Below are 140,590 nucleotides of genomic sequence, written 5' to 3'. Positions count from 1 at the left end.
TTTTAACAAATGCAAATGGAGCACGGGGAAGAGCGATTCAAACAAACGTGTCTGCCGTGTCGCAGCCCGGCTCCCGCGCTCCTGCTGTGGCCGGGGACACGGCCCTGCATGGCCATGCCTGGCGTCGCCCCATGCGGGGAGCATCCCCCCACCTTTGCCTATGGGGCTGGGTTTTTCTGGGGACTTTTGCATGACACACATGGCCTGGGCAGGGCAGGAAGTCAGTGCCAGCCTTGCTGGGCCACCTGGGCCGTTAGCTGAGCAGAGACATCATGGATATGATGCTGGGTGTAGGTGGATGCTGAGCATCTGCTTGGGGCAATGGGAATTTGTGGCTTTTCCATGCTGAGAGGAATGAGGTACTTGCAGGTGTCTCCTCCCTCTGCCACCCTCCAATGACACCCTGGGTGGGCACAGGGAGGACCATAGGGGGTTGCTCAGCTCTGCAAGGGGATTTCTGGCCTCCTCACATGTTACTCCCCGTGCCCGGGTACAGAGCTGCTCTGGCACGGTCCTGCCACCAACAGCACCGAAGGGCCTCAAAGTCACGGAGCACTTTATTGGGGCCACACACCTCAGGTACAGAGCCGGGGGGCAGTGTGGGGCAGGGAGGGGTGGAGGATGGCCCCTCACCCCATCTGCCTGGAGGGCATTTTTCATGGCGGTGAGGGGACAACTAAATCCCCCGGGAAATGAGGGGGACAGGGACAGGGCGAGCAGGTAGTGGGGAGCATGGAGGCAGGCGCCACACTGCAAGAGGTGGCCGTGATGAAGGTGCCAGCTCCTTGCGTGTGCCGGCCACTTCCCGAAGCCCCCTAATTGTTGTTCATGATCCACCAGGAGGCTGCAGAGAGAAGCAGGGAGAGGGTCAGGGAAGGCACGGCAACGGCACCGTCACTGTCATGGCAAGGGGGGGCAGACGGCCAAGGGGCTCTGTCCTCGCTCAGGGAGAGCTGGCAGTTCCAGCCACGCACTCTCCGCAGGCCCTGTGTGCCAGGAACGCAGCTCCGCAGCACAGCCCAGCTCCCCGCAGCGCCACCACCGGAGACACCCGTCCCACAGGAGCCGCAAGCGGCTCTGGATGCGGATCCCAGATCCCTCCAAAGAGCCCAGGGAACACAGGCAGCAGGGCCCGGCAGGTCAAGGAGAAGGCCACAGGCATGGGATGACTTCCAAATTAATCAACATTTTAGCTTATTTTGGGCAAGATCCAAGGGAGTGAGAGTAGCATAGGGTTTGGCTGGGTCTTACCACTCTCTCCCAGGTTCTCATTGATAAAGTTCTGCTGGCTTCCCAGGGCCAGGCCCATCCCCTGAGCCTGGTCTCTGCACCTTCGAGCCTTACAGTGAAGCCTGGACTTGGCCATTCCACATGGGCCATCAGGGCCACCAGCTGAGATACCCCCATCCCTGCCACATCGGCCCGCGCATCCCCACTCACCTGGGAAGAGCATGGTGGTGAGAAGCTCTGGAGCCTCCAGCAAGCTTATGATGGACCGTTGGAAGGTCCTGCTGTGGCTGGACTGCAAGTGGCTGCAAAGCATTGGGCAGAGTGAGAATGGTGCTGGGAGCTTCCACTCCATCACAGGGGGGTTGCAGGAGAGGAGCCTCGCGCAGGGGTCCCTGCCCATGCATGGGGAGCAGGGTTGCACCCGCACTGCCTGACGCAGTGCATCTGCCACTGCTCCATTGCCCCAACCCCTCTCCTGGGCCTTCAGCTGCCTCTGCCGCCAGGGTCAACAGGGGCACTGAGACAAGGAGGGCTCATGCTCTCTGAGACGGGAGCACTGGACAGATCAGTTGGACAGGCTCTAAGGAGGTGGCCACAAAGCATTTTAGCCCCCTCTGACCCAGGCTATCTGAGATCATCTAGACCCAAGTCCCCAGCAAACATACAAGGAAAGTCTCCAACCTTCTCCACGAAGACACATCTTGCCAGAACTCATAGAGGATGAAGCAGGCTTCGTCGGTCAGCTTGCAGGTGGACACACTGTGGGGACAGGAGAAGCCCTGAGACAGGGCCTGGTGAGCTGGGGTGAAAGGGGTGCCCAGCACAGCCATGCCAGGCTCTGCGCCCTCGGGAATGATGGGCACTGTGCTACCTGTAGGCCTCCTCAGCAGGAGGATTTCAAAGAGAAGCAGTGCCAGCAATGACTGCTAAGAATAGCACACTGCTCCAGATGACCATGAAGATGCCCCTAACGGCCCCTGAAGTAGATGCCAATTCCCAAATCACACTTCCCATCTTCCATTCTGCTGGAGCACCTGGAATAGGGCTGAGGTTTCTCCAGCCCACAGCATGGCAGAGGGACAAGCAGTGTGAGGGCAAGCAAGCAGGAGCATGAAGCTGCAGGGCTGGTTATTCCAGCTGGGGAAGAGCTTCCCCTAGCTGCTGCTCAGAGTGTTGTGCTGCCTGGAGGAGCCAAGTCCAGAATGAAAAAGCAAGTTGTGCCCAAGCCAGCAGCAATACAGCTGTGGCCCCACACATGAGGGCCACAAGGGGCTTTGCAATTCCTGCCACGAACCAGGACAGCAGAGCCTCCGTGGGCTTTGCTCCGACTCACGTGGAAAGCCTGCTCATGCAAAACCACTGGCTGTCAAAATGGCTAGTTCTTCTGAGAGAAACTCCCTATAGTTCTGAAGGAAAAAAAAACACATTGTGTATTAAGACAAGCATTTTCTCCTTGAAACCCTCTGTGGGAGAAGGAAGGAGCTTCTCAAGGAGCAGCTGTGCAATTGCCAGGACACCCGGCTGTGGCGTGACACCAAAAGTCAAACCTGGGTCTCCGTCCTCAGTAGTTTGCTGTGAACTCTGGACTGGTGCTGGGTCCAGAGCCCTGGCCTTACATCACAGGTTAGTTTTTGGTGGACTTGGACACTTCCCAGCAGCACTGCACACATTTTAGTGAAAGGGAAACTGTGACATGAGCTCGTCCCCTTCCTCTCCAAGCCTTCAAAGCCAGAGCAACGAGCACACTCGCTTGCACGCACATGCCACATCCGTTCGTTTGTGGCGCTGTGGTTGGCACGGAAACTGTTCTCCTCCTTGCCAGGCACTAACAAGTGGTTCTTCTTGCTGGGGAACTGCAGCAGGAGGCAGGAGGGTCCCACTCAGCTGACATTGCCGCAGATCCAGCCTCAGTGGGCCAAGTCCAAGCTTGTGCCAGTGGCCCACAGGTGACCCAAGGGGCCACCCTGCCCACTCACCCCGGTTCATGCAGGAGAGAACCATGCTCAGAAGCCTTCCCCTCAGACCTGTCCCTCACTGTAAGCCCAGGACCCCATATGTCATGCAGGCATCTGTGCTGAGAGCTATGACTGTACCCCAAAGCAGGAACGCTGCCTGCTCAGCAAAGCTTTATCACGCATGTGGGGTGCAGCATCACAATCTGCAGGGAAAAGGGTCCCCTGTTTGGCTATGTCACCAACAGCCCTGCTACCCAAGTACTTACTGCAGGCAGCTGCTCTGCCCAGCGGTGACCTCCGTGTAGGACCTGAATGCCTGGTGAAACTCCTTGACGCCGCTCTTCGCTACTGAGATCTGCCTCTTGGCCACAAGGATGTGCTGCAAGGGAACAGCGGCACAGGTGGTCAGGCACAGCCAGCTGCAAACACACCAGGGCTGCCCTGGCTCTCCTGCCCCCCGTTCTGTGTCAAGCAAGTGTTCCTGTGGCTGCAGGAACACTCCCCAGCTGAAAGGGTCACGTGGGCCTTGGGACTTTTCCTCTGGGATTTTGCATGGCCTAAGGAGGCTTGGAGCCAGTCTGGGACACGTGGGCACTCACATGCAGAAGCTCATCCCTAGCTGCTCATGGCCATGGGTACTGCCTGGGCTCTGCACAGACCTCAGGGTTTCTCTTTAGAAGGAACCACAGTCCTCTCAGCTCACAGCTCAGCCCAATCCCAGCCAGTGCCAGGGCGGTGAATCCATTCCCAGACCAACACCAGAACCTATGCCAGGTGGCTCTGGCCTCAGGGCACTCAGGCCATGTGTGTGTGTGAGGGGATCTGTGAGCACTGCTGTGTGGCCTGCAATGGCAGGCTCAGGAGCAGGACTTACATCATCTCTGTCCTTGCTCAGTGCTTCTTCCTTCAGAGGCTCCAGGCGTGGGCTCTGCATTTCACATCAGCAGAAAAATCATTGTCACCACAAGAATTTTATCACAACACAAAACACAGTGATGATCAGGCTTGGCATAGCTTGGTGCACTGCTCCAGAGAGGTTGGCTCTGGTAGCCAGGGCAGGATGTGACCCATATCTGTGGAGCCAGATTGCCTTGTTGGATCAGCACAGGCCACTGAAGGAGAAACCAGCGAGAAGTTCTCAGAGCTGAGGGAGAAACAGCAGGTTCCCGGCAGGAACAGCAAGGGAGGAAGCACATTGCAATTCAGCACTGCTGGACCGCGGCAGCTCCAGAGAGGAGGAAGCCAGGACTAAAACACCAGGGTGCAGGCCTGATCAGAGCAAGGTGAGGAGCAGCCCCCGAGCCCACCTCCCTCCGTCACACACCTTGCACTCCAGTTTCTCAATAAGCTGTTGGAGCCGGTTAATCTGTGCCATCCACTGGTTGTTGTCTTCAATGCAAATGCCTGCACAGGAAGGACAGAGAGATGTCACCCCCAGGCAGTGGCATTCCAGCCTCACCGATGCTGCCCAGTTTGGTGCTCCATACTATTGCCAGCAGCAAGAGCAAAACCTGGCAGAAGCTCCATGTGGTTTTGCATGTAAGGGATCTGGGCACTCAGTGCTTCCATATAGGATACTCAGAGTGGGCAGAGGCGCTTGTGGCAGAATTATGAGGACATGTATGTCCAGGTAGATGTACAAAGGAGCCAGGAATGATAACCAGGTGATAAGGAGATAGTCTCCCTATGGGATCCCGAGCCAGGCACTATTATCCCAGGACAGCAGGGATACTCGGCACCTCTAGCACCTCTAGTCGGCAGATCCCTGGAGCTCTGCAGTCTTCTGGGGGACCCAAAAAAAGGTGACTAGGCCATACATGTCTGGCCATGTTGTGCACCCTATAGCTGGGGAGGAAATCCCGCTATCCTTCTATTTCCAGGGGTGCTGATTAATTAATTTGACTGAAAATGCCTGAGAAAATGGCAAAAGCTTCTAAACTGCTGATTTAAATGAAAAATCTGATTGTTTCATCTTACAACTTTTCCCCACTGCCCAAGAGATACAAAATCCTAGAGAAGTTCCACCCAACTCCTGTGTGGGACCATCCACATTCTGTCCTGGACAAGATCCCACTGTGCTGTGTCCCAGAGTGGGTACAGAAACACAGACCCCAGGCACAGACCTAAGGATGGCAGAGCTATGGGGATGGCTCCTTGCCTGCCTGCAGGTACCTGTTGTCAGCACGCCGGAATAGGGGTCCACTGGGGACAGACAGATGTTTTTCTGTCCTCTGCGCCCACATCGTCTTCCTGACCGCAGGCCAGTCAAGATGTCCGATCTATTTACGTCCTTCCTGAAAGAATAAAACTCAAAGAGGAGTTGGAGGAAGCTGTTGTATGGCAGACAATGCACTGCCTGGCACGTCCCGCTGTGTGTCCCACCGTGCATCTGTTACCTCTCTCGTCCTGCCTGCTCCTCCATGATGTCCACGGCACACTCAAGCGAGGTCTGCAATGACTGCAGCTGGGACACGGTTTCTCGCAGCAGGAAGCGGGTCAGGAACTGCTCCATCTTGGAGGAGGTCTCATACCGCTGCAAGGAAGGGGAACAGCACTGTCGGATGTCCCCAAGGCACAGAGCACAGCTCTGTGCAAGGGAGACAGGGATTCCCAGCACAGGGTGGGCATTCCATCATTGAAACTCCAATCTCTGCTGCATGAGTGGTATGGAAACCAGACCACAAGCTATATCTGCTGGTTCTGCCCTCCTGGCAGCCACTTGCCTCCAAGGAGGACAGTGTGCCCACACAGGTAACAAGCAACAAGTCTGCTGGCTAAGCGCCATGTGCTCCATGGGGAGGCGTATGAGCAGCCAGCTTGATGCTTTCAACATTGCAAAATGCCGTCCTGGAATTTAACAGCACCATTATGCTGCTTCCTATGACCAGACCAGCTGACCTATATCTGACTATAGCTGCCAGTGTTTATATACTGCCAGGTATCATCTCCTACCTCAAAGACTCCCAGGCCTGCATGTATTGAAGGACTTGGGTGCCTGACACACATGGAGCTCCCAAGCTGCAGAATGTGTGGAGCCTTCCCATGCTGTTTCTCCCGCCACATCTGCAGGCACCTTTCCCAGTCAGAACAGAGCTCCACAAAGGCACTGCCTGATGCCCCAGGACCTGGTGGGACTGGAAGGTACATTGCGCTCTCCCAGCCACTAGGTCCTGGTCAGATGTGGGGAGGTACAAGCACAGTGTCCATGACAGGGCTGACCAGCAAACCCAGTCTTGGCACAGTCTGGCCCCCGGGAGGTATCACAGCACTTGCAGATGCAGACAGTGATTAATTAGCGACACGACCACGCTTGCCAAAACTGGCTGCAACAGCTTCCCTTTTGCGCCACTTATCCCTATAAACATGCGTCTGCTCTTCCTCTTCCGGAGTCCTCCACACTCATGTCTCCTCCTGGCTTTCCTCCTGGCTCTGTGGCACTGTCCTCCAGGGACACACTGAAATAAAGTGATTGCCAGTGGCAGCGGCGCGGCTAAGCAGGGTCTGATCTGGTGTCAGCCAGCAACTGAGCAATGGGAGAAGGGCTGAGGCCTCTCAAGCCATGGGGCAGTAACCTGGTTATGAGGAAACGCTGCGAGGGGTGGATGTCAGCCTGAGCCCTATCAGGACACAGTTCATTTTTAGGTGAACTGTCGAGGAACACTAACACTGTGCCTCTGATTGATACACTAACTGTCCTCTGCACCCACGCTGCCTTCCTGACCGGCCCGTCAAGGTCAGGCAGGCCAGGCTACGAGACAGTGCAACAGTTACGTGGGCTGTTCTTAAGGCAAATTGAGGAGAACATCTGGCGTTAGCTGCACTGAGAGTTATCCTAGCATGTCCTTGTCTGATTTTTCTGATCACAGATCCATGGTAAGATCCAAAATCAAGGAGCTGTGCCAGGAGCTGTTTTAAACCTATCATCTGCTGCCTTCCCTTCTCTCCAATATGATTTGACAATTTCTGAAATACCTTGGAAAAGTATAGCCTGAAGAGATACCACCTCCCTTTGCACAAGCACAGGCTCTGGGGAAACACACTGGGGCACCCACTCACATGCCAGAATCCATCTGTCTGGGTCAGATACTTGGCACCCTCCTGCCTTCAATGCTCTGCTACATAAACCAGGGCTGTTGTATGGTATATTGTGCTGTAATTTGGAAAAGAGTTGAGTTTGGAAAGTTTATTCCCCACCACTTGCTGTTTTCTTACGATACAAAACAAATCAACCCCCCCAAAAAATTATGGCCTCACATGGGTGCAGAGAGTTGTCTTTTTACTGGTATGGACCCTAACAAGCTTCCTTTTCTAAACAGCACTAAGACATAGTTGTATTTGGACAGTATCCCTTTCGAGCCTGGCCGAGTGCTACAGGAAAGGACATCAAGGATTCCTTAGTGTGTTGCTCTCTCCTAAGCCCAATCCAGAACAGGGTCCCAGGTTGGCACGGGGAAGACCTGGGCACATAAAACCCAAGTCTTCCCAACAGAGTTACTAAGGATCCCAGGACTAATTTGCAAGAGCTGGATGCTTATTCATATTATGCCAGTTCACTGCCCATGGTTCTGCTCTCTTCACGTGCAACTCTTAATCTGAGCCTTGCCTTTAGTTTCCACCTCTCACCCTCACCCACCCCTGCACGGTTTGATGCCCCCACACACGGCACAGATGCATTTTCAACACAGGTGATGGCAGTGTGGCAGGGAGAAGAGCACATCTTGGCCCAGAGGCCCTTCCGTGCTCCCACACACTGTGGGAGCACTGTGGTTGCCAGAAATTATTCTGTGGGTTTTTATTAATTTTCCTCTGGTGCAGTAGGTTGCCTGGCAAGAATGTCCTGCCAAGTTCCACGTCGTCCTTCCCCTCATTGCCAGCTCCTCTCTGTGGCAAGCACAGGAGAAGGCAGCCCCAGGACCCCCTTGGCCATTGTAAGGTCACGTCCCTGTTCCATGAGCATCACAAATGCTCCTCAGTGTTCACTGTCAGACCTGGCTTTACCAGCTGCAGCAGAAGGACAAGCAGCAGATCAACTCCTGCAAAGACCTTGGCCAAGCTACAGTATGGGAAACAGCAGTTCCAGAAATGAAGTCAAACAAAAGAAACAAGAAAATCACCTAGATCAAGGCAATGGAAAGGAGAAAGGAAGACCCATGGTAACTCCCTTCCCTGTACACCCTGACAGCTTGCTTGGTCCTCTCACATGCACCTGATGAGGGCTCCAGGAATCCTCACTGGGGTTGCATTAGCCCAGAAAAAAACAAAACAAGAGGGGCAAATATACTAATAGCTTTCCAAGGTGCTAACTTGTTCTCGCAAGCAAAGGCCTAAAGTGATCTTGGTGGACAGAGGGCCTAAGCTTAAACTGCAGCAGTGAAGGACTTGAGAGATGATGGGAAACGCCCTCCAATGTAGGGAGAGGGAAGCACCAGGCTTGATGGCCTGAAGCGCCATGGGCTGTGTTGGAGTATCTGGGAAACAGGTCACACAACCTTTCAAGAATGATCCAGTCAGAGTTACTTTGTCTCTGAGAAGGGTATCATCTGCACTGTAGGTCTCTTCCAAGTGTATTCCTACCATTCTATGTTCATCCATAACCTCACTCGGATTTCACTGTCAAACCTCATACACAGGTACATGCCATCCTTACATTAGTGTGTGGCAGCTTTCCGTCTGGTGGCTCTTGGTGGCTTTCCCCATGGAAGGTTGATGGCTGCTGGATGTGTATGTGCATGGGACACTTGAGGATCCTCTTCTAGCCATCAGCTCTCTGTATGGGAATGTTGTTCCATTGTGGGCATTTGGCAATAGGGAAAAAAAGGAGTCTTGGAGCTCTAGTATTGTTCTCTATGCCATATAATGCAAGCAATCAAATTAAAAAATGGTGTATTTTTGATCAATAATCCTAGTACAATTACACCAAGAGCATTCCACCCTGAGGCTGTTTCTTGTTCACTCCCATGTGACCAGAATGAAAAGGGTCACACAAAACTTTTAGAAGGATCTCAAGAGACCACAATCTACCCAGAAGAGCAGGAGATGCTTCTGGCGACACTCCAGAGCAGAGCATCCTGTAGGGAGTGCAGATCCCACCAGTAACTTGTCTTGCAGAGCAGACAGGCTGGGCTGGGACCAGGAGAGGGACTTTCCACACAGCCTGAGCAAGTTGGAGCTGTGAGATTTGACTGTCCTTATTTTGATTCCCAGATGAAAAAGACATTGCAGTCTCAATTCAGGAACCACTCTCTCAGGACCAATAACCTTGCTTGGATTGCCGTACCTCCCAGATGCAAAGTGAAGATCCTGCGCAGGCCAGGGCTGTGCTACCTTGAAGGCAAAATATCCCCATCCACATCCTCACGCCCTTCAGCAGAGCGTGGAGCTGGTGATTCTGAAACCCAGATGAGGATTGATGGCCATATGCTGCCTTGGAGGTCTTCTGGTCTGTATTCAGGTCTTCTGGTGAGGCCAGAAAACATGGAAGAACGGGATTCCTGGGTTCTAAATAAGCGTGAAGCTCTGGTACACTGTTCATGCTGTGGCTGTCTCTGGGTAGCTAAGCTGTGAGGCACCTTTGTGCCCACAGAAGCTACATGGCTTCCTCAGAGAATAAAGCAATAAAAGCACATCATAGAGTTGTTTGTGTCTGATGGAGTGAGGACAGAAAGACAGAAGTAACCCTTGCTGTAGTGTGTGCAGATCTCTGATGCACATCTGTCCCCCAGGAAACATTTAGGGTAGACACGCAGGGGAGGGAATTGTGGCAGTTGTGGCCCTGAACCATGAATCCTGCTGATATGGCCAGGGACAACTCTCAGCTCTTGCATGGAGATTTGGACAGGGGCCCAAAGGGCTGGATAGGTGGCTGTGGGAGTTCTGGCATTGTGAACACAAGGTTAGGAAGCACGGGAGACTGTCACAACACACCACAGGAAAACTGAGGCTGGGATTTAGCTGGGAATGTGGTTCAACATCCAAGGCATGGGAAGCCCTCAGCTTGGCCAAGGCTAATGTGACAGCTGTCCTAAGTCTCGTAACAGCCTCCATCTTTCTCACCACATAGTGTTTGCTTTCAGAGAATAGAGGAACTAGAAGGAACTGCAGGCCAGGACTGTGTCTGAGCAGGAGTATTTCCCAGGCAGTTAACTCTCCCCTGGCCAAATCCCACAGGTCTTCTTACTCCAGGCTGGACTCCTACTGCAGTGGTGCCTAATACACAGGTCCAAGTAGTGTCTGGGTAAATGAAGCAGACTTAGTCTCTCTTCTTTGCCGCTCCCAGCAGAGTTTATTTTAGATATAATTCCATTAATGGCATCCTTGGAGAAGAAAAAAAAATTCTTCCTTTTGCTGCAAATGCACCTTCATGTGTGAGGTCACAGCAGGGAGTGTGCACCAGAACCAGCCTCAGAACCTCTACCCTGACCCGATAGGCCCCACCCAGGCCCGGGACCCAGTTCCACAGGCATCCAGGAGGCACAGAGCAGAAGATGGACATCCACGGACTCCCAGGGCTGCTCCTGCTCAGGAAGGGTGTCAGGTTGGGCAGAGCGTCCCTTGCGGCTTTCAATGGTCCACACGCTGCTCCATTGCTCCCAGGGCTTTTAGGACAAGGCACATAAAGCAAAGGAGTTGCAGCAGGCTAACTCCTAAGGAGCCTAAGGAGTCCCACATCAGGGCTCCCTTCTTAATTTCCGATGTGCTCTAACTCACGGCTCTTTATGCTGACTTGCTCTTATGCAAGGGCTTAAACGGCCACTCCACATCCCAGCCCTTCATCACCCACACACCAAGAGGGACAGCTGCCAGGAAATGGCTGATGGCTGTGTTTAGCTGTGAATCCCAGATGATTCTCCTTGTGACATTTGGAGTCGAAATCTAATTTTAAGAAAGCAAACTATGTCAGGAAAGCAGAAACAGGGTCCTTAATTTTGAGTAGGCCTCCCATAAAGCCACAGTTGGTACATCTCAGAGCATGCCATCTGTTTTTTCCTTTATGCCTGGCCTCTGTAGCTCTCTTTTGTTGAAGGAGAGTCCTGGGTGTGTTTTGGGGAAGTTGGTGAGTTGGAAGGCCTTGCGCATGCCTGAACTGCAGCTTTCCAAAGGTTGACTTTGTCACCTTGATGTTGCAAGGACACGGCTCTTGGCAGAAGATGCCATGGGTGCAATGAACAGGCACAGTCCTGGAGCTCAGCTCCATGCCATTTACTGTGGTTTCTGCTCGCAGCACCAATCTCTTGACCTTCATATGACCACTCTCTTTTCAAGTCCACTTTTCATTTGCTTACTTAAAACCATCTGGAGTTTTGTCCTTCCTCTGTTAGGCATCCTGAGGGCCTTAGGCAAGACCTCTGCAGAGTTGCCCTCAACACATTTAGCAGCAGTCCTACCTGACCCCAGCCCCTCTGTGGCAAATCTCAAACCCCAAGGAAAGCAGATGAGGTGCCTGAGAGAGGATGTTCAGTGAGGCAGGGAACAAGTGGATGAAGAAAGGTGACAAGTGGCAAGGTTGAGGAACACAGCCCAAGAGCTGCCTGTAGGTCAGCACAGGCCCCCTCTGCCAGAGCTGTGACTCTTCTCTTGTTCCCCTGCAGAGTGAGACTTTCCCTCTATCTCAGCCCTGATGGTGCCCCTGAGGCCAGAGTTCTTTTGGAGTGACAGGAGTCATCATGGAAAAGACTGCAGTCATTATAGATAATGGCAGCAGCTTCAGCTGGGCAGGCTCTGCAGGCCCGTGAAAACCCGTGTTCGTGCTAAGGACCATGTCTCTGCACCTCAGCTGCCCAGGGGCAATATGGGACACCCCATGTCATCTCACTCCAGCTGAAAGGGGGATTAGCTTTGCCACAGAACCCACGATATATTCACTCAAGCACAGAATCATTGTAGACTGGGGACATTATGGAAAACCTGTGGAGCCACCTCTTCTTCTGTGACTTGAAAGCCCTTACAGAGGAACACCCAGTGCTCATGAACTGACTCTCCCTCTTGCCTCATCACTAATCAGAAAAAGGTGGCAGAAGTTCTTTTTGAGACCTTCAAAGTGCCCATCTTGTACATGACTAACAAGGGGTTCCTCTCCCTTTGTGCCTATGGCAGTCACTGGTCTGGCCATGGAAGCAAGGGTAGGAGTGTCTCATGTCACCTCTGTCTGCTTGGGCCAGACCTGGAGGGAGGCTACTCACCACCTTGATGGGGCTGGCAGCTCTCTCCCCAACTATCTGCGTAACCTGCTGATGAAGAGCTGCAACGATCCCCCAATTTTGAAAGCCTTGAAGCAGAAGACTGTGATCTCGCTGAAGAAGCAATATTGCTATGTCTCCATGGACTATGAAGGAGACCTCCAAGACCAAGCTCACCATCACTCAGCAGGATTCCAAACCCCTGATGGACACTGGATAACCCCAGATAAGGAAGCCACTCTTTCAACCAGAGCCACTCTTTCAACCAAAGCTTCTCAATCAAAGTTCCCCAGGGCTCCACCTTTTGGCCTTCAAAGCCTCCAGAAGATACCAGATTACTGCAGGAGGGACATGATGGGTAATGTTGTCCTATCAGGAGACTCCTCAATGTTTCCTGACTTTCCCGTGAGGATGTCCTTGGAGCCGAACGCTTTATTCCATGGCACAGGCTGCTGCATTAAACCCCTGGCTACCCCAGAGAGCAGCACGGCAGCCTGGGCTGGAGACTTGATGACGGAATCATTCAAGTCCTTCCAGCACTTGTGGATGGGAAAGGACAAGTACAAGGAGCATGGTGCAGAGTACATGCATATGAAGTTCCAGGAGCCAGTCACCAACCATGTATTCAGAATGTCCAACTGGCAGGACTGCACTTCTGCTGGAAAAAAAGCTCAAAGCTGCTATGGAAGGAAGGTCTCACATATCACCTTTGTCAATGCTGCCTGCTCAGGGCAAAGTCAAGGCTGTGGGTGGTGACTGAGGGCCAGCCACACATTACTGACGGAATACAAAGCAGTTTCTAATGTCCCAAAACAGCTATACTGCATCTAAGCTACACTCCAGGTTATTTCTGGGCCCACGCAACATTACGGCAATAAGCACGTCTCCAAACAGGCCTGCAACACAACTGCAACTTGCATTGTGCATTCAAGACACTCTGATCATATGGGTACAGCCAGTTAAAGACTGAGCCCTTATGCTCAAGGTCATGCACATCCTGAACACCACGCCAAAGACGGCCTTTCTGAGTTCATTGCCTGCAGTTATCTGCACAGGAGCAGGGTCTCCTCCTGCAGGCACAAGGTATCCCACAGAAAGGATAGCTGGATAGCTCTCCTACACAGGACTGGTGCTAAGAGGTCAAGTATGGAGTCTCCAGGAGAGCTGGCTGGCCTGCAGGAACATGCACTGGGAGAGTTCTTTCCTTGAAGAGATGATGAAACAGACTGAACATGTCATCGTTGCCCTCCCTGTGGTATTCTCAGGCACTCAACAGTGCTGCAGCACAGATCAGGAGCCAGACCAACATCACCCTTTGCAGGCACTGTGACTCCCTTGTGTCCAAAATAGATTCCCCTGACCCTATCAGCATTATTAAGGTAAAATACTTCCAATTCCTATTGTGTTTCTCTCCAAGACACAGAAGAAATTAGGATTTTGAATTCTAAGAGCTCTGCATGAAAACACTTGAATGTAACCCTTCTGATATTGGTGTTAAAAAATCCATCTTGGAGGATGGACAGGAGGAAGGAGCTTGAGCCCCATGTGGTTTCCTGGCTACTCAAGTGTGGCTCTATGCCAGAAGTCCAGCCCCATAACTGTGTCAATGTGGGGCTGCTGGAGCCCCACAGCTTGGAGGCTTGTGAATGAAATGACACAGGAGAATCTGCTACAGCAGCAGCAGTTAGGTTTTGGTAGCTGGCTCACTGCTGGTAACCTCCACTCTGTTTCCTTCACTGGAATGGGGTACTGATAACGTTCATGACCCCGGTGCAGCAGAACTAGGCCTGCAGTGCCATTTCAGCAACTGTATCTTGGCTTCTCTGAAGGCCACTACAACTTCACAACTGATCCTCAAATTCTGCTCTACCCCTGAACTGATATGGTTGGTTTCTTTTGCAGGAGATAAGTTGCAAAAGTCCTACTCAGAGATGCTTGTGCCTGGTAGAAAACTCCCAACCCTCTGCCCTTGCACCCATCTCGGGGATGTCTTACACCTCAGGCTGGGACTGGAAGGGCTGCCAGTCTTCCCAAAGGGCTCCTGGACATAGTGACGGCTTGGAGCCACATATCCCTGCCCCTCCACTGCTGCACAGCCTGTCACCTCCACTGGTGGCGGTGCCATCTCTGCAGCACAGTAGAGGAGCAATGCGTGGCCACCTCCTGCACATCTCATTCCGAGGGAATGCAGCTAGGATCTGGAGGACAGGCTAGACACCCACATGGCAGAGAGATGAAAAGTCTCTGATCTAATTACCCAGATGGACCCACTCACCCAAGCTCCATTCTGGAGCTGGGAATAGCTGTGTTTAAAGACATAACCCCAAAGAGCTGCAGTGTTAACGAATACCAGTTCCTGGCCTTGAAAGCCAAGAGGAAACCTCTTCTACAGAGAGCTACCTCAGGTGGAAAGGACAGACGCAGCTGATTGCTGTCTACTTCCCCCCTCTCAGTATAGGCAGAGAGCACTTCGTGTTGCTCTCAATGGATTTTCATCCATGTTCTAAAACAAACCTCATTTCAGCCAGAGGAAGAAGCTGCTGAGAAACAGCTGAATTGCTGCAGCAGTAGCGCGGTCACAGCTCAGTGCCTCTGTGCATCCCCCAGCCAACCATCCTAGCCTGCTCCCACCAGGCCCTCCTGGTTCTGCTCAAAGAGAGGAGGTTGCACAGCCATCACCAGCCAGAAACTTCCCAAGGAGCTGAGCTAACCCAGACCTGAGGCAGATAGATTCCATGGGATGTGAGGATCACAGGAAGGGACCCTAGTGTGGACCAGGCAGATACCAGGGGCAAAGGCTCACAAGCAACAGTGGACCCCTGGCTCTTCCCCATGCAGCTATCCAGGTAGCCTGGGGATTCACATTCACTGGGAAGAATTAACCAGACAATTCCTGACAAGGATTCTGTGCATTTTTGCCTGGACACCCCAGGGCAATGGCTTTGGAGATGAGCAGGAGTGAGAGCAGCAGATGGAGGAGACACAAGACTAAAGCCAATGGAGAACCTCCTCCTCCTCGGAGCTGCTCCCCTGTCCCGAGAGCTCCCCAGGTCTCAGCCTGCTTTTTCCCCTCGATGGCCAAGGCCCAATCCAAACCCAGAGGGGCAGGTCTGGCTTTAGGAAGCTCAGAGCCACTCCACTGCCCACTCACTCAACCTTCTCCCTACCAAAGGGTTTTGGCACTAAAATCCCCACCAGCACAACCCATTTTGCCTTTCAGATGGAAGTGGTCCAGAATTCAAATGTCTTCACCCCTCTCTCTGTGCTGAGAGTGCTTCCCACAGCAAGCTGCCTTTGCAACCATACAGACCTGCTTAATGAGATGTTACTCCAGGCCTTGCCACTGCCTAGAAAGCCTTCTACTGGGCTGGCTGCAGCCCCCACTGCCTCGCCTATTGATATTTCCCCTTGCACAGGGCTGTGTGCTCCTTCCTGACCAAGTCAGGGGACTTGGGTCAAGGACGAGCGCTGGGAGCAGCTGCAGCCTCCAGCCAGCCTCGCAGCGCTTGCCAGCCTTTCTGATTCCAAAGGCTGCCCTAATTGCTGAGCTCTGAGCTCCAAAAAATGTTCGGGTGACCTTGAGGAGGCCACACCGTGGCCACTTCAGGCCCAATTCATGACATGCTGAGGCTATCTCCTGCTAAAACAGGATGCAAGCTGAAGCTCAAACCTCACAGATTTTCTAAGAGAAGACCTAATAATAATTCTTTTCTGCATCAGGCTTGTGCTGCACCAAAGGAATTTATCTGAATATGGGTTTCAGCAGAAGGTTAGGTTTTATCTCAGGAGGAGGCAAAGGGGCAGCTGCCCCCACAGACATCATTTCACCACTGCCAAGGGCACATGAGGTCTGTCTCTCAGGCCTGCCCCCCACAGCCTTCCCATCCCCACAGCTCAGGGTCCCTGTGGTCAGAGGGGACCAGCACTTTGTCCTGCCCTGCCCAGGATCCAACTCACTGTTTAGGCAGGCATGGGGGTCATCATCTGCCCGCATTTGGGGCTGCCTCTGTGTGGTGCATAGTGCTGTGACACCCTTGGGCTGCCATTATAGGGGCACCTTCAGCAATACACAACCCTGAGAGAGCGGCCAGGCTCCAAACTAGACCTTTTGGGAGGCTGAAACATGGTCCTCCTCACAGAGCAACAAACACATGCTCACACAGCTTTGAAGCTCGCCCAGCATCTCTCAGTACATCCCCTTGCTTCACTGCTCTTCAAGGGCAATGCACCAACCCATGCTGTGGGCTGGGGACCCAACCCAAACACAGAGTGCATATGACAAGCTAGCTCCTTCCCAACTCTCACCTAAGCAAACACAGCACATGCAGGAGAACATCACCAGAGGGAAATGTGGAAATGAGCATTTCTCAGGAAGGCCTCATGAAAGTCCCAGCAATCCAGCAGAAAGCACTAGAGCTCCCAACACCAGGGCCCGTCACATGCAGAACAGGGCTCCTCACAGGACACAGCAGGGCAAGGCTTTCTCACCACATCATCCTCAACTCCCACTTTGAAAATGTCTCTCTTCCCCTGACACCAAGTAACGGACAGCTTGTGCTTAGGGTCAAAGGAAACATTTTTCGGACATCAAACACTAGTCCACCCATTTGCACCAGTGGGAAAATGTGATGCCAGGGGAGGGAGTCCACTGAAAATGTAGAATCCACTGGAAAACAGTTAGATATTTCTTACAGGAAAATTCTTCCTGTTCCTGCAAACTAACTTATAAATACATTTCCAAGTTAAATGCTCCTATTGCCCCACTGGCAGGAATCATGTGGCCACCTATCCTACTGAAAATGTACTTCCACTGTGGCTCAGTCACCAGATGACTCCCTTGGCAGAGCTCACTTGGAGAGAAACAGCCAACCCTCTTGTCAGGTATTGCAGCGAGGCATCCAAACCTATCTGAAAATAGAATCTCAATTAAAATATGTTTTGCTGAACACACAGTATACAGCACTTTCTTGGAAGGGAGGAAATAACAAGAATGAGATAGAGATGGTTTGTTGCGGAGAGGTATTTCCAGCACCATTGACCAAGATCAAGGTCTCAAGCCTCTGCTCCAGGATCAGAGATTCCTGATGTGTGGCAATGGGCAGAAAGAGATGCCCACCTTGTCCCCAGCAGGACCACTCCTGCAGTGCCTCATACTGCTGATTGCACAAAGTTTGTTGCCACTACCAAGATATTTGCTGTCTATACCAAGGTCTGTTGCAAATACGTCTTCAAGAAGTTTTAATGGTTTCTTATGACAGTGGTTAGACTCCAGACATGGAATGGGATACATGGCCACATGCTTCCCGACAATGGAGAAATAGTTAGCTTGCAGGAACAGGAATATTTTAGCACACGGTTTCCCTATAAGAAATACCCAACTGTTTCCCCAAGATATTTCTATAGATCACTACCTGCTCTAGCAGTTGCAAATGCAAAGTTCTGTGATGGAATAAGGCATATTTAGTATACTGCAGCATAGGTACCAATGGTGATACTTCACAAATGCCAATGGAAGTGATGGAATTTGGAGCGGCGGGGGGAAGAGGAGATCTCCCCTCTTTAAAAGGCATCTTTCCATTACAGTGTTTCTACTAATGCAGAGAGGAAGGATGTGAACACAGGAATACCTAATGATTTGGGTTTGTTTTTTCCAACGTGCGGATTTGCAAGAGAAGTCATGAGCAAATTTACTGCCTACATGTCCAATACTCCCAACAAAACCCTACAGTTTCCAGGAAGGAGCACTGTGCAGGGCAGGATAATCCAGAGCCCAGGGCTGGGCCACATGTCTGCCACGGGCTGACGTTGTGAGGATGGGAGCAGCACTGTGAGTGCAGCACTGAGTGCAGCCCCGTTGAGGCCCCCAAGCACCATCTCCCACCAATCATCCTGACCAGACTAAACAGGTGGAAGAGCAAGCCCACAAAAATGCGTTACAACAGAGAAAGTCTGTTTCCCTTTTCCAGGAAAAACTTGTGACATCGGAAATCCCAGCTCCATTTGCTAGCTCCTGGGTTCCAGGGCTTGTCCAGGGCTTGTCCTTCCAACAGAAAGGAACAAAAATCCTGTCATTGCTCTCTGCTTTGTGTCCTGCCTCCTGCAAATGTCAGCCAAGAAAAGACATCATGGCCCACAGGAATTGCACAAAGAGGATTTGGCCGTGACCCAGCGCTTAAGCCTGGTGAGTCTCCTGTCTGTCACGCTGAGAGTCTGTCACCATCCCTGGAAGGGGATGCAGTGCCAAGCAAGAGCCCAGAGAGAGCAAGTGCTCGAGCTCACAGAGAGGGGCAGAAGGAGATAAGGAAAAGCGAGAAGTTCATTTAAGAAAATGAATGGGTCAAGGTGCAGACTGCATGGGCCCCCAGAGCCGTGTGTGTGGTAACGCTCACTGCAATGTTTAACCCAGAAACTATTAAATGAACAAATACATCATGCCAATACTGCAAAGCAGGCAGTAATTGCACTGTCCTTTGGAGGAAGACATGAACACATAATGAATTCATTATAAAAAATGAAGGGAAAGCAAGCATAGCTCTCTGAAGACGATTTGTTCTCTCTCTGATGTTGCGTTTAATAAACTTGTACAGAGAGATGCTGCTGAGCCTGGATCTGGCCAGAGGTAGCTTAGAGGGCACGTGAAATTCTGGCAGGCAGCAGCAAGACACAAATAACACTTCCACGACCACTCCACAGAGCTGTCAGCCAAGGCCTGCGCCTCCCTCCGTTTTCTTCTCTGCTGGATCAATAAGTAACCGAGTTTTTCCCCATCTGCCTTCTCTGTATTGCCTGACTCATCCTTGCCAAAACCTCCCCAGATCAGTCTGCCCTTAGCAGGTAGCTGATGTGGAGAGGTTCAGCCCAAGTATCCTGCTATCCTATCTGGGTGGTTTTGTGCCACTCTGCTGCAGCACTGGGGAGCAGGACAGCCCCAGGTGGTCACCCACCTCTGCAGAGCCAGAGACCCTCAGCTGGGGACAGCTCTGCCCTGAAGCACAACCACATGGAACATGGGTATCTCTGTCAAGCCACCAGGACCTATCCACATTCACCCCCAATCCATGAGAGTGTCACCTTTATACTGACCATGATGGCTTCCATCCCACACCCGAGGAGCATTGGCAGCACACAGAGCCAATGCCTGGAAGTCTCACTGAGGAGGTAGTTAATCCATGCCTAACATTGAATAACCACCACTGTGATCACACTATTAACTCTCTGCCTAATTGGAGAAAGGACTAGAGCATCCCAAAGGATGCCTGGGATCGCTCCTGCCTCCCAGCCAAGCAGAAAGAAGCCTCTCAGATACATCCGCAGCTCACTTCAGCCACAAGAGCCCTGTGGCCACACGTGCTGGTACAAAATCCTATTTCTTCCCCCGTTTCCATGAGCACAAGTCATGCAGCCATTTCACAGGATGCATCTAACAGGGAAATCTGAAGTGAAAGCGTGGGACAGCCCTTCCCACAGCTGTCACACAGCATCAATTCCAAACATACCGCCAAACCACCCTGCACGCCACCGATACCAGCAGGGATGCTGCTCCCCGAGAAAGGTTCCCATCCCATATTCTGTATTGAGCCTTCAAAGCCCCAGGATGCAGCCCAAACCTCTGCCCCCCAGTGCAGAGCAGGCAGCTTGTGGCAGGACGCTGCTCAGCCTAATTATCGCTCTCAGACCTGCCTTGCAACCGTACAGGCTGCAGGGAGGAGCAGAGCGTTCGCAGCAGGGATGGACTCAGCAAAAGGCTGGCAGCCTTGGCAGGAAACTCTTTTGACCATCCTTGATTTCCCAAAGCAGCCTCCTCTCTCTCTGGTGATTCCCGACCATAAGTGCGGGCCAGGCTGAGCCTGAGCTGCCTGGGGCAAGTCTGGCACCGACTCGACTCAGGGGTCCCTGCTTCACTTCACACCTGCCTGGGGACAAGACCTTCCTGTGGCTCGACGATGCTGATATCTGCAGTTGCCATCTGAACTGCTCCCTCCTCCAGCAGCTGCCACTTCCCCAACCACCGTTGCACTCAGTAAGTTGCCAGTGTTTGGCTTGCAGGGCTCCCAGGTTCCCGGGGGGGCACAGAGAGCCTAGCAGGCTCTTCAAGAGTGCTTCTGAGGAGAAAGAGCCTATAGAGACTTGGGGGAAACAAAGGGAGTATCTACCACAAAGAGGAAGAAAAAGCAGCAGCCACTTGCTCTGCAAGCTTTGCAAGCACCCTGCTTGCAAACATTACCCACCATGATGACTTGACAGACTCTTCCAGACGCGTGGCTTCACCATGGTTGGGTGGTGGGACCCATTTTTGCAAAGCCAGCCCCATTCCATTGGATTTGGACCATCTTGTGAGTTTGGGACCTCATCTTTGCAGAGGAGATGGATGTTCAATCTTGACTACAGTTACCTGTGCAAGTCCTCACCCGCCTCAGTCTCTGGTGATTGGTGCCACCAGGGTGGAAGGGCCAGAGAGCAAAGACCACCACAAGCACCAGCCTCACATCAGGTTGTGACTGTGCTGGCAGTACCTCCTCTACACTGTGTCGCTCCACGGGAGCATCCCAAAATCCCAAACACTGGTAACAGCTCCCTCTGCCTTGGGTGGGCCCCGCCGGGCAGCAGCCCCAAAACAGAGCAGGCAGCTCTGTTTTGAGAGCACGAGCACCTTGAAAGGGGTAGCCGAGTCACTATCATGAGTTCCCTGGCCAAGGGTCTCACAAATGGGGGAATTAGACATCTCCACAGTCCAGTGCTAGTGCAGAGCAGTGAGAGCTTAGGCTCCTACATGAGGAGCAGTCTCAGCTCCTAGGACCTTGCCCAACTGGTAGGATCCTGTCTCAGCCTGGGAACTACAGCCCATTCCCAAGGCCGCCCCCAAGGGAATGATTTTCTGCTGCACAGTAGGAGAAAGAGCAATGCTCCCAGAAATTTTTTCAGGGCAGACTGAGAGGAGCTAAAGGACAATCACTGCTGGAACCGTGCTGGAAAGGAGAGCCCACCAATGCGTCCTGAGCGCCAAAACCACTCCCTCCTCCAGCACTTGTTGCGTGTCGGGACCACTGAGGCACACACAGGTAACCTGACATGCTGGGGAGACACCACCTTTGCTGTCCACAGCCTTTTACGAACACAGATGGGCAACTCCACATGGTTTAGCACTAAGGAAGAAGCCAAGATCACTGCAACTTCTGTTCTAACCCACCTGCCCTGTCACCCCAACACTGTGCTGCAGTGACCCCAGTCTTACCAGCTTGGTTTTGTCCATGGCAGCCAGGACAGCAGAGTTGAGGGCTTCCAGGGCAGAAAGCACGTGTCTGTATTCTCCAAGATACGCCGAGAAATAATCTGAAATGGGAGGGAAGACCCCAGTTAGCTCCCCAAGCATCACCTTCCCCTTCCAGCCATGCAAAACCCCAACATCTGCCTGCCCTTGTCCTGGGCCACCTCATGTTTTGCCCACCTGGCCTGGCCATGGCCAGGAGGGTACCAGGCTTAGCCCTCAGCCCTGCATGGCCCAGGATGCAATGCTCACGTCCCTCTCTTGGGAGCACCAAAACTGAAAGCCCTTCCTACCTCCAGGGACAAAATGTCCTGGAGAAAAGCACAAACGCCCTGTGACACCCCAGCAGGAAGGCTGGGATCCAAGTGATTGCACCAATGGTGTCACACGGGCAGAAGCCAGCCCCAACCACGCCAGCAGTGCACACCCTGCCACAGAGTCTGCTGTCTGGAGGGCAGGAGCAGCAGTCCACTTACCGCACAGTTTCTCTGTGTCCACATTGCTGAAAAAAAAAAAAAAGGAAAAGGAAAAGGAAAAAAAACAGACTTTGGTTAGAAGGTCAGGGTGACTTAAGAGAAGGAACAGTGTCTTCAGGGCTCGTTTCAAGTCTCAATAAGTTTGTTATTGCTCTGCTGGCATATTTTTAAGAGGTCTATTAGACTAAACAGTGTCCCTCCAAAGCCACACTCTTCCCATGCCCCAGGAGCCCCTGGATGCTGCTCCTGCCAAGTGGCCCTCTCCTGCACCCCATTTGGTCCTAAACTTTTTATGGGTTGAGCAGGGTCCTGGAGTCCTGTGGGACCTGGCTGCCAGGTCCCAGCCATCTCCAGTAGCCAGTAGCCACAGTGCAGGGTAAACTCTGGGTATTTGGGGATGCACCGCTTGGGTCTGCGGTCCCTGCAAGCTTCAGTAGGACCTTCTTGGACAAGGAGGGTCCTGGCCATAAAGTGCAGAGGGAGGATGACACGGAGCCCCAAAATAGCTGCCAGCATTTGGGATGAGCATCAGACACAAACACAGCTTTCCCTGGAGCTGACAGACAAATTCAGGCAGCTCAAGTTGCTACGGCGTAGCTGCCTGGCAGGCCTGGCATTGCCAGAAGAGCCCCGAGGAAAACACCCTGGGATATAGTTTATTCAAACCAGCCTCCTTCTGAGCAATTCTGCTGTGTCAAAATGCCCTAAGTCCTGAAGCTACTTTTATTCCCAGCTGGGAAGGCAGAAAAGAGTATGAAAGAAAGAGATGTTTAATGCTCCGGTGCTGTCACATGTGGATGCGCAGGTGACACCTGGAGTGCAGGTGGCTGCAGCCCCCTGCTCGGGTGCTCACGGTGCTGCTGCTGCAGCCGCTGCTGCTCCACTCCCAAAGGTAACACAGCAGAAATGTCCTCAGGAAAATGAGCTGAGAGTGTGTCCAAACCGCCTAGAGCCAGACATAGCCCGAAGGATTTAAAGCCTTTGTACAACTTCCCACAAAGATCAACAGCTGGTTTCAGGGTTTCTGCCTTTCTACTTCTACTTCATTTTCTGTAGTAATAGGTAGAGCTTCAAATCATGAAAACATGTAAACTGCTTTGGGTGAGGACAAACCCAGGCTTCTCAATTTTGTTCTGTTGCATCTTAAATCTAAGGTTTTCCCATTCCTTATGTGGGAAACATCATCTCCTGCCACTGCTTCTACTGGGGAGAGACCTTTCCTCCCAGTTCCACAAAGCTCTGACACTGCAGCAGGTTGCACAGCGCTGCAGGGTCACACTAAGCAAAACAACCCCAACCCCTCATGGAGAAGAGCAGGCAGCCAGACTCGGGTGCAAGGCAAGCAGGCAAGTGTCCATGAACCAGGGCAGTATCCCCAGCAGCCCTGGGATGTGACATGGGCTCACGGGGCCCCAAGCACCCTGAGCAGATCAGAATGGTCCCATACTCTTCCCTCCAAAGCGCTTATCCTGAGACTCTCCTCATTTCCTCGTTGCTGAGGAAATACCTGGGCTCAAATCCCTGATTAATCATAATCATCACTGAGCTTGAACTGATGATGAAGAATGTCACCACTGCCATTAGGATTTGTCAGAACATTCCTGGAATTTATGCAAGAAAACAGCTATCAGCTTCAGCAAAGTAGATGGGAAGTTTTCTTATAATTTCTTGTTCATGTTGGAAATCTCTGATCATCACAGATCTGGATTCCAAACCTCTACAGTAAATTCTAGACAGTTTTGGTTACTTTCACGAGTTCAAAGACTAGCAGAAGCTGAGAGTTTGAGTATCTGACCAAGCAGAGGGACAGGAAAAAAATTTACACAGCTCAGTTCTTCCACTGAACCAGAAACTCCAGGTTATTTCATCTGAGAGCTTTATAAAAATACAGGGGTCAGTGCTCCTACAGAAATCTCTGCTTTATCACCCAAAGCTTCACAAGGCTCAAGATCAGACCCTGGTTCTCAGCAGCCTACCACACATCTCCTCTCACGGGGACCTGACCACTTTCTCTTGCAGAAAGGATGATTTTCTGGACCTCATTTTTAATAAATTCCCCTGGCTGCTTCCCTGATCTGCCCCTGACAGAGATATCACAGAATGCTTGATATCACAGAGATATCAAGATATCACAGAGATCACTGTGATACCACAGAGATATCAGAGATACGCAAGGGCTATGGGACACTTGCCTGGGTAGATCTCCTCAGCCCCCACAAAGAGCAAGAAGCACACAACGTAAAGACATTCACTCCAAAGGTCTTGAGGAATGATCCCCCCAAGCTCCCCTTCCTCCCCCAGGTTAAGGAGAAGGATTTAGGGTGACAACAGAGCTCCTGGCACTTTTCCTGTGGCTTCTGGGGTGCCAACAGCAGGGAGGACCTGGCTCCTGCACAGAGCATGTCCTTGGCCATGTGAAGTCGCTGGAAGCACACCCTACTTCTCCCAAAGATACTTTTGCTGCAAAGGAAGCTTTTCACATCTTCCAGAAACATTTCTCTTTTCTTTCAGTGCATGAAAAGGTAATTTTGCAGGGAGACATATTGCTCACTCTGCTCCAGTGCCAGATGTGGCATTAAGCTCCCTGACAACTTAGAAAAAAAAAAAAAAAAAGGAACCAAGTTGTGCTAAGAAGCTACAGAGAAAAGTTCAATTCCATTTTGTCATAAAGTCTTCTTTTTAAATGTCAGATGATAAGAACAAACAGCTGTTTTTAAGATGTAATTAAGTAATTGTGATTAATGCAGAATTAAAAAAAGATAAACAGTCTTGTGGTCTTGTGAGGAAATGTGAAATCTTCAACCAAAATCATTGAAACACACTTTTTGGATTCAAAGTTTGTTTTACAGAAATGCTATGACTTGCTTTAATCATTTGCCCCATCCAGGTCATGCTGAGGACATGCTGAGACACACTGAAGGTTTTATTCCACTTGCTCTAAACTACCTGATGGAGCTGCCTGAGTGTACCCAGCACCAGCGTGAGCACCAGATAAAAAGGGAGGCGGAAGGAGGACCAGGCAGGAAGGAAGGACAGAGAGGAAAAGAGAGCGCAATGCTGTGGTGCTCTGGAAGGAGAACGAATAATGTATGAGAGCTCTAAAATATTAATCCTCCCAGATGTCAGCTCAGTTCCCCAGCAGAGCAGATGTGGGCTTGGGGGATGAAAGGCAGCAAGGATATGTCCAGGCAGCACGTTGCTACCCAGAGAAGGTTACAAGCCTGGGCATAAACATCTTTACTCTCTCCTTGGGTCAAGCTGACTCTGACAAAGAAATGTAGTCCTTTCAACCCAAATCTGAGGAACACGGCATCCTTGAGGCTAAAGCCACTTACTGGATTAGGCGTGAAAATCTCTGCCGAGGTAATACAGCCATCCAACAAGACAGAAGTTCCTATCTTGAAAAAAAAATGTGGGACATATAAGAAGAAAATCAGCTACACTGTACAGCTGACCATGCTTGTGCTAAATTCCTGTCCAAGAAGAAAAGGTGAGTGGGTTACAGCCCAAAACCCTGCACAGAAGGAGCCTGTGATTTTGAGGAACCTAACTGTTTTCCAGCATTGTGTCACTGAGTTATATGCCTCTTTTTTGCTGCTCTTATTTAAATCCATGAAGCTAGTCTGCCTATTTGGTCCCCCAGGAGAAGTCTTACCCTAGGCCCACTGCTGCTCCATCCTAAGGACCTGCATATGGACTCCACAGGGCAGAAAAGAAAATTTGCTCACTGACACCTTTTGGGCTCATTCTACAAATGTGTGGCAACTTTTTCCTTGTTTTTCTTGATTCTCCAGAGCTTATCCACTGTGATGGGCAGGAATAAGACCCCCAGGATGGTCCTGCTCCAAGCAGGCTCTCCAAGCACTATGGCAACTGGGGACAACCTTCTCATCTGAATCTCATCTCCATTCCATGTTGGTGGCAGGGCTGCTTTTCTTCACTGCTATCTTTCAGTCCCAGGTTGCGTAAAAATATATTCACTGTTTCTTTTTCTCCTGCAGACTCACCTGCCAGGACAGGACCCAACATGCAGCAGCCTTAGGAAGCCGCATACCCTGAGGGGCTGACTCCAAAGTCAAGGCCCTCTGCAGAGCTCCAGGTTTGGAGAAAGAGCTCTTCACACAAGAGGAAGTTAGATTGCTCTCATACATCTCAGGCTCCAGGCCAGGATCGGGAGTAATGCCCTCAAGATCTGGAGCAGGACAAGACTGCAACACTGACCTAGAAACAAGTGCTGGACTCAAAATTGGTGCCTCACGAGAGCCACAGCCTCCCCTTCTCCTTTGAGATGGGCATTTCCCATGGCTTCGCAGATGGATGCCAAGTAGAGCTTCACCAGCCATCACCCCAGGCTCCTGCAGATTCTGCCAGCAACGGCACTGCCATACGTTGTTTAGGCCATGGGATGCCATTTGCCTGGATGCTCAGTGCAGACCCTCACTCTGCAAGGTCGTATCTCATAGTGCTCCTGCACCAGCTGGGGACTAGGCCGAAGAGATCTCCCTTCCTCACCATGCAGCTCCCCTGCTGCCAAATCCTAAATCCTGTCCCTCTCTCTCCTGCTCAAACCAGCACACTCTGACCCATTGGATCCTTCCTCTGCTTCCTCCATCCATGGAAAACCTTGTCTAGCTGCTCCGTCATGCCCCATGGCAGCCCTGCCCTCTCCATCCCTGAAAAGCAAAGCTGAACTGTCCACATATCTTTGACTGACCCCGCACTTGTAGGTGCAAACCATGCACCAGCCACATCTAGGGACACTAAGCACACCCATGGCTGGACCATCCCACCCTCTACTGCAGAAATCGGGGCATCCTACCAGGGCTGGAGGGAAGAAGATCACATATGTTTGCTTTAAGTTACTAAATGCAGGACTTAGGAAACCAGCTGCAGAGTCTCCTCTGCTCTTCACAGCATAAAGAGATCAAAGACACAGTGGTCATGCCCTGTTAATAGATGTCACCAGCTCAATGCTGCATCTGCCACGTTGTCATAGTTACCACACTGTCATTACCAGGAACGATTTATAGAGACAGCGCCGTGGCAGACAGGGCCATACACAGCCCTTGGAGGCAGCCCATTCTCCTGGGGCCATCTTCTTGCACAGAGCCTGCAGAGGTGCCCAGCTACCAGTGCAACCACCAGCCTTCAACCACCAGTGGGACAAGCAGACCTCAGTCTCTGCTGTCTGGGCTCCTCCTCTCCCTTTGACACAGTGAGTGTGGAATTGCCCCAGTCCAGGTCAGCTGGGGCTCATGAGCTTCCATCTATGGCACTCGTGGCACATGCCAGCTCATGATAAATGGCCATCGTACAGCCAAGGCTGATGCACAGGGATAGCTCTTCCCATGTAGCATCATAGCACGCTGCCCCAGAGCCAAGCAGCAGAATTGCAGCTCAGCAGCACATCAAACTGCCTACAGACAACAGTGGCTTAGCCTGCAGGTTGCTTTTCTTATTTGCCATGCACCGCGGTGGTACCTGCTAAATCCCTGGGATCACAGCCCAGAAGAGAAGGTCTTTGAAGGACCCCTCCTGCTGCCCACATTCTACATGCCAAACCATGTACACATTCTCTAGATAGCACCAGTCTAGAGAAGACCAGAGCTAGGTGCAATTACTGCTCTCGTTGTTCAAGAGTTTCTTTTTTTAAAAGTAGCTGGCCTATATTCACTTTTACACTGACACTCATAAAGTCCATTTCTGGTGGAACAGCCCTTATGTAAGTGCAAAGCAGTCAGCAGGGTCAGCAGTTGCAAAGATAACTGTCTGTTCCTTGCCTTCACAGCACCACATGCTCCTCCCGCATATACAGAACCTTTTCTATAGAGCTGCATATTTCTGGAATTAAGTTTTGTGAACCAACAGAATGCAATTTTAAATGGATGTTTGCTTACGTGGTACTAAAGTAAATCTGATAATGACTGTTCTCAAAATGCCTGGCTTCTCTCATCACCCATACTCGTAGCAGGTGCTCAATGGACTTTAACATCTGCAGCTTGCAAGAGGTGCATTTATCTCATCCGGATTATTTATTGCATCCGCCTCCACATGCCCTCCATCTGCAGTCAAACACTTTTACACCCTCTTTTGTCTTCTCTCCTCCGTGCCACCACGGTACGTACTCTGAATGACGCCTGTCAATGCCACTGAACAACTCCCACAGCTCCTCCGAGCTCAGGACTCCATCAGAAAAGTAGTTCTTGAACTCCTCAAATGACAGCTTCCCATCATCTGTATTGAAATAAAAGGGAAGAATAATTATATGTCTGCGAAGAGAAGTCTACAGGCTGCAGTTATCCTCCATGCAACCCCTTCGCTTGGAGAGTGGAACTGCTGGGCGCTTGCTGCATATTAATCACAGCAGAGACTTCAGCACATCCCAACACACTGAGTGTCACTGGCAAAAAGGAAAAGGATCACTGGCAAACAAGGCCAGTGTTGCTGGAATTCCAGGTAGGAATTTCAGCTAGCCCCAACCCTTCCCAAAGATCTTGCTGAAATCATTATCAGACACGTGTTTGACATGATGTCCTATAGACTTTTCAAGCTGCATTTCTATTGGGCTCACCACAGAATAAAGTCTATTACAAATAGCACATTGAAGATGTCACTTTTTTTTTCCCCCTTTTGTGGAGAATTTTAACTCCTGAGATGCATCCCCAGCCAAGAGGAACAGCTCAAAGAAGGGACTTGTGATTTTGGATTTCTTGGTGCCAAATGTAAAAGCTGTTAGCAGAGTTTGTCTCCCAAATTTCCTGGATGCTCCACAGGGCACCCATTGCTGGTGCATCCCACTTCCCCAGTCCCAACCAAACTTTATTTCTGCTCCAGCACCACAGGGGAGCACTCACCATTCTTGTCGGCTCGACGGAAAATCTGCAAGGGAAAAAACACAACAGGCTTTAGAGACACAGCAGGGAGAGCAGCACTGCTGGCTGCAAGGTAGGTTTGGAAACCTCTTCACAGCCCCAGCAGCTGTGCAAAAGCTAAGGCCAGGGTAGTGGGGCAGTGAGGGACAAAATCAGGTGAGTTTGCTAGAAGAAGAATTCCCTTTGCAAATAATTAAAAGCACTTCTCTCCTCTGATTCACAAAGCCAGGATGTTGCCAGCCTCGCATCTGCACAGAGCATCTTCTGGAGAGCATAAGGTGGGGATGAGTTAGGAAGAGCATTACCGTGCTTTTGCGACAGCCTTGTGAGGGAAAGTGTTTAATTTTTCAGACCTTTAAATGAAAGTGCATTAAGCATAAAAACACTCTGTAATGGAAGCACTTTGTGTCTCATCTCTGACATGCCAACCATCTGCACCAAAGAGCCGCTTTCGTCTGGCACTTTGCAATCACCTTTTGCAACACTTCTTCCTGGGAAGCGTGCACACACGCAGTCCTCTCAAGGCTGTGCACACACACAGCCTTCCTCAAGTGCAATTAATAACGGAGTCTGCCGAGGACTTTCTGATGAAACATTAGCTGTTTTCAAGCAGTAACTTTGCAGAAACGCACTGGTGTGTGAGCACACTGCCACCAAGAAAGGCTCTCCCCACCCCAGGGCAGACTTTCTCCCTGTTTCATGGGAGCACTTCAACAGCTCACAAGTAGCCCCTGGGTCAGGGTCCCAACCCGCCTTCCCAACCGTGAGATCCAGCAGAAAACTGGGGCTTCCTCTCCCTGTCTTTCTCCCTTTTTAGGCATAAGCATCTGTGGTTGAGCAGAGGCGCAACCAGGTTTCCAGCAGCTCATCCTAACACAGCTGGCAACAAAATCTTGCACATAGCAGGAATTTCTCTTTTTCATTTCTTTTGGGTCTGATGAAAGACGATTCATGAAATAGAGCACCACGAGGGGAAACCTGACTTCATTACATCCTTTCCCAAGAAGCTGCAAAGGAGAAGGAGCTGATAAAACTCCCCCAGCCGAGCTCTGCCCTTGCCATGCAAGGACGCACCACCGCCAACCACCCGCTGGCCCCGGCTCTGCTCCCATGCTGCTTGTCAAGAGCATTGCTGCGCTTCTGCCAACCACCACAGTCTGGAATACAGGTTCCTACAAATGCCACCTTCTACTCATTTGCTGCTTGCAGGCAAAACAAGCTGGAGCAGCTGCCTGGAGAAATGCCTGCTGCTCATTCCCGAAGAAGCTGCTGCTTTGCAAGTGGACAAGAGGTTTATCCCATGCTGACCCCAGCATGATGCTCCTTGGTCCTTTCCCATGGCAGATCTGCAGGAGTAGGGATGTCCTGCCCCGAGGATGCTGTTCGGAGCAGGGCTCCGGGCAAACCCTGCTCCAGCTGCGGCAGGGGATGGAGCCTGCCCTGAGCTGAGCAGCGTTAGGTAACAGGTCCGAAGGGAGATGGACTTTTGCCCGGGCATGGCTGCTGATCTTGCATGAAAATATACCAGGGCACTCTTCGAGCATCCATTAGGACTCACTGGATGCACTTTGGAGCTTTATAGCTACCAACTAAGTACAGAAACCTGCAGTTTTCACCCGCTAGGGATTTTCCTGACTTTTAAAGCAAAACGTTCCCTGGGCAAAAAGGTCTGCTTGTGCATCTGTTTTCATTCTGGTTCTCAGAGTGCCAAGGGCTGTAGAGGCTGTGCAGGGACACAGTGGCTATTCCTGTCCAAAGTGGCATAGCCCTGGGAGCACCAGTGGGTGCTGCCTGGCTGTGATGGCCCTGCCACCTCTCTGCCTCGAACACGGCTCCCAGGACCTGCCGGATTTCCTCTGCTCGGGACACAATTTCCTTGCTCTGCAGTTTAACCTGGGCTCCCACAGCATCCTCAGGCACTTGGGGACAAAGGTGACACTTTGGGAACACTAGCAGCAACCGGTTTTCGCCCAGATGCAGGAGCCAGGGAGAGGAGAATCTCCAGCAGCAGGCAAGCTGCAAAAAGCCCATCCATGGGAAAGGCCAGGTCTGCAGAGCCTCTGGGCACATGGCAAGGACTCGCAGCTCGTGCAATGGCATTCCTGCCACCATGCTTCCCACCTAACTGCCACTGAGGCTGGCTATCTCCCCACACCCCTTGTGCGCTGCCCAGAGTCACCCCAGCACTTACCAAGCACAGATTCAAGTGACCCCAAACATTTCCCATTCCCAGAAGGATGAGGGGAGCAGATTAGGACCAGCAGGAAGGAGCACATGATGAGACACAGCATTCGGAGGATTCTGCCCAGTAGAGCCAGAGAATCCCCTATCTTCTCTAGGTGACCAGGTGCAGAAAAATCCCATCCCAGAGGATGACTTGGATCTGAAGGTGTCAGAGGCTGCCTGAGCCCTGTCTGCCTCTTGCCCAAAGAGCTGCTCCCACAGCACGTGTCCCCCTGCAAGGCTGCCCAGAACATAGCAAGGTGGTTTCCCAGGGCTTACTGCCTCCTGTGATGGATATGTGATGGGAATTGCATTCAGCAAACAAAGCTCTCCATAGGCAACACCTCTGCTGAGGTGGGACAGAAACACCCGGCCCCTACTCCTGCCCACCCAGAAGGGTGGTGGGAATAAAACAAAACTAGCGTGGCAGGAAGACAGTGGAGGGACCACGATGTGCTCAGCACTCAAAGCCTCACAAATAGAGGTGCAGTTTTGCATGTTTGGCACTTTCGCACCCCTCCCATGAGGTCAGGAAGGCTGGAGCTCCCAAATCTGGCCTCCGTGTAAACCCCAGCACACGGAGCTAATGCTTCTGCCTCGCGCGCAGGAGCCTCCGCTCCAGCAGCAAGAAAAAAAAAGCAAGAAAATCCAGAGCTGCAGATGTGAGGGAAGAATCTCACAGAGGATGGAGACCCTTGCAGGGAAAATGATAGTAAGAGCTACCCTGTGGTTCACCCAGCACCTGCATCCAAGTAGTACTGAGGAAATCCTCCTCCACTACCCATGGGCAACTTGACATGGCAAACAGACCAGGAAAGATAAGCCAGCCCATCCCTGGCCTGTCTTGGGGACCCTGTCTTGGGAAGGGTTTGCCCTCCCTACCAGCACTCCAGGAGGCAAAGGGATCCCCTGTACCCCGTCCTGACGAGGGGGGACATAGCCCTGCTTGAACCCCTATGGGTCCGACCTCCTGCCCCCACCACAACAGCGGGGTTGAGCCTCTGGAAGCTTGATCTGTGAGAAAGAAAGTAGCTCCTGCAGGCAAACCCCATGAAGCGAGCCGGAAGCCAGCCAGTTCCTGAGACTCATAGGACAAAACATTAAAATCACTTTGCCAAGATACTGGAAGCATTGTGCCAAGCCCTGGAGCTGACCTGGGAGCAAGAGGACCCAGGGGAGGGAGGCAGGGAAGCTGAGAGCACCCGGGGAGCAGCTGGCACACACAGAGCATCGCTGGTAGCACCGTTAACACTTTACATTTTAATTGCGCTAATGCTACTCAGAAGGGTGAATCTGGGGCAAAGCGAGCGCCCACAAGAATGGAGCTGAGATACAGCTGTCACTAACGAACTCCTCCTCCAGCCCATGTTCCTTCAGCCAAATAATTAGTGCAGTTAACGGTGCTGGCAGGAGAGCCCGACTGTCTGAACCACTTCCATGGGGCTGGGGGGGAGAAGTCACCCTGCTCACTTCAGCGGCAAGAACCCCCTCAAAGGGAGGGGGGCTGAGCCTTCCTACTATTCCTTGGGAAAACACGGCCCACCCGAGGAGTCCTCAGGAGCTCAGACAGCCTCGTCCTGCTGAGAGCTGCAGGAACTCCTGCTGGAGTCGAGAAGATTTTTAATGAGTATCACTGGACTGCAGCACTGCTGGCACGGAGGTGATGCCCAATACCACCCTCAGCTGCCCAGGAGCAGGGGGGACAAACTGACCCGACCCACCAGCCCTCACTCGTGTTCTCCTCCCCTGCTCTGAGACAGGGCACCTCCTCACACATCTCCATCACAGCCATCAGGGGAGGGGATCCTGAGCTGTAGGACCACGGCCAGCAGCAGCGAGGTTGGAGGAAGAACATCTCTGATTTCTGATTCTATGATTTCTCCCTCTGCAGCAGTCTCCCATGGAAAATGCCCAGTGCTGGGATCTGCCCACAACAGTCATCTCTGTTTCCACCCTAGCAAGAAAATTCAATGATGCTTTAAAGCAGAAAAGCAGAAAAGCTGCAGAAGCAGCTGCCTTGGCCTCTTCCTGACTGCAGGTGCTCAGATGTACAAGCTGGGCACCGGCTCCTAAGGCAAGAAGGCTTCCTCACACACGAGCAGTTGTGTTTGGCCCAGAGAAGCGCCAAAGTTTCACTCCAACAATATGGATATGCCTGCCCATTGTTCCCTGCAAAACGTGGAATGCAGGCTAAGCCCTGAGCTCTGCCATCTGCCCTAAGAGCCATGTGGAAGTAATGGGCACCCACCTGCACTGCTGGAACTACCGGGCGCCCTGCTAGACCTGTGGGGCTGCATCCAAGATGCAGGAGATGGCACCTGCAGAGAGAGGCACTGCCCCCTTGGGAGCCCCACAGGGCTCCATCTCGCTAGGGGCACCCTCGCTGCAGGCTCGAGGGAACAGCGCATGCCAGGACCTGCCTAATGACAGGCATTGGCTGTGCTGTCAATTCCTGCGAGCCACCCACAGCTCCCAGGGTCTCCGACCGCCCTCCCAGCCTGAGCCAGCAGCATCCCCCTTTCTGAGCTCCCAGGACACTGAGCCCTCCGTGGGCCGAGGACTTGGCAGGCAAGGGGCATATTCTGCCTGCCAGACCTGCATCACTGGAGGCGCTGCAAGACATCTTTTATAGATTTCCAGGGAGCCTCATGTTAGACACGAAGCTCCTGCGCCAGCAGTCACGACAGTCAGCTTCAGTAAAACACAGGGGGGCAGGTGTCAGGGGAGGAGTATTTCTAGCCTCCCAGAGGAGGCAAACTGAGAGCACAACATATATATATATATAAGGAAATGTAGTATATTTTAGGCATATTGTGATTTTTGGCTTGATTCATGACCTGTGGACTAAAGCCCTGGCCTGTGACACCGTCGTGCATGGCATGGGCCAGGCTTTTGCTTGCATGGGTGCATGCACATCTGCAGCGCTAACTCACTTCTTTTGGCTAACTAGGATCCTGCACAGACAGGAAAGGATGGTGCCTGCTCCAGCTGCCCGATATCTGCGACAACCCTCCAAAAACCAAACAGCAAAGCCATGGCAGCACATGGCAGCACGGGAGCCTGCCCAGCACCGTCGCTGGCTCCAGCCCCATCCTGGCAAACCCACATCTGGGCAGCCTAAATGATTTGGCTGCTGCTTTCAATTTAGGATCCAGATATGTGATGCTTTTAATTTAGAAGCATAATACCTGCCCTTTTCAGTTTCCTTCCCAGCACCAATATCCTTTTCCAACTTAGCTGGCAGGTCCAGGGATGACTAAGGATTTGACGTTGGTCTGCACCTTTCACCAGCGGGTGTTTGTCCCTGTTTAGCACCTGCTCAGAGCTCAATGGTGACAGGAGATTTTGGTCCTGGGTGGTGACACTGTCCTGATGCCACTTTAATGACCGGAGCACACCAGGCTCTTGCCACCAAGGGCTAGCCCCAGTGCTTTCCATGGCTGCAAATGAGAGGCTTTGGGGGAAGAGAGGTGCTGTGATTTAATCTCTCCCTGTGGGTGCTCGGAGAAGCCGCTGTCCCTGGTACCCCAAGCCAGTCCCATGTCACCTGCCCACCCACTCGATCCCGCACCTCGAGGCGTGGGGCTGTGCTTTGCCGAGCAGCTTGGACATGGCAGCAGCATCCCGGAGGCTGCTCACTGCAGCCATACCCGCTCCCAAAATGATCCCAAAGGGAAAGGGATGGATTCGCACAGTGACAACCTGCATTCCCTTGCCCCGGGCCAGGGTACAGAAGTTGCCGCCGTCCCAAGGCGGAGCCCCGCGCCAGAGCCTGCGGGGCTGGCGGCACCGGGATCGGCCCGCGGGGTGCCCGTCCCGTCCGGGAGCGGGGCTGGGGACCCGGGGGGGTTCCCACGGGGACACGAGGGTCCCTCCTCCTCCTCCTCCTCCTCCTCCTCCCGGCCCTGGCGCGGTACTCACGTCGTGGAAGATGGGCAGCGGCTGGCGGCGGGGCGCGGGCCCGGCCTTGCCCGACAGCAGGCACATGGCCAGCAGCTCCGCGCACGCCATCATGGCCCGGCCGGCGCGCCGCAGCAGCGGGCGCAGCGGAGCGGCACCGGGCGCGGCGGAGCCCTAGGGGCGCTGCGGGACTGAGCGGAGCGGTGCTGTAGGGGCGGAGCGCGGCGGGAGCAGGTGCCGCGGGGCCGGGGGCGGCCGGGAGCGGTCGCGGGGCCGGGGGCGGCCGCGGGGCCGGGCGGAGCGGAGCGGAGCGGAGCCGGCGGCCCCGGGCTCGGTTCACCACACGCCTCCGCGCCGCCGGGCAACTTTGCTGCGCCGAGTGCCCGCCCCCGCGGTCTTCTGGTTGGCCGAGCGCGCTGATTGGCACCCGCGCCCCGCGCCTCTCATTGGCCGAGGCGGCGGCGGGGGGGCAGGGCAGCCTCAGTCATCCCCCTGCGGGCTCCGGTGCCCCCCGCGGGGCCCTGCGTGGTCCTGGGGTAGCCCCTGGGGACTCAGTTTGCCGCGGGGAAGTCCTAGGTGCTCCTGCTATGATGGCATTTGGCCTTGGCGCCTCCCTGGATGATCCCTACGTGGTGCTGGTTGGCCCTACTGTGACCCTATCTGGCGCTGCTTTGCAGCCCCAGCAGCCTAGAGGCTGTGGTCTCAGAATCACACAGAATCCCAGAGTGGTTCAGGTTGGAAGGGACCTCTAGAGATGATCTAGTCCATCCCCCTGCTCCAGCAGGGACACCCAGAGCATGGGGCACAGGGTGGCATCCACGCGGATTTGGAAGACCTGCAGAGAAGGAGCCTCCACAACCTCTCTGGGCAGCCTGTGCCAGGGCTCTGACACCCTCACACTAAAGAGGTTCATCCTCAGCTTACACCACTATATCTGCTGCCTGTTCCTACTGTGCATGTCGTGGGCACCGAGGGCAGAGCCAGGCCACAGCGAGCAGGGTCTGCCCCAGGGACTTAGTGTGGTGTCCCACCTCCTGCTCGGACATCCCACCTACTGCTCTGAGGTCCCTGGGGACCAGAGTGACAGTAATGGTCCTCTAGTGGTTCTGGTGTCACCCTGGAAAAAGTAGCTGGGTGGTATATGGAGAGATACAGGAAACCCAGGGAGTATGTTTGGAACATCTTAGTCACTGAATTAAAATATTTGCACCGTTTTGACAGTGGCACAGCAACAGCTCGGTCAGCCATGATCTTTTTTTTTTTTTTTTTTTCCCCCATGTGGGTGTCTCTCTGTCAGTCATCCTGGCTAAATCTTAAGCTTTGCCTCCAACAAGATCCTCGTTCTGCTGCCTTAGAAGAGAGGAGACTCCAGGCTCGTTCCCTCTCTGTGAGCTCCTTGAACTTCACTTCCAGTGGAAACACTCCAGATTGCCTGTAAAACATGGAACATCCAGGACCGGGAGCAAATACAGCTCACCATATGCAGCTTTCAGCTCAAGGCAGAGTAGGTGCTAACGCATTATATTTTTAATGAAGACCTAGGCACAATTCCCATTCCAGGGAGCCCTTCAGAAGCCTGGTGGCCTGTCCTTCTTTGGGACCTGGCCAAGCCCTGTGATGGTGCCTTCAGCTGGACATGCAAGCATCATTGCTCCGACGCCTGCTGGGGTGGCAAGGAAGAGCAGCAGCTGCTGTGGCTGGGATGCAGAGGGATCTGCCGGATCCCTCGCAGGGCTCCATTGAAACAAGCCTGCCGGGGGGGGCAGGCTTTGCTCTGTTCCACGGTGTCCCTAGCGGCTGCCAGAGTCCCCAGCAATCATCCCCTGCCATTAGGGGCTGTTTCAGGTGGCTTCTCCGTGTTGCTGGCAATGGCTGCTCTGTGTCCGTAGTGACAGGCAGCCGTCTCCCCGCATGTGGCCCTGATCACGCCATCTCTCGCTGTGCCGCGCTGCGGGGGACACGTACACTGCAGGATGACACCTCCCATGCTCCTGTCCTGCCCCAGGAGCTCAGGCGCAAGGAAGAGGAGTCCCTCCTTTCCAGAGCAGGCAGCCTGGCCCTGCCCTTGCCTGGCACATGTGGAAAGGACTAGTAGCCACATGCACATCTTTATCCCAGTCCATCCTCAAACAGAAAATGCGGCTGCGACATATTAGGCAGAAGTAGGTTCATACTTTCGAGTCCCTTGCAGCTCTGGGTGTCAGCACCATGGTGGCTTGAAAGTCTAGTTTTTTTTACAGTCCCCCATCCCAGAGGGTCAGTTAGGACACATTACTGCTCCAAAGGCTGCATTTTCATGAAAGAAAATCCCTTTCCACCCCATTTGGGATGCAGCATAAATCCACTTTTCAGCCCTGCCAGCAGCAGTAGCAGTTATACCCCGGAACCCTGCTTATTTCAGCATGCTCCCCTTGGCCCCATGCTCATGCATGCAAGCCCAAGACAGGTGTCCCTGTAAAAATGACAGCCCGATGGCCACAGGTCCACACCAGCTCTTCAGCTGGGCTGCTGGTGGGCTGCACCTGAACAGGTCTGCAGGTAGAAATACAGCCACAAAACTATGAACTGGGCTCAGTGCCCACAGAAATGCTGGGGATGGCCACAGGAAAAGTGGACTGGTACAGAACTGCCCCTCAGCATCCAGAAGGACCTTGCAGCTCTGCCAGCCACATTTCACAGGGCTATACCAGGTAGGATTTGAGGAGCTGTATCCCATCCTACCTGGTGTGTGGGGAACATGCCCCACCTGCAGCAAAGCTTCTGGCACGGAGGAGGACAAGGCAAGGACATGTGCAGAGTGCTTGGCAACTGCTTCATCTGCACCCTGCTATCATGAAAGAGAGCAATAACCTAGCGGCTGGGGGATCTCGTGCACCCAGCACCAGCTGATGACCCCCTGGGCACCACATGAAACCATGTCTGGGCAGAGCTTCACACCACTCTTGTTCTGCATGGCTTGGCCTTGCCCTGCAGTTGATTTTTGGCATGGTGACATTCCTTCCATCCCTCTAAAGTATTGCCTAGGATTTTAGCCACAAAAAGGGGCATGCCACAATTTCATTTGGATGCAAAACTGTAGTTTGGCTGGCCTCTGTTGGCACTCTCTCTTCCTTCTCAAGGATCTCTGGAGGGCAGCAGATGTTGCTGAGCTCAGCTTGTCTTAACTTAAATTTCAGAGCTGAGACGCTTCTCTAGACCAACGTGACCAAGCTGTGGCACGTGTAGTTTCCTTGCTCTCCTCCACCCCCAGGGACAACCATCTGCAAGCAGAGCATGGGTTGATTGCGAGGCTGCATCATGGCTATTTTTACAACCTCCCTGCTGCTCCTGCTGTATGCAAGGGAAGAGAGGTGGAAAAAGTGCACCTGGGACTTGAAGCTGAACAGGGGGATGCTCACAGACCCTGAGCCCTTCCCTCCCAGAGGGCAGCAAGAAAATTCCTTGTGCTGAAGAGCTGGAGCTGCCAAACATGGCTGTCACGGGGATGAAGCACGCAGCTAAGGCCCACAGGCCAAACAGACATGCATGACCATTCCTCCTTCCACCATTTCTGTCTGTAACCCTCCTCCTGGCTCTTTCACTCATCGGTTGCCACAGGAATTGGAGAAGGGATGTGGCACAAGCTGCTGCTGGCTGTGTCTGCTGCGATCTGGACAACTGCAACAGCTGGAAAACCTGAACTGATAGGGCTTCCTTTTACCTCTATTAACAAACCCCATGGGCTTTTCTGTGCTCCCGTGCTGCCAAAACACACAGTCTGTCCTGATGAGGGGCTCCTTAAGTTCAGCAGAAGTTTCAGCCTTGGAAGAAGCAACTGTAAAGTGCCGAGAGAAGATCCTGACCCCACTAAAACCCAGAGCCAAACTTCTGCTTGGAGAAGGCGGTGGCTTCTCACATGGCCTTCCAGGAGAGGCTTCAACAGCCGCTCTTGGCAGGCTGTGTTGGCACAAGTCCTGACCAGGGGGTCACACCAGCGGGTTTCACGGTCACAAGAACCCAAGCCCTCTTCCCACCGATTGCTCCTGCCTGTACCCCTGCAGCAGCAAACCTGTGAGCAAGGGACAGGGACACAGTCGCTCATGAATAAATGAAGTACCCACTTACCAGTGGCTCCATGAATAAACGATGCTGCACTTCACCTTCCTATGTTATTTATTTTCGGAAGGAATAAGCAGTTTTTTGCAGAATCTGAAATATTTAAGTACGTGGCAGCATGCAGAAGTGAGCCAGAAAGCAGGGGCTGTGCCCAGCCGAAGCTCAGCTTGCACGGGGTGCGCCAAACCCCACTGCTATGAGGGAAAACCTACAGGGGCATCACTGACCTTCTGACACAGGGACAGGAACCTGGCTCCTTCCCACTAGAACAAACCTTCACTGTTAAAGCCTGCAGAGATGAGTTGCCTCAACCCGACAGCGAGCGGAAACTGCAGAGGCAAGAGGAGCCTCATCCCCTGCGTGGAGTCACGAGGAAAAGGGAGACAAGCCGGGGCGTTTCCCGTGGGGGTTCCCACCTTGGCGCAGCTGCTTTTCTCCATGAATGAAAGAAAAATCGGCCACGTGTGCAGATCTGCAGCACTTGGCAGCCCCAGGGGAGCTCCCGTGAAGTGCCCCTGGCCACTGCTTTGACCAGGGGATCAACATCCAGAGGCTGGGACTCAGGGTGCCCACATCGGCAGAGGGCACCACGGGCACATGGGGAGCCATGAGGGGAGCTGTGCTGCCTGCACGTGGGCTGTGCACAGTGCAAATGGTGACCAACTTTGTGCCATATCCCCATGTAATACAGGTACTCAAGAACCTGCCAGCCTGTCCCTACACCGGCCAGCACAGCTACTCCTCCTGCTTTGGCCATGGCCCAATATGTCCCCATTCAACCCTGGTGCCAGATGGGCACAGGGAGACACTCTCGCCCTGCTCTGCGCTTGCGGTTTTGCCGTTTCCTCTGGCACAGCTCAGGCTCGCAGCACTTTGTGGTCGCTGCAAGTGTTTGCTGTTCTTAATGGAGCGGCAGCGTGACAGTATTGAGCATGTCTCCAAGGCTAGATGGAGAAAGCATGCCTTGCTACCTGTGTGCTTACTGCGGAAAAGAGGATGACACAAGGCAGGATGTGGTGTGCACCTCCTCAGTAGCACGCCATGTCTCCTTGGACCAACAAGAAAAGCAGTCCAGGGCCTGAAGGCATGGCAAGTAACTCATAAAACCCACAAAGTCACAACCATCGGCAGCCAGAGCCCTGGGTCACTTTCCAAAGTTAACACATAATGTTCAGAAATGAGGAAAGCTCCTCCATGAATTACCTGCTGATTCAAAACAGAAGCAGGGAAACCCTTCAGCTGCAAAATGAATCATCCCTGGGAGGCAAAGCAGGTTATTTTTATATTGCTCTGACGAGGCGTGGAGAAACCAATGCCTCCATGCGGCTGTGTGCTCCTCCATTTGCATTGCCACAGCAGTGGAGGAGCTTCATCCCTGCTTGGACCCACGGCGATGGCGCTCAGCCGCATGTGGAACCTTGTTTCGAGGGGCACCAGGATTCCTCTTCCTGCATTACCAGGAATCTACAGTCATGCGGCAGCACAACAATAGATGCCACTGATGTCAGTGCAGGCAGGTTTACAGTGAGTGGTAAGTATTGCTGTGCTTGGATGAGAAACTAATGAAATGCCCTTCCTTGGGGTAACCCACAACACATTGCTCTCTTGTTTTACGGCCTTCTAGACTGATGGGAAACCTTTCCAAGAAGACCCCATAGGAGCAGGTGGCTGTTTGCAGAGGATGGTTGTGGTGGGATGGGCTCCTTCCCAAGGCCACCACCAACCACCATACAACAAAGTTACTCAGTGATGTACCCACCAACCTTCCAACCTTTCCATATAGGAGATGCCTTTGGCTTCAAGGTGAAGATGAAGGTGCTGGTCTGGCCGCAGGGGCAGAGCTCAGGGGCTGTTCCCAGTGAATTGCAGTAGCTTTCGCCCTTCTGCAATGGTTTCTGTCCAGGAAGGTATGACAGACCCTTCACTATTACTGATGCAGCCCTGCAATATGGAAACAGAGAGCCCGTCCCTTTCTCTGCCCTCTCCCCACCCTGGTCATGGGGCCTGCTGTTTGTCCATGGTGAACAACCAAAGTCATTTCCCCTTCAGCTCCCCCTGATGTTTTTGCCTAGAGAAAGCCGATGGGATCTCTTGGCCATTTCTCATGCTTTTTTCTAACAGATCCGTGTGGGAGCCTCCGATACACGTGCTGGGACTGCTCCAGTGAAGCCCTCTGGGCCTTGAAATATCAGCCAGCATCTCTGCTCTGATGTCCCCAGGGCCTCCTCCAGCTGCTCCCCAGCTTCACCAGCACCGAGGCCAGGCCCCACTTCAGAGCATCATTAAAGTGCAGGAGCACTGAGGGAAGAGCTGGCACTGCACCAGGCTGCCTGGGAACTCCATTCCGTAATGGAAGGGAAGGGATCCCCCAACGGAGATGTCCCAGCCACTCCTGAGAGAGGGGTGCTGGCTTTGTGCCTCTCCTGGCAGTTCCTCCTGGCCAGTTTCTGGTCCCTGCTCAGCCCTTTCACCCCTCTCGGGGTGTCACCCCTAGGCCCTGCGCACACTGCGTTGTGTGGGCAGCCCAGGCGCTGCAAGCAGGATTTGCTCCCTGGCCTCCATGTGCAGCACACAGCTCCTCAATTTCCCTCTCAGCTCCTTTCCTTCTTCCTAGTTATTTTTCCCTCAAAATTTTACCCCCCGCCACCAGCTGTGATTTGCAGGCAAGAAATGCATTGAAGACCGAAACGTCCAACTGTGCTAGACCTCCTGCACACCCCTGTGCTGGCCTTGGTGGTGGGCTTGGGCTGGCCAGCAGCACTGCTTGCTGTGCCCCTAAGCTGCCCCTGGCCATGTGGTACCCACAGGGTGCTCTGGACAGGCTGCCCCGTAGCCCAGAAACCACATCTCCAAGTAGCTGCAGAAGCCAGCATGGGAGCGGGAGCTTATGCAATGTGGTCCAAAGTGAAATATTTATCGCTCTTTTAAAATAAGTGACATGAGGGCAGGGAAGCAGAAGCAGGGAGAGAGCAAGGTGCACAAAGCCAGGAAGGAAGCAGCGTTCCTGCACAGTGTGGCCTTCGCATCCCCAGAGCTGCTGCCACCTTTGGCAGGTGATGCCAGGGTTGGGAATGAGGACATAGGGCAGCTCTCTCAGGGCAGACTGTGTTGTACAGTGCAAGTTGAGGCACCCATCCCAACACCATCATCCAAGGTGCTGTGCCCGCTTAGGGCACAAGCACTTTCCCTTGCAAGGCTCCGAGCCTGTTCCCATGGGGCACTCAGCACCCACATCTGGGCTGGTGGCACTGGCACCCACCTGAATCCTGCTCACATTCCCACAGTGTGGAATGAGGCACCATAGCAACTGCCTTTGCAACAAGGCTGCCTGTGTTAAACACCATCTTGAGAAAGGACACAGCTGCTCTTGTCCAAGTTTTTAAAAAAACATCATAATTCGGTCCCCTTTAGAGGAGAGGGACTAAAAATAAATACATAAAATAAATAAAGGATGCCACACTTTCGGAGTTTGGCAAACGGCAGGGCATCAGTAGAAACCTTTATTAAACACGAAGCTCAGAAGAACACAAAACTGGTTAAAAGGCAGTAAGTGAAAGTGCGTCTCCAGCTGGACTCTTGTGGCTGTCCGGGCTGGGGACAACCCTGAACAGCGAGGAAAGCCCCTTCATTTCCCTTTTCGCTCCCCTGTGCTGCTTCCTGCCCCACAGGCTGTGGCAGGGCCGGGGGGACAGTGATGAGGAAGCCACGGGGAGGTAGTGCTACCCCAAGTGCTGCATGAAGCCTGTGAGAGAAAGCCTGGAGATGGCGTCTGGTCCTTGTTGGTGCTGGCGGCCCCACACGGCCCTGGGAGGCCTCTGCTTGGCCATGAGGCTCGTCTGGGACGATGGCACAGAGAGAGCAGAGCCAGGGCCAGGCCCAGGGTCAACACCATGGAAGGGACTGGAGACAGTGTGTGGTGGGTGCTGCTGTCCCCCACTGTCTGGGGACTCCTCCCAAAGCCGGGGCCTCCCCACCTGGAGCCCTGCCGCTCGCCCCTGCCGGGCTCCCTCCTCTGCCGCCATGGCGGCACCTCTCGAGGCCGATGGGCGAGCTGCGCTCATGCCCTGGCACCCGCTCACGTCGCATAAATAATAAATAAATACCCCACGCTGCAGGGCTGCTGTGCTCTCCGCAGGGAGGCAGGCCAGGCCCTGTGGTCCCTCTGCCACCTCCTGTCCCCACCACACCGTCCCCAGGAAACGACAATAATAAATTAATCACGTCTATACACAGGACTGCTTAAAGCTCTGCTGGGGGCCTAGCCCGGCTGCCCTTGCTGAGGGTCCCGCGGAGGGGTGGCAAGCGGGGAGCTGAGATGGCCCCCATGGGTCCCTCCACCTCACCACCCTGCCGCAGGGCCCCACACAGCTGCAGGGACACAGGGGCAAGGGAGGGAAGCGTAGCCGCTGGCCCAGGCAGGCCCAGGCAGGGGGAAGCCGCCAAGGATGGGCGGCCACAAGGAGCCAACACCATGCGGGAGCGGCTGCCAAGGAAGGCACGTGCGCCAGGAGCAAGTGAAAGGCAAACCCAAGCCCAATGGGATGTCCTCCAGGCTGTTCCCCTTCACGCCTGGGGGTACAAACACATCCCTCCTGCCCCAGCTTCACCCAACAGGCCACTGAGGCTGGCAGCCCCACAGAGGAATGGTGACCACTCCTGCCACCACCTCAGAAGTCCAAGGGCGTGAAGTCCCCAAAGTCACAGTCAAAGAGTTCGCTGATGCCCTCGCCCTCTTCCAGGCCGAAGTGGTAATCCTGGGGCTGCGGTGGGGACAGGTTGATGAATTCGTCTGTCAGGAAGCCTGAGAAATCGTCCTTGCTCTGCTCCAGGAGGGCATCCATGGAGGCCAGCGGCGAGAGGCTCACATCATCCGCAGGGCACTTGCTGGGTAGTGCGGCCTCTCTGGGCAGCAGGGGCTCTGAGGAGACAGGGAGAGCTGCCGGACCTGCAGCACAGTCCTGGCCCACTGTGCCAGGAGTCCCCCGGGACCCCCAAAATCTGCACCAGGCACGGGAAACAGCAGGAGTAAAGGGTTATCATGCTAAGGGTTAATTTTCTTAGCTAATGACAAAGGACACTTTGGTAAGGCCAAGTGATGCTAAAACAATAATGAAATTGGGCAACACTGCTCATAATGGTCACATATGCAGCTCGCAGTTATGCTCACTGTCTCGTGAGAGCAAGCACAAGTTGCACAAGTCCCCATGGTGCCAGAACAATTTTTGGGCGCTGCTATATCCCTGCTGATGTCGAGACCAGACCAGGAGCCCAGCCTGGCTGGGCAGAGGACACCGCCTTCCCATGCCATGGTGCAAGGCGCAGCCTTTGCAGCTCCTTCCTGCACGTTCCTGTGGACCAGGACATGCCGAGGGGTTGCTGGGAGGTCTCTGATGCCTGCCAGCCCCTGAGGGATGCAAATTGGGATTAAACCGGTGGGGGGTTCCTGCTGTTGGCAGCCCCCAGCCTGAGCTGCTCCACAGTCATGTCAGAGCTCCCATCCCCCCAGCTGTGCAGGCACCAAGCCGTTTCGCAGCCTCCTCGAGTCGCACGCTCTGCCCTGGCCGCTCACCTTGCTCGCCAGGCAGCAGTGGCATGTTCACGTCCTGGGCCGGATGCAGGAGCGGCGAGGCTCTGGGCTGCAAAGAGATGGGCGATGAATCCTCCACGGACGCTCTGAATGGGCTCTTGACAGGGCTGCAGACTCCAGAGCTGTCTTCGGGACAGAGGAACACGTCAATGGGACCCTGAGTGCTTTTCACGGACACCTGGAAAGCCTGGGAGGAAGGAGACAAGTGAGCACAATGAAGCCCTGAGGATGCCAAGCTGTGAGCTCACCATAGCCAAGGGCCCTGCAGAGCCAGGGAGCTGGCTGGAGGCCCCTGGCTTACCTCCGTGGGGTCCGAGACCTGTAACTGGGTCTCTGGGGGGGCCTTGATAACCATCACCATCTGCTCAGAGGGGTCCACAATACTCCGGAGATCCTGGCAGGTCACATAGGCTGCGGTGTGGCCGGTTAAGGAGCAGATGTGGGGGATGCCATCATGCGATAGGGGCATCAGAAGCACTGCGACGGGCTGGGAGATGCCTAGTGAACTAGGTGGCACCTCCTGATGCCAAATACAGCCCCAGCCAGTTGGCACTGGTGAGCAGCTCAGTGGCCCTGCACAGAGATAACTGCGGGCATCAAGGCTAGACCATCCTCTGCCCAAACCCAACTAGGCACCATCCCTGCCACGCTGGATTGGCAGAGCCCTCACAGTGACCGTGAGGCAGCGGTCTCGGGTGCAGGCCAAAAGAGCAGGGCACTGCCAGCATCTAGGAGCCCGCACAAGGAGAAGACAGGATGCAGCACTCCATGTTCAAAGGCTGAAAAGGGAGCAGCACTAGCCCACCTCGTTTCAGGAACTGTCAAGCAGTGCCAAGCATGATTGTTGGGTTGCAGATGTGCCCCACAGCCGTGCAAGTCCCAGAGTCAGACTCGGAGTCCCAAAGGACAGAATCAAAAGTTGCCTTCGCCCAAGAACTACCTATTGCAAAGCTGAGATCATCTGGCTCACAGATTCCTGAGACCAGACACAGGGTTCACTCTCCAGCACTGTCCCCTTCTCAGGCCCATACACACTCCCTGCAGGTGGTGAATCCCAAGAAGGGGACAACGGGACCTGGGGAGGGCTCTTTGGCCTGTGTTCGGGGGCAAGAGGTAGCTGCTCCCCAGCTACCCCTCCATGCCCATGTGCTGCAGGGCCTGGGGTTCCTGGCAGCCCCAGCACCCAGACCGTCCCTCAGAGAAGGATATTGCTGGTTCCCAGGGTCCTCTGTGAGCAGCCTCAGCTGGACAGTGCACGTCTGGATGAGGTCGTCCAGCTGCCGCTCAGCTGCCTGCAGGTCCCGCAGCTCCTTTTCTAGCACTCGGTGCTGGCTGGAGGATCCCACGGCAGCCTGGCTGCCCCTGGAGGAAACATGGGCCTCTGTCACCTTTGGCGTGGCCATGTCCCAGGCAGCACTTGCACAGCAGGACAGATAAATTCCTCCACTCTGCACCCTTCATTCATGCCTGGAAGATGCCCATGGCTTTGCCAGTGGATTGTCCCACTCGCAAGCAAGAAAATCCCAGGTCACTCTGCCCTTGTGCTGCACCAGTAAGCCTGGGAGTCTCCCAAGAATGTGGCTGCAGCAAACCGTGGCTCACTCGTACCCAGAATGTCCCCCAGCAGCCATCCCACCTGGGGACCCTGCCACCTTGGGCCTAGGGAGCGGGTCCTGTGGGCATTTCCCACCAGGATAAACCTGGATTGAAAGAGCTGTTCTGGGCTCCTCTCCAAGCCATCACAACCCAAACAAATACCCTGTTTCCCAGACCCCAGCTGAGCCCCCAGAGGTGTCAGCTCTACCTGCAAGGCCCCAGCCCACAGACAACAGAGATTTGAAGACGACATTGGGAAATAAGTGCTCAGGAGTGACCCGTGATCATATGCAGCCCTCTCCAAAGGTCATGGCCCACCAGAGCAGAACATACAACTCCAGGGCAGATGCTTAGGATCCAGCTGCCAACAGCAGCGTGACACTCCCCTGAGCTTCTCATATCCAGCTGCTTCCCAGAGTTGCAAGACCCCAAAACTCCCACCCAGACACAAGTCCAAGCTGCTTCAAGAGCATCCTCCAGCCCTAGCCCAGGACACAGCCCACAGGAGCCCACTTTGGTACATACAGCCACTGGATGTTGTTCTTAGACTTCTTGGTGATAAGCTGGATGCCCTCGAGGACATTGGTGATGTCGTAGATGCGCCTCTTCTGCACCTTCAGGACCTCAGCTGCCCAGTTGAGATCCACCACACCATCAGGCGATTGGCTCAGGAGCTCCAGGAAGCGCTTGGTGGTGAGGTTCAGGGAGGTTTCATAGCGGGACTTCTCCCCGGGAGACTTGGTCCCTGCAAGCAGCCAAGGACCGTGGGCCCAGGTCCAGGGCCCACAGGACCCTGGACCGGTGGGCCAGGTCCATGCCAAGGACCGTGGGCCCAGGTCCAGGAGCATGTGCTCTCCTCCAGCTTGCCTACTGATGGCTGCCAGCACACTCAGACCCACCAGATCTGCTCGCACATCACAGGACCCATTTCAGCTTGAGCTGCCTGTGTTCAAAGCCTGCCTGGGCTGTCACCATCTGCTCACCCAGCGCTCCTCAGCCACAGGTCCTTGGCCACACCAGCCTGAAGCCCATGCTCAAAATACACCTTTTGAGTGGCCTCATGATCTGTGAGTGGGCTCAAGGCCCACTCCAGGCCTTGTCTTCCTCAACCTGCCCATCGCAGCAATCTCGGCACAATGAGATGAGTTGACCTGGCTTTTCTGAGTTGCCTACCTGCGCTGGGTCGTGTAAATATACATCAGTCCCGTGATGTGCCTTGCAACCCATGGAGGACAGGGGTTGGCTCTGCTGTGCCCTACCAGCTTCAGCTCCTGCTCCACAGCAGAAGCCTGTGCGAGGTGACCCGGAGGGATGGGTGGGAGCAACAGGGAATGAGCTCAGAGATGTAGTCCAGCCCACCCAGGCACTGTGGGTGCAGACCCGGGGACGGCGAAGGCCAGGCAGCACTCTCAGGGGACCACCACGGCGCAGTGCGGGCCAGTACCTTTAGCAGGATTCCTTGCTTTGCCACGGGCTGTGGGCAGGCTCTCTGCTATGTACTGGTGATCCGTCTCCAAGTTCAACTTCCTCTTCACCTGCAAGAGAAGGGCAGCTCCTCTCAGGGGTCGCACCCAGCGCAGCCTTGGCAGCTGAGCACCCTCGGTGGGGACCCACCGGCGGCCCTGCTGGGACCCCAGGGCTTTGGGAGTTGTGGAGCCTTCTGTGGCCCCTCCGAGCTGGGACACCCAGCCCCGCTTCCCTACACACAGGCACTCGGCGCACGTCTGACAGGATCACGGGAGCCTGACGGGGAACGCGACATCCCAGGCATGTGACAGCACCCGACCCCCAGCCCCTTCAACCACTGAGCGACTGGGGTGCAGGAAGGGACTGTGGAGATGGGCACAGGAGATATCCTCATGGGTGGATTTGTGTCCCAGCAAGGGATGAACTTAACTGGCAGCAGATGGGAAAGCGCAGGCTGGCAGGTGCTGCTGTCAGCAGAGTGACACCAGGCCCCCGCTACCGCACAGCCTGTAGGGCGTAGGGGTACCAAACCCCAGCCAGGGGGTCCCCTCAGCCTCTTCCAATGAAATATTCGGCAGCCTGCTGTGACAGCTGGCTGGGCCCACTGCCCTCATATCCTATGCAGTCAGGAAGGGACTGCAAGGGGCGGTGCTGTAGGAAAGCCCCAAGTGCGGCACAGGAACTGGCCCTGGCAGAGGGACACAGGGCATCCCACCCGTGGGCACAGTACAGACACCCTGGGGTGGCACTCCCAGCGCAGTGCTGGCTGATCCAAGCAGCACCTGCCCAGGAACCAGAGGCTGGATCTTCGGTGGCCGCCAAGGGGGTGCCAGGGACCGTCCCACACTGGGTACAGCAAAAGCCACCAAACACGAGCTGCTAGAGGGCTCCCGCGCGCATCGCCATGACCCGGGCTGGCGACACGGGACTCCTGTGAGCGACTCCCCAGCACACAGCAGTGGCGAGGCAGGAACCTGCAGGCTCCGACGCGTCTGGCCTTTGTAGCAGGCTGCGGCCCCTGATGCAAGGCTGGGCCCAGCGTGGCAGATGTGCTGCGTGGCAGGGCCCGGCCCCACCGACGTCCCCAGATGTAGTGGCACGGCCCTGAGTAACGTGGCCTGGCGCGGCAGGGCTGAGCAGGGTGCACACGGTGCCATATGGCCCGGCACTGTGCAGCCCTGCATACCCCCACGGCACAGCACGGCGAAGCACGGCACAGCCCCGGGCCGCGCTGCAGGCGCCGTCACGCGCCACCTCCCACCCGTCCCCGCCGCGTCGCGCCGCGTCCCCGTCGGTTACCGGCGGACGGCCCAGCGCAGGTCGGCGCGGCACAGCGCCCGGGCGGGCGGGCTGCGGCGTGGCGAAGAGTAGCAGGTCGGCGTCAGGGCGGCTGCCCGGCGGCAGCGGCTCCTCGGCCGCCGAGACGATGAGGAGACGCGGGGAGGCGGCGCCCAGCAGCGCCGCCAGCCCCGCCGCGCCGCCCGCCGCCATGGCCTCACATCGCCGGCGGCGCGGCGCGGGCAGCGCGCGGCTCGGCGCTCAGGGCGGCGCGGCGGGCAGGGCGCGGCGGCGCGGCGGGCAGCGCGCGGGGGCGCGGCCCATGCTCGGGGCAGCGCGCGCGGGCGGGCGCCCCGGCGCGCGCGCTGCAGCCGCCGCCCCGCGTATTGTTGCCGCCGCCGCCCGGCCCCGCACGCCTTTGCGCGCCAAATCCTTTTTGCCGCGAAAGCGGCGCGAGCCGCGCCGCCTCCCGCCTATTGGCTGCATCTGCCGCCGGGCGCTGCGCCGCCGGCGCAGGGCCCCTCCCCATTGGCTGGCGCCGCCGGATCGATGGGCGGTGCCTGGCCGCCCATTGGCCGCGGCGCGCGGCGGCGGACGCGCTGACCGCCTGCCAATCGGCGGCGCCGCTCCGCGGGAGGGGCCAATCAGGGGGGAGCTCGCGGACGCGGCGGCGGCGCCGCCAGGGCGAGGAGCGCGCCTTAAAGGGGACGCGCGCGGGTGCCCCCGGGATCCTGCGCCTGCTGTGCCCCGGGGTGCCCTCGTGCCCCTGGCCGGTGCTGCACAGCCCTTCCCCGCTCTGGCTCCGCAGTCTGTACACCATGGCCCTCCTCTCTGCCCAATAGCATCTTCCCTGCCCCAGCTCCCATGGCCCTTTCTCCACCCTACAGCCAGTGCCATGGTCCCTCTTTGTCCCACGACCTGTGTCCTGCAACTCCCTTGTGCCCCATGTCCGGTAGTGCCCTATGGCCCGCCTCTGCCCCATGCCAGTCCTGCACAGCCTGGGCCCCATAGCTCTTGCTCCACAGCCCCTCTATAGGCACTGTGGCCTGTGCCCTCCATTGCCAGCCCCACACAGCCGCTACGCCCCCGGCTCCTCCCATGTTTCCCCCCATGGGGCTGGTTCCCCCTGGTTGTGACCCACAGTAGTTCCCGCAGCCAGGGCCGGCCCCATAGGTGCAGGGACGGAGAGGGACTCTTGGGCAACCAGGTCCCCACAGCAACCAGGTCCCCGCAATGTCATCAGTAGGTTGGGTGGCAGGAACAGGATGGAGAGAGCTGAGTTGGGGCTGCCTGGGAAAGGCAGTGTCCGAGTGTACTGCCATTGCCTTGCAGTCCCCATGCTCCGTCTGCCACCAGGCCCTTCCTCCATGATAACCTTTTACTACCTGTCCTCATTTTGACAATCTTCTCACTGAAACTTGTTGCAAGCAGTCACCAAAAACGCATCTCCCTCCCGTGCTAAGGAAAGCAGGAAGGAGCTGCGGTGCTGCCAGCAGCTCAGGGCCCTTGTCTGGCCCAGCCTGCAGCACCATGTGAGCACATGGTTCTTCATGGTCAAAATACCCACTGTGTCCTGGGCCTGGAGAGCTGATGGGAGAAAATGGGTAGAAGGTTCCTGAGTGGACACCTATGTTCTCCCTTGCTGCTTGTGCTGTGGCTTTGGACTCCAAAGCTACTGCTCTTAGGGGCCCAGCTTGCATAGAAAGAGCAGGATATTGAAACCATCCATCTGCTCTGTCCGTTTCCTGTGTGATTCATGGCATTTTGTGCTTCTAAACCCCAAACAGCTGTGGATCTCGACATCTTCCTCAGCTGGGAATTGCTCCTTGCAGGAGCCTTCCAGGGTGAGGGTATGCAGGGCTCCCCCTCAAAGGGCTGGCAGCAGCCACAGCGCTGGGGCTGTCTGAGGCAGAGCCACCACCCCAATATTTTCTGCTTTCCCCAGTAGCTCCCTGCGGATCTCAGGAGGCAGCTGAGCCAGGACAGGGTTTGTTCTCTCCATCAGGAAAGAAACGCTTCTTGCCTTGGAAAGGGAACAGCAGGTGCCTGTGTCGGAGCCAGTGCTTGGAGGAGACGGGCAGCCGGGAACATCGCCGTATGCAGCGGGGGCACCGATAAGGCACCCCCGCCACGTGACCTTGGCAGCTGGGCCCCCAGCACCCGCGTGTGGGGAGCTGATAACGCCTCGGCCGAATGAACAGGCAAAATTAGAAAGGGGGGAAAAATACACATAGACACAACTCAGTGCCCAGGCAGGGCCTTCCTGATTGTGCCAGCACTGCGGGGATGGGACGATGCCTCCGCAGAAGCTCCGGGCTGGAGGATTATCCTGATCGTGAAGCATAGGCAACAGTTAGGCGCAGTGATTGTGCACAGTTAATGCTCCCTTCATCTAGGGAAAAACTAAAAGCAGAAATGCCGGGCTGGAGTGAGGGACTCTTACTCTCCCCAGGGAGGCTGGGCCAGGCGCCGCCGGCACCGTTTGGGCTGCAGCTGCTGCACCAGCTGCTCCCGCTCTGCTCACAAAAACTGCCACGCCAGCAGCGCCAAGCGGCAGGAACCATGGGGACAGCGAGGGCCACGGCGAAGTTGTGTTTTCCATTCATGCGGCAGCTTATTCAGGGGTGAGCAAAGCCACTTAACCTCGGGAACAGGCAGGCTGTTGTGCCTCAGCCTCCCCGGGGACTGGCCAGCATCCAGTTAGCTGGGGCTGCTGCAGGGAAGGATGCGCAAGTTGTCAGGACTCCTGTCCCTACCCAAAGCACCAATGGCAAAGGGAAATTAAAGCAAAGGTGGATCCACAGCAAATGCACGTGCAGGAATGGAGGAAAGAGAGTTTTCTTGCATCCCTAAGAGAGCAAATACGAATCCCATCTACGAATACCCTCCCTGCGGACGTGCGTGTCTGCCACGGCTGGTGGCCTGGCAGGACACCGCATCTTGTTCCCACACATCTGTTCCCAGCAGTCCCAACCAGACACCTTTATCCCATAGATGTCCTTGTGAGAGAATTGCTCGAGAAAGGGGAAATTAGAGAAAAACTAGGGCCTAACAGAAGTTCTGACATTACAGAGGCTTGCTTGAGGTGAGAGACAGTGGCCACTTTCAGGGTGGTTGGTACGTGGAGAATCTACTTCTCCATGACTCCCTCGGCAACGGAATCTGCCCTCCTAGCACACACTACTAAGAGTAAACGAACAGTGGAGCAGAATGGAGACACCATGGCCAAACTTTGTTAGTTTCCCTGCAGAGCTGGTAATCCGATGGTGCTGTGCAGCTGACGAGTGAATGGAGGGTGGAGCAGAGTGAAGGCCCCGTAGCCAAACGCTGTCATGCTCCCTGCAGAGGTGGCAGCCTGGTTGTACCATGCATCGTAACTGCTGGATCAGCTCATGGGCTGAACCCCTTTCCTCCCCTCAGGTCAGGACACTGCCTGAAGAGGCTTCTTGAGGTTGAGATCCCTCTCCCATCTTCTGCGTGAGTGACAGTTGTGCATTTGTACATTAGAGCTAGCTAAGAACCCCACACTGTCATAGAGAATTTCCTGTACTGACAGCCGAAACCCGTTCTCTAAATGTTGCATTTGAATAAATCGTGCTATTTGTGAACTCAATTCGCTGTTTTGAAGGCGATTGGACCTACAGTTGACAGACTGTTTGTGAATCCAGTACTGCCAGAGTGGGGCCTAGGGATACCAAATACTTATGGTATCTCTATCAAGGGATGAGTCTGACTGCCCCCAGTCCCTCTAACCTTTGAGGATCAGCTGGAATGCAAGGGGATCTTCCTGAAAAACCTTGGGAAGGTTTCTACCACTGTATCTGGGTAACTTCACAGTCATGAGGTCCTTTTCCTCCTGCACCCCTCAAAGCTCTGAACCAAAGGGTTGAGGGATGCAGAGGCTGGAAGGGCTGCTTGATCCCCTTCGACCTGCAGAAACAGAGCTGGAGAGCCCATGGCCTGGGGTATGCATCAAATCCAAACACTGAACAAGAATAAAAGAAAGTTTCATTCTCAGTCCAACGTTTCAGATGAACCTTTAATCACCCTGTTTAAACTGGCCTTGCTGAATCTGTCCCTAAAGCACTTGTGCTCGTGTTGCATTTATAACTAGAAGAAAGGGAAAGATAAAGAAGCTTCATTTCTGATTTAGCGTGGAGAAAGACCTCCATTAGCATGGAGATGTCTTGGAAACACATTTAGCGCTCATCAGCTGCAGCTTGGTCCTGCGTTCAGGACAAGGAGCCAACACACCAGAACATTCCACACCACAGACCATGCTTCTGAATTTTACCTAAACCCAAAGCGGGACTCTAACTTCACCTCCTTTCAAGTTCACCACCCAAAAGGTTCCCCCTGACACTGAGGCACCTTTAATCCCAACGGCAGCACAATGAGCACAATGTCACAGCACGGGAAAAGAGAGGAAAAAAAAAAAAAAAAAGCTCACTTACAGCTTCATCTGGAGGGGAAGAAAGGCTTGAGGGGTATGGGAGGGTAGAAAGGCGTCTCAAGATACGACTGTAGTTTGGAGGTGTTAGCTTGCCCTTCTGTGGACCAGGCTAGACCCACCAGCCTTACAGCAGCTAAGAAGCAGGAGGTCTTGTGTCAAAGCTTCCTAGCACTCCTATCTCAGGAGGTACCTTCTGCCCCAGACCTGGACCTCCCGTTCTGCTGACAGAATGCCACCAGGCAGTCTGCATGCTGGGACTGCTTTATCTCCATTGCCGCAGCCGCTAACTCAACAGCAGGTTTCTTCATAGCTCAACTTGGAAGAGACATCAATATAATTTGTGTGTCCTAATTTTGCCTAGCTAATGGGAAGGACAAGAGGCTGGTGTTCAGCATCTTCTACCCTACACTGCCACAAGCTCTCTGCCCTAAAAACAAGTATTTGGGCAATGGCCAGTGCAGGGCACTGAAGCTGAGACTCCACATACTGGCAGGACAGTCACCAACAGCAGGACTCCTCCAGCTCTCTGCCTGCAGGGTTAATCTCCTCCGTAAAAGTCCCAACTCTCCGCAGCCTGCCAGACTACATGGATACCACAGAATACTTTGCCCTGTAGCCAAGTCACCCAAGGAATATCAAGAGACCAGATTAGCTATTCTAGCTAATTCAGGGTGGGAACCATTCATTTTTCTTCCTATAAACCTGTTTTTTCCTGTGTACACTGCATGTGTCTGGTTTGTATGTGTTACGAATCAGCCAGCCTAGCCCCAATTTGACTCACTTGGTCCAAAGATGTGGCAACACCGAACAATCCAAACAGCTGGCACCTCTGCCTCCGCAGCTCAGATCCTTATCCCAGCCAAGCAATGTTAGATCAGGCAGCTAAATGTGACAGGGTGGTCAAACCTGCACGGGCTGCTGTCCAGCTGGTAACATGAGAACACAGCTGATGCCGAATATATACAATTTGTGTGTTAGTTATCTACATACAGTGTTAATAACATGCAATAATTAAACATTGGCTTAAACATTTTAACTTAATGATAACACTAAAAGAAATAGGACAAAAATAGCTTTTTATTATAGAAAGAACAATATTATCTAAAGACTGATTATATAGAAAGTATCTCTAAATAAAGTTGGCAGGAAACCTGCACTGGGTTGATGTACTGTGCTGATTACAGAAGAGGTTGATTCACAGAGGATAGAGCTATTCAGCAACAAGCTGCCCACTCTTCTGCATTCCCACCCACCAAATTTTTAAAGCCCCAAATCAAGATGCTCCTACCATCATTTGCAGCTACGCTAATCAGAGTTACCTGAATTTATGTTCTTCCCTTATGCTATGCTGTCAGCAAGATCAGAACCTGCATTACACAGTAATTACAAACAAAAAGTACAGGCACTAAGACCAAAAGCAGAGGTAACGATACATGGGTTACAGAGCATTTAACTTGTTTTTCTCCCTCCACATTATTAGTCGCAGAAGGAAACACGACAGATGAAAATTCTTCAGAGTGCAGAAAACATTACCTCCCCCAGCAATCTGGTGTGAACATACAAGTTGAAAACTCAAGATTAGCACCCCTAAATATTAACTGTGGCACACAGACATTATGCTGCATAGCATTATGCCTTCCCCCCACCCTTATCTACTGTATTTCAAAAACAGCATTAGAAAACAGAGCATTTTGTTCAAGCTGGCACGATCCAGGAAGACAGACAGAACCTGCCAAATAAGTAACAGTGCATGGCTGGAGATACTAACCAAAGGTTATATTTGTGCTGACGTGGTGAAAATGAGTTTGAATCACACCAGTTTCTTCTACCTGAGAGCATCTGGTTAGGGCATTGGCAGCAGCCACCTACGAGGCTCTGGGCTGGCTGCTGAGCCTTGGCCCAGCACAAGGGGAAGGTCCTCGCCCTCAGAGTTCCTTCAGTAGCCACAGACCATTCTCTTGTTTCTCACCCCACTCAGTTTGAAGCGGAGCTTGACCTTTCTACCAGGGAAGGAGCACTTGCACAATCCGTCTTCAAGCCTCTCCGGCCTGATCTAACCATGGCAGAGGATCTAGCCCTGAGCAGAGGCAGGTGCTGCCCCCGCTTGGGCAGCGCGAGGGCAGAGCAAGGTACTGCTGCAACACCTGCAAACACTTGCTACAGCATTGACCAAGTAAATGACCCCAAGCTTGCCTTATTCCCTCATTAAATAAATGATTAATAGCTCAGGATAGCTGCGCTGCTCTTCAAGCATTGCTTAAGGTTTTTGATAAGTTTGACTATTACACTCTATAACTGCCTCTGTAAAAGAGATGAAGTCTGAAGGAGGAAATTCATTGCAAAATGAACACTCCAGTTTTATCCAGAAATCCTTTTTTTTTTTTTTTTTTTTTTTTTTCTTCTTCCCTCCTCCACAAAGTGGGCTATGCACTGAATTACTTCAGAGGCATTCAAAATCTCACAGAGCCAGGTGCCTGGAAAGTAATAGCAAGACAGGGCAAAACCGATGTAAACAAAACATGTTCATCTTAAAAATCAAAACCGATCAGAGTTAAGGCAGGGGGAAAGTGCCGCTCTTTTGTGATTCTTCAGCATTTGGACGATTTGCAGGCGGTTTCCCAGCTGTCTCTTCATTTCTTTTCGTTTTAATGCTAATAAAACAGGAACACAAATGGGGGACTCAATTCCTCACACAATGCCTTGGGGGAGGGTAAGGAGTGTAACTTATGTATCCGAAAGTCTGACTCAGACAAATTACTTCTAGTTCACTTCCTTACTACACGGGGGCTTTGTTTGGACACATCAGCAGCATAAGAGGTTCATCCCCAGCTATCTGGTCATAGAAACAGCAATGTGTCCTAATGCCGTTAAAGAAAAGCACCAATTACTTCCCTGGGGAAAGAAGTGACTTGCAGCTTAACGTCCTGCCCGCACACAGCGGGAAAACAAACTGTCCGCAAAGGCACAGGGAATGGCTCCAGCCATGGAGAACCCGCTCCCGTGAGGAGCGCCCGTTTGTTTTCCAGGCGCAGCAGCTGGGTCCTGGATCAGAGGTACAGATGGTTCGAGACTCAGAGACAACCTGTTTTGAAAGTTGAGGTTGGCAACAGATTCTGAAGAGAAAGAAGAACTGAGGGAGACTGATGGGCACTGCTGCCAGTTGATACTAGAACCTGCTCACTGGCTTCTTTTTATGCTCTAGAGAGGCCCACAGATACTGTGGCAGCATAAAAGGGATGGGACAGGTCACCAGCGCTTCCCAGAGCGAGAGAAGCGCTTCGTGGTGGCAAGGTCTATGTCATTACTAAAACTTGAACCAATTTTCTGTTTCAAGAGAATGACAGCGTTTCTCCAAGAAAGGAATGCCAAGGGCAACTTCAAGAGGTTAGAAATTTCTGATAGACACACAGATCACATAGTCCCCATGGTTTGTTGTAATAATTGTATGTGGTCAAGAGTTTAAGTTTGATAATCTTAGGAAAAAAAAATCAAGCTAAGCCACACCCGTCAGAGTTTGGATTTTCTGAACTTCCATCAAAGCTTCTAGGACTTCAGCAATATTAACAATTTTTAACTTTTTTTTTCAAAAGCCTGCATGTTTTTCAAATTAAATGCAGCATTCTTCTGCCAAAAACACATTGTTTCAGATATCCACCAGTGGTGCAAACAAACACATGATGTTTTTTAAAAAAATCGGAACTTACTTGCATCTTGAATATTTTTTTCTATATTTAAATCTTTAAAGATTTAGTTTGATGCAGATATGTTCTGCAAAGACACAAAAACCATTACAAGCTTCAGCTGAGATCCTGAAAAGCTATAAGACAAAATACTGATCTCTAGTTTAATATCCAGTACACACTTCAAGGTAAAAATCAAAGATAAGTTAAAGGTACCACAGAAAGTTATCAGGTCAAAGCCATATCTTGTATTTTGGGCAATATCGTATCTATGGATATGAGCACAAAGAAGCTTCCAAACTGCTCTCACAAGGGATGCAGTTCTCTCCCACTGTTAGACTCAATTAGAGATGTAGATGTCTCTATTCCTGCTCAGCCCAAACCACTCAGGATGGGATTTTATCCTGAACATCACAACAACAGGTAGATTATTGGAAGTGGAAAAATTCACTCTCCATCTTGCTGATACAGAGGGAAAAAAATGAAGAGCAAAACAGCACTCAAAAATGTATAATAGTGACAAAAGAGCCCAGGAAAACAGCAATAACAAAAAATACTTAAGAAGAAATTGAAAATAATTTCTCCTCAAAAGCTGCCACAATTTAAATAACAGATGTACTATTTTAGTCCTACCATTAAGTAGGACAAATGGCTGGAGCCTGGAGCATAAAAGGATGCAAAAGGATCTCAAAGAATACAATCAGCAGCATAATAAAATGGCATGGTCAGGTCAGGATGGAAAAGCAGATGGTATGGAGAGAGGTAACTTAGTTTAAACAACTAAAGGCCTACAGAAAGGAAGGAAAATAATCCTGAGACAAAGGGGAAACAATTAGCACAAGCACTTAATGAATCTCCTGTAATATCACCACGTAAAAACAGTGTGTCAGGAATTATTTTAATGTGCATCATTAATTGTATAGTGTCATATATCACTGCAAGTACTTAATACAACTAACAGTTTGATTTCTTTATTATTAAAAGACTGCTTTTCTGATAAAACAGAAAATCTCTTTCACAGCTACCTAGCCAATCTTCTGTTTAAATCCAGTTTATGTTGCACTGTTAATGGGACTCAAAAGTGTATGTTTAAGGATGCTTATTGGTATGTGCATCCATGGCCTCAACTTGGCCCTGCATCAAGTCTGGACAAGCTACAGCTACATTTAAGTCTGACTGCAGGTAACAAGTACCACTGCTCTGGGGGGAAGATGCTGGACTCAAGACAAAACTTCATGCTCATCTTCCACCAAAATAAAAGTGCTAATTAAAACTGTAGACCTTTCCTACAAATAAAGCACCCAGTCTGATATCTGAGAGCATACAATGCATTTCAGTCTGTTTTCTAAGGAGTTTAAATTGCTTATCCATTTATTTTCAGCATTTCATTCAAGCAGCATTTAAAAATAGTAAATTTTATAAATTAGAGGATATAAATTAGTGGACTTTGTAGAGGGACACATATAGTCTAAGTGCATGAGAAACTGAGCAAAAAACAGTCCTTCCAAGTCTGATTTACCAAACTTGTACCACAGTATCTTAGTAGTTTTACACTCAAACATCTTGTCTCCCTGAGGGAAACCTGCAGGAGCTCTCTTAAGGAGCACGCATTTGTACTTGTAGTCATTTAGGTTAGATCTCTGGTATCTCACAGAAATAATGAAATTATGCCCTTGCTTTCAGAACTAAGCAGGCCTCCTGATCCCATGTTTCCATTTCAGTGGGCACAGTGGCACAGAAAACACTTCCAACTTTCAAGCATTAAGAAAATTCCTAAAACATTTTTAAGTGATTACAGAAATATTTTCACCCACTTGTTGTCACAGGTTTTTGTTTTATATTTAGTTTTTTTTTTTTTAATGTAGCTGTAAGTAAAAAATAGGGTCAAAAAAAGAAAAAAAAATCCATACTTTAACTGAAGTTTCCTAAAGAATTTTCTCCCACTGAGGCACTGCAGCAAGTTTTTGTGGGAGGTTTACTTGCTCTAAACAGAGCCAACAGAAGGCTGGAGTAATCAGAACAATTTGGCAAAGACTCAAGAAGCAACTCTGCTTGATAGAGGTTAATTTCAAAGTTCATCAGTACAGAACATTAGAATAACACTTTTCCTTAGTTTTTGGAATGTACTACCCCATTCAAAGGCGCTTCACAATGAACCAGCTACTTGTTCGTACTCCTTTTGTTATAAATGAGAAAGTCAGAAATGTCGTGCCATACATTACTATCGTCATACAGGTAAGTCATGGAGGACTGCAGAGAAGGCTGCAGAGTGTGCCGGTGATATTCGAAGAGCCAAAGAACTGTCCCCCATAACAGAGCAGCGACAAGTGGGAAGGGATCCTGCTTGGGCTGCGGGACATAGCCCTTTTCCACTGCCAACCGAGACAAGCCAAACAGGATGCGAGACAGCAGGTACATAATAATCTGCATGAAGAGAAAACACAGAGCATTAAGCAAGTAACACAGCCAGTAAATTGCATAAATTAAGTGATTTAGAAATGCTAAGTCAGAAAGAGAGGTGAAAACAAATTTATCCAACTTAACAACAGTTGGGTAAACACTGTAGGTTGACATAACAAGCAATTTGTAAAATAGGAGGTGTTTGTGTCTTCCCTATATTCTTAAAGTCCTGTTTCCCTTCCAGGGCTCTAATTTAGTGAGCAACAAACTGCACCTGATGCAATATAGTCTTGCAGTTGCAAATCAGTTGCACAAATTTTATCTTTGCTTGGTTAACACTACCTTAGACACTGCTTTTGATGTGATCACCACAGGAGCCCTGTTGGCCTGCCAAGGAGGGACAGACTCGGTGGCCTGGGCATGTCTTAAAACCATACTAGGAGTCAGCTCTTGCAGGGGATTTCACACATTAATACATTTTTTTTTTTTAAATCTGTTTTACCAACCCAAACTAAAGCTGTTATCAGCCAGCTTTACAATAAACTTTCCCCAAGCAGTTTTTATCAGTTCAGCCAATTTAAACTTCCAGCACCACAGACAGAGCTTTAAGTTTTGGTCAAGGCTTTGACAGTACTCAAGCAGAGCTCAGTATCTCATCCAGTTCTACACCCACAAAGTCTCTGGGTTTTGGCTCTCAAGTGGAGAGCCCCAGATCCAAAGTCTGCTAACCCAGAGAGGTGAAGTAACATAATAGATTTGGATTGGATATTTTTACTCCTAGTTAAATAAGTGCAACTCTGTAGGGAAACCAGGGCTTTTAGCTCTCAAAGGCACTTGCAGGCAGCCCTTAACAGAAGTGCACAAGACCTGAGTGTAGACCAAGCAGCACTAACTCTTGTACACATGCACAGAGGAACCAGAAAGATGCCATGTAGAGGAACCACCAGGTATGCGCCAAGCTATACTGACTGGCCCATAACTGTCTTCCTTTTTTTTTTTTTCCTTCTTTTTTAAAACAAGTTTTCAGTGAAAATATTTACCTGGCTATTGATGGCATTGTTCTCACCAAACACTAGCCAACCTCCAATGAAGGCTGCAAAGAAAGTGTGAAGTGGAATTTTTTTCCCCAGTAGTCGGGACTGCAACGCCATTAGCCCCTTGTAGGTGAACACGAAGTAAGCCAAGTTCCGGGAGTGAGTGTATGTGGCCTGGGCAATTGATTTCAGTTTCTCTCTTAAACTAAAAAAAAAGAAACAGGCAATTAGGAGAGCAAAAAGTCAGTACCACTGCAGTCACCCAACCTGGACATGACAGCTTCCGTGCCCCCTGTCCATTTAGACTGATAATTCTCTCCTCTCACCAAAGGACGATCTCTACAGTGCGCATAACTGCATTTATGAGACAACGTGCTTCGTTACCAAAGCAACGGGATGTGAGCATGGCACACACGTCTTCCTGCCTTTTAAACCTGGGCTTGTTGGAGACAAGCAATCTTTACAAAATGAAAGATGTTCTTAACAGTAACATGAAAGTAAGAGCTAGGATCCATACCTTCCTTCCCTGAACAGAAAAGTCATGACCAGGGCATGTGGCGCTCGAATTTTTGCTCCATATCTGCAAAAATAATCCAATATTTTAATATTTTCCTGTCACATCAACAAACTACCCCATTTCTGCCCTACTGACATCGCAAAGACACTACTTAAGCAACTTCACAGCCCTTTTCAGTCACCCCTAAAGCAGCAGCAGGTCTCATGGGAAGATGGACTGGAGGCTTCAGACACGACCCGTCCCAAGGAAACACGGCCCCAGAGGCCCCCGAGGGGGTCGCGCACAAGGAAGTAAAAGGAAACAGCCCCTCCACCCCCTGCTACGGCGCCGGGGGCTGCGGGAAAGAGGCCTCAGCGCGAGGCCGCCGCGGCGCGAGGGGTCTCCCCGCCGCGGACACGCGCCCCTCGCGCACTCACACGGCGCCGTTGCGGAAACCCTTGAGCACGGCGAGCGCGGCGCGGTAGCGGCGCTGCCGCAGGAGGGTGTTCACGGCGTCCAGCAGCGCCCACCGCACCGCGCCGTCCGCCATGGCGGCACCGCCGGGGACGCCCTTAGCGCGGGCGCCGCGGCCCAGCGACACGCCACGCCCGTGCGGCCAGACGCGCCGGCACACGCGGCTCCGCGGAGCGCCATTGGCTGCCTCAGCTGTCCATCAAGCCTCTTAGCCAATGGCGGCGGGCCCACAGCGCGGCCAGTCTCCCCCGGAGCCAATGGGGGCGTTCCAAGCTGGGGGGCTCCGAGCGGGCGGCGGGAGGGCCGCCACCAGGCCCCTCGCGCCGAGTGGACTGAACTGAACTGAACTAAACTGGACTGGACCGGGTCGGACCGGACCGGGCCAGGCCTGACCAGATCGGATCGGATCTGACCTGACGTGACCTGACCTGACACGGCCGGGTGGGGGTAGCGGCGGCGCCGGGACGCGCGGCCAGGGCGCCCCGCCGCGGCCCCGTGCGGGAGCCGCGGGCCCAGGCGGCGCCGGGCGCGGCGGCGGAGCCGCTGCCCGCGTAAAGCCCCGGCCGCGCCCCGCGCTCCGGCCGCGCCTCCCGTTCCCCCGCCCCCGGCGCCGTGCCGGCCGTGGGCGCCCCCTGGCGGCGCGGGCGCCGCTTCCCACAATGCCCGTTCCGCCGCCGCGACTCCAAAATGGCGCAGGCGATCTTCGAGGCGCTCGAAGGTAACGGCGCTGCCGAGACACCCGCGCGCTGCCCCCTGCCCGGCAGCCGCTCCGGGAGCGGCCCCGGCCGGCCCGGCGGGGCCCCCGCGCGGCGGGGCGGGGCCCCGTCCCCTTCTCCCCGCCGCGGCGCAGCGGTCCCGGGCGGGCGGTGCCGGGGGCGGGAACGGCCCCGCGGCAGCGCCGGCGCCGCAGGGTCCCCTTATCCCCTCGGTGCCTCCAGGTCCCCTGCGTGGGCGCAGTGTTCGGTGCCGCTCCGGGCACCTCGGGTGCTCCCCGCCCGCTGCCGGGGATCCTGGGGGGGCGAGGATGGCGGCGCGGGTGCGGGGATATGGGAGGACACTGAGGCATGCGGGACCCCGCGGTGCAGGTGGCCCTGGGGGACTCGGGAGTGTGGAGTTACCCTTGGGGACATTGGGCATGAGGTGGTGGGGGAACGTGGGCCCGTGGGGTGCGGGTGACACTGGGGATGCAGGAACGAGGGGTGATGCTGGGGACAAGGGGTGATGCTGGGGACATAGGAACCTTGCATGCGGGTGGCCCTGGGGATGCAAGAGCCTGGGGTGAGACACGGGGATGTGTCGTCATCGGTCCCTGCTCTGCAGCCGTGTTTCACCGTGCTGTCCAACAGCTCCTGTGGGGACGTCCCTGCGCCCGCTCTGCGCCCCATGAGCACCCCGGGCTCGGGGCAGCCGGAGCGAGCGAGGAGCTGCTGCACTTGGAGAGCTGGGAGTGCTTTGTGCACAACCAGCTGCCTCAGTTCCTCACAACGGGCTTCTTGGCGTGTGTGTTTCTCATAAGGTTCCAGAGAGTGCCACATTTTGGCAAATTAAAGAAAGAAAAACAATACTTTTTTAAGTCCACAAAAAGTGGTGGCTTTTCATGGCTGATTTAATTTTTAAATTTTCTTTTCCTTATTTGCTTCAGTTTCAGTGTGGTGGAGACTTGGCCTCTACCCGCAATGCTGCGGACGTCACCACGTCCTCAGTCCGTGCTGGGGACAGGAACATCTCCCACCCCTCACTGGACACCCAGTGCTCATGACAGCAACCAAAAGCTTAGGGTGAAAGAGCCCTAGGTACCTCCTAAGACTGGGAGCAGGGGGGAAACCCAAACACAGGTGAAACGGAGCCGACCCATTTCACTGTCCAAGCTGAGAGAAACATGAAAAGTCAACAAAATAGCAACAACCAGCAGTTTCACATTTTAGACTAGTTTTCTTGAGACCTGTTGTGTGTTCATTGGGTCTTGGGGAAGTCGTACAGTAAGGTGAGCAGAGTGGGCTTTTTTTAGGTTTTGTGACTTTGCAGAGCATTGTACAGACACCACCAGGCTCAAGCCAATGCAGACCGCTCCGAAGCATTCTGCTTGAGCCTGTGCACGGCCTTGACTGGCGCCGAGTAACTGTGCTTGCTTTAACTCACTGGTTGCTAAGCCCCAAACTTTTTGATTTCCCTCTGTATTAAATGCGCAGCTATGCAGTTAACTCATGAAGCTGCCTACGGTCTAGTCAGACTTGCATCTTGTGGGCACTGAGCTTTCTATAAACTGTGGCATTTTTCAGGCTGCCTTTTGTACCCAAAATGCAGAGGAACCCACACGGAAAGAAGGAGCTGCTGCTTCTGCCCCTCCACTTCTCTCTACTCTAACCTGTCCTGATGTTTTACGGTCCTTCACAGTGCTGCTTCTTCACAGGTTTCTCATCAGGATCTCTGCTCACCTATGCTGTTTGCAAACTGTTAGACTTCCATGTGCTCTCTGTTTCATGGCATCTATTTCTAGGATTTGCCTTGGTAATGATGGGCAGTCTCATTCTGCAAAGATCTTTAATGTGTTGCTAGAGAGGAGTGATACATGTACATCACACCTTTTACCTTTTTTATTTTTTATTTCACAATTGTGTTGCTCTGCATTTCTCTGCCTCTGATTTCCAAAGCAAGAGAAAAATGGCTTTGGGCTGACCCATGGGGCTGTGTGCCGCTGGCCAGGTGGGCTCCCTGCACGAGCAGCCACTGTCTTCTCTATTTATCTGGAATATTTTAGAACATTTTAGCTGTAGGGAAAAATATTTGTGCCAAAGCATGCGGGCCAACTCTGACAACAAATGTCGGGTGCGTGTGCTCTTGTGTAGTCCTGAGGGAGAAGGAAATGAGAGCGGGCGACTGGCAGCTCGTGGCAGAGGCGCCTGCAGGGAGCCTGGCCGGGGGAGAGGGATCCGTCTGCCTCTCCTGCAGGTCCTGCATGGCAGGTGGAGGGGCCAGCGAGTGCCCCAACGCCCTTGCCAGGAGCCCACGCTTGCAACTTGCAAATGCAGTATCCACGTTCTCCCGATGGCCGGGACCAAGAGCCGTGTTCCTGAAAACAGGGAGGCGTCTCAGGTGCTCCTACTCAGAGCAGAGCTTCCTGGTGGGCTGACACAAAGCTGCTGCCCGCCAAGGGTTTTGTCACACACTGCCTCCCAAGGGAGGTACATCCAGGCCGTAACCCTGACTGGACCGTGATGTCCCAACCAGCCATTTCTCAGCTCATTTTCTGCAGATCCTGCGAGCAAGTTCACTCTGCATTTGATCTTCGCTCCCTTTACCCTCCCCACTTGTGTGTCCCTTGCAGGCATGGATAATCAGACGGTGCTGGCTGTGCAGTCCTTACTAGATGGTCAAGGAGGGGCGACCGATCCATCTGCTCAAAATGTCAGCTCATCCACCACCATCCAGTCCATGGGTGAGTCTCCAGCGCCGAGAGAAAGAGGAGGGGGCAGCGGTCTCTTCCAGCGTGCTCTCCGCAGTGGTCGGTGATGCAAAGTGTGCACATGGGAAAATGCTGTGAGCATTGTGACCCATCAGCTGGGCTCGGTGGAGCAGGAGGAATGGGTCTGTGCAGAACGATGCTTTTGGAATTTGTCTTGGCAAGATGCTGGACAGGGCACTTCCACATGTTTACGATGTGAAAAAAGGGAGCAGTATACTCACTGCTGAAAGTGTTTGTTATTGCTTGTATTTTGCTAGTGCTTGCTACTGTTTATATTTTTTACTATAATGAGAAGTCCCTTATCCTCTGGGGATGTACTGCTTGTCCAGTCACTGAGTGAATCTGTGTGAATGAATATGGGAAATAGTGGCTTACATGCACATGACAGCTCCTGTTTTGGCCTTCAGGATGTTTTTGGAGCTGCCTCCCCCAGCACTGGTAAATGTGGACCAGCCAGTGCTGGACTAGGACTTGTTGGGCAGGTGCAGAATTGCCTCTGGGTCTCCCACCCATTGCAGATTGCAACTACAAGTGTTGCAAGCTATGGGTTGGCAGTTTTGCTGGCAGAAGATCCAAGAGCCTATGCGGGGGGTTGATACTTCGAGCCTTTGCTTGTGAGAGTGTGTTTTCTTTCTGCTCTTTTTCCCCTTGTGTGGAAGAGACTAGCTTGTCTGTGAGAATGATTTGGACAGTGAATTCCCAGTTCAGCCTATTATTGAGAAGACTTCTTGTGGTGACTGTGTTCTGAGCTGTGCTTTTGGAGAGGTCTGTGCTCCCCTGCACTGTCCTGCCTGAGCCTGTGCTGGGAATCAGACAGTAGTCACGCTCCTGCGAGCCATGGGGTACTTTTTACCCAAGAGACTTGAATCCAGCTGTCTCTAATGAAAAGTGGTATGTGCCTCTTTGTGTTGATAGTGCTGCAGATTTAATCTAGAACATGGTACCTGAGTTGTGTTCTTTCTGCCACTAATATCAAGCAGAGGCACCGAAGACCTGCAATCTTTCTGCAGGGGAGGTTTGAGGTGCAAACTGTGCCCTGATTTTGCCACTGACTCTGTACTATGATGCAAATTATTCCTCTTCGTCTGTGCGACTTAAGCAGTAAAACCTGCATTAGCCAAGGATAGTCATGATGCTTTGAAAGAAGCAACTTGACTAAAAGCAGGAAGTGGTGAAGGAGCAGAGCTGGGCTGGATATTCACATCTTTGAGATGAGAGGACAGGCAGTGGGATTCAGCTTGTCACCGTGACATTGTGAGTTTTGTATATGGGTGCAAGGCAGAGACCAGTGTGATTCCATCACTTGGTTTCAAGGCAAGCTGGGGAGTGGGGAGGAGGGACAGTTCTGCTCTTGCAGCTGATTCTGTCCTGATGATGACCTCCTAGAGATCCAGAAGGTGCCTGCTGTCCTGCTCCTTCTGGTTGGCAGTTAATGGAACACTGGCTGAAGAAAGGAGGCTGGAATGGTGATCTGGTTCTCTAATTGCAGATGATGAAGATGTCTTTCTGTGTGGGAAGTGTAAGAAGCAATTCAACTCATTGCCTGCGTTCATGACCCACAAGAGAGAGCAGTGCCAGGGAAATACCCCTTCCCTCTCCACCGTCTCCCTGGCCACCAACAGTGGGTACACCCCGTCCATCACCTCGCTGCAGCAGGCTCCAAATGCCAGTCGACAGGTACCTTGCAACAAGTCAGTGGGTTCAGGGGCTCTGTCCCTGCTGTTTTAGGAGTGGGAGAACCTCTGCATTATGCTTTTAAATCCAGTGATACCTCATGATTGGCCTTCTAGGATGCTCAGCTGTGGTTGTGTTGGATTTTGATGTCATGTTACATCTGCTTGGTCCTCTGCTGTAAGGTATCCTTCAGCATGAGTATCTAGCTGCTTTTTTCTTAGGCCAGGAGGTTTCTTATCATGTCTCTGCTCAGGTAAACTCCATTTCCACCCAAGAGCACTGGTGTCACAGCCGGCCTGGCAAGTGCCCATGCTGTATATTACTCAGGGCGGAGTGGATCTTGCTCTTCCCTGATCCGCAGTTTGGCTCATGAGCAGAAGAGGATGGCTGTGATTGTGGCAGCCTCTCCCCTGCATCCCTCTGCCAGTCTCCTGCCGATAACCCCACGTGGTGTGAGGTCATGTGTATGATGGGGTTGTTCTTGGGAGATTCTCTTCCCCAAGAGACTCTCAGGAGTGAGTTTGTGCAGCAGTTCCCTTATGCATGACATGTCCTCTGACTGCAATATGGTGGCTTCTGAATGCTTCAAACCAATTTTTGTTTTTCTGAGTTAACTTAGTGCTGGTGGATGGTGCTGTCTGGGTTTGCAAACACTGGTCGTTTCTACTAACAAGAGAGGACAACCCAACCTTTGCTCCTATAGTCCTTTTCTGGTCTTAAGATATGAGCCTGATGTTCACCATCTGCAACCAGAGCAGTATCCCCCAATTTCCCACCTTTCCTAGCAGGGAAAGCATCCAGCAAAGGCCCCAAATTATCTGCAGCCAGTTGCTTCTGCAAAGCTTGTTTAATATCCAACCATCTGAGCCAATGACCACTTCTTCAAGCAGTCAGAAAACTTTGTACCTCCTTCTGAGGTGAACATTTCCAGAGCTTGCTTACTGTTACAGCTAGAAACTGCAGAGGACTTGATAAGAAGTGGTACATAATTACCTTAGCTTATCTACTGGCTAGACCCTGTGGAAGCAGAGATGCAGAGGGTCAGTAAAAAGCTCAGTGTCGTTGTTATTCTGATTTTATTGTTGATGATCAACAGTGCAACCTTTTTTTTTCTTTCAGCAAATTTCTACATACATCACGGTTCCTCCGTCTCCTTTGATCCAGACCCTTGTGCAGGGGAACATCTTGGTTAGCGACGAGGTGCTGATGTCGGCCATGTCTGCCTTCACCTCCCTGGACCAGCCGATGCCAGCGGTGCAGCCCTCAGTGCAGGTAAGGGGCTGCGGGGGAGTCCTGCTGCCTCACTAGAGAAATATGCCTCGATGCTGAGTCCTGGACACCTTCCCAGTGTGACAGCCATGTCCAGGGAGGCCTGATAGATAATGACAGGATAACTCCAGGGTCTGCTCCCTCCTGCTGTCCTTGTTGCTGGATGCGCAGGTATTTGTAGTATAATCTTCCACCTTTTTTCTCCCCTTTTTTAGAGCCCTCATCAGTTCGCCATACGGATCTCATCAAGGGATGGTTGGTGTATGCTCTCCTCAGGGCTGGATATTCTCTCCAAGCTCTGAAAAAGTCCTTAATAACCAGAAAGGTTAGGAGAAAAAAAAAAAAGCATAAAAGCGGTGGGACTTCAGTGCTTGGAGACGATACCTACCAGCAGATCAAGCCAACCTTCTGCTTGCCTGCACAGCCTGCTCCAACGTGGCAGTTGGGTGTTGGCGGTGTTGTCACTGATGCCGCTGGTGCCATTTGAAACCCTATGGGGAACGTGGGTGTGAGGGTGCAGCACTTCCACTTTGGCCTTGCTAGACCAGTGCTGCATTTTTAATGCCTTGTGTGCCTGCTTCTCCTTGTTCTGTTTCCAGAGCAGCTTGAATATGCACACTGGGGCTGGCTATCTCTCCCAGCCCCCTCCGCCACCCCCGCCTCCTCCGCCGCCCCCTCCGCAGCCGCCACCGCCTCCCCCACCAAGCCTCGGGGCTCCGGGGCAGCCCGGTGCTGGGGGTGGTGGCGTGGTCGAAGTGTACAGCGCGCCTGCTCCCATGGCAGCAAGCAGCACGGTGGAGATCCAGTCACTGGGGATGCAGCCCTATCCACCCATAGAGGTAAGGCTGAGCAGGATTAGAGTCTGGGAAGATGTGTTAGGTTATTTTACACACACAAATTATTTCCTCTGGGAGCAAGTACAGATCGGAAAGATGTCATCAAGAGGAGGGGGGTTCTGAGAACAGGAGAAGGCAATTGCAAGAGAGAAGCAATGTGTTTTATTGAGGTAAGACAGTGATTTAACAAAGTTCAGTTGTAAATAAGGCAGTGATTTGACAAGGGTCAATGGCAAGATTCACTCAGTTATTTACTGCATGGAGAACAGGGTGAGATGGAAGTGTCGAGCAGACCCTCCCGATGAGTCACGAGGTTCAGAGTGGAACCCCTTGCTTCCAAACACCTCAGAAGACTCTGGGTGCAGCTGGATCCAGTCTCAATCTCAGACTCAGTCAGTGGTTTATGTCGAAAGGATTGTATGCACAATCAGTCAGAGATGTAACTTAGCAAAGTTTCAGCATGCTGTCGGTCACATACAGAGGATCTGTTGCAGGTAAGGAAGCTCTCAACCTGGAGGAGTAACCTTGAGAGGTGTCCCTATTCAAGAGCAGGCTCTGTAGTGCAGCCTGCTGCTGTACAGGAGAGGTCAAAGGGCTCTGGACTGGAAACTACGGGTGCGATAGAAGTTGGCCAGCCTTGTCTTTGTAGTTGACGTCTGATCTGGAAGTGCAGGTGTTCAGAAATGGATGATGGTGTTGGATACTTAGTGCTCTGTGTTAATTTATCAGAGTGCGTAATGAAAAGAGCTCAAGCCACGCTCCTCCAGACTGATGTCTCTGTTTTCTTCTCTAAGTGTCACCCCACATTCATTCTTAATGATAGTGCCAGTGTAAATGGAACTGGAGTTTTCCTGTGCCTCCTTCCCTTCTGCAGTCCTTCTTGGTTGGCAGAAGGGCCTGGAGGTCTGGTAACCTTCTCTGGAAGGATGAGAACCCGTTCTAGGTGTAGGACCTAGTTGGGGGAGACTAGAGAGCTCCTTCAGAGTTTCTCTGTTTTCCTGTTTCTGATAGAAAAAATCCTGGGTGCTTGGTGGTGTTCAGCAAGAGCATTTCATGCAGTACCTGCCATTAGTTTTAGGTAGAGACACATTGTTGGATCAAACATTTCTGTTGATCCAAACACAAGTTGGATCTGGTTTGGCAGGAGGCAGAAAACGGCTGAACTAATACCCTCCTGTGGCAAGTGTTGCTGGAGGTGTAGAGTCATAGGTGCTGTGCTTGGCACAGCATGACACTGTCTATTAAATCTGTTTTTCCACTGATAATTGCATTCTTCCAGGTACCGAGCCAGTGTGTGGAAAATCCTGTATATCCCTCTCCTCCTGTCTTCAGCCCTGGGAAGCAGGGATTCAAATCCAAGAGCACCAGCGCTCCCACACCTTTGACCAGTGCAGGAGGAGGCAACGTGGTTGGCTTTGATTCTGCCTCTGCTGCCAAAAGTAGACGCTCCAGAGCCGAGAGCGGGCTGCTTGAAGGTAGGTGTCCTCATGGCTGCTGCCCTGCTCTAGCCCGCAGGCCCCTGGGCTTGTCCTGTAGCGCACAGTTGAACCGCAGGCTCTCCAGACTCTGCTGGGTGGCACTGGCTGTGCACTCTCCTCTCCAGGAGGAACAGGACAGCATACCCAAGGCTATGTAGAGCAGCCAGAGATGCAGACTTGCCTCTTGTCCATTATCTCTGGACACACGTGAAATGACTGTCAGTGTGCCACTGCATGGTGCAGACTTCTGCTAAAACACTGCAGCTGGATGCTTGTTGGATCATGCTTGAAAAAGGGGATATCCTGCAAATAAGGTGATAGAGTTTGGTCCGTGTTAAGTTGAGCAAGAATGCCCAGCTGCAAGCCCAGAGGCTGGATGTGGCCTGACCCTTAACACTCAGCAGGTCTCAGCAGCCCAGTCCCTGCTACGTATTTTGGTGTGTGTACTGCCTGCAAGCAAAACGTGCCTGTCCGCAGGCAAGGCAGGAGAGGCGTATGTCTGGTTGCAGGAAAGATGAGCATCAGAGCCTCCCTTTCTTATGCAGAGCTTCTACTTTTAGATGTAGCTCAGGCTACATTAAATGTAGCCTAAACTTCTCTCTGCTCCAGCCAGGCACATCCTCATGAGTGTTTTAATCTTTTGCCGGGGTAGATGTGTGTTGGGTGCAGAGCTGGGGTGGATGGGGCTGAGCTGCACGATCTCATTCCTGTGTTGACTCTTCTGCTTCCAGGGAAACTCAAGTCCCCCAAGCTGAAATGCACTTATTGTGACAAGGCCTTTACCAAGAACTTTGACCTGCAGCAGCACATCAGAAGGTAACAGTGTCACCAGTGTGGATGCAGCCAAGCAGCTGGGGTGGATCAGACATAGTGCTGTCGAGGGAGACTGCACAGTCCCATAGGCCTTGTGTTTGTCTTGCCACCCAGAATACATAGCACATCGGGAGGTGATCCTTCACCCTCCTCCCTCCAGTATAATTCTCCCAGTGAGTAGCTTAGCAGGTGGGGTGAAAGCTGCATCGTTGGTGTAACCCTCTTGGTGATTAAGGAGTGGGACTAGGGACATAGACATGGCCTTGAAAGGCAAACCTCTTGTCACCCAACTGCTGGAACAGTGTCACCTCTGCTGCTTCCCTCTGCCTTTGTTCTCCTTTCCCACCCTAGCAAGCAAGGGCTGCTTGGGGGCTGGTGTTACCAAACCATAGGCCAACCCAGTGTCTAGGTGGGGAGCTCTTGTAAGATGGAGGCCTTTGCCAGGCAGCTGTTAAAATGTTCAGTATCTGCCCCAGCAGAGACTGCAGAACTTGAGGCAGGTGAGAAGGAGTAAGTGGTGGTTTTGATCCCTTTCCCATGCCAGGTGCCAGAGCCAACTTTTTCTCCCACAGCAGAAAAGCAGAGTATTTTGGCCGCAAAGAGGGGAACACAGATTCAGGGAGATCAGGGGATTGCAAGCTAAAAGCTATGTGTGAATGAGGGAGGGAGGCATGACAGGGATGAGCAATGAGGTCCCAGAGGTCAGTGTGGAAGCCTTCAGAGTGATGTCCTGCATTGTGGTAGAGCTCTCTCTCCTCCCCTCTTCTTCCTTTGATCCCTTCTTGTCCCCTGGCTGAGAGTGCTGAGTGCTCAGTGCAGTCCTGCAGCAGCCTTTCTGCTGTGGTCTGTGCTGGGGGCCGCTGAGCCGGTGCCTCCTGCCTTCAGTCACACAGGTGAGAAGCCCTTCCAGTGCATTGTGTGCGGCCGAGCCTTCGCCCAGAAGTCCAACGTGAAGAAGCACATGCAGACCCATAAAGTGTGGCCTCCAGGGCTGGGGTGCACCATCTCCCGCAACTCCATTACGGTGCAGGTCATGGCTTTGAACCCCAACCAGACGGAGGATGAGGAGAACACAGGTTTGCTGCTTGGGGAGGGCGCGTCTTAGAGGGGAAGCAATGATGTGAGGAGTCTGCAGGCTGCTGCATCCTCTCGTCCCTGATGGGGAAGGAAGAGAGAAAGGAGTTGTATGTGCAAGGGGGCATGTCTGCATACCGCCTTGGGGTTTAGCAGCACACATGAGACAAGTGCAGTGTGTCCTGTTGCAGCTCATGAACACCCATAGCAATAGTGTGTTCAGACACTGGCGAGACGGCCGTCCTGATCTCTGTGCCTGGTCATACATGGGAACAGGAGGCATCTTCTCCTTCCTTACTCTCTGGGGCTGCAGCTTTGGCAGCGTGTGAGCCATGCTTGGCAGCTCTGATCCAGTGTCTGGACAAGATGGTGATTTAACATAGTCCCGTGCTCTGGCCTCTTTGTGATGCTAAAGTCATGCCTGGGGTGGGTCTGGCCAACTGGAAATGTTAGAGGCAGAGAAAAACTGCTTGCTGCAGGCAGTGATGTGGGTTTCCTCAGTCTCAGGTAAGAGGGGAGGGAACAAAACTGTGTGGGAATGTTGTGTCTAGGCCAGGGTCCCACTAGATCTGCTGTATGCAGATTTCAGTGCTGCTGCTGGACTGTGTGTGTTGCCTCCCATCTTGTTCCCCCATGTCCCCCTTCCCATCTTGCTGCCTAAGATGGGAAGTGAATCTGGCTTGAGTTCCTTGGAGGGGGTCTGCCATGATGACTTCTCTGTGGGGCACATTTATTTCTTTGGAAGCAGTGTGGTAAAGGGAACAGGTCAAGGAGAGGAAGATAGAGAAATCAAAGCCCTTGATATTCTGTAGACAGGAAAATTGGGGAATAAGTTTCATCTGAAAGAAAGGAAGAGTCTGGAACCAGTGCCAGGCCTGGGATGTCTTGGCAGTACAGGGCTTGCAGAGCAGCTTTCAGAGCTGCCTGATTGCAGCCTTCGACTTTGTCTCCCTGTTCTTCAGGTTTGAGTGAGCCCTCAAGGAACCCTGTGCAAGCTCCCCAAGACATGGCCCCGTTGGAGGAGAGCGAGGCAGGCAAGCTGGAAGCCAAGCAGGTTGTCTTGATTGATAGCTCTTACCAATGCCAGTTCTGCCCCAACAAATTCAACACTTACTTCCAGCTCAAATCACACATGACGCAGCACAAGAACGAGCAGGTGAGTGAGGATGGAGGGTGCCTTGTGTTGGTGAGACTGAGACAGGCTTTGTCCTGTGCCCTGGCACCCACTATCTGTCCTTGGCATGTTGCTTGCTCTCTAAAGCTGTCTGTGCCTCCCCTGCACTGTAGCTCGCTGTATTGCTATGTGTTGTGTGGTCTGGGTGGTTTTGAAAAGCTCCACTGCCTCTGCAGTGCAGAGCTGCTGGTGAGAAATTGCTGAGCAGGTTCAGGCAGCTAGAGAAAAAGGAAAGAAGCAAAATCCAAGGTCTTCAGTGTAGATGGCAGCTCTCAGGTTGTGGGACAATCACCACTGGGGTGTTGTGATCTCACCTATTTGGGTAATTTCAGGTGCTCAGTACAATAGCCCTTTCTCCATGTCACTCGCTATCTTCAGAGGAAATGCCCTGATGTTCTGCATTTGCAGAACAAATGTCTTGTGGAAGTTGAGCTAGTTCAGCCCAACTCTCAGAGGTGGGAGGGGTGAGGGTTAGTGGGGCTCATCTTTTGGCGCTATGTTTGCTTCTGAACCTGGTCTTATCCGAGGGATCATAATGGAAAAGGAGCAAGTCCTGCTGGAGGGGAGCTGTGCTGAGTTTGCCCATCCTCTGCAGCTGTTGGCCAGCAGCTGTGGGGGTCAGGGAAGGAATCTAGTTGTGTTGTTAGCTATGCCCTGGGAGGGCCTCTTGTGGGCAAAGTGAGCCTTAGGCATTAGCCTGATGGGTACTGTGCAGCACGAGTAGAGTTTGTCCTAGTTCCTGCTCCATTTCCAGGAGTCTCTGCTGTTGTCTTGACCTAGAGTTGTCACCCACATTTTGACGATGAAGCTGCTCTGCGCTCTTCTTTAAAGACCTTCCTCTGGGGCAGGCAACAGAAGGAGAGTATGTTAGACCACCCTGATGCCTTGCTGCAGTGCAGAGCAGGGTTTCATTGCTGTGCCCCTTCCTGTGTGCCAGCCAGTGGCCTTGTGGAAAAGCTGCGGTCACGATGGGCTCTCTGGGAACTCTGGTGATGCTGCTTTCATAGCATCAGTTCAGCTGCTCCCTAACAGGGGGGACGAAGGGACAGAAGCCAGAAGGCCATGTTGTCTGTTCACTTCAGTCACTCTCCTGCCTTCCCTCAGGTATATAAGTGTGTGGTGAAAAGCTGCGCTCAGACCTTCCAGAAGCTGGAGTCCTTCCTCGAGCACATCAAGAGTCACCAGGAGGAGCTGAGCTACTGCTGCCACCTCTGCAGCAAGGACTTCCCTTCCCTGTACGAGCTGGGTGTCCACCAGTACTCCCACAGCCTGCTGCCTCAACACAGCCCCAAGAAGGATGTGGCCATGTACAAGTACAGTAGCAATTGGTGCTTACAAGGCTTGTAGGAGTGAGTGCGTGCTGAGCATGTTTGGCTAAGAGCTGTTGGGACCCGAGGGGAGAGGGGGGCTGTGTATTCTGCTGCCATGGTTCCCTTGAGGGCCCCTCCACCAGGCTGCTGAGATGAGCACTTTGAACTCAGAATTGGGCCTGAGGTTTAGGATGTAATGAGAGCATGACCCACTATAATTCACTCTCAGGTCCTGGAGCGTGAACTGGCTCAAGGTGCTAACAGTCTCCTGAAGAGAGCAAAAGCAAAAGATGATTCCCCTGTGAGTGGAAGACAGGGCAGGGAGTGATGGGTTGAAATTTGAACAAGGAATATTTTGGAAAGACAACAGAACACTGTTACCGGTTGCATGGGAAGATCCCATCACTGCAAATGCTCTTACCAGGGACCAAGAGTGAGGTGGGCACAGCTGATTCTGCCTTGGGCTGGGTGAGTGACCCAGGGGAGCCCCTACCCAGCCTGTCTTCTGTGGTTCTCTAATCACCTTCAGCGAAGGAAGTGAGGGCTGCCCAGGAAAAAGAATTCTTTCTCCTTTTCTCTTGCTGAAAAGGGGATATTTCCTGGGAAAACCTTCCTATTAATGTAGAAAAGAAGTGTCGTAATTTTCCAGGAACAGTGCTTGGAAACAGCTGAAGTGCTTGTAGGTAGATACAGGAAGAGTAAGAGGTCCAGTAGAAACTGGAGGTCACTTAGGAACCTTGTGGAATAAGTATCTGCTGCTTCTTAGTTGAGCCATAGTTTCTATCTACCCTTGTACTGGGAAGCTGCATCCTACAGCTTGTCTGTGATCCTTGGGGTCAGAACCCTGCTTATCTTTGGGGAGGTTCTAGTGTGACCTCCAAAGGAAGAAAGGTTTCACAGCAGATACACTGTGTGGGTGCCTGTGTATTCGTTACTGACAATGCTTGCCCCCTTGCCCATGAGCGGTCAGGTTTGGCAGAGGTCTCAGGAATACTGCTGCGTTTATGGGAATAAATGAGCAGGTGGAGGAGAGGTCGGGGGTGCCGGAAAGGCAGCAGTGTGAACCCAAACTTCATTTGACACCAGAAACCCCAACTGGGAGAATATTATCTTGTGACTGTTCCAACCACAGGTTGCACTTCAGTTGTTCTTCAGTTGCACTGTGCAGTCATCCAAGAACTTCTTCACTGGGAACAGTAGTCTTCTGGCAGGAAAGATGGGAAGAGGTGTTTTAAATAGGTCTTTACTTAGGGCTCGTCTCCACCAGGAACCGTGGAGTATATGCTCAGGTCCCTGGGTGCTCATGCCAATAAGTGTGGAGAGTTAGTGTAGCAGAGGATTTTGAGACTTTTCCACCCAGTTTTCCAGCACCTCTCCTTTGCGAAGGAAGTGAGTGTGATTTGGCCATGTGGGTTGTTGAGGTTTTAGAACATCATGATGTTGGTGCCATCTGTGCCAAGCCATCTCTGCCCAAAACCAACCTAGAAGGTGACTGGTGAGTGGGTGTGCTCAGTCCAGCTTGGGGTGAGCCTGTGGTGTGGGGTTTGTTGGTAGCCTCATTCACAAGCTCTGTCCTTTCTCTCTGCATTCAGATGTGTGAAGTGTGTAAATAAGTACTCCACCCCGGAAGCCCTGGAGCATCATCTGCAGACAGCAACGCACAACTTTCCCTGCCCTCATTGCCAGAAGGTGGGTGGGTGACCGCTGCCAGAGCCAATCCTGGCCGTGCAGTTAGGGCTCCGAGGGGGACAGGAACCTTTGACTCCTTTTCCTCTCCCTTCCTACCTCAGTACGGACTGGCAGGCTTGAGAGGTGCTTTTCGGAGAGCTGGAAGCAATTGCATCATGGCCTCCAGCTCTCTTGCCTCTCGTGCAGAGTACGTTCCTCTCCTCAGTGCTGGCTTTTCTCTTGGGCCTCGTTTGATGCCCAGGTTTTGCAAGGGGACATTTCTCCCTGTCCACCCCCTGCACACCGACGTGCTGCGTTGGGTTCGTGCCGTGCAAAGAACTGAGCTCCTTTATTCTCTTGACACACCCAGCACGGAGCTGGCTCGGGCCTTCAAAGGTATGGGACCTCACACCCTGGGCTGCCACCCTTATTTCTTAGCAGCAGGTGTGCCTGGAAAAGTGAGGCAGCTTTTGGGGAAGTGTTAGGGTGGCATCAGTGCCATGTGTCTCAAGGGCTTTGATCCACCATGCCTAGCTATCCGTGGCTGGAAGGGTTGTGCCTGGGAAGTCCCTGGAGAGCCTGGGCATCCATGTTGCTCTCCTCACCTCCCGCCACGGTAGAAATCTTTGGGTCTCCCCATGTTCCACTCTTTTGGATGAACGCTCTGTGTCCTTGGAAAAGAGGAATCTGTCTGAGTGTTGTGAGGGGGACTGGAACAATGCCCGGGTAGATTTTGACTGGAAATACTCCCTTCAGCCTGGCCTCCGAGGGGGCTTAAGGGGCAGAATTTTGTGGGATTTGAATTCTAATAAATTATTATTTGAAATCCAGACTAAAATTTGGACCCTTGCTCCTCTGTTTATAGCCAAGGAAATGAAAATCCTGCAGTGGGGGCAGGAACAATCTCAAAGGAGTGACCACTCTGTACTGAGGTAGCGCAGGAAGGGGAAACACACTCCTGCCATGGTTAGTAACTCGTGTTTCTTTACCTGTCTTTCCTCCGCTCCCCCTGCCAGGTGACAAATGCCATTTTGGGCCTGGGTGGGACTTTGAGCGGCAGCAACAGTAAGACTTTGAGAGCCTGCAGCAGTGATTTTTTTTTTCATTTTTCTTTTTGAGAGTATTCTTACTCATACTGCCAGCTTCTGGAGATGCTGTGAGAGCCCAGCCCTGGGCAGCAGAACCCCTGGCTCCCCTGTGCTTGCATATTTTCAATATCCCCATTAGCCAAAGGGGACTGACTTTATAAAAACTGTGAATGGGTGTACAGCAGCATGGGAACCTTTGGTAATAGCTGATTGGGAAGTGCAAAATAATTTTAACATTGTGGGAAGGTGGTAACTACTGGAGTTCCTTACCCAGCCTGTGCTACTGATGGCTCCAGTGGGCTGTCCATGTGGGGCACTGGTCGTCAGCACTTAAATGGTGTTATAAAATCTAGCAGAAAGTTTTTGGCTTATTTGTTTCCTAAGGATAAGAAGCCTTTTTTTTTTCTTTTTTGCTCCAAAAAAGCTATATGTTTATTTTCCTTGCACAAAACTGAAGATTTCCTCGGTGCTTCCTTTCCAAGAACACAGTCATCCTGAGCTTCTTTGGCTTTTTACCTAGGTTATGCCTCCCTTGCCCATGCAGGCTCAGGGATCTCCCCTGCCTGCTGCCAGGTCTTAGCCTTAGTCTTGTGTGTTCACAGGTGTTCCCCTGCGAGAGGTATCTGCGCCGACACATCCCCACGCACGGTGGGGGCAGCAAATTCAAGTGCCAGATCTGCAAGAAGTTCTTTCGCCGGGAGCACTACCTCAAGCTGCATGCCCACATCCACTCGGGTACGGAGCTGAATGCCTTCCCTGCCCGCTGGCAGCCTCCAGGAACAGGCGCTGGGGGATCAGAGCTCAATGAGTGGGACCTTCCTCTTCCCAGCTCCCTGGTGATCCCATTTAAGATGAGCTGTAACCTTGAGATTGCAGATAGAGAGGCAACTTGAGGCTTGTTATTCCAGGCACAGAACCCTGGCAGTGCAGCTTCCATGCTTGGCTCTGGGCTGGGAGCATATTGCCTCTTGGGGACGATGCTTGACCCGTGCACGTTAGTGGACTGGAGCCATCCAGGCTAGACCCAGAAATTCTGGAAATACAATGCAGACATGACACCCAAGTGGCTCTGGATAATCTGTTTTGGGCCCAAGAGACTTTACCAGATCCAGTGCACTGCTGGCTTTGCTGGATCCAAAATGGTCTGTGCCTACTGCTCCATGTCTCAAAACTGTAATCCTCCTTGCTGTGCCCCATAATGCCCTGGCTATTTTCCAGACAACTGGAAAAACAGTCAGCTGCATGAGTCATATGTAATGCATGGTTTTGGATCAGCCTCACGCCCAGTACCGCACCAGTTAGGAGTGGGATGCAGAGCTGGCTTCCCTGCTGTCCAGGGTTACAGAAGCCAAGAAAGCTGGCCCCAGGGAGGATGGGGACTGCAAGCTATCCATCCATCCATCCATCCATCCATCCATCCATCCATCCATCCATCCATCCATCCATCAGGCAGGCTAGGGAAACCTGGGAGAGATTAGGGAGAAACAAAAACTGGCTCTACTGCCAGAGTGAATCCTGTACATGACAAGGGCAGCCGTGTGTCCCTGGGCGCTCCCTGACTCTTGCTCTCTTGCTTACACAGGAGAGAAGCCCTTTAAGTGCTCGGTGTGTGATGCAGCCTTCAATCGGAAAGATAAACTCAAGCGGCATATGCTGATTCACGAGCCTTTCAAGAAGTATAAATGTCCCTTCTCGTACGTAGTGTCTCCAGCATCGTGCTATGTCTTAATGGGTTGTGATGGGATTTGGGAGGAAAGGAATGTTTCTTTATATACGTATGGCATGGTATATGTATGGCATTTGCCAATCCACTGGTTCTTGGAGAAGCAGTAAGGCTGGGTGCTCTTGAACTAGGAACCTAGAAAATCCCTGGTACTGATTTACTGCAGCACTGCATCATTTCACCTCAGTTCATCAACCTGTGTAAAATAATGCCTGCCTGCTTGGGAGGCTCTGGGGACTACATGTAGAGAGCACCGAGGAAAGGAAAGAATATTATCTGAGCACAAAGTGCTGAGTGTAGTGATGTCCCCAGCTGTCATGTCTCAAAAAGCACTTGGCAACGTGGGAGCTAATGCACAAGCCAGAGAGTCAGGTATAGTGGGTGCATCCTGTAGAAAGTGTCTCTGGGACAGTCGTGGGGTCTTTGACATAGTGAGACTGAGTGACTTTTCCCCGCTCTAACTAGCTTGCAGCTTCCTCCAGAATATTTCTGCTTCCAGCTGGGATCTTCAGTTTGCTACTTCTAGGAGCATTTGTGGTGACAGGGGCAAGGTGTGGTCTAGCAGAAATCAGATGTGTCCATGTGACAGAGTGTTTATTTCTTGCCCTGTCCAGAAGGGTTGAAGTAGTGCAGCTCTCAGGGACCTGTGGCCTGCTAAGGAAAAGAGCTGTGAATTGCTGAATGGCTGAGCATCTCTGTGCACCAATACCCAGCTGATTTGTGCTGCTCAACCATGTTCGTTTTTCTTCCAGGAGCCACACAGGCTGCAATAAAGAGTTTAACAGACCAGACAAGCTGAAGGCTCACATCCTGTCCCATTCAGGTAAGTGCAGCTGGCCCCTGCTCTTTCAGCCAGTAGTTAGGCATGAAGAAGTTGTTGGGACTCGCTGTGACACTGGGGGAGCACGTTACAGGAGGAGTAATCCAGAGAAGCAGGAGGTGGAAAATGGTGAAAGTGCTTCTCCTTTGTGACCCCCAGAAGTGCAACGTGTTCACTGCAAATGCTTTCACCACCATGTCCCTCCACCCATTGCTCAGCTAACACAGCTGCTATGCAGTTTTGCGGGAGAATTTTCCAGTGTTTTCCATGCATAAGCCTGAATTCTTAATACTGTTTATTAGCTTTTTATCTCTGTGGTTGCAGACCTGATTATGCAAGCTTGTGTTTTACAGTCGTGTCTATCTTTTGGCTCTTTTCTACTGCACTATAAACCTGTAGGCAGGCCCTGCTGGCTGAGACTCTTGAGACACTGCTGGATTATTCAGTGTGCTCGCTTTCAAATGAATGTCTACAGTGATCTGTCTACTCCTCACTGATAATATTATTTCCCATTCAAGAGGAGAGCTCTTGGGATTCAATTCCCTTCTCTTTATGTTCCAAAAATGATGCTCCTGCTCCTAATAGAGACAAACCATTTTTTCTTGGGCCCTAGGGAACTCTGTGGGTTTTGTCTGTTGGGGTAAAACTGTGTCTTTCCTGTCATAGAATCATAGAATCATAGAATGCTTAGGGTTGGAAGGGACCTCTAGAGATCATCTAGTCCAACCCCCCTGCATACGCAGGGACACCTAAAGCACGTGGCACAGGACTGCATCCAAGCGGGTTTTGAAGATCTCCAGAGAAGGAGACTCCACAACCTCTCTGGGCAGCCTGTTCCAGTGCTCTGTCACCCTCACTGTTAAGAAATTTTTCCTTAAATTCCTATGGAATTTTTGATGTTTCAGTTTCCGGCCATTTCCTCTAGTCCTATCAGTGGCCACCACTGAAAAGATACCATGACCGTCCTCTGCACTCCCTCCCTTGAGGTATTTATATACACTGATTAGATCCCCTCTCAGCCTTCTCTTCTCCAGGCTGAACAGGCCCAGCTCCCTCAGCCTCTCCTCATAGGGCAGATGTTCCAGGCCCCTGATCATCCTTGTGGCCCTGCGCTGGACTCTCTCCAGCAGCTCCACATCCCTCTTGTACTGTGGAGCCCAGAACTGGACACAGTACTCCAGATGCGGCCTCACCAGGGCTGAGTAGAGGGGCAGGATCACCTCCCTCGACCTGCTGGAGACGCTCTTCTTAATGCAGCCCAGGATCCCATTGGCCTTTTTGGCCACGAGGGCACACTGCTGCCTCATGGTCAACTTGTCGTCCACCATGACACCCAGGTCTTTCTCCGCAGAGCTGCTCTCCACAAGCTCGGTCCCCAGCCTGTACTGGTGTCTGGGGTTATTCCTCCCCAGGTGCAGGACCTTGCACTTGGCCTTTGTCACGTGCAAAGCTTTGGTATGAGTGATTAGGTAGGGCTGTGCTGACATTGTCATGGCTGATATTTTATAAGCTCTGGCATATTCCCATATTTGGGAGGGAAAAAAAGTGAAACTATTATTTACCAAATGCACCTGGAAAAAAAAACAAACAATACCCACAAATTTTAAGTCTGTGATCTGTCTTTCTGTCTTTTCACCACAATCACTTGACACTTTTTTTTTTTTCTGTTAAGATTTTAAACCCCTTATTGGAGGCCAGGACTAATGTAATCCTTCCTCAACCCTGACATGCAAGGTGTAGCAGCACCTACTTTTCTGATTAGCTGGCACAGTGTCATCTCAGACCATGGTGGGGATGGGCTGGGGTGAGGTGTGTGTGGGGGTGGCTAGTTGTTTTAATTAGCAAACCATGTGGCAGCATGTGGCTGCTTGGACAAGACGTTTCAAGTTGTTTCAAGCTGCAGGGTAGGAGAGGGAGGGAGGATATATGTTAGGAGGGATGTTTTATCAGGGAACATCTGCGGGGAAGAGGAGGCTGCCATGTCCTTCTTTGGTGAGGTGCAGTTTTGTCTGAACATCTGCGTGCCGACACGGGGTTCTTTAACAGCTCTTTCTCTCCTCCAACGCTCCGTGCAGGGATGAAGATCCACAAGTGCCAGTACTGTAACAAGTCCTTCAGCCGCCGAGCCCACATGATGGAACATCAGCGCTCGCACACTGGCAACTACAAGTACCGCTGCCCCACCTGCAGCAAAGGCTTCACGCGCCACAAGTATATGAAGGACCACAAGTGCCACCTGGGCTCACCCAAGGACAAAGACCTGCAGCTCAGGAAGCCCCAGAAGAAGCGAGTGGCGCGGGGGCGCAAGGGGGGCCTTTCCCTCCCCAGCCAGCTGGCCCTGGCAGAGCTGAAGGACGGTGCTGCTGGGGAGAGCGCCCGGGAGAGCAGCCCAAACAAAGAACAATTCCAAGAGTCGGACACTGTCCTGTCCATTGTAGTGGGGGGGTCAGGAGCTGCTGAATCAGACCTGGTTGTCCCGGGGCAGCCCAGCAACATCGCGTCCAATTTGGCCCTGGCAGACTTACAGGCTGCCTCGGATGGCCCTTGCACCTTGCACCATGCTGGCTGTGCCTGTTTACATCCAAACAACTGAGTGAGGATGTGTAGGGCCACTGTGTGGCTGGGACCTGCTGCCAGGGCTGTCAGACTGTGCTGAAAATTATCACAGTGAAAGACCAAAGCCCTTGTGGGGAGGTAGATGGATATGAGAGAGCAGCTTTCATTTCCACTTGTTCTTCCCTTCCTTGGGCAAAGGACTATCTAGAGCCATTGCTGGCTAGAAGGCACTGAAGGGAACAGCTCCATATTGTCCTTCTACATCCCTGGTCAGTATAGGGCAAGAAGGACTAAGATCCCTGAATCAGGGTGAGAAAAAGGAGTCTACAGCCTCGCAACAAACAGAGCTGCTGAAACCAGATGGCTTTGCAAATCACAGCCTATTCCATCTGTGGTTTTTCTAGCCTAAAATTTGTATTGCCCAGTATTTGGGTGGTCTAAGAGCAAACAAATGATCCTTCCTAGTGGAAGCGAGTTCATCCTGAAATCCTTTGGGAACACTGTTCAGAAATACCCTTGAATCACGTCTGGTATCTTTCTCTTCTCCGTCCTTATCAGTAGAAGGATGGCCTTGTCTGTACTACCTGTGCTGTGAACACCATGGAGCTGCAGTGCTGTGTGGAATGGGTGGGTGAGAGCAGCTGCATGTTGTGTTGGTGCCAGCTCTGAGTGCATGTGTGTGTGGGTTCTTTTGTGTGCTTGGTGTTCTGTCCGTGGTGTCTGCTCTTTTCATGATTTTTCTTCATATCCAAGGATTTCCAAGTACATGAGACAGCAAGGAGTCAGTTCTTCCCAGCCTGCAGATTTCCTTAGCTCAGTTTTATGGCCAGTTGTTAGGGTTTTGGGAGACCACTGGCAAGTGGGCAGTCAGGGAGCGGGGAAGCCCCGTATCACTGGTACAGTTTCTGTTGTATGCTTTCCCAAGCAGGACTCCCTCCTTATTCACTTCCCTCTCGTGCTCCAAGTAGCATCTCGTTTTAGCAATTTATTTTTCCTGCAGTGTTCTTCCAGAACAAGAAGGAGGAAGGAAGCAGTGTAATGCTGGTAAAGGAACTACACAGGCCTGTCCGGGGTCTAAGGCACACAGGAGAGCTATTGGGGATGCTGCTTCCTTGTCTCAGCTCAGCTCTCAGTCTCCCTTTTTATTTTATTTTTTATTTTTTTTTACCCCGTGGGAAGATTTTGGTTGTTGGGAAAGGGGACCTCAGTGGGCTAGAGGCTGCGGGCCCTGGCTCTGGTGGGATGTGCTGCCCCAGTGCTCTCCACCGTTTTTGTCCCGCTCCACAGATAGATCAGCAGAGCAGAACTTGTCTTTCTTGGTGCATTTTATGCAGTGATTGACCGAGCTGCCTGGAGATTTGGGAGGCTGCATTTGCAGTTGCTTTCTCCTGCACAGTATGAGGTGGGGGACAGGGTTTGTGAGGACACAGGGTGCTGATGTCTTGCCTACCATGGACATTTGCCACCTGGTGGCATGTTCTTCCAGACTGCATCTAGCCTAACGGTGAATTAGGGTCCTAAAACCACTGTCACTCCTGGAAGGTGATCACATAGCCCCTGTCTGGAACCTAGGTGATCACATAGTCCCTACCTGGATGGTTCCTTTCACCAGTTTTCTGTGCTCAGTTCCATCCTCTTAACCCCTCCTAACCCTCTTTTTGCTCTTTCCACTATTTTGTGATGCTTCTACACTTCCAACTGTGTTGGGATTTGGTAGGAAATGGAGTTACAGGATTTGGGAGGAAAAGGTGAGAGAAATGAGTTTAGCCTTAAGAAGTAGTTAAAGGGAAGGCCTTATTGCTGTCTACAGTAGCAAAGGGAGACTGTGGAGATGGAGCCAGTTCATCTCAGAGCCACACAAGGACAGGACAGGAGGCAAGAAGGACTGACTGGAATGTGGGAAATTCTGACTGAATGTGCAGAAGAAAAAAAAAAAAAAAAAAAAAAGCTCTACCAAGAGGGTTGTGAAACACTACAACGAGGGCACAGAGAGGCAGCGAGAGCTCCATCCTTGATCATCTTGTTAAGTTCAGAACTCAGCAAGAGCCTCCTGCTCTGATGACCTGCACAGAGACCTCCAGACAGCCCTTCCCGCCTATGTGTTTCTGTGAAATTTCTTGTCTGCTTTTGAGGACAGTTTATTTACCCACAGTGTTTGGCTTAAGTGCTTGGTTCTCATGGGAGGGGAACAGGAAGGGGATTGCTAAATATACTTACCCTCTTTTCCTCTGCTCTGTACCCATTCTGTACAGTGCCATTACATGACCTCTGTGCTTGCAGTCAGGTCTATTTTGGGAGTATGTGTGGGTAGAGCACTCCTCCAGCCAGCAGGAAAGGGCTGGAGACGTTCCTGCCTTTCTGGCCTCTGCTTCCAGCAGTCCTGATCACTGCAAGACAGTCTAAATGAGATGCTGAAAACGGTGTTTTTATTTATTTATTTTTTCTGGCTATGGTGAACATAATTAAGAGTTGGTAGCAGACCCTCAAAATGGCTTCGCACTCAATGTGGGGAGGCAGGGGCTGAGATGCCACGCTGTGTGCTTGATGTGCACGTGTGCGCTGCTGTTTCACCCAGACACTAGCGCTGAGTTTTATCTCGACTGTAATCATCTCTTTTGAGTAAACTACAAAGCGATCACACAGAAGATTATAAAGCAACGGCTCAGCAGGGAAGCTGGGCTGCTTGATGGCCCAGCTCCTGCCTGGGAGGCTCTGTGGATGAGCATGCCATGCATGTGCAGGATGCGCCAACCCTGCGGGATTTGGGAGGGAAAGACAAGCCCTGTCCCCCTGCTTCCCAGCGGAGCCGGCGGCACAGGAGCAGCAGCGTGCAGGGCAGCTGCCTCCACAGCTGCTCCCCAGTCCCTCCAGACCTGCGCAGATACTCCTGCAGCCTCACTGTCCTTCTGCCAGAAAGGAAAAAAAAAATGCAGCTACTTAAAAACCCAGGCCAAACCTTTCTCTGTAACCAGGCTGCCTGCCATTTCGGTTTTGTCATTGAGGGAAGTCTTGTGGTATACAAAATTGAATCAGAAAATGTGAATGCTGTCGCTGAGACACCAGGAGTTATGTGCCATACGCAGTGCTTTTCTCTGCGCAGTGAACAGTTAACACGTGGACGTGGCTTCTCACAGCAGGCCAGGAGCTTCCAAAATCCTCCTCCTTCCTTACTGTCCTGGTCTTCAGCTATTTAGACTCACACAAAAACCTAACGTCATTGGATTCAGATGTGTGCTCAGAGAATTTACTTTGTCCTAGGACCATTCCACAAGGCTGGCTCAAACCTGCCTCTTGGACACAACCATTCCCTTTATGGACCTGCATCCTGCACTTTCTGCAAGTTTCCAGTAGGATCCCTGAACTGACAGCATTTATTTAAGAAACAGACCTGATACGGATCAGAACAACGGTCCGTGGTGCCTAGCATCTGCTTTCTGACAGCAGGGGTTCATGTGAGAGTAAGGAAAGACCACGTAAAAAACACTCACCCTTTGTACTCTTCCAGTGTCTAATGCTACCAACCTTTTTTTTTCTTTTCTTTTTTTGGCCTCAGAGAGTGGTTTTTATAAGCCTCAGTGGACTTTTCTTCTATGTATTTTTGTAGTTTCTTCCGTATGGAATATTACAGAGGTAACGATGGAACAAGGCAGGACCTCGTCAAAAAGCTTTGCTGCTGCACTCCTGTAGACTGCAGATTTGTCTCTTTTCACTCTGTTCTGCAGGTTCTGGGCTGTGTGGGAGGTACTCGCAGTGCAAGTTCAAACAGACCATGTCCAGACCCCTCGGGCAGACAGTTTGTTAACAGTCAAACATGGGTATTTCAGTATAAACTGCTGCCTTTCCACCACCCTCCGCTCTCGATACCCGGCAGAGCACAGTGATAGATGCTGAAATGCTGCACTAACTGGGACTCTAGAAGTAGAAAACAGGCCAAGCGCACTCAACAACACACAAACGAAGGGCTTGAACTAGCAATACAGGAAGAGGTGATTAAGCTGGGTTTTCTAAACACGCAAGTGGATTTTTTAGAGCATTGTGCTGCTGCTAGAGCCACTGCTTGAGATGCGCCCTCGTGTTTCGCTAAAAGATAAGACACAAAAAAAGCACTGAAAAACTGATGTAAAAATGAGGGGAATCACTCTATTTGCACGATGCTGCCTTTAATTGCACCAGTCCAGGCAGTGTTTTCTTTATTTCGCTCAGGGCGCAGAGGGGTGGCTTTACCCAATAAAGAGGGTTTTCACCTCACCTTGTTTTTTCTCCTCCCCCTTCGTGCAAGATGGAGGCCCACAGGGCCCAAGCCCAGCCCCGCTCAGCGGCTTTTCCCCCGTTTTCCCGGCCGTCTCCCCGCAGGTGCCGCTGGCGGTTCCGCCCGCGCTCCGGGGAGCCGGGAGGGGCGGGGCCGGTCTGACGGCAGCGGCGCCCCCACCCGCCTCTGCCTGGCGTCACGCGCCCGCCTGACGTCACCGCGCCGCGTGATGCCGCGCCCCGGTGCCCGCCCTTCCCGTCGTGCCTCGCGCCTCTCTTCCCGTGGAGACTACATGTCCCAGCGTGCCCCGCGAGCGGCGGCCGGGCTCGGGTGGTGGGGGCCAGGCGCGGGGCACGCTGGGAGCTGTATGCGGCGCCGGGGCGGCAGCGGGTGACGGGGCAGGGCAGGGCCGTGCGGAGCGGCCGGCAGCGGCGCCCGGACTTCCCTGGCGGTGGCCGTGGCTGCGGCCTAGAGAGCGACCCCGTGAACGCGTGAGGGGCTGCCTGAGCCCCGCTGCCTTTGCCGCCATGTCGGGGCTCCTGGGAAAGCTGTTCGGCACGGGCGCCGGCGGGAAGGGCGCCGGCAAGGGCCCGTCTCCGCAGGAGGCGATCCAGCGGCTCCGCGACACCGAGGAGCTGCTCAGCAAGAAGCAGGAGTTCCTGGAGAAGAAGATCGAGCAGGAGCTGGCGGCCGCCCGGAAGCACGGCACCAAGAACAAGCGCGGTGAGCGCCGAGGGGAAGGGGCGGCGGAGCCCCGCGCCCGGTTCCGGCCTTGGGCCCCGGGGCGACTCGCGGCCCTGTCTTGGGGGGTGGTTCTCGCCTGCCCGGCCCGGCCCGGTCTGGGGAGGGGGCAACCGGGGGCAGCGCCGCCCTCCCGGGCCGGCCCAGAGCGGCGGGGCCCCCCGGTTAGTTCTTCCTTTATTATTACTTATTATTACTTATTACTGCTACTTTTAAAGCAAAGTTCTCTAGCAAGACCCTGCTTAAATTGGGGATTTGGGGTATTCAGAAGTCCAGATCTCAGAACGCCTCTCGATGAGGTGACCTCAGCCTTTCTGGGAAGGTCTCGGCAGTTGATGATTTATCCCCTCTCCTGGAAGTGGGGAGGCAGGATCTGCCGATGTCCCTCGGTGCCATCACGAGCTTCTTGCTTGTGTCGCAAAATGTGGTGTCTCCAGGAAGGCAGATTTGGTTTTCTGCGCTAGTCTTGCCCCGGCTGGTAGTGTAATGTGGGGCTTCACACCCCAGGGAGGCCACCATTAAACCAGTTTCTTCTAGGTTTCTACTTCATATTACTCCTTGAATCAGTTTTTTTTTTTTTTTGAGCTGCCTTTAAGACTTCAAACCAGCACCCTGCATCAGGGCTTCCCCTTTGCGTTGTGTTGGGTAACTGCAAATGGAGCAAATCCGTGAATCCTGGTGGGATTTGTACACAGGAAAGATGCAGAAGAGAGCGAACTTACTGCCCTCTGTTTTGTCCTGAAGGATTTTAACAGGAGCCGTCTTTCTGAAGAGTCAACATCCTGAACTAAAATGGTTTCTAAATCCACTTGTAACATATTATAGTAGTTTAAATATTAAGTATAGTTAAGTTCAAATGCTAGGTATAAAGTTTGTGCACAGGCTTTTGGCCTTATTTTGTAACCGGCTTCAAAAATGAAGTAAAATACATGTGTTTCTAGCCTGCCTGTTCTAGTGCAGTTTCTGCATCCCGTGTTTTTTGCTGGTCCTATTTAGTCTCCCCTAAACTTCTTTTCCTCCCACTTCTGCTTGCTCTCCAGGATCTCACCCTGCTCCCTGTAATGCCCCTGCACTGTGTCTCCTTCAGAATAGGCCTTGGAAGGATTAAATTTCTCCTGAGTTGGAGGAAGGAGAAAAACCTGTCCATTCTGCAAAGGGTTTCTGGGTCAGACTAGTTGCAGTCTCACAGGGCAGGGCTCTGAGTAATTAGGGAATCACAAAAAAGAGAAGGGTCAAGGAAAGTTTTCTGGCAGAAAGCTTTTTTTTTTTTTTTTTTTTTTTTCTTCCTTCTCTGGAGGACTTGTGAAACCAAAAGACATAAAGCTGCTTTTATTATTGGGCTGCTGGGAAAGGGAGATGGTTATCTGATAGCTGGCTGGGAAGTGTCTCCTCGGTCCAGACTACGGGGCTGTTTATTCTGTGTTTGAGGTGTCGTTTAGCAGCTGAGCTGTAACAAATTTATTGTTTTTTCTCCACATAATTGTTAGGATTTTTCCCTCTGACTTTGGGCTGCTTTATAATCCAAAGATATGTGATTTTATTGCAGTGTCACTAAAATTCATACTTTAAATGAAAATAAAAATGTTTGTTTAATAGGTTGAAGTATACTATTTTAATGGGAATGTTACCATATAGCTTCAGTGGTCCATGCAGAAGGAAATGGAAGTTAATTTAAGAAGAAAGTTAGGTATTGGATCATCCTTCAGAAAAGACAACCAGAAGAATCCTTTAACATCTATGCTTGCCTCAGACTTGGATTTTATTCTATGTTTGTGTGTGTATGTGTTTATATATATATATATATATATATATATATATATATATATATGCATGCATATATATATATTATATCCCTGTTATTTAGAGAGAAGTATACTATGAATGGTGCCTATATCTAATGTTTATTTGGATGGTCTCAGTGAAGTTTTCAGAATGCAACTATGGTCAAGCAAACAGTAGAATGGATATGACTGTGCTATTTGGGCAAGTAACTTAACTGGAAAATTAAGGCAGCTTAGAAAAAAGTGGAATGATGTTTTCTAGGAGGAAAGATATGTCTTGCATACTCACAGTAACAAAAGGAAACCTCCTCTGGTCTCCAGCACACTGCACAATTGTTTGGGTGCCAAGTGAGCAAAGTTTCTAAAGGCTCATTGAACAATTTCTTCAGCACTTTTGGAGTCTAAAGACAGCACAGAAGCTTAGTATAGGCCTCCTCTGTGTTTTTTTTTCTTTTTTTTTTTAAAACTGTGTGTGTTTCAAGCTTTTTTTTTTTTTAATAAGTATATTCATGACTGCATTTAAAATACCTAGGCTGTATGGCCATGTGGCTTTTCAAGGAATCCCTAAGTTAGAATAAGTATCTAACTGATATAAATATCCTTAGTCTGCTTTCTTTTTTGGCATGAGACACTCTCAACTTTTAAGTGTCTCTTTTCATAGGCTTTCTATTCTCTTCTGACTGCAGGCGTGGCATTTTTGTTTTTACAGTGCCTTCTGAGGAGATTTGAGCTTGGTATTTTGACAGATAGAAACGATTTTGCTTTCACTCAACCAGTTTCTCCTTGTTAATTCCTAGTATCGGAATAATTCCCGGGGAGGGGAGAAGGCAAGAAGCTCCAAGAGTTAGGTCAATGCCCAGGTGTTTGACCTGCTGCTGTAGCATGTTAGGAAGACCTGCAGTTACAACTTCAACTTGCACATTTTTTTTTCTCTGTGGGATGGAAAGCTGCTGCAGAGGAAAACGAGCATCTTTAGATGTCTAAAAAGAGATTATTGGAAAATAGACAAGTTGAAATTCCTTCTGAAGAGATCTTCTGAGTCTGTCTGTTTCTGTTTTGCTTTGGGATATCTGTGATGTAAATGTTTAGGCTATATTCTTTTGAAAACAGTGCGAGGTGTGTGTTTATCACTGTGTCTCAAGAAACTCTTCGACACTTTTAATCACAAACAAGCTAGAGCAATGGACTTTCTCTTCTCAGTGAAGTCAATGGAAATAACAATAGTCTAGTGGGGTTGGGAACAGTAAGCAGCCAGTATATTGCTAGGTTTTTAATCTGTGCTGAAAAACTTTCTTTATCAGAAGAAATTTCCTTTAACAGGATGGCTGCAATTCTGATGGTTTGGAAGCAGTTCCCAGTTCCTGCATTCTTCTATTCTGCTGCAGTTTGTGCCAATGATGCTGTTGCATGAACTCCGGCTCAAGCCTTATGAAACTAAGCTAGTTGACTAGGTTTTGCCGAGGGTTGCCACGGCGTGGAACGTGGCACTCACTGTCAGAATAGTTGAAGCCGATCTTAATCACCGCAGCTCCGGTTCGCGTCCCTCTGCTTGTGCCTGTCACCTGATCCCACAGTGAGCTAGTCTGCCAAGCTAAGCTGCCATAGAACTAGCACTGCAAAGGACTTGCATTCCGTGACCTCTAACACCTTTGGGTTTAAGACTTCCAGAATGTTTTTGGGTTACATTTTCAGGGAAAAAACCCAAAGCTCCAGCTGTGCCTCAGTGTAGAGGGAGAAACTGTTTGGTGTGCTTCTTTTCCAAGTAGTCAATTCACTGTAGTGTTTAAATACAGAACAAATCATTGCAGTTTTGTACCTGTCTGTCACCAGGTTTTACCTTTTCATTAATGAGTGCTAGGACCATGTACACTGGAATGAGCAAGGAGCTACCATTGAGCTAATGTGCTAGAGATATATTCAGGCTATAGCAGGAAATGGGCATTTTATGGATTTTTCTGTCAAGTCTAATTTCTGTTAGCTCACGTTTCTCTTTTCTGATGTCAAAGGTTCTCCTTCATTGTAAATATATACAGTACTCTCTTTATATTTTTTTGGGAGGGGAGAAGGAGAGGGAAATCAGAAACTGGATTCAAAATGGATACGAAAACACTGCTTGTTTCCTGTTGTGTAATTCAGGATCCTGCTCTATAGGACACTCCTGATCTTTCCTCATCCCTCTTCCCAGGTCCCCAAGAAGAAACATTTGGTGCAAGCTGAAGCCAAAAGACATGTGTTTTTGTTTTTTTTAATGTCCACTGCTGACTCGTAATACATGACAATTCAACCACAGGCAAGTCGGTTCAACCGATGGAAAGTTAGCTAGTTAACTCTGTTTAATCTCCACCTATCTCTTGTTTTGGTACTGTCATGTTCTTCTTACTGAATTTGCTTGGTGCTGCTGGTCACTGTATCCAAACCTTGGAGGGAAGGAACTGTCTCTTTCAGTAGCAGCTCAGTTAAACCAGTTAAAATAGAAACTGCTCCGTATCGGTGCAGCTATGCAATTGACTTCAGCTGGTCCGGAGCGTGTGGCTGACGGGAGGGCAGTGTCTGCTGCATCGGCATTAGCGTTTGTGTGGGCAGAGCATGAGCTGGATCTGCTTGCTGATGCAGCTGAAAACTCTTTAATAAAAAATAAATAAATAGAGAGAGGGATGGGAGCGTGGTTGGAAGGAGGAGGGCGACTGCCTTTTCTGGCAATAGTCCCCTGCTTGGCCAGCTTAGACCTACTCATTACAATAAAATCTGGCTCAGTATCTCTTAGCAAATGAAGTCTGCCTGTGAGATGGTGTGGACAATGTTAGTTAGAAGCTTCAGTGGTTCAAAATGTTGCAACAATCAGGAATTCAAGGAAGGGAATGCTGCCACTTCTGGCCTAGATATGGACAGAGACTCAAATGATCTGTGACCACATGTGTGTGGTCCTTTAGGTTCTGGCTTACAGATATGAACGCGTTACTTGCAAATATGTTTTTAAGGTACTACTTGGCAAGAAAAAGGATCTTTAGTCCCAAAATCAAATAACACAAGTCCCTACATTTTTTCAGGCAGATTCATATAGGTTTGGGTTTCACAAATACCTTTTAAAGAACTTCATAGGGCAGCACCAATGGAGACAAAATGTGTGTTTTTGGTAGATTCAGCATTCTGATAACTATCTGATGTAATACACCCTTCCTGCATTCCTGTTCTCTGCCAAGTTCTATCAAAAGGAAACCTGGCATGTTTGTGGTTGCTGACTTTATTAGTTTTCCTCTCCAAGCATATTAGATGTTAGTTTTTAACAAAGCTTGATGGTCTGATTCACAAAAACTGCTGTTTTACTGGTAAGCCCTTTGGTTTGAAGGGTCCTAACTTGTTGTTTTTTCATGTAGCGCACTGATTTAGACCCTTGTGCATGATACTGTTGTGACAAGCCATGAAGCACCAGGAGATTCCGTGCAAGGAAGTCTCCGTCGTCTCAGAGTTGTAAGTGTGAGGTGTGTTTTTTTTCTTTTTTCTTTTTTTTTTTCTTTTTTTTTTTTTTTGGAGATTCTCCTTCTGTGTAAGATTTGAGATGCTGGTGAAACATATGTAGTACCTGCAGTTTGCAGTCTAGCATTCTTCTAGCCCTGATTAGTTTTACTATCTCATTAAGTTCTAGCCCTAGTTATTGAAGGAGGCTTAAAGTTTTCTAGTTCAAAGCTGTAGTTTGCAGACAATGCAAATTGCTGATTTAGTCTGACCCTCCTTTACTTATTCAGACCTGTTTAGAAAACTTTGCAGGTTGTTCCTTACAGGCAGAATCTCTGCTGACCTGCATAGCATTTGTGTAGCCAGAATGCTCTTGGACTTCCCACTTAGTTCCTTTAGGCCTTTTTGTCAAACCCTCTTGCCCTTTGGCCACTGAAATGGCCATATTCAGATACCTTCTTCTCCTTTAGATGCCCTGGCTCTGTGCTTTACTGCAGTCAAGGTGCTTGCCAGTAGATGGGAGCCTTCCTGCTGCCAACACTTATGAAGGGCTTTGCCCTAATGTAGAAGACACTGACCTCATTCTGACTCGTTTTCAATAAAAACGATGCACTCATTGTGCAGCATCATCTGGGCCAGGCTGCAGGATCGCAGTTGTACCCCCTGTGCTGGGGGAAGGCCAGGCTGTGGCAGTCCCTTGTTGGGAAGATGTGCTTGGGGACATAATCTGTGACTGCTGAGCAGACAGATCACCGCAGAGTTCTCCAGTAATGCTTGGGAAGGTGTGTGGCTCAAGTGAAAGCAGTCACTGCTCTACCCGAGGGATCTACAGGACTTCCAGGCCTAACCTGATGATAAAGGATGTGACTGCGCTTCATGGTTGAGCAAGAGATTAACAAGTAGAGAAGGGATGAGGCAATGTTGCATCGAGAGGGGTCTATTGCCAGCAATATCCCAGTGACACTTTTTTTTTTTTTTTTTTTCTTGTAGTAATTCTGTTGCCATTGTTGTTGGCACCCATGAATAGCCTCAGTAAGGCAGGTGCCATCACCTCTAAGATCTTGCAGGGCTTAGAAATGAATAATTTCTTAAAACTGAAAATTGGAGCAGCTTATGTGCTTGAACATGCTGTCCATGAGGTATGCAGCCAGGTCTTCAGCAAAATGCAACTCAGGTTGGGTTCAAGTGGCTGAAGCAGAAGGGCTGCAGTTGGAGAATGATTAATAAGCTGCATATCATATCAGGATGATATAGGACCTTTGCACTTCTCTGAACCCCAGCACATAGGAGGTGATAAGGCAAATCATTGCAGTTGAACATGGCTTTGTAGGTGTGCAGGGTCTTTGAGAAGTGCTGTCATCGTAGCTGCACATATTGGCAGATGCAGGCTAGTCTGCTTGTATGCGTGCAGCTAGTTGCAGTTAAGGAAACTGGAAGCTCTGTGGACCTTCCTAAACTGACTAGTGTTGAGGAAAATGAAATGGCCCCAGTGACTTCTTGCTGGTGGGAACAAAATAAAGCAGGACTTGCCTGTTGATGAAGCTCAACTTGAGTGAAGGCGGTAATACGTCTATCCATGATGTCCATGGAGTTGGAAATTCGGCTGGGAAGAATCTGCTTTGGCCTTCTGGTTCATTGCTTATATGAATCCTTGCCAAGAATCTGTTTTATAGGTGCTATTAAATATAACCTGATTACACAGCTGTTGCCTTCCTGACTCTCAAGATTGGCAGTGGACCCGTGGAAGTTTGGAATTGGTGTTGTCCATGTAACCGGGACAGTCATCTCCTCTGCACGTCCTGGGACACGCAAGTTAATCTGCCATGGCCTGGGTGTCCACCGTTGGGTTACTTGGTGCACATGTAGGCTCACAGTTGCTTGTCTTTTGTGACAAAACCCGTATTTTTGGAGCCTCCCTCTCTGGTGAGGCTGGACTCAGCCACACTGGCAACAGAGCAGTTTCACTAGCACGTGCTAAGTATTACCTAGTGCTCAGGTCGTACAAGGCTCTGCATGACTTGGCAAGTCCTCATTTGGGGTTGGAGGTGCCATGTTTGCTAACTGGTGAGTTGGCCTAACACAGAGGTAGTTTAGTTGTGGGACTGTGGAGAGACGTAAGTGTTGGGGCAAGGAATATTGAACAACGCTGCGGTCAGACACTTCTCAAACGTCACACAGTGACTGGGATCTGTGCCCAGGGGCTGTATCTCTTCTAAACGGTGGCGCCTTGATAAAAACAACTTGCCAGTGTCTCCATGGGGAGATCATCACATGCGATTCCTGGGAGGAAGCAGCCTTGGAAAAGCTCACCTGGCGAGTGCTTCCCTGGGATGTAACCCGAGGAGTGCAATAGCAGCGCTTGCTGCTAAACTTGCTTCTGGAGCTGGGCTCTCACCAAGTCTGAGCTTCCACTAACAACGAACCCCAAGTCTGGCCTCGAGAGATGTGCTGCAGGGTTGCCCATGTTTAGAAGTTGATTCAGAAAAAACAAAGTTTTGAGAAAAATAAATAAGGTTAATTTTGTTTCCTTTATAATTTGGGGGCATCTGAAGGCTTGTGTTTTCAGCTTTTTCCTTCCTGTATAATCAATAGTGTTAGAATCTGAGCTTTCATGAAAAACTTTTAATTGTCACATCTCAAAATAGCATAACTTTGTCAGATGAAATAGTAAGAGAAACTCTACATATGTGACAATTTCAATAAATTTCTTGCATTTGGCAACACTGCAATAACAATTGCCTAAAACTGGAAAAAGTGGGATAAATTTCCTACTCAGTCACTTGTTTCAAATTCTTTTAGATGTATTTAAAATTAGTCAGTCTCTCACTTAAGAATAAGATCTTCTCTGTTCTGGGTTTTAATCATAAAGCTATTACTGAATACTTTTTTCTTTTTTTTTTTGGTGTGTGTGGCAGATTAGATGGGGGGGTTTGAGATGCCTAAGTTACTTCTGTGATTGTAAAGTCAAACCTCTCCCTGCTGCATTTCTGGCAGAGAGATTCAGAAGAAGGTTATGTTTTTTCATTAGATATTTTTTGAAGTAATATCTTCAATAATCACAAAATAAGGAAGCCCATAGGGAGTAATTGCAAGCTGTGAGAATCCAAGAGCATCTTTATGGCACATAACCTTTCCATCTGAGAAGTTTAGCTGTTTGAATTTTGCGTAGCTCTGTTTTGATTGTGTATTAATACAGAAATCTGATGGGGAAAAAAGATGCAGACCTTAAACGATGAAAGTTATAGTTTAAAAGGGCGAGGGAGGATTATATGCCTCAGCAAGCAGAGAAAAAAAAATCTCATCTTTGTCTTAAAAGAAAAAAAAAAAAGATCTAAGTCAATTTTGGATATACGATAGAATTCACTGCCGTGATCTACTGACGTGGAAGACCACAAGAAGTAAAATCTTGAAAACTAGGATATTACAGTACATACTTTGCTTCCAGAAGACAGATCAGATATCATACTTTGAAGCATTAAGCCTAGGTTGTTTTGGCTAATCCAACAGTTTCTTTAGGCTCATTTCATCTCTCTTGAGGAAATGCACAGTTCCTCGAAATGCTGTAGCTAAAATAGCTGAATATTTCTCTGTAATTAACTTCCATGTTTTTCTAATCTGAGGTTCAGAAATCATGATGGTTGATCTTTTTCCTGTTTCCTGGACAAAACTGTTTTTGGATCAACTCAGGATTATCCCAGTGAAGATTAATGATGGTTGTCTTGGTGTTTGAAAGGCAAAAGAATCAACTCTCAAGGCTGGAGAAGCTCCCTTTCGCTCTGGAGCACAGATGTCTATTGCTTAGAGATGGCCAAGGCACAGGAGAACGTGATTCACTTGCTGGTTCTGGATCCACAAATACAGTTGTTTTCAATCTGCAAAATTTCAGTCTGAAAGAATTAGTCACCATCAGGAAAAAACAGCTCTGGAGCCCTGGTTTCTGCCCTTCCAAAGCACACTTTTCTGTGCTCGCTCTGGAAACAAATAGCCGTGACTCATGTGTCACAAGGAAGTGCCCTACAGTCCAAGCTGCAAGACACGGGACCTGCTGAGCCGGTATCGGAGTGTTGAAACAGCCGCCGCTGGCGTTAAGCCGGGTACGGACCCGTGCTGCTCCGTGGAGCTCGTGTCAAAGCTCCGCTCGCCGCCGTGCGGGAAGGCTCCCTGCATTTTCTTCCTTGTGTGTTTTACATTTTTAGATCAAGAGTCCTAATTCAATTTGATCTTTTGCACAGTAGATCTTATGTTCTTGCGCTGCTTGGCTCCAGAGGAAGTTGTAATCTTGCTATTTTAAATGCACGTGGGGTAGAGAAACCTCCTTATGTTTTCTCCCCAAGTTTAGATGCTTTTTTGAAAAACCTTTAATTGGTTGATTGAACTTGGTGCTGGGAATAGTTGTATGTCTTTAAAGAGAAAATTTGGGGGCATCTCCCCAGATGAAGGATACAAGGCTGTTGCCAGCTCTTGGAGCTTTGCTAGAGACCCTAAGCCCTAGCATCAGGGGCATGGACATGATAATGCTGTAGATATTCAGCATAAAGTGAGTTTTATTCCTGAATATAACGTTTATAAATCCTAATTCTCAGTGGAGAAGCAGTGATGCTGCTTTGCACTGGTAGCCTGGAAGTTAATAGCAACTGAATTTAACCATGCTATTTGTTAGTACCTCCATGTCTCTGAAATATTTGCACACTGTGGTCCTTAAAATCAAAGCCGACTCATCCTTGAACCTTTGACACATCTTGCTTTTGGTTGTCTGGATTTTAAATATTTTTATTTATTTATTTTATTTTAAATATTTAAATATTTAAATATTTTTAAATAGGTATTTAAATAGTGGGTAGCTGCTTAGTCATTTATGTAGCAGTCATTTTTGTGCTGCATTTCTTCCTTTACAGCCAGTGCCCTGTGCAAGGTCTACACATTGTTCCTGTCTCCAACGGACTTGTGTATCTTCTCATTTAGAGAAATCCTGCAAAGATGAGGGTCCTTGCCAGATTTTCTTGGAGCTGGTGAAAAGCAGGATGTATTTGTAATACTGGTGCGAGAGCCTCACGCAAACAGCAATGCTCAGGTAGAAGCATGCAAGACGAAGGTGCTCTTTCATTGCTGTACCCCAAACTCGTCTGACTTTCCAGACAAGTTCTGGAGGTCTCTGTAGGACCCTTAGGGATGCCAGTAGAGTCAAAAGTTCCCATCTCCTTCCTTGGAAGGCCAACCAACAAAAACTGGTCGAGAGGAGTGTTTCTAGATATTCTTTGCAGATGTATTGTGGCAAGTTAATGTTGCCTGACTGCCCCTGTTCTGAGCCAGGGTTGAGCCAGCACAGATGTGTTATACCTAACAGTTTCTTGAGCTACCATATCCTTATAGAAGTGCATTTTTCCAAGACTATACTTTGTGTTTTGAAAGCAGGTAAAACTGTCTATTGGGGATTTATCACTATTGGATTTATATCTGTTTTTTTATCTGCTTGTAACGCTGGAGTCTATTTTGTGAATTGCTTTAAATTATCCTCTCTCTTCTTGGGAAGTTTATCACAGACTGTTTGCTAATTCTGAAGGGATTGAGAGATTTGCAACTGCTGCTTGAGATGAAGCTGCTGTGACGGTACTGCTGTCAAGGCAGCAAATTACTCCTTAGATCTAACGCTGCTCGTCTGTCTTGTTGCAATGACAGCAAGGATGCTGTCGATTAAATTTTCTGCCTGGGTAAATGTCGGAAAGACAGAATTGCTCTTTCAGAAGCAGCAACAATAATGGTGATGCCTTTCATTGACCAAATTGAAGATGGAATCTCTAATCTGCTGTGCAAGACCTGGATAATCATAGAATCATTAGGGTTGGAAGGGACCTCTGGAGATCATTTAGTCCAACCTCGCTGCACATGCAGGGTCACCTAGGGCATGTGGCACAGGGCTGCATCCAAGTAATTATCTCAGTCATCTCTTTCATCTAGGCTTTCTGCTGTAGGCCCGAGACGCTTATTTGCAAAGCTCCTCTGCTGCTCTCTTGCACTATTTATTTTGGCATGACTGGTGGCTGATTCATGTCATTTTGTCGCAGTTGGAGAATTTTTCTATCCCATACGAAGGCAGTCGGTCCTCTACATAGCAGTGTATCTGCTTTTGTTATTTCTGCTCTCATTTGCTAAAGAGAACTTAAAAACTAGGTGTGGGGCTAGATCTTTCTCTGCTGCACTGGTCAGAGCTGTTAACTGTTGATTCTAGAAAATGAGATGTTTTTCTATCTTATGTATCTCTTATTGCGTTTTCTTTTTTTTTTCCTTTTTTTTTTTTTTTTTTTAAACTGTAACACCCAATAGCAGTGATAGGAGATGGTTAAGTAGTAGGTGAACACACTGTGAGCCAGGGTTCACAAACGTGTGGATGTTTTTGAATTCAGTCAAACTCCTGAATTTTATTCCATTTTTACCAGTACTCTTTGAAGCAATTCGTCCTTCCAGTCTTTTCAAGTTTAAACAATTGCTTTCCTACCAAATCTGGGATTATGAGTATATAGGAAAGGAGTCTTTTCTTCCTTGCTTTTTTTCTTCTATTTTTTTTTCTTCTAATGATATTTTAAAGCATTAGTTTGATGGAATTGCTGTATGCATAAATATCCCAGTAAGGCTACTTGTCCTGCAAGCACTTAAGCAATACTTGCTTGCAGTTGAGCTGTTTTTTAATGAAATCACCAAGACGTTTGTAGTTAATATTGCTTTCAGGCAGAATAATTATCTAGTAAAATTTTATTTTTCTTCTGCTTTATTTCGGGTCGCAGCTGAGCAGAATGCTCAAGTTTGTGTATTCACCCACAAGGGGATTCCCTCACAGACTGGCTGAAGAGCAGGACAAGGGGTTTGGTGTAGGCAACAGAGTCGTCCACTGGTTTTCAAAAATCAACTCTTAAGTAGCAGAGAAGAAACTTCTTAGCTTTGCTTTTGTAATATGCAATGCAGAGAAAGGATTATTTGGTGATTTGTTTTAGTAACCGAGGCAGATCCCAAGTAGAAGAGTCTGTTTTGGAGCACGGCAGCCTCGTCCAAGTGATGTGAAGGGAAGTCAGGCAGGAAAACACTCTCCGAACGGCGTTTGCCTCCTGACTTGGGTGGGGATGCTGAGGTGGTGAAACGGCTCGACTGGCAATGACAAAAGGGAAATTTCTGAATGTAAAATGCCCATCCATTCCTGTGCAAGGGGAGGAATACCAGGGAAATGAATCACTAAAGCTTGCAGGATGAAGTGAATGTGAGTGACCTCACTTAACTTGGCAATTTGTTATCTTTTCAGTTTAATAAAATGTTCTAGTTAGGACTTTACATGAAAAACAAGATAGTTATGCCAGGAGACACTGCTGGAAAAAAAAGTCTTCAGAAGTTGCAGTCGTCTGATTTGACCCACTGAGGATCTTGTTCTACAAGATATTTTGCTTTTAGCCACGAGAAGCTGCAATCTGTTGTGTAAGACTTTCTTCATTGCAGAAACTCACTTATAGCTTGGATGCTGATTGGCCTATGTTAAATACTTCTCCAGAGCTGTCCTGACACAGAAGCTGGCTGCGTAGTCCTACGTTTCTTTGAGTCTGTGAGAGTTTGTCCACTGGAGTTTTTTATTTAGATGCATCCCCGAGGTTTTCTTGAGCAGGAGCCTTATCTACAAGCGAGATACTCACCACATGGGAGGGATTATAAAACGCAAGCAAGAAAGGGAAGTCCAGGAAATGCGATTCTCGTACCTTGGACTTGCATGCGTGGGGAAGGGAGGGGTGGGATTGCCCAGCAGCTCTGATAAACACTGCTCGTCACAAGCTCATCCAGCTTGTTTACATTCATGTGTGCAATGTTCAATACCTGAGCAGCTTATTTCAAAAGCACGTGATTGTCAAATGTAGATAAACTGTAGCTATTCTATGCTGGGGAAACTGTATGTGAATTATAGTACCTTACTTGACTCGTGTAATGGTTTGGTTATAAAACCTTGGGTCTTGTCAACAATCTTCTGCGATGCCCAAAGTCCTCAATATCCAGCACTTGGGCACTGTCTGGCTTCTTTGTAGCAGCTGTCACTATCTACACAATCTATTCCCAGTCTCATTTTGAGTAAAATAACTTGATGTAGCCTAAATGAAACAATGAGATATTAAATGGTTAAATATTCCAATAACATCTTGCTTCTCACTTTGTAACCAGAAGCCCTTCTGGTAATATTTGTGTTGTGCTTGATTCTGCAGTGCCAACATTGGCTTTTGCATTGCACAAAACCCTGCTCTGGTTCCCGCTCGGGTGAAATGAAAAACTGCTGCCGTTGTAAACGGATATTGGATCAGCCCCAGCAGGGAGGACTTCATAGTCCCAGGAGGGAAAGTGTCTGATTAGGGTTGTTTTCCATCCTTTGGTACTTTGAAACTGCTTGGCCAACTTAACTGTAGCCTCACAATTTTTTCTTCTCTAATACCTTAGAGTAGATGTAAGGTAAGGAGATGTAGCATATTCCTAGCCAGTTTTGGAACCGCAGGAAGGAGTAAGGCTTTGCAATGCCAGGATCTTATCTTGCAGGACTGTCGAGCTGCTCACGATGGCATGTGAGGATGCACGAGGTGCCTGCAGGCTCCATCCCATCTTCAGAGACAAACCAGTTTGCTTGTGTTGCATGAGCGTACTCGGCACGTCACAAAGTTGTCACTCCTCTAGCAGTGGAGATGAGGAAAGCTGTGTTCTGTCAAGCTTCCTCTCCTCTATTGCTTTCCAGAAATTAAAATAAAAATCTGTTGTGGAATCATAAAAGGGATGAGGAAACAAAGGTTTTGAGATAACGGCTTAAAGGTTTTGCACCGTGACTTGAAGTCTTTATTTACTCTCATTCTTGGGGCACGTGTGACTGCTCCGTGAGGAGGTCCAGGCCGCTGGTTTGCTGCAGAGTACACATTCGTGTGAGATGTGTGTGTCGCTGAACCAGCTGTCCCACTTAAATTTTTAAAGCAAATAAAAAATGACCGAGTCTGTGCTTTGGCGGAGAACAAGTAGCTTGTACGGGAGAAAGGAAGCAGAGATACTGTAAAGGGAATTTGGTGTACCTGGCTTTGGAGAAGCCCTTGGCCTGCCTGTGGCTGGCCAGAAATGCAGCTCGATAGAGGAAGTTACCGTGTCTAGTCGCGTAGCAGTGCTCAGTACCATCAGTCAGGTTTCCCACCATGACCTTTAAATCACAGTCATTCGTCATTTAAACCGTGGTTCAGTCCTTGACCTTTTCCTGGGGATGAGCTGGCTGCTGGCTTGGCTGCGAACTTGTCCGCTCGGGGCAGCGACGCGTTGCAGGAGGAGCTGGAGAAACCTTGCTGTGAAACAAGCTGGACCGGTCCTGCTGCCCCTGCCCTCCCATGGCTGGAGACCTCAGTGGTGGTGCTGCCCTGTATGGGCTCTACCAGGTGCCCTGGCTAACCGTATATATCTGTGTGCATGTTTATATAGTTAATATTTATTTGTACAAATATGCGTACATATACATTTTATATATATCATAGCATTAAGAAGTGAAGGCAAAGAAATATGTGGCTTGTATTTGAATGAGTTTTCTTCTCACAGCTGTTGCCCAGAAGTTTTGCTGCCTGGCTCATCTCCTTCCTGCATCTAGGGAAGCAGACAGAAGTATTTTAACAAACTTAACCTTGTTTAAGGAGGCAAATGCAATAGATTAATTTAGGAACGAAGTAGATGTCAAAAATTAGAACATGTGAAACATTGTTCTGTATTAAGAGGTGCTTGGTACAAAATTCAGAAGTTATTTCGAGCACAAATCTCACAAATCCTAACTTTTAAACTTTTTGTCCAGCTGCCCTTCAAGCCCTAAAGCGCAAGAAGAGGTACGAGAAGCAGCTTGCACAAATAGATGGCACATTATCAACGATTGAATTTCAGAGGGAAGCCCTTGAAAATGCTAACACTAACACCGAGGTCCTTAAGAATATGGGTTTTGCTGCAAAAGCTATGAAAGCTGCTCACGACAACATGTAAGTCATTCCCTTCAGCATCATTGCATATGACCTCTTTAGTCCGTGGTTCATTTGATATGCTGAATGCTAAGCAGTTTATAATCAGCAATACAGCTAGAGTTGCAAAAGACCAGAACTTAAATGTGACTACAGTGCTACATATATTTGCTTATCGACTAAAATGTGAAATACGAACACTTCTCAGTTTGGCAACATTTCTTATGGTGAGAAGTTGTTCATTGTAAATGCTCTCTCCAACAAAAGACACTGGCAGTGCAGTTCTGAAGTAAATGAGCGTTTATGAGTTACAAATACCCCTAGTAGCAGCAAAGGTTTTAAGCATCAAAGGGAGGGTTGTGCTTCTTTTCCCTATGCAGTGGAGCTCTGCAGTAGATCTTGTTTATGTATCAGTAATTAAGGATAAACTGCATTAGAGGAGTGTTGCACTTACTCCATAATCAAATATTGTAGAAGCAGTATAATAATGCTCAATCAGGGAATAGAGCAAATAATGATTAATGCTAATAATACAGAATAAAACCTCTTTATGTGAAGTCTTGGCATATTACTGCCATGAGCTTTTAGGGAGCAGCGTTGCATGTATATATACACACATATATATTTTTATATATATGCATAATTTTGCTGTGACTCCGGGTTATTAAACTCGGTCTCGTATTCCAAGTGTGTATTGTAACATGATATGGCGTTGTTACAAAACCAGAAAATACAATCTTAAGTATTGGGCGAGATTAGGAAAGTGCTTGATTTGCACTGATTGCTTGATCTTTTAATTTGTTTTACAGGGATATTGATAAAGTAGATGAATTAATGCAGGACATTGCAGAACAGCAAGAACTGGCAGATGAGATTTCAACAGCCATCTCAAAACCCGTAGGATTTGGGGAAGAATTTGATGAGGTATGCTTTGAATGTTCTTCGGTCTAAATAACAGTCCTTTTCAAGATCTGCATGTTGCAGGTGTCTAGGTGTAATATGAGTATATAATATCTCTTCTACAAATTGTTCAATGGTACTTCTACCTGTGTGCACAACAGTTGTCATTTTGACTTATTGCTTAAGAATGATCTGCATAGTCTAGTTGGAGAGTATTTGGATTTATTTTTTTCTTTCTTCTTGAATGCTTCTTCCATCACTCCTCAGAAGAGAGCAGGTACAGGAATTCAAATGAAGATTCAGAACCATCTTTTCAGTTTGCTCTGAGCTTCTGACTTTAAATATTTTGTGCAAATACATGACCATTGACATCTGCTTGATAAAAAATATGATCTAGAGTGTTTTTTCTTTATAAAACTAGGATGAACTCATGGCAGAACTAGAGGAACTAGAGCAAGAAGAATTAGACAAAAACTTGCTGGAAATCAGTGGTCCTGAGACTGTACCACTACCAAATGTGCCCTCAATATCGATACCATCAAAGCCAGGTATGTATCAACCTTTACCAAAAGCACCTTGGTTTGTTATCAAATACGTTTGTTTAACTACTAGCTCTGCAGATTTGAGAGTCCTAGCTGTCAAAAAGATAGACATTTTACATGGAATTGATTAGGGAATGAAGAGGTACATCTATCTAGTGCTGTCTCTCCAGGGGGTAACCTGCTTTCCATTTGATGCATGAAAATTGATAGCATATAGGAACGCATATCATGTATTCTGGCACTTCCAGTTTATCTGCATCATGAGTGAGACTTAGAGCTGGAGCTGCAGAAGAAAGAAACTGGAGAGAGCATTCAGCCCATTGCTCTAGACCCATCAGGGAGGTAACCTTGAAAAACAGACCAAGAACATAAAAGGGAGGGAGCAAAGTAAAACTTATTCGTTGTAAACAGTCTTGGGGTGGTTCAAATACCCAGCTTCCTGAATTGTATCTTTTTTTTATCTGGTCTCTGCTTTTATGGCTTTTGGGAGGACCTGAGCTGTTGTCATCAGTGTCCCCTCTTTGAGGGCAGCTGTGGGCTCCTCTAGTTAAGATGCACATGTGCTCAAGCTAGACAGTACCCAAGTTAGGCTTATACTAGTCTTAGTGCATCTACATCTAGGAAATTCTGCTTATGGTGGTGATGATGGTACAATGTGGAGAATGGGCAAGAAATGTTTGTACTTACAAAGGCAATTCAAAGCTGCTGTTGTATCCAAATTAATCACTCTTCTGTGAACTGGAAGGGGTGTCTCATGAATTATAGCTGAGATGTAATATCTTTGGCATACATTAATGGAATATGAAGCTTTACTACTTTGTTTTGCTGAATCCCCTTCAATGTATTATAAGTAAGTTGTGTAATTTGTGGCTCTTTAGTTTATTTGCCCAAGAAAGAAAAATCCTCAAAAAAAATATAGAGGGTGAATACTGTCTCACTTGGTTGACATTATCTGTAATTATCTTGTTGCATTTTCATGGCCAATGAGAACATGTCCAATAGCAGTCGTTCACATAGAAGGTTCTGCTTTACATGGTGTGCTGTGAAGTTCACTGCCAGGGAGCTGGTCGTTTTATTCAGAAATGCTGATGTCAGGGATGTGAGTTAGGTCAAAATATCTTAACTCGGAGACTTGATCCACAGTAAGATCCTGTAGCAGGGAAAATAGATTTATATTTCGTAACTGTTTTAATGAGGTTTATTTGCTGTATGTTTGCTGGGCATGGACATTAAAACACTGACTTGAAGCTAAGCCTTTTTTTTTTTTTTAAGTAGTAATGACTGCTTTCTAGGCAAATGTATTATAGTTACATAAATACTTAAGCAACTATACAGTGTAATAAAAGATTTATATAAACATAGAATTTCCTAACATAATACATATTGTAACAATTATAAATGTGTTTACTTACTAGATGAGTTTTTTTTTGTCAGGATTTATGTTAAGCTGCATTTGGATTGAAAGTGGAAATCCATTAATATATTAAAGCAATGTGCTACTTGCCTTTTATTTGGGGAGTGTGGTGTTGGGCCTCCAGACAAATGCTGCATTTAGAAGAATTTTGGGATTTGGAATGAGGGAGGGATTTTTTCTTTATTTTTTAATATATTTTTTTCATTTAGTATATATACTGGGATTAAAGGCTTTTTTTGATCAGGGAGTCAGATTTTTAAAGGGTCAGATTTAGCTAACAATATAGGTCTGTGATTAATACTTCTTTTAAAAAGTTTGTCCTCTGAAGCAGAGCTGATTCCATTACTTCCTTTTCTGTTGAATGGAAGCTGATCACAAGCTTTTCTGCTGTTTTGGTTCACAGTAGCTGTCTGGATTTGGACTTAGTCTGAATGAGAGAAATTTTCTATTACCTGCCAGCTAAACATCTCTTAAGTAATTCAAGCAAAAGCTGCTTTTATTTAACAGAAACCAGAAAACAGCTTAATTTAGAAAAAACAAATCCTTGTTGAATCCTTGAACAAATAAAAAGTTTTGAGTTTAGGCTGACGCCCTGTTCCCTCTTACTGAAATGTTTCATTTAGAAGGGCACACGCCATTCTTGAGTGTGAGTGAAAAAGAGTACTTGCAAAACTGGAGGCTGGAGATCTCTCTCTGTGAGAAAGTATGTTCCCCAGATGGAATACAAAAGCCAAAACCTCAGAGTTTTCTACTTTAATACTTGCTGCTGAAGACAGAATGATAGACAGTGCTGATAGAGATTTGGATGTGTACATGGATGTTTGCATTTCACCCAGTTAAGCAATTTTCTTTTTCCCTTTAAAGCACATCAAAAAGCTCATTCTCTTGTGGTCTTTTTCAGAAGGTAACTTTTATTTCAATTGAAGAAGGTCTTGTCTGCTTTCTTTTTCTCTAATTTGATGTTGCAGCGGTTAGTTTAAGTTGCATGGAGACTTTTGTCCTGCAAAAAATCAAGTAATTGTGGGATACTGTCAAGGTTTCCACTTCTAAGTCATTGCTTTTTTTTTTTTTTTTTAGCAGGCAAGAAGAAAGAAGAGGAAGAGGATGATGACATGAAAGAGCTGGAATCTTGGGCACAAACTATGTAATGACATGAGTAACTGGCTGAAAAAAAGACTTTGGTTGCCTATTCTGGGTGCAAATGTGTTGTGTTGAGAAGAAAGTAAAAGCAAAATTTCTTTATCTTTAATTTTTACCCAAAGCAGTGGGAGTTGCATTGCTGTTTCTGCATAGCATGGGCTGCACAAGGAAAGAAAGGGGAGCAGGGGGAATTGTCTGCAGTTTAAGCGGTTGAATTTCTGTAAAAAGATATTTGCAAAAATGAACATTCAGATTTTGGACTATGTTAATGCCACTGTTGGATCTTTTTCTTTTAAAATTTAGGCCATATTGAATGGAAAAAAGCTGAAAACAGTATGTAATTTTAAGTCAGGTGAATTGTGTCTAGAAGTCTCGTAAGGCATTTTAAAAAAGAAAAAGAAAAAAAAAAAAGGAAAAGTCACAAGCCACCACCGGCTTCTTATTGTGTTTAGGTGCTTTAGATTTTTAGTTCTTTGCAATTTATATTTATATACCTTGACTGATGTGTGGCCAGCTTTGTGTTTGTCACTGCAGCAACGTAGTCACTATTCCCATTTTAACTGGTGATAATGATTTGCAATGGACAAATGCTGTTTTGGAACCAGGGAAGAATGAAAATTCAGCTGTACATTTTTCTACATAGTATTACAATGTTTATTGCTTTTTGTGATAATTGATAACTCACTCAGATACATGCACACAATTATTTTAATTAAGAAACTACTATGGATTGCACTGTATTAAATATCTTGATTAATTTTCATCCTTGGCTGCTGTCATCAATTCTGGGTTTTTTAGGGCATATGACTTTAACGTACGTAGAAAGAGACCAAATTGCATAAATGACATAGACTCTCTAATGCTAATTGATCTTTGGCTGTAGATTAGTTATTTAAAACTACAACCTTAACTAAATAAAGTTGCCCCAGGGCTCAAAAAGGTGTTTTCTTAGTGTAATAATATTCTGGGCCAGACTGTCAGAATTCACAGTAGGGAGGAATTAAAGCTGAATTAACCGAAGCAACAGAGCTGAGAGTCTTGGCTTTATATATTTTTGTCATGCAAATGATACCCAATCTGCACTTTGTTAATAATTTTGTGTTTTATAACACTGGTACCAGGGAGAAAACCCATCCCCTAGCGTTGCTGCTTTTCGCAGTTACTGATGCAGAGGCTGTAGGTGACAGAGGCGTCACCCGGCCACGCGGCCGTTCCCTGGCGTGTGTTCTCTTTCCAGTTCATTCAGCCGGCTGCTTTCACTAAAGGAAGAACTTTAGCTTGAACAGCAAGAAGAAAACACTGTAATAATAATAAGCAAGTATCTTGATTCCTGTTTACTCTTGGCCAGGCACCTAGGCCAATCTTATTGCCTCTTACCACATGCCTTTTCTTTTCTTTTTCTTGAGTAAGAAATGAGTCTGCAGTTTATGAGGACATCTGAGGATTAATGGCTGCCTCTCTGCATTAAGCATTGCTGCATTTCTTAGTGTGTTGCATAATCTCGGTTAATAGCTACAATTCCTAGAGCCAAGCTTTTGGTTTTGCTCAGACTCACTCTGTGGATTAAAAATGTTTGCAAAGAACACCAAGAAACAATGCAGAAAGGAAGCATTTAACTGCCAGCAGTCTTTCTTTAGCTGGGTGCTTGGGGCCTGTGGTTCTGCTTTCCCCAGGAAGGGCAGTTTAGTGCCTCACAGGAAACTGCTATCAATTAAGTTGCCCTCATTGGGGGCAGCTGCATTATCCTGCAGCTGTGCTTTTACTTGCTAAAGGAGGCGAGCAGAAAAATGGGATCTGGGTCTTTTCAGTTTGTGATTAACTCTTTTTCTCCCCAATAGAGAAGAAACACAGTGGTGTTCTTTCAGGTATGTATGATACTGACACATTTAAAATTGGACAAAAAAAAATATAATCCAGGCTGATGGAGCCTATTACTGCTTTGCCTTTACAATGCTTTCGGCGTTTTACAGGGGCAATGGCTGTTATTTCTTTGGCACAGGCAAAGGAACCAGGAGTCTTCATTTCTGCTTTGGTCATAGGGAAGCACAGCAAGGTTTACCAGGAGTGGCAGGGAAGTGTTTTGTGATTTGTAGCTGTTGTATGTATTGTATGTTTGGGGTAGGGGAGTCGGTGGGGAAATCATTGCGTGGTGACTGCTTAAAGGCTTAGGTTTGCAGTCACGTGGAGTGTTCAGTGTCTGTGTTTAGAAAAGGGGGAGCAATGCAAAGAGCACTTGTAAAAGCAAGACCAGAGAGGGGGTGATGACGATAGCTTTGCTTTTGCAGGTCTAATATAAACCTCTTCACACTTCTTCCCCCAGGGCTGAGGAGTGCCATTGTGCTGGTACAGCAGGCAGGACTCCTCCATCCAAGGAAGAATGAAAATCTGTAGCACTACTCATACTACTTTATATATGTTAATTTAATCTTTAGTATCATTAGGTCTTTCAAGAGTTGTAAATAGCTCCTCTGTGCTCTTTTCATGGTCTTCTCTCCAACAGATAACTTTTTGGGGGGATTGTTATGATACAGGCATTTAACTACTTACATTAGTTAAGGGAAACTTTAAGTGAGGAAATAAGAGGAGCTCTCTTGTTTCAAGAGGATAAGAGCCCCAGTGCTGGGAGAGCGAGGAAGGTGGATTTGGCAGTGGTGATGGGGTCATGAGCAGAACTCGTGGTTGCCTGCTGCATCCAGGAGCGGGGATGAACAGGTGACACGGTCACATGGAGCTGAGCTGTGGTTGTGACAGTCGAATCGGAGGTAATGGGAATTGTCTGGGGTGGGGAAACCAGGTGGAGCAGCATGTGCTGGGGAGGAAACAGTCGAGAAGATGAGGGGCAAACCAGATAACGCTGTCCCTGGCTGACGTGTCCAGTGTTTTTCTGGGCATTCGCCTATCCCTGAATAACTCCCCAGTGTGTTTGGCGAAGAGCAGGGAAGGGGGAGGCACTTTGACCTTGGTGACTTGTGTTTTGGTTCTGACTGCTTGAGTGCACAAGCAGGATGAGATGGTGTCTCTGCTCTGTCTGTAAATCTTCTGGGCCCTCCTCAGGACCTAATGCTATTCTGGGTGGCAGCTGCATCTAATTTTCAGGTCCAGATAAGCCCTACTTCCAGCTCTGGCCTCACAGTGGTAGTAGGGCTCCTTGGCACGCTCCAACCTTACCCCCAGGGTCTTTGATGAGGGATTTTGTCCTGTTGATCCTTTGTCTGCATGCATCCTTTTCCTCCTCTTCTCTGCCCTGCTCATACCTAGCCTGCAGCCTTGCTTGTACTACATCATGGAAACCCATGGAGCCTCCTGCATTCCTGCTGCTCCTCTATTCCTGGCCACAGCCTCTGCTGCAGCATCTGCACCAGCGGCCAGAGAGCTTCCCCACCACCGCGTGACAGGGCGAGCGTCTGCGCTGCCCTGGGCTGCCAAGTGAGTGTTCAACCAAATCTCCCCGTGCCCTTCCCGGGGTACCAGCGCCAGCCCAGCGGAGCAACTGGGAATGCCCAGGTCTTGTCCACATCTCCGTCGCACATCGGAGCACGATGGCCTGGTGGGTTTCTATGGAAATGTCACTTTATCTGCAGAGACGTAGCTCACCAGTTGCAACTCTCACTAAGCCATGTGCAGATGTATGTTAAAATCTCAAATCTTTTACCACAAATGATCAGCCTATTGAAGCACCTGAATGCGGAGCATTTATGAAATTAGCTTGCCTCCAAGAATGAGTTTCTTTTCAGTCATGAAAATGATACTGCTAATTGATATAATAGGTTAAATGCTTTTATTATGTCTCTCTTGAGAGAAGCTGGAGCTTGACGTTTGTGTGCTATGCATTCAGCTCCCTTTCCCCCCTGCTAGTTATTTTTATCATTATTTTGGTCCTCATTAAAAAACTGCACTCTAAAAAGCTCTTCCCTTCTAAATCCTGCTAGCATTCAGTTACGTACAACCCTGTGGCAAGGAGAAGAGCTCCCTTGATTTAATTTTCAAACATAAAGTTCCATTAAATCCAAGTGATGCTTTCCAGATCTTGCAGCTCTCAGCAGCCCATTGCTGTCCTTCCTTCTGGAGTTCCAGGTATTTCAGCCCTGCCAGCTGTTTGGCTGGAGTCTGGAGCTGGTCACTTGGAGGGATATGGAGACAACTGTTTGGAGCATTATCCGCCACTTCCCCTCGTCTTGATGTGTCATCTTGGAGCTGTGGCCAAGAGCATCACTGAGGCAGGAGATGTGGGAAGTTCCCAGTTGTGAGATGCGAAGTAGGGACACATGGCTGCTTCCAGATGGGTCTAGGTTCAGCTCCTGCCCCTTCCATCCTGGCCATCTCGCGTTGCCCTGGGCTGTCCTGTGCTCCCTGTCCTGTGGGCATACTTGCACCTGTGTGTGTGTGCGCACACATTACCCCTCTGCATGCCCTACTCAGTCTTGCACCTGCAAATTCAATTTACAAACAGTGGAGCCCTGTGCGAGAGCACCAAATTAGCTACTGCCACCCAGGTGCAATATCAGGCTTGAATGCTTGGAGGCAAAGCTGCATCTCTGCCTGTGCAGCTCCTGTGCCATCTCCTACTCTAGCCCATGTTCCCTCTCTGCGTGCTCTCTGCAACTGTAAAATGTTTTCTGTGTCTCTTCTGAACTGTGTTAAATTTATAGAAATTGTAGACTAGCTTTTTAAGCAGGGCTAGCAGTAAGGGAGAGATCCACCAGCCGTTACTTAAAACCGTGCTCATTTTCCCTCCCCTCTTTCACCTCCCTCTTTGCTGAGGTTGCTGCAGCCTCCTCCCTGGCCCATTGCACAGAGGTGGTGGGAGCCTGGGGACAGCCTGGCCCTTTGCTAGGGAAGTTGTCCTGTGACAGGGCTGCTGCCTGGCAGGAGGGGACATGGGGCTTGCAGGGACATGCTGGCGCCAGGCACAGTGAGGGGACAAACGGGGCCGCAGGCAAAGGCGGCCCAAAACAGCTTCATGTCCTGGAAAACTCTAGGACCTTGGCTCGAGATGAGATATGAAAGCTGGGGAGAAGCGGCTGCGTTTGCAACTCCAGCTTGGTCATGGAGAGCAGGGGCACGGAGCCATGGAGGGAACATGGGAGCAGCAGCTGCAGCCCTGGGGCTCCTGGAAAATGTCTTCTGCAAGTGGCTGCTTCTGCAAGGTGCAATTGCCCATGGATTGCCTGGATGTTAAAATAGGACCTACCTTCCACGTAGGGGCCATTTCCCACCTCTGGAGCCTGGCCGAGAGCTTCTGAGACAACTTGCACCGAAGAGTGGAGACATCGCTCAGGAAGTGCTGCCAGTTGTGTTGGTTTTGGTTGATTTGTAGCTGATCTCCAAGATTGATTTTGGAGCGAGTGACGCATCCTCCCTTAGCCCCAAAACCGGTTTCTGCAGAAATCCAAAACTCACCGAGCTGCTCCAAGACTAAGCTCAGGGATCCAATTGTCCCCTTTCCTGCACCCCGTCCCTGCTCCGAGTGTTATGCTGCTTGGCGTTCTCACCTGATCTCTGCTCCTTCACTTACCTTATCACAGATCTTGCGTGTTGCCCTTCCCTTGCAGTGCCCTGAAGACTCCCTTGAAATCCTTCTGTTTATCTAAGGCCTCCCTGCTGCCTGCCATACCAGTGCAATGCTGGGAAGATTCATACCTTGATAAGCCTGTTGCAGAGGACTTTCCAGTTCATGACATGGATGGTTTGCAGTACAACATCTTGGCTGGGACTAAGGGCTACTCCTAGCTCGAACAGGTTTGTTCTGAGACCAACCAAGCAACATAACCATGGTGTTTGCTTGCACCTGTATCTTCCCCATTGGAAGAATGATGGCCATCACTCTGCAGGTTTTGCCCTCCAGTGTCCACAGGCAAAGCAACCCTAGGAAAGAAAAGATACCCTGAAACGTAACGTTGCTGTGCTAGCCATAAGATAAGTTTAATGCTAGCTGCATTAGAAAGTCTCATATTCTTTATGTACAGCCATACCCTAGTCAGGTTGGGCTGACCTGATGAAACGCAGAGTTAAATCTCATTTTCCCCTGGTCAGTGAGGGTTTAGCTGTTCTCCAAGAAATGACAGGGCTTCGCTGGACAGGTTGGGGTGCAGCGAGGGTGATGCAGCCGAGTGGCGTCCTGGCCCCAGGGCCCGTGCTGGCCTGCGGGGGGTCCCCATCCTGTGCTGGCGCAGCTGGCAGCTTCTGGAGACCTCTGGAAACACCATCTTCCAGCCTGGACGTGCAGGAGCAGATTAATGAGCACAGCATTACAAATTACAGCAACAAAAATGGGCATGCTAAGCAGGGCTACTGTCAAGCAGTACTCTTGAGAGAGAAAATGTACTTTGCCCCTAACTTTCTAATAAATCTGTTACGATTAATGCTGTTGCAGAGGAAAGCACTATTATTACAAATATATCAATGATGGCACAGCTGCAGAATTAATAACCACCCCCACATGCTTTCCAGACAGTTTGCTCCTGGTTGGGTTTTCCATCAAAGGCACAAGTGCAAAGACTCACGGAGCCTCCTTAGCTGGGTGTTTGATTGCACATCCCATCCATCAAGCCTAGTTGCCTGTGCGATATGTGCTCATGGACTAGCTGGGCTCAAACAGGAGCTAGAGGAGATGGGCTGGTTGGAGGGGCTTGAGCCTTGTCTGCAGCCAGAGCGCCATCTCCTCCCATCTGCCCCTCTCCCAATCCCAGCTCAGGCTCCTCAGGGAGACAAGTGAATTCTGATGCTGCTGGCAGGTTCCTCTCTGTGCCTTCCCATTTACACACACTTAAAATGCACAGGCAAATGATTTTTTAATTCCTGTAATTAAAATTGTTTTCTTGTTAGGGCTGAGTAATGAGATTTGAATATTAGAAATGAGGGGATGTGCTCAGTGTCCTGGAGCACATGCAGACCCCATGTTGGAGCGAGGAGATAGTTCCAAACATCTTCTTTCCACTCTTGGGCTCTGCTCCGTGTTTTAGCATCTTTGGAGGCCTTTAATTGATTTTTTTTAAAATTCTTTAAACTACTAGTAATAATATACCCATGAAAAGACTGCAGGAGCAATGAGTTATTCTTGGAGGAGGAAAAGAGTCCTGCGTGCATGACTTGGTGGAATTCATTAGCACCATGTCTTTGCATCGCTTGCAGAGCACCTGTTAGATGCCGTTCATAAAATGATTTATACAGATCCGTTCTCCTTACAGCAATCCAGCCTGGCATAATTAAAAAGCAATGACATTAATCATTTGTTAAGTATTATTGAAGTATTTATGCAGTTAAACAGTGTCTTCAATTGCTGTCAATTTTTCAGCAGCCTTTGCTGCAGCAGTGGAAGCCCTCAGTGCCAAACGCGTCCTGCGCTCTGCTCTGCCCTGGCACAGCTGGGGCAATGGTGGGAATTCAACCACACACTATTTTTCTTGCGGAACATAGTGCTTTTGGACAATACAGTAGTTTTGGTGCTAATGAGATGTGTTTTAGCTGCTGGGCAGACTGTATTTTTCCCTCTACTTAATAAGCAGGATGCACGTTAATTACAGTTCCAGAGCAGAAAGCCCCAGTGTTACTACCTACCTTCTACTCCGGGTAATAGTGGTTTCCTTGCGTTGCCAGCAACATTACAGATTGACTTTTAAGCTGCATTTTCTACCAAGTAACTTCACTGTAAAGGCAGGAGGAAAACAAACCTGTTGCACTCAGACCACTCATGCTGTGCTATAAAAGGGTCTTTTGCAGCAGACAGATGAATTAGATGCTTTTAAGTCAGGACATATTTGGAATAAAAGCACTTATAAGAGCTGTTTTAAGGGATATTTTAAGGTACACAAAATGCAGAGCCAAACCAACAACACAAGGTCCTGCTGGAGTAGTTCAGTGCTGCTTTCAAGGGCAGCTCTGAAGTGTTGGCCTTGGCCCTGGGATCTCCTAAGTTTTTTTTCATCCATAGCCCTTAACTCCCTGTATCCTCCAAGCTGCCGGTTTGCAGGCCTGAATCAGACAGCTTGAATCAACCATGCAGCCATAAACAGTGTGAAGCACGAGAGCTCAGTTAGGAGTTAGTGGTCCAAGGCTCTGCAGAGAGATTTATTAAGACTGATCAAATGCACTGTAGTGGGTTGCAAAAAACATGCAGAGACTTTTGCTTAACGCCATATCGGTTAAACACTGGAGATGGCTTGTAGCCTTCTATAATGCACTTCAGGAAATTGTTTTGAAAATTTGCAATTATTTCTGTTAATCATTCGTGTCTTTACTTAAGTATTTATATGCATTCCTTCCATTTAAAGTTCCCTAGGACACAGAACTGAGCAAAGAAACACACCGTCTCTGTACAAAGTAGAGAGGGCATTTTGGTGAAAGATATTGAGAAGGATCTCATCCTGCTTTTTCCTTCATTCCCTCCTTCCTTTAGAAACTCCTAAGTGTTTTTCCAAAGTGTTTGAGTTTTTCTGGAGGGTATTTGTGGATAAAACAGAAGCAGGGGCTCTGTCCTACCCTTGTTGCAGTAGGACACCGCAACATGTTTGCTGAAGCTCATAGCAAGAGGTTTGTCAAGAGGGACAGATTTCCTAGTGCCCATTGCACCTCAGGCCTGCTGGATGCTTCTGAAGATACGAAAAGCAGATGGGTGCTGGGGCCCAAAAATCCTGTGTCCTGAAAAATCAGGCCTGCATTTCAAACAACCATCAATGAACCCTGATGCCCGATGCTGCTCTGGACTTTGTGATGGTCTGTTGTGCTGGATGCCCTGGAGCATTGGCAGAGGCTGGAGTGCTAGCAAGCCATGCAGGCTGCCAAGCCCAGCTGTTCACAAGCAGAAGCCCAAGTCCCAAAGAGTCATCAGGCTTATTCTGTTTGGTCAGGATTAAAAAAAAATAAACAGAGATTCATTGAATCACAAGCTGGATAGATGAGGGGAGAGTGATGGATGTCATATATCTGGACTTCAGCAAGGCTTTTGACACCGTCCCTCAGAGTGTCCTCCTGGGTAAGCTCCAGAGATGTGGGTTAGATGAGTGGACGGTGAGGAGGATTAAGAACTGCCTGGACGGCAGAGCTCAGAGAGTGGTGATCAGTGGTGCAGAGTCTGGTTGGAGGCCTGTAGTTAGCGGTGTCCCCCAGGGGTCAGTCCTCAGTCCAGTCCTGTTCAGCTTATTGAACAGCTCATTGACCTGGATGAAGGCACAGAGCGCTCCCTCAGCAAGTTTGCTGATGATGTCAAACTGGGAGGAGAAGCCGATACCCCAGAGGGCTGCGCTGCCATCCAGAGGGACCTGGACAGACTGGACAACTGGGCGGTGAGAAATCCCATGAAGTTCAACAAAGGCGAGTGAAAGGGCCAAGTCCTGCACCTGGGGAGAAATAACCCCAGACACCAGCACAGGCTGGGGACTGACCTTGTGGAGAGTAGCTCTGCGGAGAAAGATCTGGGTGTCATGGTGGACGACAAGCTGACCATGAGGCAGCAGTGTGCCCTCGTGGCCAAGAAGGCCAATGGGATCCTGGGGTGCATTATGAAGAGCATCTCCAGCAGGTCAAGGGAGGTGATCCTGCCCCTCTACTCAGCCCTGGTGAGGCCGCATCTGGAGTATTGTGTCCAGTTCTGGGCCCCACAGTACCAGAGGAATGTGGAGCTGCTGGAGAGAGTCCAGCACAGGGCTACGAGGATGATCAGGGGCCTGGAACATCTGCCCTATGAGGAGAGGCTGAGGGAGCTGGGCCTGTTCAGCCTGGAGAAGAGAAGGCTGAGAGGGGATCTGATCGGTGTATATAAGTACCTCAAGGGAGGGAGTGAAGAGGATGGGACCCACCTCTTTTCAGGGGTAGCCAGCAAGAGAACTAGAGGTAGTGGCCACAAGCTGAACCACCAAAAGTTCCACAGGAACTTAAGAAAAAAATTATTAACAGTGAGGGTGACAGAGCACTGGAACAGGCTGCCCAGAGAGGTTGCAGAGTCTCCTTCTCTGGAGATCTTCCAAACCCGCTTGGACGCAGTCCTGTGCCATGTGCTCTAGGTGACCCTGTGTGTGCAGGGGTGTTGGACTAGATGATCTCTATAGGTCCCTTCCAACCTTAAGGATTCTATGATTCTATGATTGATTGTTCTCTTAATCTCTTGCTGGTTGCAGGTGCACCTGAATTGCAGTTTTTAGGTGTTCTCTGCAGTGCCAAGAGCTTAAAATATTCCGAACTTAAAAACAGGAACCTACAAGTCTTTGATAATTCCAGGATTCCAGGAGATTTCAGAAACTTGGAGAGGATAAAATCCCGGTGCTTGCTCTCCTCAGCTGCAGCGCACTAGGTGGAGCTATGTCTCCACCAGAGGAACGTGTCTGAACGCAGAGAGCTGACTGGGACTGAGCGCACCTGTGAGCACTACCCTAGTCCATGGGATGGTTTTAGTGACTCCACCTCATACCTGCTCTCTTGTTTTGCTTCCTGCATGTGCAAACAGTCCTCAGTGCACAGCACAGAAAAGTCATGTGCTGAGAGCATTGCCCCAAACCACCTGGCGCATGGTTTATGGGTGGTGTTAGCACTCTCCGTCAGCTGCAATGCAAACCCCTGTACGTGAATACTTGATCCTTTCCTCAGCATCCCTTGCTAGGATGGACAACAACAGGAACCTTCTTACTGATCCTATTTTAGACATTATAGGGTAAATGTTCAGTCATCACTCCTGCTTTGAGGAAGTACTTAGGGCTGGGACCAAGTGCTGAAGACTATTGAGTTTTGTAGCAGAGGGAAGGATGGGATCTCTGATCTCCTTATGATCCCAAAGTTATCCTAAAGACACACTATGACTTTAGGTGTCTGGGCCTGTCCCTGAGCATGTGGGAGACAGTGACACCACTGGCAGCCATGGTCAGGAGAGGGTTAGCTTATGTTCAACACTGATTTATTGAAATTGGTTTTTTTGTTTTTATGAATATTGTTGATTTTCATCGGAAAAAAAGGAAGGTTTCTCAGGCTTGGGATGGGACTTTTGATGTGAGAATTGGGCTGTCACCCGCCAGAGTCACTGTCACTAGTGTGCTAGGGCATAAGGGCTCCAGATTGAATTCCTGCCGTCACAAGGCCATGAATTTGAGCTCTAAGAGGGTGCTCAGAAATCTCAGCTAGTTGGGGCTGCATCTTTCTGGAGACCTCCATTTTTGTACCAGAGTGGAACAGGATAACTTTAAAAAAATCTCCAAAATGTCTGAGTTGGGAATGTCAGTTGGCAGGTGCTGGGAGGCACCAACCTTTTTTCACTTCAGCCGGAGGATGTGAAGACATTTGGCTTGTCCAGACTTATCTGGTCTGTCAGGTTTTTTTTTAGTGGGAAAGCACCACCATCCTCACTTTGTCAGCTGGAACGCAAACAAGGTCAATATTAACTCTTTGCACTTGGCAGGTGAGACCAGGTCAGGCTGACCTGCTGTCTGCCTACCTCAGTAAATGCTCTTATCCCACTGCCCATTGAAAAACTGCTGGATGAGTCAAGGAGGACTCTTTTCTGGGTCAGATATGCTGTTTAACACACCAGTTCCCCTTCTCTCCTCCACCAGTAACCAGTCTGCTTGTATCTTCCGTCATCCTCATATGAGAAGCAGGTATGTACCCGCCTCTTCAGTCCAACCACTCTCAGGTTGAGAGTCCCCTACGTGGGGTGTCTGAAATGCTGGCCCTAGCTTTGTATGTCCCAGTGACCACAGAATCTTCTAATTTTATCAATAAAATCATCAAAGGCCAGATAATACTACGTTGTAGCCTTACCCTTTCCTCGGCTCATTTTTTCCTCCCTTCCTGGGCAGTTGCATGGGTCGGGAGAGAGGCTGTGCCCCTTGCTCCAGGCTATGCAAAGCTTCCCTCTTGCTCCAGCAGCGGGGTCAGCCTGGGCTTGTAACCGGGAAGAGGCATCTTAGTGGTATCTTGGTCTGGTGCCCTGGCCTCACATGCACCCAGGCTGGACAAAGGGTATGTTTGTCCTGCCCCAGCAAAGTGGGGAAAGGGGAAATCACAATTACTGGAGAGAGTTTCAACTTGCAGATAAAAATGAGAATGAAGAGGAACTCATTTCAATTGTAAGAGAGGTGGAAATGCCTGTAAGTAGTAGGACAAAAAAACAGTAATAAATTAATCTGGAGGAATTTGTATGAGAGTGGAGATTTCACCATTTCCTTAAAGGAAATTTGTTCACAAGTTCAGGTGACCTAAATTCTTTTTAATTCTCCTGGTAGACGCCTGTGAAAGTTAAATAGGTGCAGGTAGCAAGGGAGGGGGAAGAAAGTGTGCCAGGGAGCGATTCTGGTGGGGCCTTTCTGCTATCTCTGAAGGCCTCAGTTCTTCAGCAAAATTTCTGTTTTCAGGGATTTCAGATTTTATTTAAGATAAAAAAGATTTTGTTTAAAAGCTTATTTACAAGTGGGGCTAGAGCCCCATATGTGACCCTAAGAAGGGGGATGACAAGAAGAGAGAGAGACTGTTCTTGAACTGGGAAGGTGATGAAGATTAGGCTCCTGGTATGTTCCAGATGGTTGCTGCTTGTGGAGAAGAACCCTTGTGCTCATAAACCAAGCTTAGCTACCATGCTGAGCTGGTGGCCGTAACTGTGGCGCTCAGCTTGGGGTCTACTGTTGTTAAGAGTTCCCAACTGTCTGTCAGTTTCTGCATAAAAACACTGCTGATCTTGTGGTTGCTGTTGTGGACTGCTGAAACCTTTCATGAGAAGATGTCAGCTGGTAGACCCTTTGCTGGGGAAGAGGTCTGTAAGATTAGTTCCAGTCCTGGGTCTATCACTGACTGCTCTGCCTTCCTCTGTCCTTTTCTGACCAAAAATGTAGATCTGCACCGCAAAGAAATGGTAGCCATCTGTTCAGCCTGCTTGGACTTCTACTTGAATCCTTGTTTCTGTGTCCTCTGTGCTAACTCTATAAGCTGTGAAGAGAGACTATCTTGCAAATTTTTTATGCTGCAGTTATTCTCACTGTGATTCCTCTGATGCAGTGAAAATATCATCACCAACTTGGCCTGAGTATTAGCTCAGTTTTAGTCACTAGAGGGGAATTTTGCATCTATTTCAGAGAAGCAATCATGGTTTTGAGCTCCACGGGTCTGGCCGGAGTATTTTTTCCTGTTCTGCTACTTAGAAGCAGATGGCAATTTATTTTGTAGTCATGCTGAAATAATGTGCATTTCTGTGCCTCAGTGTATGGATGGCCAACAGGGAGCAGTCCATCTTCATGTTATTTTAAATATCTTATAGCTAAATAGTGGATTCAAATGCAAAATCCCACGCTTTGAGACTTCATGTAGATTTGTAAGCTTCTTTGGAGGAGTTGGAGTCCATAAAGAAGTGACTGGAACTGAGAGAGACATAAATATCATATTTTCATCTGTGGCAGCTATAACCTTGCTTGAATAGTTTTTCTGTTATTTAGAAGGAATATAGATTCACTTGCCTTGTTCCATCAATCTAGAAGTTGCAAAGACGAGGAAGTAGTTCTGATCATGAAATAAACTGTGCAAAAAGACTTGGAAAGGCAGCTGGGTGTCATCAGACACCAAAATTGTTATTTTCAGGTCTTTCTAGCAGGCTATTTACTGAGGAATGGATGCTCCTATGCTCTTTGGGAAACATCAGAGATGGCGGGAAGAGAGAGATTTTTTTGCATTCAGCAGAAAGCAATATTGATGCCATGTTTTGCTGACCCATTTTGGAGTGGATGAGCTGAGAGCCCCACTGAAATGGCAGGATGTGATGGTGTACACAGAGAGGAGAGTAATACTGGACACTTGGCAGGTTTTTTTCCTGCAGAGGAGTGCAGAGCTGCAGAGTCTTGGTATTTGGGACTTGGGGTATAGATTTGGCTTCCAGGCATGGTCACGTAGCATGAAAATGTTCAGTTCTAGGGCTGTATGATAAGCAAAGGTCTGACCCTTCATAGCCCAGTGCTGGTAAGCTCAGTACGCACAGTAATAATCCTTCTTCCCCCACTCCCTCTCCCCACTCCCTCCAAGGTCAACTATCTATTTTTGGGATTTTAGGCAGTCAAATCATATTTATGAATAATTTATTCTACAAACTTTTTGACTGTCAACAAAGTGGTTGGTGAATAAATATTTTCATTACTTGGCTGGCTCTGTGGATGGATGAGTAATATCCATCAAATAAATTATTCATCTCTTTCACTCCTTGCCATCATCAGATAAATTTCTTGTGATTTATATTTGTTCATTATGCATCTAACTACAAGAAACAGGCATATTAGAGACGGTTTAAGGGCTGAATCCGCTTTATTGAAACCAGTGGCAAAGTTTTCATTGAAATTGGAGGCTATAGCAATGAAGATCTTGTCCCACATAGTTCAAGTGCCCTCAGAGCTGCAGCCCTGGAGTCCATGTTGAGGGCAAAGCCACGTTCTCCTGCTCCTCTACCTGAGTCCCAAGGTTTTGATTTTCTCTACAATGTCAGAGGGGCCCATAGGCTATGTTATACCAGAAACATCCCTAACCATGGGTTAGGGATGCTGCTGTGCTTTGCCAATGAAACATCTCTCTCAGCCAGGTTGTGCCTGCAGCACTCTTGGAGGGTTAAGTCTGGTGGGCACTCTTGGAGGGTAAAGTCCTCCAAGGCACCTGGTGTACTGAAGTCCAAGGACAGCAGAGATTGCATCACCCAGGCCCTGGAGGGAGATTATCAGTCCATGTAGCAGCATTTGCAGCATTTTTAATAAAATTGGCAGCTTGAGACTATCATCTATCCTTTTCTGGTCTCCCACTCTTCAGTCTCCTTGTTCCATCAATCTAGAAGTTGCAAAGATGAGGAAGTAGTTCTGATCATGAAATAAACTGTGCAAAAAGACTTGGAAAGGCAGCTGGGTGTCATCAGACACCAAAATTGTTATTTTCAGGTCTTTCTAGCAGGCTATTTACTGAGGGATGGATGCTGAGTCTCCTTCAGTCTCTCCGCTGACCAAGCGGCTCAAGCAGCCTGGCCCAGAACACAGTGAGGGAGGCAACGTCTGTGCCCCAAAGGCCAGGGGGGTCTGCATGCAGTGTGGCATCCTCCAGGGTCACTTCCACAGAGATGATATAAGGAATGAGACCAACCACCTCTTTGGCTCCTAGTGTTGATGAGACTCTCTGAGTGATGGCCCACAGAGATGGGGGCGCCCCTAAATGGCTTTACTGGGGGTAGATCTTCCACTCTTTTTTCTCTTAACTCCATCATCTTTTCAAGCAGGTGAATGAGCAGAGGGGACACAAAAGAGTCTTGGTCCTTTTTTTTCTCCCCCTCCTTTCTGGTCAAAAGGCTGGTACCTGATGTGCTTGGGACTCTGCTGCTTTTTAGCAGTCTCTTGTTCAAAATATTCCAGCAGTAGGAATACAGGAGGACTATCCAGTGATACCAGGGGAGGCAGGAAGACAGTACTGCATTTGGCTCCACTGCAAAAAGAATCAAAGAAAACTTTCATACAGAAGCTGACCAAAGGAAGAGAAACCCAGGAGACTTCTTCTGCGCTTGCTCAGAAGCGACCTCTCTGTCCGTCTGGTCTAGAAGCATTATGTTATTTCCAGGTGTATGATAGCAACAGTTTCAAATTTTTGCTTTCTTGCTTTATTCCAATTTGGAAAACTGTCTGCTATTATTTCATTAAAAATAGAAAAGCATCTTACAATCAATCTCAGTTTATTATTGGAACTTGGTGGGATATTTTTTGATCACCTCAGATGAACCAGCAGACGGTTGAATTGCTCTATTGTTAGTTGTTTTGTCTCCTGCAAATGCTGGAAATGAACACCACAAAGGGAGGTTAGCAGGTGGATGGCTCAAGAAGATGAAGACTAGGGATCAGCTGATGTGGTGTTTCTCCTGATGAAGATTCGTAAACTTCCGTCTTCCAGCATCTCTGCTAGGTATCAGAGAAAGGCACAGAGAAGTGCTCAAGAAACATACCTGGTCCCACAAGGCAGTGCCTGTAGAAAAGTAGTAATGGCTAGAAGTAATGATGTTTGCTGCTTCCAGAGTCTCTTATCTGTGAGTGCTTTGTAGAAGTGTCACCTCCCTACCACTAAGAGAATGTTGATTAATAATCTGTCCTCCACTGCTGTTAGAATCATAAAGGTTGGAAATGACCTATAGAAATCATCTAGTCCAAGCCCCCTGCATGTGCAGGGTCACCTTAGAGTATGTAGGAGAGGACTTCATCCAAGTGGATTTTGAATATCTCCAGAGAAGGAGATTCCGCAACCTCTCTGGGCAGCCTGTTCCAGTGCTCTGTCAACCTCACTGTTAAAATTTTTTTCCTTAAGCTCATGTGGAACTTTTGGTGCTTCAGTTTGTGGCCATTACCTCTAGTTCTGTCGGTGGCCACCACTGAAAAGAGACCAGCACCATTCTCTTCACTCCCTCCTTTGAGGTACTTACAGACACTGATTAGATCCCCTCTCAGCCTTCTCTTCTCCAGGCTAATAGGTTAGCTTCATACTCTTGCTGGAGAGTGCCCACTGCGATGGAGAGGAGTGGTTGCATCCATCCATTCAGTAAATACTCCGTGTCTCATGATGGGGGTGCTCAGTTCCCACTTTTACTAAATGTTTGCAACTGTTTCTTCTTAGGAAAGTTCTTCTCCACGGCAGTTTTTCAAAAGAACACAGCAGATCCTTTCAGAAATCAGTAGAGTATATATTTTCTTTTTTTAGTAAGATGCACACAATCACTCTGCATGCATATGAGAAATAAGCAATTGAGCATGCAAACAACCAGATACATTAATCATTATCCATTTTTTTTTTCACTTGTGTCTAACCCCTGGTCACAGCTGCAAGAACAGTTCATATTGTGCAACAACTATATTCAGAGGCCCAGAACATCCCCATCCTTTCATGTACTGTGTAAAAGTGGGATGTAGCCCCACAGGAAAATAGTATAGTTTAACTAATTAACCTACAAGTGACTGTGAAATTCTCAGCTGCACGAGGCTCTGAGAGTGTGAAATACTGCTTATGATGTTCATGACTTATGTTGGTTTTAAATGCTTTGAAGCAATCTAATCTCCTGTAGTTTCCTCTAATACTGAGAAGAAATAATGAATGAAAAGCATCTTTATAGTTTTAATTGGTGAATTTCAACACAGGGAGCCACAAACAAAACCTAATAGAAATGAGGTTACTATTCAACTTGGCCCATCAGAATGCTTCCTCTACTGATTCTATTCATTGGGTAAGTACTACTAGAATGCAACACGTCAGTTGAGTTAAATATCTATTTGAACTTGGCTTCTCGTGTACTTACGGCTGACAAATTAATTTTAATATTATTTATTCTGTGATTTTCAATAATTCATTGGGATTTGTTCATGTCGGTAATTAGAACATACAAAGTGAGAGACAGAGCTCAAATAATTATTCCATGGCATTCATTATCACTTGACCATTTACAACTGTGCAAAACTTACTGAGAAAATATGTACATTAATTAATACGTACATTACAATTTCAGCATATAGACAGAACAAGCAGATTGAGCCTCATGTTGGAAAACGCTCCACACAGCAATTAGTTCTCCTACTTGTGCACTACCTTTCCCTTCAGTAATGATCTGTTCCTTGGTATCTATCCGAAGTGCCACAGCTTGGTGTTTCCAAATTTTTCCCTCTTGCTTCGACAACACATCCATAAACCAGACATTCTGCAATTGTCCAGAAAACAAAGGAGCTACTTGTATTACAGATAATAACCCGGTGTTCCGGATGGGCTCGGAATTCAGCAATAATCACACCAGAACGAGGTGACTAATCAAGCATTTATTCAGGCGAAAGCACATAAAAGAAGCAAAGTATGGATGACTACTCACGAGACAATACCTGCCGGTGGGATACTGGATCCAAACATCCTCTTGAGCTGGCAGATCAGGGAATGTTGCTGACCGGCTCCCGCCGAGACAGCGCAGGCCTCAGAGTTGGGGTTTCTCCTTCCCCCCTCTCTCCTCACTATCCTCTCTATGCCCGGTGCATCCTGGCACGTAGGGTCAGTCCGACCCAGGAGGCAGCCCTGGGGGCGGACAAACTCTGCCTTTAGTTGGGCAACTCTCCCCCCTGGTGCGCAGGCACGTGTGCCACTCGGGGGTCCCAGCCCTCAATGTGAGGGTCCTGCCTTCCTCCTCTTCTTCCTCATTTCCAGGTGTTTGGCCTCCAAAGCTAGTTTGGAGGACGTCTGCAGTTAAGCTGTCTATGAGCCCGGCCGAGCGCCGGCTTCAACTGGGTTTTGGAGGGGGCTGCCTGTGAACCGGGCTGAGCAGCTGCCTCCGTGCTCCTTATTGCTCAGCCCAGGAAGGCAAACACCTTCTTTCTCAAGGTCTGGATTCTGCTTCTCACAGGAGATTGTTATGACTCTACAGATCATAGAAATTTCCATCTCCTATACACCCAGGTGTTTCTTTATCCAAGCCTACCCCATCTTGTATATTTAACACTTTTGTGGTTCCATTAGATACAGGATAAATTTCACATTAGTGTTCTATTTGTGTGTACCATTTTCACACGGAGGCTGTCTGAGCCACTCCATCCAGGAATGTGGTTCCTGCTAAAACTGCTTTAATCACTTTAAATGGGCCTCTGAGCACTATAGATATAGTATACAAAGTACATGGTCCTTAGTGTGGTGAAACTAAATATTTAAATGCAACTTATACAGCTTCCCACCCCGCAGCAGCCCCCACCCTGCCAGGGCAGTGCACAAAGCCCAGCAACCCAACCAACCAGATGACCATGCGCTGATCACGTGCGAGGCTGTCCCAAGGAGCTTCTTGATCATGACCTGGCCATGTAGCCGCAGCACCCCGCCTCTCCTGCTAAGCCCCCCATCTGCCAAGACATTCTTTGTTACTGACCTAGGCTGACCCTCACATCTCCTCCTTCCTTATTTAGTTTATTGATCAATTAACTAACCGTTGTACGCACGATAACAGATAGACAAATTAACAACAAGCAAAAATACAGTTAACCCAATAACCAAAAGCTTTACCATTTGCGTTGTCCAAAGCCCAATCTGTCTTAACCAAGAAAATACTCCTGTTAAACATGTTTGAAAGGGATTGTCTGGTGTTGACATGGCTAAGGTTACCCATACATTTCTCGGCTGTGTGACCCAGTTTGGGATAAAGGCTCCACAGCTGCTGAGGAAAGCCAGGGTTTTTGATTTCCTGTCTGTCAAAACACAAGTGTAACCCCTTCCCAAGTCGCTATGTCTTTTGGACCTTCCCACTTCCCTGTAACTAGATCTGTTATGGTAATTTGGGGTCTTGACTGTAAATTTTCTGACTGTTGGTGAAAGTGTTGAGTAACTCATCTCTCACCTGCTATATTACGATTTTAAAAATTAAGTACATATAAAGCTTTATCCAATCTTTCTTGGGGGCCATCTCCCTGAGCTCCCCCTTTCTGTTGAATTAACATGTTTTTTAGGGTCTGGTGCACGCGCTCAGTAATTGCCTGCTCAGTAGGAGAATGAGGAATACCAAAGATATGTTGAACACCCCATTGTTTAAGGAAGTCCTGGATTCACCTAACAACATACACAAGCCTACTGTCTGTTTTTATCATTTTTGGAAGACCCATGACCACAAAATATCTCAACCAATGCCTACACACATCCCGAATAAAGCAGGGATTGGCTTGGCAATTTAACAAAGTCCATAAATTTCACAATTAGGCCATCAGCAAAGGATTGGCAGTTTCTTAAAGTGTAAACTCCCTCCAAGCTTCCACACCTTCAACATATAAGGAATCCGTTACAACATTAATATTTACAATTATGAATTTTTGAAAAGCCATGGTTGCCACTACCAACTCCACCACCTGTGTGGAGCCTGGTACTTCGGCTTGAACCTCAGTTTGCCACTGTGACGTTTTCCAGGTGATGGCACCCTTTTTGGGTTTTCTTTGCCCTTTTCTAGGTTGGGAGACCTCATCTGATTCATCACCACTCTCTCCTGAAGGCACTGCCCTGACTCGCTCTTTACTTTTTTGATATTAGTCTCATCATCTTCTGACAGGTCCTGCTTTTTATTTGACTTCTGAGTTTTCCCTCTACTTTTCTTAAGCAGCATCTCATGACCATCATCATCATTGCCAGAAGGCATTTCTTGTTTTGCTTTCTGATTTTTTTGGATTTTCTATCTTCATCAAAAACATCTTCATCAAAATCCTGTTTTTCTTTTCTTATTTCTTTTCACCTTTAGATTTCTGAGTATCTTCCTCCTTTGCAGCTCCTGCACCTTCTATCTCAGCAGCAAGGGCATCAATATCACTATCATCTTTTGCACTGTCCTCACTCTTGTTCTTCTGCTTCTTGCCCATGGCGGCGGCAACAGTGGCAGCTCCGGAGCAGCTCTGGAGCTGGTTTGCCTCTGCCTCCCGGCCCTTTGTGCCAGTTTTTTTGAGATGGCCGTTCTTTCCACATCAAAAACACTTCCCTGCCCCTCCCCTTTGAAGTGGGATTTGGTTTTTCGCGGTCAAATGCGCCACAAGGGCTATTGCCAAAGCATACATGACCAGCATAGCCGTTACCATTTCTAAGTCCCCCTGCTGAACTGCCTCTCTCTTAAACATTTCCCAGCGATCTGACCCTAGGTCTCCTTTTGTAACCCCATTATCTGGGTCTGGTGGGTACAAATCTGGTTCCTTCTCCGGTTCCACAGGGCCTCGGTCAAATGGATGGTAGCACAGGGCGATCGATCAGCCGCCTCCCCCCATACGGTGGTGCTGATGGTGCTGCCGCATGTGGCTGATGGCTTTTGTCCCCCTCAAGATCCCAGGCCGTTTTGAAGGTGAGCATGATCTGCCGCCAGGTGGTCACATGTTTTACCGCAGCTGTATCACCATCCGCCATCGCTCCCTTAAGGCACTTTCCGATTATCTTCCCACACCTCTCGCTGGAATGTGCCTTCCTTCCGGAAAGTAGGTACCTTCTCCAGAATCCACTCTACTAGAGTGACTAAATCCTTCCTGGAAACCTGCCGGTTCTGTTCATGCACAATGCGCTGCAGCTCGTCCTGCCTGCCCTTCTGCTGTTGAGACATCCCGCCCCTCATAGTTCCCAAGCCACTCACCTCTAATTAGGTGATGGGTGCACACCAGAGTTCTTCCTGCCCCGTTCCTGGTTCAGGTGGGCTATGCTGCTGGGTTTGGGCTTTGTGAGCCTCCTCAATCTTTATGCCCCAACATGGGGTGCCATTTGCAGCGTATGAAGTACACAGTCCTCTGTGTCCACAGTCCTCCAAAAAGGTTTATTTAGCTTAGTTAAATGCAACTTATATGGCTTCCCAAGATGGGGCAGCCCCCACCCTGCATGGGCAGCATGCAAAGCCCAGCAACCCAATAAAACAGATGATCACGCAGCAATCACACACGAGGCCGTCCCAATGAGCTTGATCATGACCTAGCTGCATGGCTGAAGCTCCCTGCCTCTCCTGCTCAGCCCCCGCATCTGCACAGGAGACATTCTTTGTTACTGACATTAGGCTGACCCCCACATATAGGTTGTTGCGGAATAGTCCGTTCGGCTTCCTTCAGAGCAAGACTAACTACAAATAGATCTTTCTCCCAAGTTGTGTATCTTTTTTCAGCATCTTTAAAGCTGCGACAATAAAAACAAATGGGCTGCATAGGACCCTCTGGACCCTTTTGCCACAAATGGATTGACAGGCCAGTCTTGGCAAACCTCCCTTCAATTTGAACGGGATCTGTTGGGTGAATGGGCCCCAGGGCTTGAGAGGCAGTCACTTCAAATACCAACAGCTATAAAGCCTTGTCATGGACCGGAGTCCATTCCCACTGAGCTCTTTTTCGCAGTAAGTTGTACAGGGCCTACCAATAATTGAAAAGTCAGAGATATGCTTCCTCCAGAACACAAGCAACCATAGTGCATGTTGTAAGTCTCTCTCAGATTCTGACATCTTGATCTGGTCAAGAGAAGAAAGAGTATCAGGTGGGATACAGGTCATCCCTCCCTTCCACCAGATCCCTAAAAAATTTACCTCACTTGAAGGGGTTTGTATTTTCTCTGGTGGAATTTAGCTCTTTAAAGAGGCACATTTATTTTTCACAGTAGAGAGAAACTTACCTGAGTATCATGCTGAGACAGAGTTTGAAAAATATGGTACCATGTCTTTCAAAAGTGTTCTAAGGACCTATTGTGTGGTTTCAGATGCGGGCCACAATTATGATCTGTTGTTTGGAAGGATAATGCTCACTTCTCTCTCTTTTTTTTTAAACCAGATTTGGCATGCAAATGGGTTATTCTAACGCATCTCCCTGTCTTGCTGTCTCATTTGTCAGGTTCCCTCAGTTACACTCCGGGCTTGATGTTTTTATAAGCTGCATTCTTTTTCCTTGGGTTCTAGTGATTAATTGTAATAAGTGGAAATATTCTAAAATAAATCTATTCTTATGAACCCCTGCAAACCCCACTTTTAGAACTCTTTGTAGATTTACCAATTCAGAGAGAGGTGAGCAAGCACAAGATTTATGTCACAGCAGGTGTCCTGTGGTGCCCCTGAACTTGAGAAATTTAGGTTTTCTCTGAATGGGCACAATTATCCTTTAATCCAGGAAACTATATATCTACTAAAAAAAAAAAAAACCCTGCTTGTCACAAACTCCATGGACAGCAGAGGCCAGCAACAGCTCCAAACCTGATCACTGACAGAGCAGAGATGGAGTCAAAGCCAGAACTGCCCAGGGTGATTCAATGACTTTCCCATGTTCGTGTATATATACATTCCATGTTCATGTATATATACATCAACCAACAATTTCTAAGGAAGAGTGTAAAACATGTTTGTCACTTTCTCTATATTTCTCTATTATATTTCTCTATTCCATCTTTAAAAATCAAACAAAGAAACCTGGGTTATCTTGGATGTCCACCACCTGTCTTGGTCATTCTGTTCCACTTTGCAGACCAGTGAAGCCTACAGGTATGTGAGACCAAGGAGGGCCATGCCAAAGCATGGGCTCTGCGTTTATTGAAAGATGAAAATTAATGCAGTCCATGTGTTTGCAAGAGACCAGTGCCAGCACTGGACAGGTCACCTGAAATGCAGCATTGCAGATCTTCGATTTTTTTTATGGCTCCAAATGGGTGGGTCTGTCTCTTCTTAGTAAGAGACGTAAGTTTCTTTCCTTTCTCAGTCTCCTAACCCTGCTTAAATCAAACTTCCACTTTGAGTAAGGGAAGTGATTCCAAACTGTATGCATATCTTTCAGAAAAACAAACAAACAAACAAATAACCCCAAAAACAAAACCAAGAGAGAGAAAAAAACCCATCTCTGATTCCTTTATTACGTGTTTCCATGCTGAACTCTAACACTTTCTGTGATCCCAGAGAGCAGGGAGCTATACTAATGGGAAGACAACTGAGCAAATGCATGACTTGCAAAGGCAAACAAATTATTGGCTGGAACTAAAGAGTGTGTAATTTATTGAAACTGGAGAGCTTGCAGAGAAAAAAAGACTGCAAAATTATTTTGTATCTGACACAATCATTGTTATTATTATTTCTTCTGTAGCTGGGAAAGACACTTATAAAACAAGCTGCTAAGGAGATAGCCTAGAGCACTGATTTAAAAATCTGCTGCTAGAGTCTATTCTTTTGTGCTCTGTACATACTTTGAGTTCCAGTATATTTATATGGGAGTTCAGATGAAATTTATGAATAGTTTACAGGGTCTTGCTGACATTTAGTGATTGGTCTCTTCAAATATTGGGTGTAAGCTACATGTTGATCACTTGAATCTGAGACACCTGGATAGGGTTAGAGCAGTGGGAGCAGAAGAGCATTTAGATTTTACATGGCTGAAGAACAATTCCTCCACTCACATGTAGAGTGCACGCCTCCCCCCGCCTCCCCAGATATCTCCCACATAGAAACCAAGTGCAGTTAGCCACATGGCAATCCCTGAGCAAAGATTGCTGTTGGATCTTTTTGTATGGGTGATCCAACATCAGCTCTGCTTCATCCTAAAATTGCACTGTAATGCAGCCTGCCAAGAAGTTCTTGTCCTGCTAAAGGGAGGTTAACTGTTTGTACTTTCTCACAAATAAGACATCTGTTTTGTGTGGCCACTATCTCAGATCACCTAAGTTCAGCAGAAGGAGCAAGCTTTGATGGGCAGCAGAGCTCATGTGCTCTGAATAGAACATCTACATATATACATCACTGTATTAGAGGCTGAATGTGCCTCTTACTCCTGGTGAAGGCCAGGACTTGAAAACTGTTGTTCACCAGATCTACTTTGAGGAACTAGTTACAGGGACTGTGGCTTGCTTTGAGCATGAGCTGCCTTTTGAATGGTAAATCTGGAGTTAACAGTCACGAATCCCTATATTTTATATGGCACTTCTCATTAGCAGATTGCGAATCCCTATATTTTATATGGCACTTCTCATTAGCAGATTGCAAAGCATTTTGTAGGAAAAGGTCAAAATTATGATCTGCATTTTAAAGATGGGGACAAAGAGCTGAACAGTCACGGAAAAAGCTCCTCCCACCAGCAGCTTGCAGAAGTAAGGGTAGTGTCCTGCAGGCACCATGTCCAGCTTAAAGAGCTGGCATGTCTAGTCCTGTTATTAGCACTGGGAAGACTCATTTTAATTGGTGTTGAATGTTTGTAAGTGGAAGGAGCTGTTGTCATGGATACAGCATCCATAGGCTCTCCTTTAACTTGGTAGGAGCCATTGTCTTTCCCAATAGCTCTGTGGTCTTCAAATATCAATGCAGTAATGAACAAATGATCAGGGATTCATTGGCAATTGGTGCAGGTGCTCATCAGGCAATAGGAAGATAAAATAAATGGCTGGCTGTAACCCTGTTAGGTTGACGGTGCTAGTTGATCCACTGTTTTCTCCAGCAGCACCTATGCAGGAGCAGATAGTCAGGCCTGTTGGATCAGTTACTTTCCATGACTTATGACATGAAACTTACACTCACTTCGTGCGCTTCACAATGGCCCATCCCTGTGGTGGCTTCTTTCCCACCTCCCTTCCAACAGAAGGGTTTGCCATACTTCCATAGCCCATATCCAGACCACCTCTGGCAGCACACACACCCGAGGGCCGGCACACTGGGTACTTCACAGAACCCTCCTTATCTACCATGGCCTCTCTCCTGGGGAGCAGAACCATTTACAGGAATGAGCCAAACTGCAGGAGAGAGTTTCGCCAGGGACAGACTCATCCAGCTCTGTTACAATAATGCTCATTTCTAGCTCAGCTGTTTTAATGCAGTGTATTTTCCTTTTTTTCTGTCCAGTGTGGCTGAGATGAGTTCAACCATCCTGTGTTAAATGAGCTGAAATGGCAGTGGCAAAGTTAAAGCTTGTGGTCATGCAGCTTGCCCAAGCAAGGCTCAGCTCTCTGTCATTCCATTAGCTACTTCCAGATTGTTGCTGCAGGAATTACTGAGCACCTGCAATATGCTCAGCACACCTGAGATAAAGGAGATAGGAAGCCCTGAGGGGCTGCCACATTTTTTTTTCATTGACTATCAGTGGTCTACGCAACAGATTCTCCTCTTCAGCTCACCACCCACAGCTTCCCTAATCTCTGCATCACCTTGTTTTAGGTGACCAGCCTACATGGACAAGGTATAGCCAATGCCAATTCTGACTCCCTCTTTCTGGGCCACTTTACTTTCCCTCTCATTCTCTGCTGCTAAAAAAGATGGGGAAAAAAAGTTATCCAGTAAGTCAAAATAATTTGATTTAACAGATTGCAGGGACACCTCTTTATTGGAGGAGAAAAACCCAGGCAAAGGAAACTCTCCTGTTTCTTTTTTTCAAGAGTCTTCTTTTTTTTTTTTGTCCATTTTTATCTTCTGTATAAGTACAGGTGCTCTGCAGGTTCAGCCAAAGCAACAGTGGTAATTATCACCATAACTGCACCAGTTTTGCAACCTGACTGTATAGCAATTATGCTAAACTCCACAGCAGGAGTCACTTATTACATCCTTCTAAAATAGAAAGGCTAAACTGATACTACAAAGGATCTGAACAGTAATTTCTGGATAGGGAGTTTCTGTTCCTCCTGTGATAGAAACCACTAGGATGTGCCCACTGGTACTAACAGCAGCACAGCCACAACACAAAATTGCTTGCTATTTTCTACCTCTAAGTGAGTTTTTTTATTATTATTTCTTCTGAGGGGACTTAGCAAAACATTTCACTTTCAAAAAGAACCATGAAAAATAAACAGTAAAAAGAGGGCGCAGGAGGGAATAACAATTTCTTGGAAATCAGTATGTTTTTGAAAGGTTTTGTACAGGTACACAGGTGCTTAGCCAGGATGATACATCCATCTCTTTGTTAACAGTTTTGTTTTTTGACAGCTAAAGGATTTAGGAAGAAATCTAGCTGCATAGTCAGTATAGGAAGTAGAAGCAATAACATTAATGTCATTTTGCCTAGGAAACACACAAGATTTTTCACCCATGCAATCAATGCAGTCAGGAGTCCAGACCTAGGTAAACCTTTTTAGGTAGACTGCAAATAGATCTTACTGGATGTTCCTAGGAAAAAAGTACAAGGAAAAAGCAGCATAAATGGGATGCATAAACTTTGGAACTATGTTAACTTTGTTGGGTAGGGAAGATAGGTTGCAATACCGCAATGCAGACAGACTGTGACTACAGCAGGGGCTCTCATGGGAACACAAGTTGTAGCACCCAGTGATTACTACTCTTTACCATGCCTTCTATGTTCCTGTGGAACACAGGGGGAATGAAGGTTACACCCCAACATATGCATGAGAAGACCTATGTTGGGTAGCCGAGCTCAAGTGATGACACATGATTTTATTTCAGAATGCTTTCTGCATCATATACATTTTATCTTAATTTAGAGGTGTCCTGGGATCACTAGGCTTGCTTACTTTTTACATACAAGAATGCCTGTTGTAACAAAATTGTTCTTGAATTCTGAATGCCGCTGAATTAGAAGTCATTGATCAGTTTTAGGCACTGCATGGGGAGGGATAGTTTACTATCAACAGCAGGAGTAACGCTTTAGGGGAAACTTCTACATCAATACTAGCTAGACAAGTTGGCTCCCACAAGACTGGATGTTATGGGACTTATTCTCCTCATCTTCTTTCTCTTTTGCACTGTCTTGTGATTCTACAGAGGCTCTAGATGGTGTGAAAGGTCCTACCAACCAGGCAAGAGGTATATTGTGTTCCACACACTCCAGCAGTTCATCCATGTACTCCTGGGCTGTATTCATTAAATAGTGTTTCTGAGTGAGAATGTTCCTGGTCAGGTCTTGGAAAGAAGCAGCAGCTGAGAAAGAGTTGTGAGTCTTTTGTAATTCCTGTTGTACTTGTTGCATTTTGTCCTGGATGCTGGATGGGAAGCCTTAGATGTTGGCCAGTAGAGTATGGAGAATGTGCTATGGTTGCTGTGATATCATATGACACGGCCAAAATCTGGGCCTTCAGCTGCTGCAGAGGAGGAAAGGAAGCTTTAGAAATGTCTCCCAAAACACCCATTCCTACTTAGAAATGTCCCTAGTGAGCCAGTGTTTCCAACAGACCACTACCTTCAGATCCAAGGAAGCTGTGTCCTCACTTCCTTTTGGCTGCTCTTGTTCCACATCATCCACATCTGGTGCAGCTTTTCCTGCCCATTTTGAAGGTTCTGATCAATACCCTGCTTGACACAATCAATCTGGAGTATGACAGGAAAGTGAAGACAAAAATGAACTACTATAGCAGCAAGACTTGTGATTACCCCAGCCAGTTTGTAAGACAAAGATCCTGTCAGTGATCACAGAGAGTAAAGAAGACTGCTTTACAGCAAGTAACCTCAAGACAAAGTACTTGGAGATAGGAGATGGTTCCTACCAGCTCAATGAACTCATGCAACTGTGAGAAAGCCTCTTGCATGACCATCTTGATTTGCCTCACTTGGGCTAGGAAGCACTGGCAAGCTTTTTGATTCAGATGAGTGGGCAAGCAACTCAGTTGTATGAAATAGCCTTGATGGTCTAACTGCTGCTGGACAGTAGCCGGTTTAGTCCTCTCCACCGAGACCACAAGTTCCGTTGGAAAAAAAAGAACTACATACCACACACACTCATGCTACCCCTCTAAAGTGCAGAAAAACCTAGGAAGATCTTGTTTGTAGATCTGCCTCATCCAAGTGTTTTCTGACCTAGTTCCTCATCTGTGATGGGAAAATAGTGATCTGACTAATCTGGCACAGCTTGTACACTTCTGCCAGCAACCTTGCCTGGCCTGCAATCTATTGCTATGCCCTGCCTGATCATCATGGATCTAGCAGTCTCCAGGACTCTCTGAACAACCTCCCTGGCTGCTTCCAACTCTGCCACTCCATTTGCAGTATCTTCAGCATCACTCATGCTGGATGACATCTTCAGCATAAGTCATGCTGGGTGATACCAGCTCTTTGGTACCAGAGAGAACCTAGAGAGAGGTCAGAGGACAGAATGTACCTACTTTTGTAGAACAGCATTTTGTACAGTCATGTTGTTTGCTGGGAAATGGTTCAGAAAGCATCAATATTGAAGCCAGTTATGAATGGCTCACAAGACACCTGGTGGAAGAAGGAAAGGAACCTTGCTCTTCTCTCAGCCCAGAACCGGCAAGACAAGTAAGTTCACCTGGCTTCACCATAAACTGTTACCTTTTCATCTGTTTTTTGCAGGTTTGGCAGCTTGTCCTGTCCCAAAAAGCCTGTCCTGGCTTTTTGTCCCAGGTAAATATTTTTCCTTCACTGTTAAAACAACAAGGAAACCAGAAATAAAATGCATTTGAAAGTGAGTATGTTAATAGATCTAGATTTTTGACATCCTACCAGCATGTCTCCCCACATCAACAGGTGAAGAGATACTTAGTACTTGATTTCTTGACTGTATTAGTCATCACCAGACTGTAAGTCTTAATTTACTAGCTCACGCGTGAGAAGTTTCTGAGGCCACAGACTACTCACTCTCAGTTTCAAGCCTGATCAGAACCATCTGCTCCACAGCAAACATGGCCAAGGTCTTCACTTCTGTTGCACCATGCATGTTTCTGACAGATGAGTGAGTCTCTTCAGAAGAGCCAGGGACACAGGGAGGGCTGGACAATAGCAATTTGACTCCTGGCTCAGATATATTCTAAGAAGGAACAAGAGATCCTGTAAGAAGTCACAATCCATTGGAGTTGGTTATCTCCTCTTCCCCAATCAATCTATGTCTTCATTACTAAACCTGTTTCACTGGTCCCTCATCAGACTCAGCTACCATGATGATGATGTAGGTGACGTGGAGCAGAACTGCAGGTAGACGTCCCACTGGTATCACTTGTGAAGGGCAAGCACCACAAGGTGCTTCTCAGCTACACAAGGAACTGACTCATCCTCCCCAGCTAGGCAAAACTAGGGCTGTACCCATTGTCATGGAAAGCAGCTTTCAACAGACTTGTCACTAGAGTACAGTAGTCCAGCATTCAAGGCTACCTCTAGTAAGACAGGAGGAGATCTTCAGGTGCTGTTTCAGCTGCCAGTGAAAAGCTAACCAAAGGCTATCTGCAGGTGATTAAGCCCATGAACCACCAGTTGCAGCTATTAGAATAGATAGCAGAAAAGTACACAGCAGACTGCAAATTCCTGGAGTTTACTGCCAGTGCATGTTACAGGCAGACAGTATCATCGTGGTAGAAGATTAGATAGTCATGAATGACAGGTCCATAAATGTTGGGAGTTAAGTGGCAACAACCTAATTTTTCTACTACAGGGATCAGAGGTGCTAGAGAATGGAAAGGAATGGATTATGATAGGCGGCCAGGCATGGGAATGCTCTCCCTAGATAACATCTCACATTGCTCTGGTCTGACCCAATCAGGAATTTTATATTGTGAGCTGTCTGAGAACAGGCTTTGGACTCCCAGCACTGAGGGACTGGACTACTCAGTAAAGAGCTCATAAGGAAGTCTACTCAATTGAAAAAATTTTTCAATTTTTTTTTTCCATTTCCATTTTTCCTGCATTGGGGACCACACAGAACTTAGGTGGGTCTGCAAGTGGCCCAGATCACCACTGGAGAAGCCCCTTTAGTAAGGGAAAAGTCCAGTTTGGAAGTCTTCAATTAGCAGCTACCAAGGGAGCTTCTTTTCCTAGCAAGATCAGAGGGAAATATTCCCCAAGCTGCTCTGCCTCTCTTGCTGCCTATACTATAGCACTTGTGACCCTATTTCAGCTGCAATGTCCTCTGCCTGCTGAGGAGGAAGCTGTTAAGAGTCTCCTAGAGCTGAAGGAAGGGGAGCTGCAGGTAGCTATGCCTTGTGAGTTGTAACTGGCACAACAGTTCTGAGTGCAGGAGTGAGGAAGTGGCTAGGGGGAACTAAACCTGCCTGAAGGAGAAATCTCCTCTGCTCAGCCTGGATTCTGCGGCTTCTCTGGAAGTGAGTGGTGGAGCAGCCAGAAGTGCAGGCCTGAAGACCCTGGGGCGGGGTGGTGGGGGGGAAGAAGCAGCAAAACCAGCTTTTGTTTTGTTGTTGTTAGAACTGATGCCTCTCTAGCTCTAAGAGCCTGGGCAATTTTACCATGGAATAGATCTCATGGCTCAGGTTCTCCAAAGCCTCATTAACTTGGCCATAATGAGCTGCAGGTGTGTCTTGCTGACTTGTGTGGAGTCTGCCATCTTAACACCCACATAGAATCATAGAATCATTAAGGTTGGAAGGGACCTCTAGAGATCATCTAGTCCAACCCTCCTGCACACGCAGGGTCACCTAGAGCACCTGGCACAGGAGCATGATCATGGTTTGCTAAAGCCTTTGCTGGAATTGATAAATACTATGCCAAATGAAGTAGAGTTGGATAAGATTGTAGTAGTAATGAGGCTGTCAATGCTTATCTGTCCTTTGGATACCTTTGTACTAGGAAAAACCTTCCCGGTATGGACCAGACATACATATCAACAGTGTTTCATAGCTTGTTTCTTCAGTGAGTTGCAGATTAAGTGAATATACAAGCTATGGCTTGTCCTCCTTCAACAAGGCCAGGTTACTTGAACAGGCAGAAGGCAAAGCTTTAGTACAGGGCTGCATAGAAAGCACTCTCGGGCTTGGAAGCCTCATGGCTTTTTTTATTCTTCCCCTCCCGTCTTTACCCCACACAGGGCACTGTAACTGTGGTGGCTAACCTGACCTTGGTCAGGTCTGCATGTGGTATGGTTTCTACAGTTTGCCTACACCAAGGAGAGCCACCCCTAAATCAAATCTGTGTGTGAGGCAGCAGAGCAAGGAGTGAGGAGCATGACTGAAGCCACAACTAGCTGTGTGCGGCCAGTTCTGACTACACCGGACCCTCTCTTCCTGCAGGAACAGGAGTTGATGTGGGTGTCGACTATGCTAAAACTGATCTTGCCAGGCTTATAGCTTTAACGATGGTGAAGGCTGTAAGAAAAACCTCCACTTGGAGGGATGTCACTATTAATGGTCCTGTTCTCTTTGGCTCTCTTTCCAAAAAGACATTCAGCATGTGGGAAGAGGTTTTTATTATTTTTATTATTATTTATTTTTTTAAACCTCATGGGGAGAGAGAGGGGCTGATTCTAATGACAAGAGTCTGACAAAACAGCTTATGTGACAAACCTGGGTTAATTCCAGGTCCAGAGAGGGCTCCTTCCTGTTTCCTCTGTGGTTCCAGACCCCTGCAATATGGAGGCTAGGGCAGAAACAGAGCTAGGCACCTGTCTGGCCAAGAACTAAACAAGCTGCAGCTGGGAGTATTGCTAGTGCAAGTGGGTGCTTGGTATTCTCAAAGTGAACAGACTTAGTTCATGACCAAGCAGCAGGGGGAAACAATGCATTTTGACATAAGATGGATTTGTTGCACAGCTTGTATCTGCCTGAGTGGGAATTCTTACCCTGGGTCCCTGGAAGGCAGCATGCTCGGAAAAACAGGATTTGGAGGATGAAATATTAGAAAACCCAAGTCTATGGGTTTTCTATGGGTCTATGGGCTATGATTCTCTTGGATGGAGAGAGAGGGAGTTGTCTTTACAAGGATGTATAGAAATACTACAAATTCTTTTGTGATACAAGTTTGAGTGCATGAAGCAAGTTCTCTTAGCAGAACCAGAGTAAGATGAGGCAGTGGGCTGTGTCGCACTGCAGTTATCTGACACTAGCCTATTTCCAAAGGTTCTCTCTGACACAAAAGAGTTGATGTCATCCAAAGTGACTGATGCAAAGGATGCTGCGAGCAGCAAAGTGATGGAAGTGATAGATGTAACCAAGGAAGCTCTTCAGAGTGACATGGAGGCTGCCAGATCAGCGGTGAACAGCAATGTGCCAACAGTTAAAGACTCCAGAGTGTCAGATGGCTGTGAGGACAGCAGAAGCTGTGCTGGAGGAAACAGGAGATGACAGCAGCCTGCCTATTGAAGATGAGGAACGAGATCAGAAAGTAGTGCCTGTGCCTGCATTTCTAATAAGGTTCATCAAGAAGGTGTTCCTAACTTTGTTATTTAATCCTTGAAATGGGTTTAAGAACTAATAGGAAGTATTATGTTGGAGGCTACCTAGTTCAAGATCTCCTGAAACTTGTTTAGTTTTTCATTGACCATATTCTTTACTCAAACACTTACTGGCATTGTCTTTCTCCTCAGCCAAACTGGCAGCCTCTGGGGAGGGTGCTGACATAATGTCTGTGGAGCACCAGCAGGAAAAGCATAGGTACTTTGTGCCTATGTTGGCACAAAGTTGGTGTCTCTCTCTGAACTCTGCCAGTTTGCCTACCTGCACTCAACTGATAAAATGAAGTGGGCCCGGCAGGGCATGTGGGAGGCCCTTGCACAGCTTCACTGCATCATTGAACTGGTAGGTAGTGCCTTGCCTCCCTGTTGGAGGGTGGGAAGGGGGCAAATGAATGGCTTGGTCTCCACCTCACTCTGACAGTCACAGCTGTGTTAATGACCAGCAGGCTTCTGTCTTGAGGCATACTGATTTTTTTTTCCCTACTGTAAATTGAAGTGTTTTAAGTAAGGATTTAATCAAGAGCTTCAGGAAGGGCAAGAGAAACTATGCCAGATGTGGACTGGAATAGGAAGTGCCCCAAAGAGTGGAGATGCAAGCTCTCCAAAGGCAGAGGTATCCAAATGGAGAGGGAAGCAGAGAGATCTGATTGACTCTTCTGCTTGATTTGTTGAAGTAACTTGCTCCTTGATCTTCTCCTTTCTGCCTTACTACAGGAGATGGAGCCTATGGCCCTACTCAAGGCATGCAGTATCACACATCAGCTGCAGATTACCTGCTGTAAAATAGTATCTGCAATCCGAGACCTTTCTTCAAGCCTTTAGAATAAGATGAAACAATCTCTTAGTATCCTAGAGGAGCTTCATGCTGCTTTTGCAGCAGCGAGCTCCTTTCAGGACTTGTCTAGTAGCATCTTGAACCAGACGAAGCTGGCCGTGATCCAGGAGTACATGGAGGAGCTGCTGGACTATCTGAAGAACAACATGCCTCTCTTGGCTGGTGGGACCCTTCTGTAGTGATGAAATATGAAGTCTTAAGACCTCCTGAGGGAGGTGCAGTAGCAGGGCCACACTTCCTGAATGGCTGTAAATCCAATAAGGAGTAGGAGCAGCTCAGTCTAGGAGTAAGATAGCTGAAACATCCAATGCTTCCACCTCTCTAGCAAGCTGATAGCTCCCCTCACTGATGTGTCTAGATGTGTGTCTGTTCAGCACAATGACTATTTTTGATCTAAACTCATTAGCTACTGTTCAGTTTCTGTAAGTTGCTTGTACAA

General features: G+C 49.3%; 5 protein-coding genes and 2 pseudogenes across 6 annotated transcripts; 4 read left to right on the top strand and 3 right to left on the bottom strand.

The window, feature by feature from the left end:
- Positions 1-802: 802 nt before the first annotated feature.
- Positions 803-35,243, bottom strand: LOC104571124 (N-terminal EF-hand calcium-binding protein 3). Its single transcript, XM_088529186.1, has 13 exons — positions 35,119-35,243; positions 28,957-28,981; positions 28,228-28,336; positions 22,103-22,128; positions 21,594-21,691; positions 5,582-5,718; positions 5,358-5,479; positions 4,510-4,589; positions 4,060-4,113; positions 3,452-3,564; positions 1,912-1,989; positions 1,441-1,532; positions 803-844 (listed from the first exon to the last, which is right to left on the bottom strand). Exons 1-13 carry the CDS (start codon positions 35,209-35,211, stop codon positions 816-818), a joined length of 1,056 nt encoding a protein of 351 aa, XP_088385312.1. The 5' UTR covers positions 35,212-35,243; the 3' UTR covers positions 803-815.
- LOC148593874 (actin-like protein 10 pseudogene) lies at positions 11,849-13,117 on the top strand (annotated as a pseudogene).
- An 8,551-nt stretch (positions 35,244-43,794) lies between the features above and the next one.
- LOC104571117 (transcription factor E2F1) lies at positions 43,795-49,333 on the bottom strand. The gene is made up of 7 exons (XM_088529199.1): positions 49,142-49,333; positions 47,820-47,910; positions 46,901-47,120; positions 45,989-46,141; positions 45,081-45,195; positions 44,762-44,966; positions 43,795-44,110 (listed from the first exon to the last, which is right to left on the bottom strand). The coding sequence occupies exons 1-7, from the start codon at positions 49,331-49,333 to the stop codon at positions 43,860-43,862; spliced, it is 1,227 nt and encodes a 408-aa protein (XP_088385325.1). The 3' UTR covers positions 43,795-43,859.
- Positions 49,334-59,140: 9,807 nt separating this feature from the next.
- Positions 59,141-61,733, bottom strand: PXMP4 (peroxisomal membrane protein 4). The gene is made up of 4 exons (XM_088529191.1): positions 61,621-61,733; positions 61,205-61,267; positions 60,694-60,892; positions 59,141-59,677 (listed from the first exon to the last, which is right to left on the bottom strand). Exons 1-4 carry the CDS (start codon positions 61,731-61,733, stop codon positions 59,414-59,416), a joined length of 639 nt encoding a protein of 212 aa, XP_088385317.1. The 3' UTR covers positions 59,141-59,413.
- A 599-nt stretch (positions 61,734-62,332) lies between these two features.
- On the top strand, positions 62,333-82,673 carry ZNF341 (zinc finger protein 341). Its single transcript, XM_088529178.1, is given in 16 exon segments — positions 62,333-62,375; positions 64,983-65,093; positions 66,610-66,797; positions 67,914-68,066; positions 68,663-68,902; positions 70,179-70,374; positions 71,109-71,193; positions 72,076-72,266; positions 73,227-73,420; positions 74,543-74,751; positions 76,341-76,437; positions 78,107-78,239; positions 79,087-79,198; positions 79,980-80,050; positions 82,123-82,595; positions 82,597-82,673. Coding segments are annotated over 16 exon segments (2,532 nt in total). The 5' UTR covers positions 62,333-62,344; the 3' UTR covers positions 82,645-82,673.
- A 4,599-nt stretch (positions 82,674-87,272) lies between these two features.
- On the top strand, positions 87,273-107,569 carry CHMP4B (charged multivesicular body protein 4B). 2 transcript variants are annotated; one of them, XM_088529176.1, is made up of 5 exons: positions 87,273-87,575; positions 102,654-102,831; positions 103,620-103,734; positions 104,132-104,258; positions 106,747-107,569. In XM_088529176.1, the coding sequence occupies exons 1-5, from the start codon at positions 87,380-87,382 to the stop codon at positions 106,812-106,814; spliced, it is 684 nt and encodes a 227-aa protein (XP_088385302.1). In that variant the 5' UTR covers positions 87,273-87,379; the 3' UTR covers positions 106,815-107,569. The 2 variants fall into 2 exon arrangements, with proteins under 2 accessions (XP_088385302.1, XP_088385301.1); XM_088529175.1 differs by having other exon boundaries at positions 87,280-87,575; positions 106,744-107,569.
- A 1,962-nt stretch (positions 107,570-109,531) lies between these two features.
- On the top strand, positions 109,532-140,343 carry LOC148593870 (perilipin-3-like; annotated as a pseudogene).
- The last annotated feature ends 247 nt before the right edge of the window (positions 140,344-140,590 follow it).

This window comes from Tinamus guttatus, unplaced genomic scaffold (genome assembly GCF_059628265.1).
Source record: "Tinamus guttatus ecotype Peru unplaced genomic scaffold, ASM5962826v1 Tinamus_guttatus_pri_ptg000326l, whole genome shotgun sequence".
Taxonomy (NCBI): domain Eukaryota; kingdom Metazoa; phylum Chordata; class Aves; order Tinamiformes; family Tinamidae; genus Tinamus; species Tinamus guttatus.
This window is presented reverse-complemented; position numbering and strand designations above follow the sequence as displayed.

Bases quoted from the DNA above. Each gene is read 5' to 3' on its own strand.
- LOC104571117 (XM_088529199.1), bottom strand. From the start codon at position 49,333: ATGGCGGCGGGCGGCGCGGCGGGGCTGGCGGCGCTGCTGGGCGCCGCC. The intron at 47,121-47,819 runs GTACTGGCCCGC...GGCTGCTTGCAG, and splicing joins AGCAAGGAATCCTGCTAAAG to GGACCAAGTCTCCCGGGGAG. The intron at 44,111-44,761 runs GTGAGCGGCCAG...CTGTCTCCTCAG, and splicing joins ACTGCTGCCTGGCGAGCAAG to AGCCCCTGCTGCCCAGAGAG.
- LOC104571124 (XM_088529186.1), bottom strand. From the start codon at position 35,211: ATGATGGCGTGCGCGGAGCTGCTGGCCATGTGCCTGCTGTCGGGCAAG. The intron at 21,692-22,102 runs GTAAGTGGACTG...CTCCCATTTCAG, and splicing joins GGACACAGAGAAACTGTGCG to ATTATTTCTCGGCGTATCTT. The intron at 1,990-3,451 runs GTAAGTACTTGG...CTGTCCCCACAG, and splicing joins GGGCAGAGCAGCTGCCTGCA to TGTGTCCACCTGCAAGCTGA.
- PXMP4 (XM_088529191.1), bottom strand. From the start codon at position 61,733: ATGGCGGACGGCGCGGTGCGGTGGGCGCTGCTGGACGCCGTGAACACC. The intron at 60,893-61,204 runs GTATGGATCCTA...CTTTTTTTTTAG, and splicing joins TTTCTGTTCAGGGAAGGAAG to TTTAAGAGAGAAACTGAAAT. The intron at 59,678-60,693 runs GTAAATATTTTC...CTCTTCATGCAG, and splicing joins ACAATGCCATCAATAGCCAG to ATTATTATGTACCTGCTGTC.
- CHMP4B (XM_088529175.1), top strand. From the start codon at position 87,380: ATGTCGGGGCTCCTGGGAAAGCTGTTCGGCACGGGCGCCGGCGGGAAG. The intron at 102,832-103,619 runs GTAAGTCATTCC...TTTGTTTTACAG, and splicing joins AAAGCTGCTCACGACAACAT to GGATATTGATAAAGTAGATG. The intron at 103,735-104,131 runs GTATGCTTTGAA...TTATAAAACTAG, and splicing joins TTGGGGAAGAATTTGATGAG to GATGAACTCATGGCAGAACT.